The sequence below is a fragment of the Pagrus major genome, chromosome 2, assembly GCF_040436345.1.
Source record: "Pagrus major chromosome 2, Pma_NU_1.0".
In the NCBI taxonomy this organism is placed as follows: Eukaryota; Metazoa; Chordata; class Actinopteri; order Spariformes; family Sparidae; genus Pagrus; species Pagrus major.
The window spans coordinates 23,476,966-23,621,144 of record NC_133216.1 but is presented as its reverse complement, the minus strand read 5'-3'; the positions used below and the strand labels follow the sequence as shown (position 1 = coordinate 23,621,144).

At 41.9% G+C, this 144,179-nt stretch overlaps 1 protein-coding gene across 1 annotated transcript; it reads left to right on the top strand.

The window, feature by feature from the left end:
* The first annotated feature begins 54,139 nt into the window (after positions 1 to 54,139).
* Positions 54,140 to 115,162, top strand: kirrel3b (kirre like nephrin family adhesion molecule 3b). The gene is made up of 15 exons (XM_073490490.1): positions 54,140 to 54,278; positions 59,740 to 59,889; positions 74,690 to 74,847; positions 81,329 to 81,479; positions 91,204 to 91,309; positions 98,617 to 98,765; positions 98,941 to 99,068; positions 99,510 to 99,636; positions 106,917 to 107,017; positions 109,641 to 109,851; positions 111,367 to 111,462; positions 111,967 to 112,050; positions 112,362 to 112,471; positions 113,200 to 113,286; positions 114,701 to 115,162. The coding sequence occupies exons 1-15, from the start codon at positions 54,140 to 54,142 to the stop codon at positions 115,160 to 115,162; spliced, it is 2,259 nt and encodes a 752-aa protein (XP_073346591.1).
* Positions 115,163 to 144,179: the final 29,017 nt, after the last annotated feature.

Sequence of the window (144,179 nt, the reverse complement as noted above, 5' to 3'; positions counted from 1 at the left end):
GTTTTTTTTCCCCTCTATTCTTTGTACTTCAACCGCTTCAGAAGATCTGAGCACAGCAGGATGGCTTCCCTTGAATTTAAGCAAGCTTTTTTTTTTACAACATAAAGACTAATTTGTTATTCTTAATGTCATGCTTTGGCCCATTTATCAACTCTCCCTGACAGTGTGACACAATATATTGGAGACAATGAGGCTCTTGCAGTGGTAAGCATCTTGGCCTCTGGTGCGTTCAGCCATTTATTGGGTATTTTACATCGAGATGACCAGATTAACACTGTCATGTCTTTCCGCAAGTGACAAATGAAACTCTACTTCTTAGCCTCATTGTTCAGCATCTAGTGCATTTCTTGCTTTGAGCTATACCTAATGACGCAGTATAACCTAAACTTGAAATTTGAAAAGTCTTCACATTGCTTTTTTTGACTGCCCAAATATATTATCTTATAATGATATGAAACAGAAATCTAGCTCATGTTCGAAGTGTTTCCTATTTAATCTCTTGATGTTGCTTTCAAATGCCGAACGGCAGCCTCAGAGTTCAACAGGTCATGCACTTGCAGTCATTTCTAGCGCCTGATACACTGTACAGGCGAGGGTTCACAGCCTATTGGAGAGGGGGAAGAGTGTGATTAGAAAGTGACAAGGTAAACAAATAGAGGTGTCATTATCTGACAGGTCTGGACCTCAAGGGAGAGAGGTGGATTCTTTTTACAAGACAGCGTTATTGATTTGAATAACTCTACCCTACACCTAATGGGGTGCGTCATTTGCCGCTACCCCTGCGGCATCCACAATCCATCTCTTATCTGTCAAGTGTGGCATAGGGGTGCACACCATTATTTGTGTGATTTATGAAGAATTTCATTGAAGGGGCAGTTTGTCATTCACAAGCGTCCAGGATTCGGTGCGTCGATAGACCCGCGGTAGCTTAAGTGGGAGAGGATGGGAGATGAAAGAGAGAATAGGAATGAGGGGTGTTTGTGGAGAGAGTTCCAAGATGCCAACGAGGAAGCGGAAATCAATACATTTTAATGCTGTCAGAGATGAAGGTCAAGTTAAAATGTAATGATTTTAAGTTAGCCCAGTAATGATCCGATCCCCATGATTATTTTACCACTCACAGCTCGCAGAAATCCACTTTTCCTCATCTAAATGACAAAAACAATGTTATTTCCTCCCCTCGCTCTCCCATCAGACCCTGTTTTTCTCAGTAAATGTTTAATAGTCAATGACAGCTGGAACCTAAGAAAAATAAACAATAACACGCTGTGAATTTTCTCTTTCTCTCACAGACACACACACACACACACACAGTGCGAGCGGAGGAAAGTTATTCTCTCTGATGTATGCTTATTTGACACGTGAAGGTCAATACAAGAATTGCAAATCACACACTGGTTAGCGGCCTTTGAGGGCTGCCAGTAACTTGTTTGTTTGTTTTCTTTCATCCTGGCAAAAAAAAAAAAAAAACTTCCTGCTAGCACGCACAAGGAAAACACACTCTCCAGCTCAGATGTGGCAAAAGATTGTCAGTGTGTGTAGGCGTCAGGAGGAAGCTGGCTGAACCAAATTTTTATTCTCACCTTTACTGAATCGCAGTCACCAGGGGTATGTCTGCTTTTGACACCAATAAGCCTGCTGGCATATGTTCAATTAGCACATATACACCTGTCAGTGAACCTGTGGAAGACTTTGTTGGATTTTATATCCGTGCTTCTTGCCTCATTAAATGCATAGCTGTGATAGATGCTTGATCCATGTCCAGTGAATTCAACAAGATGGGGAATACGGTAAATCATTATACCTTTAGCAATTAAGCATGTGAATTTGCATATTTGCTGCTTAAACATCATGTATGACAGTATAGCAAGTGATACATGGGACGGGACACTTTCTTTCCCAAAACCGTGAGATTGATCTGACTCTTTTGTGTTAGGGGTTTTTTTCTGAAGCACAAACCTTAGTACAAAATAAATATGGACTTGAATGCTCCCCAAAGTAAACGCTGTAAACAGAACATTCACTGAAATCCCCCGAATAACATCAAATCCAGTGTAGGCTTTAGCCAAATGGGGATATAATATAGTTTCTGCTCACATCTTCTGCTGTACGCCTTGGAGAGCCCCTAATACGCATCTGAAGTTTTATGTCACAGTTCATTTATCATCAACTCGATGACCAGGTGGAATTGATGGGCTGGAGTTTTGCATTTCATGACTCATTGTAAGTTTTGTTGGGATGCAGCCAGCGAGGCTCAGACAGTACGCTAGCCGATGATGCACCATGCCTTAATGCATTTTTGAGAGACAGTTCCAAAAACCTAAGTAACATTTTTTTTTTTTTCAAAAAAGAAAAAAAAAAAAAAATCTGCACTCAGCCATCCATCTCATTGAGTTATTTTTCAAGTGATGACTATAGTTTATAAGATTAAGATCTAATAATAAAAAAAAGTTGAATCCAAGTACAAGTTTGAGTAGTGTGTCATAAAAATACAATCAGGTGATGAGCACTACCTGCTGAAAACCTGAGCTTTTCAGAAACATGAGTAATTGCTGTGGGTCCTGTACGCACACAGGTGCCAAGCTTTGCAATGCAACGTGATGACATTTAAATCTAAATGAGTGTTGTTTTTCTCCTTGTGTTATTAATTCCCTCTGCCTTCAACTGCCTCTTCATTTGCTCAAGGGTCCTACAATTTGATTAACACATGCCGCTGAAATTATTTCTTAGCGTAAAACTGTCCTTTAGTGGCTGTGAAGCAAATCTTCTAAAGAACCATTATCTCGGAAAAGTGGGATTTATTCCCCTGCCTTAAGTGAACTGTCCGCTGACCATCGATGTGAGACCGCTTCGTTCGGTGATACGCTCAGGTTGTTCCGATTCGCTCCCTTTTACAGTACATTAAAGAAAGACAGATTCCCAAATCTGATTCTACGACTGTACGTGCACAATTCAGAGATTCATAAGTGTGGGTCCTTTTTTATTGATTTTGCCATTATGAGCGCCCCGATTTTTCATATAAGCCACTCGGGTTCAAGATGCAATATCTGCCACGAAATGAAGGATGAAAAAGAGCAGATATGTGCCTTTGATGGCCAGGGGGTTAATCTCTGTATACTCAAACGGCCCTCTACGGGGCCAGATTCCTGCAACCCTGCTGAAACTCCCATTAACATAGAGGTTGCTGATGACACTGTATCCAGTGTACAGCGCCGAGGACCTGGAATTAATCAGAGGGGGATAAAAGATTGTCCTATGTGTTATCGCTCTCCGCTTGTCCTTGGCTAGACTTTCTGTTCCCTGTGATTGCCTTGTGTTTTCATCAGGCCACATTTTTTTTTTTATCACAGTAATTCAGTCGCATTTTCCCATTTCCCACGGTCAGCAACTATCAGCACCTTAGTGGTGCACAGCAAATTAAGTCCAAGTCCTCTGGAGTTTGGGTTCTCGCTATGTTTTGCTGTTATCTCCAATATGGTTAACTCAGTCTCGGGAATTTGTGTGTAATGCAATGAGAGGGGCTTTCGACTGTGTGTTTATTGCACAATCCCACACTTAGTTGTTGTGTAGAAAACACAATTACTGTGTCTTCTTTGAAAATCTAGCTTTTATCTAGCAGCTAGCGGGAAAAAAAAGCATCATACGTGTTGGTTGGTTCGAGTGGATGGGTTTTTCTAGAGTGGTTAGAAAAAGGTCACGGCTTGTTGTTGCAGAGGTGGGAGTAAACTGAATCCATTTGACCACGAATGAAAATAGTCACTACATAAAGTCCTTTTTTCGCGACCAAGGCCACAGCTCTTGGTAAACTCTGACAATCTGAAACAGGAAGAGTTACCAGTGTCTTTTCTCCTTTTCCTCTTCTACACACTTCCTCCTTGAACCCCCCTCTCATCTCTCCCCTTCTCTCGCTCACTTATTTGCCAGCCCTCGTTTATCTCGACAATCCAATAATTTATACTTAGAAGCGACTGGGCCAAGGTAAGCAGCGGAGGGTGAGCCAAAAGAGCTAGCGATAGTGGCTAATTAGCTACAGCTGCTGATGGGACTGCTCCTCGCCGGCTGCCAGAGGAGCCTTGACAAAATTGTTATCAAATGCAATCAGAAAAGACTGAGCCATTTTTCACCGCATTAAGATCACGGGCAAATTGGAGATAGTGGATGGGAAAGGGATAGGATGACAAAAGGGTGTTCTGTGAGAACATATTTGTGTGGAGGTATGTGTGAGTGAGTGCCTGCTTAGGAAACAGGCCTATGAAATGAGGCATGGAGACAGAGGGAGGCACATGGGACCGATCTGTGTGTGAGCGTATCTATATGTTACTCCGAACAGGTGAGCTCTTTCTTACTAAATGAGGCTACAGAGGAGGGCAGCTACAAACACCCGGGAGAACACTTAGCATCTTAGCATCCCTCACACTGCGACTGCTTTTACATTTGCTGCAGTGTTCCCCGCCATGCTTGCATCACGTCTCTGTGTTACCGCAGCAGATGGAGCATCGTTCCATCTGCAACATGTGTGTGGGCCGAGTGCTGTACACTAGTCAGTGCTACAGTCGTGTCATCTGATATTTTTCTAGGAAACCTGTTGCTGTGCCGTGAGTAGAGCCGTCACTGTCGCTAGCAATAAGTTATGAAAATATATTTAAAGTCCGCATGAAGGAGACATCAGGGGCTGTCCATTTTGTCCCGTAATGAGGCCTTGTGGAGGAGGAGGTCCACTGACCTGTCTGCTGCGATGACAGCAAGGCTTTCTTCGCTTCAGACCTGGCTATAAATAAAGTCTTTGCTTACAGAGACACAGACAGCGCAGCGCGGTATCAGAGATAATGGCACAGACAGCATGTTGTTACGGGATGTTGGGCTCCGAGGTATAACGAGGTAACACTGCATGTGACAAAATGTATGGAGTAATTTATGCATCTACAGACAGTAGGTGTAACACTTCTCATTTATGACTTTTGTGGTTGCGTTTAATGTTAACTGTGGTCAAATGGATTCCATTCGCTCCTGCCCGCAAGTTCAGTTAAAAGCAAAAGCTAACTCAGGGTTTTGTTGTTACGGCAGAGATCGTAGTCGCAGGGTGATTTTCAGGAATCGGCGCACGTTTGCGTGCATGGGTTTGTGGTTTGTATGTATTTGCATGAGAGGGTGTGTGTGTGTGTGTCTGTGATGTCTTACCCAGGTGTTTACCCTGGCGTTAGGTCTTGGTCTAGGAAGGCTTGCGAAGGCCAGCCTGCTGGCAGCAGCTGGAGAGTGTCAGCAGATGTGAATTGTCAAGCGTTCTGTTTGGTTCATTAGCTGCTCTTCCACTTGCACCAAACACAGCTGTTGCCTGGCCCACAGAGCAGAGGGGAATGTATCTATGTGTGTGTGTGTGAGAGAGAGCATGAGCGCTCCGTTCATATTCATGTGTTGTCGTACATGTGCATCTCAAGTCTGTCTGTGTAGATACAGAGGTGAGGCAGTTTCGGAGCAGAGACTCGTGTCGTTCTGTTTTCCTCCTCTCAGTCACCTCAGTGTGGCGTTGGATCCTGCCTCTCCTTCTTTATATCCCGTCAATATTTCCCTGCCAACTGTTTGGTAGGACTGCCAGCTAACCAGGCAAAGTATAGATTCAGATTTTTTTTTTTTTTTCCATCTGTCAAAGAAAACTTTTTCAACTCAACAGTGAACTTGAACTGTGATTCCTTATTTTCTGTGTGAGGTTCACGGGCAAATAATAAATTAAGAACACGGGCAGAGTTTTTTATGTATTTTTGAAAAAGATGTTATTTGCAAAAAAATGATCCATATAAATACAACGTAGTCACTGATGTGCAATGTGCTCAAATATAAAGCAGTGGCGTTAGTGGAATCATTTATACAGTGTGAAATGTCACTGCAGATGCTGAAGCTGATTCTCATATAACAGGCGCATAAATTGCTAGTTGTATAACTAAATAAAGTTTTTACTTTCATGCTACAATTTGGTAGAAAATTCATTTATTTATTTGGAGGTCCTGTTTTTTTTCACACAATGCTGCAGCGGGTTTAGTGTCGTCCAACCCTGTCGCCAAACCAAATGTTTGGTTAAAAAAAGTAACTCCAGACTCTGAAATAAACTTTTCTTTTGTCCATTTTGGTCCCAATCACAGCCACAATATCACATTTATGTTCCAGAGGAGCCTGAGAACCTTCATCAGCCTCCACAGGTTTAGCGCTATATGTAGTGCCTTACAGAAGTGTCATTGCATCTGTTTTTAGCATGCGTGGCTTGGCAATAATTAAAAGCGCTGTAATGCTCTACCCACACATCTCTGTATACAAAACTGTTATTACTCTTGTCATTTTTTTTTTCTGATGCTGTTTACGCGTGGCATATCCAGCCATTGTTCTGGCTGGCCAGGGCTTGGTGTAGCACAATATGCATGCAGATTGCTGTACCCTCTGAATAAATATTTATTCAGAGCCAAGGTCTGCTGTAATTAACAGGAAGGCGGCTGGAGAAATTCTATTATCCTTCTCCCTGGAGTCACCAGCAGCTCTGCAAGTCTCAGGTCAGCTGGTCCGGTTACCGAGATGTCTCGTTCACACGTGTCTACACAGTGTGTGTGTGTGTGATGCATGCTTATGAATATACAGCATGTGTATCTGCATGCATAGTCAGTCCACAAATGTTATAACTGCATTAGGTTGGCTGGTATTTTCTCTGCCAGGACTCTAATTGGAATGTAAATTGTTGTTGCGTTTAGTTGATAATGCTTAAGATATAAAATCTATATTACACATTAAGTCTGGGAATATTTGTGTGTATAACGCAGATAAATTGTGCACAGTTAACACGATGAATCTCAGTAACTGTGGCCTATTCATTGCACTGATAAAAGCAAATACTATGCTTTTCCAAAAAAAATGCCAAGATGTTTTTAAAAGACACAGCTTTTTAGAGCATCGGCCCCGACGGCCTTCTAACCACAAACAGTTACTGCAACTTTGAAATGTTACAATGCATGCAAGCACTTCTGACGAAGATGTGATACCGTGAAGTCTGAGAGCTAACGGTGCAGGAGAGCGAAAGGAGCACCGGGGCAGTGTCTTGTCGGCAGTGTGTGCCGTAGCTTCCTCAGTACTGTGGATGCAAGTAAAATGCCCCCCTTGCCGCGTGTTCTAGCGAAATCCCTCCAGCCTAATTAGGTGAAAAAGCACAAGATGTTTATGAAGCATTCTCGGCAGCCAATGACAGCCACTAAAGAGCCATCGACTGCAAAAGTGGCGACAGGGTGGATCGACGTGCCCACAGAAGAATATGCCATGAGGGTATTTACCCTGAACCTGCGGAGCTTGCACAGATGACATCTTAATAAGCTGAGCCCTGTGATACATTTCTTAACAGAGCCGGTCGGTCTCTCCGGAGGACTTTGCACCAGTGCCCACATCTAATTGGGTTTTCCCTTCCTCCAGCATCATTGTAGCGTTACATTATTGTTGTATAAAGTTATATCCTCATCCCCAAGTAGTTTACTGAGGATTGTCCAGCCATGACACCTTTCTTTTTTTTTTACCTCTCAACTTCATGTCTTTCTTTTGTCTTACTTTCCTGTTCAAGTTTGGGTGACATCACCTACCAAGAGCGAAGTCCAAACTTATTTTCCTCTGACATCACACTCGTGGTGTCCCAGATTTTAAGCTGAATAAAAATAGGGAACCTGACAAATTGTTATCATTTTACTGCTTCCTAATTGATCAGCATTTGAAAAGACAGTGGAAAGTGAAAAACTGTAGCGACATCAGGCCATATTTCAAGGTAAAACAACAAACATATTTAATGACCCATTAGCTTCCTTTAGACAACAGCTAAAGTCAGCATTCAACTGCTTCCTAGCTAGCATTACTGTTTGATAGTGTTACACGATACGATAGGAAAGGCATGAATTGGTTCTAAAGTATCAACGCACATATTATTTACACATTTATTTAAGGCTGGATGAGAAACACACTGGATGTAACAGTATGTAAATATGTGTTGTCAAATATGTAGTTTTAACCCAGAATATGGCCCAAAGTCCCTCCATATCTCCATCGTTCAATAACTTTCCAGTCGCTACTTAACCAGTTAGTGATGAAATGAAAACAGTTTGTCAGAATCCCAACATTTATACAACCTGCAACCTGCAACACAGCAACATAACATTATCGCAGCATTTAAGTTGCCCAACTTGAGCGTGGCTTAGAGAAAAATGGCCGCCATGTGAATAGGGGCAATTATCCATCTCTATACTCAGAATGGGTGCAGCTTAAAGGGGAAGTGGGCCGAACTTACAAGACGTTGGTATTTATTATTAATTAGAAAACTATTCAAAGAACAGCCTTCGATTGAGCTTCAGATAAGTTTTGATCTCAAGAGTATGAGGATTATTTACAGAACAAGTTTTTTATGAGCTTGAAAGCTTAGTCAGCTACCCAGTGAAGATTTTCCTTGATCGCAAATGTGGATATTTTATTCAAATGGTACATTACCTGTACCACATAGTCGTTACAGCAGAGTGCCTAGTATCTGCTAGCCTGGCATTGGTTTTACTAATGCACAAATGGTACACCATTCTAAATTAAATCTCATAAATATGTATCATGTAAGTTTAATAGTATTCCTTTCTGTCTAATACATGTTGTTTAACCTTTAGTGAAGTAACATTGCAAGCATCCTCTGGACAATGCCTGATACGTACTGTATATAATGTCTGATATTTACTGTCTATAAAATAAAACAAGGGAATGTTTGTGATGATATTGTTACTGCAACAGATTGCCATGCACCTCCAGTGTTGTCTCTGTGTAAAGAGTGCACTGATTGCTGCAGACTTTAAGTCCAGCGGGAGTGAGGTTTTTGCCAGCAAACAAAAATGTTGCAACGAGTGGTCAAGAGCTGCTCTTTGAGAAATCTTTTTCTGCACTTAGTGTCTCGGCTCCCTCTTTCTCCACATACCACTTGTGTGGGAGTCAGTGTGACTTTGCCAAAAGGTGTTTAGCAACAAAAGAGGAGTCCGTATGAGGGAACAGAACAATAACTGTTGGGAGTCACTTACTGTAGACATTAAATAATGTATACATCCCTTGCAACTATGAGAAATGTTTTCTCTCAACATGAGGTGGATTGAGCTCTTCAGAGAGTGGGTCTTTATTGGTACCACCAGGCAGCGTTCAAGTGTTTTCGGACATGTGCCAGAGCTGGCACTGCTGCCGGTGTCTCTCACCCAGCTAGCCACAATGAGGAAGCCTTGATCTTTTTTATTCACACGGCTCTTGTTTACATGCTTACTGTTTCTGGATGTGCACATCAAGTCAAAAGACACTGCTGCGACAATCTGCATCAGCACCGCTCAGGTCAGTGGGAGCCAAGAAAAATATTTTAAATAAAAAGAAGTCATTATATTGTCTGTCGCCTATGAGGCCAAGCAGGACGACAATATTCTCACAGCCTTCCCACGATTTTACCACCTCCTGTGTGGGAGTTGGATCTCTGGAGGCCTGGTGGTTTGGGCAGAGAGGGGGAAACATGTTCAGCCTGCATGAGCTGCCAGCGAATCCGTTAATTAAGCATGCTAATGGTTGTAATTGTTGCTGGTGGTGAACCCAGCTGCTGAGGTAAATGCTAGGTTTAGCCCAGTGGCTGTCAGGGTTCAACTTTGTATGTGTGTGTGTGTGTGCATATTTTTTTATGCATGAGTAAAGAAGGAAGCAGTCAGAGACAGAGAGAGAAAGACTGAGAGAGCGAGTCTACCTGCAGCAGAGTGAGGGGGAGGTGAGAGGTGAGCAATAGGCAGCAAGGGTTAGCGGAGATAAAAAGTGGAAGGAGGAAGATGGAGAAAGTTTTTTAACCTCATGTCTTTTCCTTCTTCCTTCCAGCATTAGCTGTCATTTCTGCAGCTGCTCCCAGCAAAGCATCCAATAGGTGTTTGCCCTCTGCCCGGGGATTAGGGTGCCGAGACAGGGCTAATGTCAGGCTAATGGTGATCTCGCCCAAGTTGGCAGCAGGTGGGCAGTTTTTGTCAGCCGATAATTCAAGGGCATCAGCAGGACGTAACCAAGTGAAGTAGTTAACTTGTTTCCGAAAGAGTTCCATTTTAAAAACACTTGTGGTCAGTGTGAATGTTCAGTGCTCTCTTTATTGTTGGCATTTTGCAGAATGCTTGTTTGGTGTCTGTTGAGGGATATATTCACAGAAAGGAGAAAGAATAGTATCACTAGGAGCAGACACTTGTCTCTTGACAGAAGAGTCCTCTTCTATAAAATATTCACAAAGGGTACAAAAGGGCTATTTGACTTGGCAGAGAGGGCAGTACTCAGAGTATGAATCAGTCTGGGAAAAAAACAGTCGCATTTCATCAGTCCTATTTATGTTAAGGGTGAATTGAAAAGGAGCCTTGGTACTTCTCTCCTCTCTCTCCTTAATTTGGTTGGGGAAAACATGGTTTTATGTGATCTGGTCATGTTTTACTGCCACATTTACCAGTGTGTTATGTATTGCCTTGTATCTAGTGTTACTGCTTTAGATAGCCACCTTTCTAGCGTTTATTCCAACAAAGTTTGTTCAAACCGGGGCTGTCAAACAGTAACTGATGTAGTTTAACACGTCAAAACCAGTTACAGCTGCCAGCTTTTCTGTCAGATCACTTAACTTAGAAGTGTCAAAGCCTTAATGGCTTTTAACATCAAGTCTATATAGAGCATTGCATCTGTGGTAATGTAAACTGTACTAGCCATGTGGCAACAGGAGTAATATAGCGGATGATGCCACATCACTAGCGTAACTTTGCTTTCTTTGTTGTACTTTAAATTACCATAAAGGGTGAGAACTAACAAAATTTGACATTTTTCATATCCCAAAATAATTCTGTCACCTCTTACGGACCCCAATTAGTACCATCACAAGATGGTGGAAACTTTCTTGTTCTTCTTTAAAAATTGCTCCAAAAGTGATCTCTCCCCAGACGGCATCAAGAAACATGTTCCCGTTTACAGCCAGAGATGAGAGGGGATGTCAGTGTGAGTCCTGCTGTCCTGTCTTTGCTGTTCACACTTTGATCGATGAGTTAGTAGATGTAGGATAATTTAGCATGGCTGTATCAAACGCACGCTAACCACAATCATCGGGGGGTCATCAGGACATGAGGCTATGCAGCGTTCTGTAAACCTCCTGTGATCATTGCGAGGAGCCGGGCCTAATAGTCCCTGTCAGAAACCTGTCTTGTGCTGAAGATGAACTGTGAAGCTCTGAGCTTTACAACGAGTTCAGCTATTTTATTACATGATGATGACTGACGTATACTGTTGTACTGTTTTGCTTTGAAGGCGCTGTGTTATTGAGGCTTGTTCAAATCCTTAGCTTATTGTAGTCGGATACACGCATCGCCGTAAATGCTTAAAACTGAAATGACTGTCATCAAAATGCACACTCCTTTTCTTGCCACGCCATTGTGTGCAGCACATTGTGCATATACAGTATGCAAAGCAGGGAATAATGAAATCAGGCAGGCGGGTAGAAAAAAAGCTTTTCTTTTGTTGCCCAAACCTGTGCATTGGCTGAAGCATAAACCTGTCACAAAGCTGTTGCATGATGACGCCCGAGGGGAATTAGACATTGATGTTACAGATAACCTCCCCTCAAGTCAATAAGCAATTTTACGTTACTCGTCTGTTAATCACAGAGGAGCGATGGAGGCAGAGGAGGAGGAGGAAGAGGCTGCGTGTTTAGCAGGGGGAGATGAGACTGTGTGTGCACAAGGTAAGAGAGACAGACATAATCTAGCACGCACAGACAGACAGATAGAGAGGGAGCTGTAGTTCACCAACGCATACACACACACAGTATGTCCTTCCTCTGTCCTGTTGTCTGCTGGCCTGTTAGACCCTAATCCTTTTTATCTGTCTGCGCTGTGTTTGCGAGTCTTTGTGTTTGTTCGGGCACACGTGTGTGTGTGTGTGTGTGTGTGTGTGTGTGTGTGTGTGTGTTTGCGTGCGACTGAGCGGTCATGTGTGTTTGCGTGTGGCTGTTTGTGATGAAGATGTCAGAGGGAGCTGATTAGCCGCCTGTTACCTTCTCTCCCAGGAGATGGGGTCTTGCCACGGGCAGAGAGTGACAGATGCGAACCCATATCATTACTGTGCAAGGAATTTCTTTCTGCTTTTTTTTAAGAAATACTTGTTTAAATGTGTGTTTTATCTGCGTGCTTATGTCTTTCTTAATATATATGGCCATGCATGTGTGATATGAAAATGGCTGCAGGGGCTGTTGCAAAATTTGCAAATATTCAAAGAAACATTGGGCCAGTGTGTAGAAGGAGACGTGCAAAATATCCACGTGAACTTGTGACCTTGACAGTGCTATAAACCGAAGGTGGTTTATGCGCCGGAGAGTCTCAAAGGTACTTAGACGGCAGCAGAGAGCCCGAGGACACAGCAACAGTATGAGATCAGAATCTGTTTTCTTGGCTTTGGGATAGCGCCTGATATTGAGCTTGGAATTACTTTCATGTAATCCATTCATTCTCATAGCTGATTCCTGGAGGAACCACATTCTGATGATTACTCTGGTAATCTCTTCCAAAGGCTTTGGTCTATTTGATCAGTCAGCAGTAGTACAGTAGTTTGGACATTTCTCGGTGGTGTTGAGGAAATGGATGATGACAACACCTGTAAAAGGTTCATCTTTTTTCGTATAGTTGAACCAGCTACTATGTATGCTGGGATTTAACCGGCAGTGAATGATTTTTTTCAGGCCTCAGCAATTTCATCGTTCTTAACACCTTCTATGAGAATTTCATGATATCGATGTTATACTAAATCATCAAATTAAATAATTTTGCCTCAGAGGTGTTTGCGGTGAGGATTTTCTTTCCACTGCAGCAGAGCCCTAAATAACACTCTGTTACAGTAACATTCTGTGCTTGAAGAAGGCCATGGCTACAAATTGTCCAAAAAATAGCCACAGCCAAACCTTCATTCACTTGATGTATGCTCTGTCCGGAGGGCATGAGACATCTCGCGTTAAGACAAGGAAAAAATGTTTGTACTTCACCCCGCTGACCCTTTAGGACACCTCGACACGGCCAGCTTGCATATCCAACCGTTCCCCGGCGGTTTGTTTCGAACCAGTGAGAAAGAGCAAAAAAACGTGGGAGAAAGGAAGCTCCCCCATCGCTGGAGCATCCTTTGACATCGATCTGTGCCATTACTCCTTTTGACACCTGGTTCCATGCGACTAGATGGCCTACAGGCTGGACAACTAAGACAAGGAACAGGGGCAGCAGATACAAATGACCCCCCTCAGGCCGTTCCTTTCATCCTGTCAGAGAGGGGGGGGGGGGAGGACAGAGCAGGGAGGCAGACTCAGAGAGGTTCAACAGGGTTACATTTTTGTACCGACACACCATGTGGAGGCACTCCAGCAGAGGTGGCCACAGACTCCTGAATAAAGGCGCTGAAATGTGCTGCTCTCTATCTGATAATGATACAACTCAGGTATGGAGAGAATGGTGGTTAAACTAAGGGCTCTAGCTACACGAGCATCCAATGATTATAGGGCTACATCCAGTAGTAGTTTTCTTTGTTGCCGTTCTTAGCAGCGTGTTCATTTCCTTTAGTCTAGCAACATGGTTATAGCATTAGCAAAATAGCCCACTGGTAACACCTTTCCCCTGCATGTGAAAACATAATAGCGGCTCAAAAAGGTGCCTTCATCCTTTTTGACTCAGGCTGGAATAAAATCGCCAGGCAACAGGTCGTGTGAGGGCCCATTAGTGGAAGAAACCTTACCTCGAGAATGGAGGATTTTTTTTTTTTTTTTTGTCATTTTGTTTTTTTAGGTTGTTTACAGTGGTATGCTATAGTGGTGAGAGGTATTATTGATGAGCTTTAGATACCTAGGGCCTATCATCAAGAGCTGGGCTTCCCCCCCCCCCATAAGCCTAGCGAACATCATTAGCTGCAGACAGAAAGTAACCACCGCTGAAAGCCTGAGTGCAGACCAACCTGAGCAGCAAGCGCAGGTGGCAGCAATAAGAGTAGTGGGCTTTCAAGTGCTGGTGGTGGCTGGGCTATCATCATGTCACCTCTGTCCCTTAAAAAAAATAAAATGGACTGAATGGCCAATCTGCTTTTTTTTCTCTCCACCCACAAAAAGGTCATTTGCAGAGAGGCAGAGCTTTCAAACAAAATGTGGCAGGTTTTTCTTTCTGGTGGCCTTGGCGGAAGTACAGAGGCGCCTGCATAGGTAAAATATTTATCCTGCAATCTAGATTCCCCAGTTAAGGTTTTGTTTTCATTCCGACAGCTTTTATAACTCTTTTAAAATAGCATTATTGGGAATGTGTGTGTGTATCTCATTTGTTCTTGTGCTGAAAACACTCCATGCAGCTCTACAGTCCAGTGAGGGAGGATGAGGAGACTGCATGAGTGGGAGTGAGGAGAATTTCTGTTTTGTTATTTGCAGCCCTGAATGTGGTGATTGGGCTAGTGCACCCTGCAAATGAATAAACAAATATGTTAACCTAATGCAGTGCAACAGGAGATATAATGCCACTCACTAAATCAGAACTCATATTTTATTTTTTCATCTTTTATGGGTTGCAAAATCAATTGTGAGGAACACAAGCTTATTCTTCTATCTTACCTCCAATTATTGATATTAAGAGGAGACGGGAAAAGAGGGTAAAAAAATGTAAATTAATAGATGTTGCCGTTCAACTTGCCTAGTTAATTACTTAAATAAGGATATATATGAATTTTAATTAAAAGAAAGTTAAAATATCAACCAAAATTATGAGCAGAATGTGAAGAAATATGATTTTTTGATGTTATTTGAGGGTAGCATGATAGCCAGCTATCCACGGCCTGCACCGTGCATAGCTGCACAGCTGCACAGCTAACTGAGCTAACTAGCTAACGGCAGCCTCAGTTAGCGGCAGTTAGCAATTTCTTTGGTGACATACTGCTCCCCATGTTTGTAATATATGCAAAAGAGCTATTATTTAATTAGACAAGCATTTATTTGAATACATTTTTCAAGAACAGAAATCCAAGCACTGGATACACCAGGACCTTTTTTTTTTGACAAATGTCATATAAATCAGACTATGAATGATATATGACCAAACCCCTCTGTGAGAACTTCAGAATTTCAGAATAAAACAGGAACGTTTGGTGTATGTAAGTGTCACTAAAGTGGAGATTTCCGGTTTAGAGTATGAGACGAAATAATCTTGAGAGTCTTTAACGATGTACTGCGGTCTATACATTTTTAGACAAAAAACCAAAAAAAAACTGAAGAGGGTAAAACTCTTACTTATACGTAGATATCACCATATAGCCCCACTGAACATCTGTTCAAATAGCAAATGATACATCTGTTTAAATATGTTGAGTGCATGAAAAAAATGACGTCTTCACCTGTAGTGTCTCCCCTTCAAAAAAAAAATCCATTATCTCAGAGTTTGCTGACAGCACATTATTGCAGATCAAAGTTGATTATGGCGAGACAAAAGCTTTCATTGTACTGAGCCGTGAGCCCACTCAGGAGGCTTTATGATGACCATTAGTTGATATGTCAATTAAGCATTCATTAGAGCACTCTGATGCCTTTTGAGGCTGCCCTCTGTCTATATGTGAGGAACCTGATGGTAATTGTCCCTCACTGTTAGCCTATTAGATGAAGTATGTGACAGGTTTCGTAATTCCGATCAGTGTCTTTCCATCCATTAGAGAGGTGCAAACAGATACACCGTGGTGGGATGAGGACAATAATTACTAGCCTTTATGTTGACCTTTATGCGAGCAACGTGCTATTCTCAGGCTCATTTGGTGTTATTCCACAGTGTGAAAATGACTGAATGTCCTCAAAACATGTCTCCGGTGGTGAACTACAGTATAGGGTCCAAATGTCTTAAAAATACATGAGGACAAGGAGAGAAAGAGGATTTTTGGATAGCAGGGATGAGTGATTCAGAGAAAGACGGGGGCGGTTTTTAATCCGGTGTGTCGCCACTTAAATCCCAGTCACTTAATTTAACCTCCTTTTGTTTAATTAACCTCAGATTTCAGAGCTAATTAGGTTCAGGTATTAACGACAGATTATTTTTTTCTCACTCTAGCTGTCGGCGTTAGTGCGGATGCGGTGTCGCGTTGCCTTGGATGAGATTTGATCTGGCGTCAGAGTGAGCCTTTAGGGGAGATGGAATCCGGTGCTGAGGAGTGAGCGTGCCTGCCCATGTGTGTGTGTGTGTGTGAAAGAGAGTTCAGGGTGTGAAGGGTTCAAGTGTTGTGACAATGCCATCATGTTGAAATGCCTTTGGTTTTTTTTTTCTGTGTGCATTCAGTAACATTTATTATACCTTGAGATCCGCCACACAATGGACATTATCACAGTGCAGAACAATGCTGTGCCAAACAGAACAAAAGCTTATTTTTCATGTGCAGAAAAACTCATTAAAAACAGTAAAAAGGATCAAGGCTTTCTATTCTGTTTCCTTTCAGCTCTTTTCTTTCTGACTTTTTGCCTGTAGATTCTTGAAAAGGCAGTTTCTAATTGAATTTGACAATGTGCGTTTCCTTTCATGCGACCACACACGCACACCGCAGACACACAAACTCGTCAGCTTTATCTCCGACTATACAGCGCCTCTGTTTTTTGGTCTGATCTTATAATTGATGTCCACAAACGTCATGCTGTTTGCTTTTTTTACTGGGACACGAACATTGAAATGCACATCAGAGCTGTTGTAAATGTTGACCCCCCTGTTTTTAATAAGGCCCTTAGCAGGACAACAGCGCTGCGCTGAGGGGGGATTGGCATCAGTATGTACTACTCAGTGACAGAACAGCCACGAGGAGCGTCCCCTGTTCACCCAATCACCAAAACTGTCACGCCGCGCCTCATTAGCCTGATGGGAGATCCATGGCAAGCAGCCCCCGCACTAACCTCCTGTGGCCCACAAATCAATGTGCTCGCAGCGGGGTGTGGGAGGGAGGGGCGACGAGAGCATCCGTCCTATCTCTTGGTCCACAATACTTGGGGTTAATTATTGAGGCGGTGATTGCAAATGGTCAGGCCACTTGTGCAAACGGAGCGTAAACAAAAGCAAATTGGAAACAGGTATTACACAGCCTCCATATTAGGCCTCCCGGAGGGCTTCGTCTGATTACAACAATCACCACATGTGTCTCTGGGCAAGATAAGTGCGGCACATCAAGTGGTTTTAAAGCACGGGCCTGCACATCTATCCCTCCATCCATCCGTCGCTCCTGCTTGATCCTCTACTGCCACTTATCCATATTTGAAATTACAAAAGCCTCTCTTATGGGTGGCTTATCACCCATGTAATGACAAAGTTCAAATGTGAATCCATTCGCACGGCTCGGAAAGCCATTGAAATCCTCTCTGAAAGGTACCGGTGGCCACAGCAACTACTGTCAATTTACAAAGTACCCGGTGTCTAAACGGATTGAAATTTTTTGCGGCTGTAGATTGAAAATGAGTTCAACACTCTCGCGGACACGAGAGCTAAATCCATTTTATAACACGCCGTTTTTGAGAGGAATGACTCATTTAGTTATTTTTTATTTTAGTCGTGGCACATTGAGTTCCAGTATATTCAGTTAGCACAAAGGTGCCCTTGTTAGGCACCTTTTGTTGATGTGGCCACACCATTTATCAAATGTGGTTGCTATTGATTTCCACTTCTGTGCACAAAGCTGAGAGTTATAGGGAGAACATGAAGCATCACAAACAAGTCCGATAACAGAGAATACATGCAGAAGAGTTATACTTAGGAGGTAAATGAGGGGAAAATTCTGCACCTGTCTGCACTACATATAAATGTAGCGAGATAAGCGTCAAGCATGCGATGTCCCACTTTTAAGCTGCATTAATTTACACTCGGATGCTTAAACATTCCTAAGGAGTAGAAGGCACTTTCACTGAATTGCCAAATCTCATGCCTCTTTGGTTCGTGCTCGAGAAGGGCCAGCATCATACGTCTGTGTATATCAATACTCAGAGCTGTGAGAAAATGCCAGAGTGTGTAAATCATTTAGTATGTAGCTTGGCGTAGGTGACTTTTTCTTGAAAGGGACTGTTTTGATTTCTCTGACTTTGCCTCCTCTCATCACAGCAGTACCTAGCATTTCCCACACGAACAGAGGCGCCCCGGAAAATTCCCTTAAACCTGCGCAGAGAAAAGGGATCGATGCTTTTTTTTAATTTTTTTTTTATCGAAGGTGTTTATATTTTCATGTAGTTTACTTTCAAGCCCTGCGCTGCAAATAGAAAAGTGCATCCACACGCACACACACATTTCCACACACATACACCCCTTCATCTCGCTTACAGCCTGAACCCTTGAATAAATAAATCATTGGAATTGTCAAAGCTTTGCAGTTATCTTAGCAACTGAAGAATATTTAGCATTAGGGGATTCTCACTGTTGGATACTGCCGAGGTATTGATGTTTCTTAGTCAAAACCAGCGAGGCAAACAGGCACGCACACACCCACAGACACACACACACCTCACGAACTCAACACAGCACAACAACAACAGCAACACAATGAAGGGCCTCTCATCCAGGGCCTCAGTATAATTAACTGGAGAGGCTGAGTTTAGGGATTACTCCAGGAGGGGCGGTGAATTAAAGCTCAGCTAATGAGTTGAAGTTTCTTAATTTGTTCTCCCCCGTAATTCCAGAATGGATTAGCAGTAGCTTTAGTCGCCTCTTCCCACCGATTAGCATGGCTCGCTCGGTTTAGCATTCAACGGCGGGAGGGAGAGAGGAGAGGGGAGCGGTAGGGATGGTTACGCAGCTTATGAGTCAACGTGCTCGGTGGTAAATGCGCATCAGTGTTTAGCAGTTAAATGCATTCACCTCCTCAGGAGTCGGAGACAATGAAATAGGGTGCATTGTCCCAGTTAAATCAAACTCAGAAATCATCTTCTTTGGAAATGGTGTTGCATTTCCAGCTAAATCTATGTTGTACGGAGGTTGAACTTAGAAATGACTTTATTTGCCTTGCAGTTTGTCGATTTACTTTAGGAAAAATACTGGAACACATGGGTTATGAGGAAGTCTAAAATTTCATGGGGTTACACACAAAACATTCTCACTTTTTCTACTGTATCCATGGTATCTCTATTTTCCTCTCCCTCAGTCGCCCCCCCACCCCCCCCCTGTCTGTCTCCTTGGCAGCACCAGGATAGTGGACTTAAGACTGTCAATTAGGGTTAAAAGGCTCCGAGGGTGGTGGAGAGCAGCCGAGCATGACGGCTGGACCTGGCACAGCACCTGATGCCTAATAATGAAAATTGACAGGGCTTGTTTTTAATTCTCCTGCTACTCGGGGCCATATTGCTTGGGAGCACAATACAGCCGGAGGGTGGAAAGCCACACCTTCAGGCAGGTTTCTCCATTAGCCTTATGCTCCCGCACATGCATGCTGGAGTGCAAGTGTGTCAGTAATATACAAACCTTGAGTGCCAGTCAAAGCCGGCTAATGAAAAAAAGTAAAAAAAGAAACGCTCCGTCTTGGACGTGAGCAGCACCAGCACAGAGACTATGTTACTCTTTCTCCTTCTTCCGCTACAGGAAAAACAAATTTAGACTGACGATTGAATGAGATGTGATCTCAAGTGAACTTTCAGTTAGGAATTAGCAGTCACCTTGTACGTGCTGCTCCTTTTCAAATCATACGGAAACATCCAATCAAAGCTTTAAAGGATAAACGGTGCTATCCTTGACAGCCGAGGAATTTGGTCTGCACAGTGCATGTGACAGGCGCAACACACTTTCCATTGATACTAGATCTGGGAGACCAGCAACAAACAGTGTGAGAGACAAGACGTGTAGCTTGAATAGTAATAGTGTCGGATATTTCCAGAGATTCAAGAGGAATATATTCCTCTCCCATGACTCATCTACTTAAATCTGCCTTTTGACTTTCATGAACTCCATTTACCTCCACGATCAATAAGAGCCCACTTAGACTCCTGCGTCATTTAAGCAATATGTCTAACATATTTTGAGATCCCATGAAGGAGATGCTTCACTGTGATCTCGTACAGAAATAAAACAAATGAAACATCCCCGCAATGAGCTGTCACAAGGTAACTTATACTGAAAAACACTGGCATTGAGACACACAGTTTTGCCTGATTTGCCTGACCACTTGATGAAATTTGTCAAGCCTTTTGTTGCACTCAATCGTAAAATGAAAAACTGTGCAAGGTTGCTGCCAGTACTTTGTCTGCCACACTGTCAAAACATCCAATAAAGTAGGTGAGAAGGTCCTGTAGCCAATTAGGGAGCAATAAAAGACCAGGGCTCAGGAGAGGTTTTATTGTGAAACAGCTTCACCGCAACATCCTCAGATTATTTTTAGCCTCTGCCCCAGAGCAGAGGCCTGTGAAAGGTGTGCGAATATGCCCTTGCTTGGGAAATGTCACACCCTCACCGCAACATCAAGTGTTGAATTCAGTCCTAGCTTAAGGTATAAAGTCAAAACCACTCTCGGTCTGGAGCTGAACATGTGCACTCTCATTAGGATCTCTTGTACGTGTAGTGGGGGGAAAACAAGAAAGGAAATGTGCAGATTCTAAAGCCTACAGCTGACAAATTAGTGGGTAGATGCGCCGCTGTAAGCATGAACAGGCTGTCTGACCGATTAGAGTGACGTAGGCATCTCATTTGTGGACAGCTTTTATCAGGAAACTCGATTGCCATGGCGACAGCCACATGACTCCATGGAAGCAGTGGGCGGGCTTGTGACATACTGTGTCATATTTGCAGGCACTTATATTGCTCATGCAGGCACTTATGCTGATATTGCTTTTGTTTATGATAGCTTGCTGTTGTTTCACCACGAAAGGATACTCTGTCTGTGAGAGTGCTGGTGAAGTGGAGAATGGTCATTCAGTAAAAAATGTGAGGGTCCTTTGGGTGTCAGTGTTTCACTAATTAGCACTTTGTTGAGCTTTATCACATGCAGAAGTTTACGAGACAACAAACTCTTCTGCACTCTAAGCTGTGTGTGTGTTATGAATTTGCCCATGCATCACAGATAAAGAGGGAGTTGTCGTCTGTGTAAGCTATTGTGTGTGCTTGCATGGTGGGGTTATCGGGAAGTGGGATGGAAATGCACAAGTGTGTGTATGTAAGCGAGAACGAAACAGAGACCTCTGTTCGTGGTATTAAATGTAGGGACCCGTTCTTTAGCCACAGGGTCCGATGCTGCTGACCTCTGCTGTGACCACAGTCATGTTGACAGCAGCTGCACTCCACACGTGCTCCCCGAGGCCTTATGTGTCCACTATCCTTCAGAGATGAGACCAGACTATAGAAAGACTTATAGAGTGCAGCCCGGGCACTAAAACAACACTGCAGAGTGGTGTATCACTCACTTACAAAGACCCAAGCCTGCCTTTCACAGACACTTTTTCATCTCAGCTGGTTAACCCGCTGTTGGAGAAGATATGAAACCAGAAGAAAAAGAGAATATCCGTGTGCCAAAGTTAACTGAGGTGGAATCTGCTCTGCCTTCATGTTTGTTATGGATTTTCTGTCAGATTTTTGTGGTTTATGATGCGTAGTGTAACAGCATGTGCTCATTTTACATTCAGCACTGATTTATTTATTTATGTATTTATCGTATTCTGCCAAAGTGACATAATTAAATGGCCAACGAGTTGCTATAGTACTTGAAGTCTGATTTCAACTGAACACATTAACACTTACCGAGTTTATTAAGGCATCGTTAAGGCTAATTGCAGAGGAGCTGAATGTGCAAACATACAAACAAATACATCCAAAAGTGTCATTTTTCTCAAGTGTTAGGCTAGAATTTCAACATTTGCCAGGGATTAACCTCTACATTGTAATTAAGCCTTGGGTAATCATATAAGTATTCCTCATGGTCCGGAGCAAAGGTTTCCTGCTACTCATTTTATGTACATGTGCTTATGATGTAATGAATCTGGCACTTAATTTTATGCTAATCAAAGCCCCATTTTCCCAAGGTCACTCGCAAAGTCATGTCTTTGTTCTTTTTGGGGGCATTAAACTGAGCTGAAGTTGCTATCAGGGGTATCCGGTGTAATTGCCATTGTTCAGTACAGTAAAAATTGACCACAGGTGAGCTGATAATAGGGACAAAAAGGGCTATGTTCATTATGTTTTCACGTCATCTCTTTTATGGAGTGGGTGGGATATCTCCTGACTCATTTGACCATGAGTCTCTATGGGAAGAAAAGGTCTTCCAAAGCTTCAATTATGCCATTCCATAATTCATCAAACACACTGAATTTTTCAAGAGGGATCTGTCATCAGCTTAGATTTTTATCGACAATAGGCTGCCTTGTAGTTCGCTGATTGGTTTCCAGACAGGCTGAGCTGCAGACGAGAAATGAACATGAAAAGCTGCGTGAGGATACCTGTCAAATCTGTCAGTCCCCCCAAACCTTGTGTGCGTGGCCCTCCTTATGATGAATTAATGATTAATCAGGATTTTGGAAAAAGTCTCAGTGAATGATGGAAAAATAATGAGATTGTCTTTGATCATTTTATGTTAACTCGTGTCAGTAATTTGTGTTAAGTCCTCCAAATTCCGCTATTGAAATTCAGCTGCAAGCCCATTAAGCCGAAGTCTTCCTCGACATTTTCCACATCAACAGACCCGCCAGTGAATCCCTGTTATCCAGGAAGATTTGACTTACAGCTCTCCTGCTCTGCTGCAGTCTCTCCGGCCCGCTCAGACATCCGATCCTCACTGTGGACAAACCATTATTATGTCCATGATTGGACTCCCTGTGTGGGAATACCCGGCGCTCTCCTCTCTGACTGTGTGAGCCTAATGCTGTGTGGCAGGTCCGGCACTCCGCTGCCTAAACACATCTGTCATGTTTTGTCATAGTGACACAGCAACCAGCCGACTCCCACCTCTGTGACAGCGTACACTATATCACACTGCAGATGCATCTATGTGCATGAAAATGTGCAAAAGAGAGAGACAGAAGAGGTGGGGTTGTATTAATGTAGCCTTAAGTCCCCCTCCGCTCAAAAATATGACTTTTTCCTTCTTGAATCTTTGAGCACCATGTGTTAAATGATTTATGTGCAGAGTTCGACACAAGAAGGATGTTTTTACATTCAGTTTTGCTGAAAAGTTTCTGTGCTCACTGATGATCTGATTTCAAGAGGCGGGCCTACAAGCTTGATTTGTTTGTGACATCACAACTAGTTTGGGAGCCGAGCCTGGTCTCATAATCAGAAAACGCAGTGTGGAAATTTGAAGCCTTATGAGCACATATACTAAAAATGGATTTTACAGTGAAGTAGTTATGAAATGACAGCTACTTGCATGATCATACAGAAGAAGGATAGATCGGATTTATTTTAATTTTAAGGATTTGCGCAAAATAATACTGTTTGTGGTAAAAACTGTTGTGGTAACTGTTTGTGGTAAAAACACATCAGTCAAACCTCAGTGGTTCACATCATAAAACACGTCTTTAAAGGGGCACTGTGTAGGTTTGGAGAAGAAATTCAAACTCAGAATTTTTAACATTTACAATATTAACGAGGTAATAATACAAACTCAGAAATATGTATCTTTTCCATATCTGAACAAACATGCGCATGTAAACACACACAAGCAAATACTTGCATCAATAAACCCCCGTATTGCATCATTCACATTTCTCAAGCTGCTCATGCACCCACAACCTTTAAAAGTTCAAGTCTGGGGCATCTTGCTGACCCAGAGGTCCAAACTGTTACACCTAAATACGCAGCTTCCTCAATCTGAATCCAAGCAGGGATTTTTTTTTTCTTCCCATGTTTCCTGTCACTGTGTCTGTACTGTGTTGTCTAACGGAAGTGAGATGGCTAAAATTTGAATCTGGCTTGTGCCATCTCTCACACTGCCACGATAATATCTGAGAATTTTTGAGAGATGTGAAAATATCAATCCAAAAAAGAAACTTGCAGGTACTTCACAAGCCTTCTTACCCACTGAAACCGCTCTAATTTAACACCCCGCGCCAGACTATTCTCTTTGATTCACTTTTCTCTCAAGTTGCTCATCCAGTATTGATGACCTAAGGAATTGATTAGATAAAAACTAGGCAAGTGAAACAAATCGGTAAGATGTCTGCTGGCTAGCGCAGCACGGTATGTTCATCTTGGCCTCCGTTTGCCCTTTAGCATCCAAAGTCCGAAACTGACCTGTGGCATCAGATGAAAAAACAAGAGTCCAAGAAAAAGTTTAAAGTTTTATGTGTGTGCTGTTTTTCCGAAGATGATGAATTCTCTTTGTTTTTTTGCTGTTGCCTTGGAGGGACATACATTACATAAGGCTCGAATTACGACCGTATCTGAAAGGAGAATGCACAATCAATAACTTACATAAAGAAAAATGTGTAAAATAATGCCTCAGCTTGTCAATGCTTGAACAACCTCTTTCAGTTTTACCCTAAAACACACACACAAACCCGGTATAAGTTGGAAAGCTAAAAAGTATCATATAAAACAAGTGGGAATGTAAAGACTTAAGCTTATTTAAGAGGAGCCATCCAGATATGGAACACTACCCCTTTGTGGTCGAGGCACCCTGCAGGGTGTTCAGCTGGATTGTGATGGGCAGTACCCCCATGGATTATCCAAGCATGGCTACAGTTGGTACTGTATTTCTCTGGAGGTGAAAAAAAAAGAAAAAATCAGTGGCATTTGACATGAGCAACACACACACACACACACACGCATGACTCTTAGGGATGTGTGTGCCCACGTGCTCTTTAAGCTATGTTAATTAACCCATCGCAGTGTGCAGGACAGAAATGTTAATAGATGAAAGGAGGACAGCATGTGAGTGCAGGGGTCACACTGGAAATCTCGGGCTGAAATCTGAATGAAAGGTCTTTTTATCTTTCGTGCAACACATCCAACATGCGGCATTCATTAGCTGTCATTAACTGTTTTAGTACTGTTTGATGGAGTCATTCATTATTTTTATTTCACCAGCTTTATTTTGAGTTTTGTGATCGGAGTGCACAAACTCTGCTCTAAATTGTCAAATCAAACGATATTGGCAAATAAATAAAATATCTTTATTTGGAATAAAATACAAAGAACAGGAAGAAGCCTGCAGCACTCTCATTGCCTCAAGCCATAAATCTGCATTTTGGAGAGAATGAGCTATTGTTTGTGCAGTATGCTAGTGGGCAAACACATTTCACTCCCGCCGGTACTTTGGCCCCTGTGTTTTGATAGTGGACTCAAAATAACCCATTTCAAGAGAGAGGAAGAATAGTGATTTCAGTTGCACTGCAGGAAACAATGTGCCTGAGGCCAAAGAAGATCCGCTGGCAAAGACTCTTTTGATCAGGGCAACACACATGAGGTCATTTACTCATTGCGCCGCGGCTTGTCCGTTTTTAAAGCGAGCATCAACCGCGGGGTTTCTGAGAAAACGCACATGGGAAGACATAATTCTTCCCTGTCAATGCTGAGCACTTACAGTACAAAGACAACAAGCTAAGTTGAAACACTTGTTCCCAGTGGCCAGGCAGTGTGAATGACAGGGATGAAGGAATGAAAGCCACTGTCACTCAAGATTTTCTTGCCTGTCATCAGAAACGCGGTGCCTGTCATCACATGGAGCAGACGACAGGGCACAGGTGGAGCTAAAAGTGGGAACAGCTATAGAGGGAGTTAACTGTGACTGACAGGGAGAACAGAGCAATTACAGTACCTGCCAAGGGTTTTGAGTTCACCGGAGGTGAGGATAATTGAGCAGGCAACATGTATCTGTTCCTTTAAATCTTTCAGTTTCAATCTCTGCGTGTTTTTTTTGGCTGACATTCTCCAGCGACTGATATTCTGCTTGGCTCTGCATCTTAGGTAAAATGGCTCAATTATGCTCAACCAGTAACTGACTCTCATTCTCTGCTCAGGTGCCTTTTACTGGCCATCGAAATTGCCCCAAAATTGCTCAACTTATCACCAACCTAAAATCATATTCACTGTTTTTTACAGCCTAGATTTCAGCCGTAGAAAAAGAAATCCAGCTGAGTTATTTCTCTCTAAATTATTCCCTACCAAAAAAAAAGTGTTATTCCTCAGATGGCCTGTTCATTCACTCTCTCTGCACGCTGAATGATGAAATATCAGGTACTCCCCGCGCTGCTGTTCGTTAAGCTAAAGGAATCAAGGGGTCACGTTAAGCGCGGCAGCATCTCCAAGTGTACGGGCTCTCTAAACAGCAGGAGACAAACATGGCCCCTCTCCAGGAACACAAGATGGCAAAGGCAGATGGCCAATTACATCCCATAATGCCTAATTGTAAATGATGAGGCAGGTGTCAAATTAGGCCTACCTACAAATGAAGGGGAATTCATAACACAGCGCCTGAGAGGAATGTACTCTGTAATCTGTAAGAGAAACCTTGGACAGTAGGGATTTCATGAAATACTCTGCTCCTGGTGAATGAAAGATGACGGGTGGTGCACATGCATGGTGCTGAGTTCAAGTTCACTCAACTCAAGGTTGAAGAGGTTGTGACTGGGTGGCAGAGTATTGTTACAACAAGAGCTCTTCAGAGCAATCCTCAGAAAGTAGTGACCTCCGTGCAGATGCAAACTTGTGAAATACTTGTAATGTGAAGTGACTTTGTTGAATTTTACCATAAATCTCACATCAGATCAGCTGTAGTTCCTCACACATTTGTTCACTTACAGTCTAGAATGTGTGTGTTTTACAGCAATCAATGATTTACTTACATACTTGGAAAGTAACTTAGTACATTTACTCAAGTTTTTCCACTTTCTCCTGCTTTATACTTGAACTCCACTACTATTCAGAAGTACTGTACTTTTTACTCCACTTTATTTGACAACTTTGGTTACTCATAACTTTGCAGATTTGATTGAATAATACAAGACAGAATTAATAAAACGATTCTGATATATTATTAAAGATTAAGATGAGACTTTATTGATCACCGTGGGCAGATTCCCAAGCTACCCAGAAGATAAAGTATATAAAGTAGTTAAATCCCCTTTACCAGCTTCAACATTAAAGCAACATTATGTAGAAATTAGCATTTTATGTGATTGTAATATAGTATATATTGCTCTGTAATATGCCCTTTTGCATAAAGAATACTACACCCCCCCTTTTTATCACAACGCTTATTTCCATTTATCCAGTTGCACACCTCTTAAAGGGTCAGCCCACCAATTTTACCAAAAAGGTATATTTATTATTGTTATTTATTTATTTATTTATTAGGTTTATTCGTCATGGTGAGCGCTGCTCAGTCTGTGAAAACAGTTGTATTGAGGTCTTTTGTGGCTATAAAGTCTAAGCAATATTACTGTGATGATGTCGTAAAGACCTTTTTATTTACTTGAAACTGCTTTGTAAACTAGCACGTTAACTAGAATGATTAGATCAAGGAAGATTGGCCAATAAAAGGTACTTAGTCGAGTGTTGGTTTGAGTTCGACATTAATCTCTTTAATTTCCACATACGTTATGGATGTGTAATATTATATTGTTGAATTACCACACTTTCTTAACGAAAGATGGGTGTATAGCATTCTTATTGTCATGAAGCGTTTAACTGAACTGATGAAAGCGATCCATTCTAACAAACAGAACAATATGACTTTGCAGTGAAGGTGTTTGGACGTCAATGAGTCCCTCAAGGTCGTTGCTACAAGGCCTTAACAGGGCACTATGATTGTCTCAGTCAGTTAACCAGGTCTGCATTGCTTTCTCTCTATTTGCTCGTCGCTCTCCTTCCAGAGGTCACTGTGTCCCCGTTCTCCTTCTCGTCCTCCCAAACCTGATTATTGCCTCTCCATCCAGACACAGTCACTTCTGTTAATTAGAACAAACCTTTTAGTCGCCGAACATACATCTTCTTTTCTCAGACCGGCCAAGACCGGAGCAGACTTGCCACAGACCATCATTAATTTCAAGTGTCTACCCTTTCTGTCTTCTCCCAACCCCTGCCACCTCTCTGTGGTGGCAGCACAGCTCTTGTCCAGAAGCACTGAGCTGCTAAATGGCCACAACCAACCATCCGGAACGACCCGGCAGTGAATATTAAAAATCCATCAGGCAGCAAATCAACAAGCCAGTACATGGCAAACACTATTATTTTCATATGGTGTTACTGTCACCCTTGGCCCTCCATTAACACTGCGGTGTTATAAAGAAAGTGAATCAGCGCCATTATTGCGTCTGAGAAGCAACAACCTATTAGGGACTTTTGACCTGCTGGTTCAACAGTCTGTCACGGCAATGCGACGACAACCGTGTTGAGAGAGAGCATGTGTGTGGGAAAGAGGGAGAGAGAAAAAAACAGCGGAGAGAACAAGTCAACAAACTTCAGAAGGACACCCACAGCTAAGGGAAAAAACACAGGAATTCTGAGAGCCTTGGACAAAGAAAAGATGTTGATTGCTTGCACTCCTAGCCAAAGGTTGTCCCTATAAAAGCTTGCCCTTTCCTGAGCAGCCTGGCCCCACGCTCTTATGAGCATGCTCATATGCTTTTAACGACGCTCTCTACCGTCTCGGCGCTCAGCCTTCGCCCCAGGAAGACGCTATTCCATTACCCCCTCCTCCCTCAGAGGGACACACAAGCGCATTTGATGAAGCTGTACAGTGTGCAGAGATCTGCCGGGGGGACTTCGCTCAGACGCGCCCGATGCTGGGGTGGGGTCACACAGGTGGAGCTCCGAGAATTTAGGTTGTGCGGTGCAAATACGCAGAGGGCGGAAAGATGATTGGAAACCGAAATAGAACCAAAACTCTGACTGTTTGATGACCTCGGTGTCAGAATGCACTGCTGGAGACACTAGAAGGAGACAAATACAGGGACAGGGAAGGAATGATAAAGCAAGGACGTATTTACAGATACATTAAGCTGCTCTTGTAGAGCTCCTCTCTGTAATAATGTGTATGTACTGGCCAAGAGGGCGAGGGGGGGAGTCTTGAGGTGATGGTGGTGTTAGTGGGGAAAGAGTTCAGTATGAGAGAGGCGAGTAGCTCCTCTCCAAAGGAAAAAACATATTTGGAAAACAATCTTATTTATTTTACATAACTAATCTGTTTGGTGAGTGTTAAATAAAAATTATAAATATAAAAAGTACTCTTATTATCATCATATTAATCTGCAGAGAGGGAGTCCCTTTTATCATTTCCAAAGTAGGTATCTTTTTAAATATCAATCATAGCAAGGACATTTGCTGTGGGAACCACCTGTGTCCCCAGCATTCAAAATGTTTTGAATGAAAACTTACAGTAATACACAGGACTGACGTCTGAATAAAAAAAAAAGTTCCTCTTTTTCACCTTCACTGGGTGTATTTACAAACAGGACTTGTGAAGCAACTTTTATCACCACTGTTGTTATCTTTGATCCTCCTTCACCTCTAAGCTGGTGATGTTGTGTGAATCTACAGTATTTCTCCCCGCTGTTTGCTTGATACAGGCTCCAGTAAATTGCCAGCATACTCTCAATGGCGTGCACAACAAAGAAAAAGCCAATCCCTAGGCAGCTAGCCTTGGGCAAAGGACTATGTCCCCCTGACCCGCTCCACATGGCCAGCTGAGCGTCCCACATTGCATGCCCACTCCACAGCATATGGAAGAAAAGTGCTGCCAACGGTGCAAATGGTGGTTCAGATCCATCTGAGCACAACTGTCACTGGGTGGCACCTGGGGCCTGAGCCTCCTCACTGAACTTGGTGACAATCAGGCCACGGGTGCGTTGAAGAGAAACTGCCGCAATATACTGCAAGCTTTCTCCCCCCTCCAGCTAAATAGATAAGTATTTCATCTCTCCCAATCTCCAAAACCATTTGCACAGACATCTATAAAAAAGTGAAATGATCATCCTGAATTGTGTGTAAATTCGGGTGTTATTGTTGATATATACTCCCAAGTCTCATAAAGGGACTAAATTGGATTTTGAAATTATTACTGTACATGTGTTTTGACACGGCATCCTTTTTTTCTTATGCAAATAAATGAACAGCGGCCGCTGTTTCTGATGCTCCCTCTCTCCCTGCCACGGGGCACACATTAGTGTCACACTCTCTTCAATAGAGGCATGTCATAAAAGACACATCAATAACCGGAGATGTCTCGATGTTCTCCATTATTATTATTCTTTAATGCTAGCAGAGGCTTGATTTAATGCCTCGCACATTTTTCTCTTGCCTGCCGTTGCTTATCTGTGGAGTTTCATTAGCATACAAAGCCCTGTTTTAGTGGTGGGGGGTTTGTGGAAGATAGCAGCCAGCCAGTTAGCTCATCTTACTAACCCCCTTTGTGTGCATTTCTTGCTGCCAGGGCTAAAGATGATGGTTTTGTGGCACGTTTGGGAGGCTCTGTCACATTAATCCTTCCCACACACTGCTCTAAACCCAGCAGCACACGATCCTGCTGCACAGTTGCTCAGATGGCCCCAGATACTATAAGCAAGAGGGTCGGAGACAAACAGCATCTGGCAAGGGAAAAAAGGAAGTTGGGCAAAGGTAAAAAGTCATTCAGGCATCTGTGCTTACTCAGCTGAGTTTCTGTGTATGTGTGTGTCAGAGAGAGAGCGAGAGAGAGAGGGAAAGAGAGATGCAGCAAGAATATAAACTCTGCTTAGAGGGGTGATTTTATTTTGGGGAAATCATTCCACACCTTTCATAACAGGACTCATAAGGCATCTCCTCCTATTCCATCTGGGAGCTGGGGCTGGCTTTTTTTGTATGCCACGCCTGTCATGCGTTCAGGGGCTGCAGTGTAGACTCACTGCCAGGCTTAGGCTGTAAAAACGCATCTCTATGCAGGGAGCTGCTGCTGCCTCCAGCATCATGGCTGTTTTCTACCCTCATCCTTCCAAGTATCTCCTGCATCTTCAGGCCCTTCCAGTTTTCGTTTACCTTGAACGGGAAGAGTCTCCTACGTCAGAGGGAGACGGGAAATGCAGACACCCAGTCAACAAGCTATTCCTTTTTTCCTTCAGCCTTGCCTCCCTAACCAGTGACGCCTTCTAACAGAAACAAGACAACATGCACACATACACACAAAATCGTGGAGGGGCCAAAAAGAATATGGCAGAGTTACTCAAATTCAGACTGGAGGCCATCCAAAGAGCAGAATAAGTTAGAGTTAATTTATTTTTCTCCCCCCTCTTGTTTACTGGATCAGCCCTCGTGCCAGTTGGTCAACTCAGGCCAACACATCACCACTCCATCAATGATAGTGTTTAGCATATCTGCAAGTCACACTCCTCTACGTTAGACAGCTGCACCTGTGACCTGCAATTGGAATGAATTGGTGTCAATTTGATTTGCCTATGCGGGAGCTAAAATGACCCTATGATGACCTTTAAATGTCAGCTTGCACCAGGAGCTGCGATGTCAACAGGAGGCGTGTGTGCTGTGTGTTTAAAAGCGGGTTTTGTAGATGTTTGAGGTTGCCGTGGGAATAAAAAAGGCATTCATTAAAATGTGTTACCTAGCTCAGAGGAAGAAGCTATATGAGGTGTATAATGACATTTAGCACTAGCACAGAACACTGGGAATATATCTAATTACCAGGCAAATCATCAAGGAGGCTGTGAGCTGATTCAAAAAGCAAAGCAAAAAGCAAACACAGCGAACAGACAGAGGTCACGGAAAAGCCAGAATATTCAGTTGCGTGCAATATCTGCCTCCATCAACACTGAATGTTTATGTCACTACTGTATTTCTGCGCTCCCCACACCCAAACATGTGGAGCGCACACTCACACAAAAGGTTCCCTGTGGCTAATGCAGCTGTTTGCTTTAATAACTTGCATTAGAGTAAACACATCCCTGGAGGATAGTGCTCCGAGATGAAGTCTGACGCTTCCATCTCCCCAGGTCACAGCATCCTATCCTTCACACTGGCAAGCCAACACATGGACATGGAGTAAATCTAGGGCACTGTGTGCTCATGTTCGATTTTATCACACTTGTGTAAATTTCCTTCAACGGCGTAAAGTTATGCCTTCGCTGGCTTAGGGCGCGAGGTGAGTGTGCAGAAGCAGTTGCTGCGTGGAGGGGTGTGTGCGCGCGTGTGCGCGTGTTCTTGATCTTCACAGGAAATCTGACAGGCCAGTGTGCCTGCGGATTAGAGGGGCCTCTGTTTGGGTGGCTGCATAATTAGGACAACTCTGTTGACAGTGCTGCAAAGTGGCCTGCTTTTTCAACACTGCAAGTTTCCTCCTTTCTCTGTTCTGTCCCTCCACATTATAGGCCTCCCCACATTAAGCCCAGCCTTGAAACTAAACCTACCTAAAAAAAGAACTGGTGACGGTTGCAGGGATGTGTTAAAAGATTTAGCTCTCAGTACATCACAATGCAGAGACGGAAAACGTTTTCAAATGAGCTTAATGAGCAGGGTTGTTGTGTTAGGTGGCATAGAGGCTGTGTGGTTCAACTTTCTTTAACATATCATGATGAAGTAAATGTTGATTGAACAATGTAATGGCTTTAGATTAATGACACCATCAGTGTTTAGATTGGTTCCCTATAAACCAGAAAAAAAGAAAAAGAACTGGTGACGGTTGCAGGGATGTGTTAAAAGATTTAGCTCTCAGTACATCACAATGCAGAGACGGAAAACGTTTGCAAATGAGCTTAATGAGCAGGGTTGTTGTGTTAGGTGGCATAGAGGCTGTGTGGTTCAACTTTCTTTAACATATCATGATGAAGTAAATGTTGATTGAACAATGTAATTGCTTTAGATTAATGACACCATCAGTGTTTAGATTGGTTCCCTATAAACCACGCTGTCTGGTTGGCACGGAATCGACGAACGATGACTGGCCACCCTGTCTGGCTGGCAGCTTGGCGCCATTCCTATCTGCTTTCACGTCTCCATTAAGAATGTATAAGTCATGTTTTGTTCTGTATTGCTTGTAGTTGCTACTCTGAGGAAAACGGAAATGATCCAGTTAATCTGCCAACAATCATACCATCTGGAAACACAAGGGGGTGAAAAGTTTAAAAGAGTCCTGATTTACAGTAAGTTTTGGCCTAATGTTGTTTCCCTTGTGTGGGCACAACTTCTTCTCCCAAAAGTCCACATCAGATCAACTGGAAACTTTAAATTGTCTATGTCAGTGCATTTGTGTGCTTACGCTCTAACCCTGCTATAGACTGACAAGCCATCCAGGGTTCTTCAACCAGCCTTTCATCCAATGCTGGGATGGGCTTCAGCTCCCTGTGACCTTCATGGGGAATAGAAAATAGGTGCTTGGATGTGTCCATGTATTCATTCCACAGGGTTAAAAGCATTAGCTCTATAGATAGACTGAAGAAGAAGAAGAAGAAGTGGAGGGGGTTGAATACAGACAGTGGGTAGAGGTTTTTCGTTCCACCCTCTGAGGACTCAAACATTTTCGTTTGACCTATCTCTGTGTGAGCCAGTTGTTAGCTTTCATCAAAGACAGGTATCCTGGCACAAAGCAAACATTTCTCTTCTTAATCTATTTTTTACTTTTTTGCCTTTATGTTACTGGTGTGTGTAGTTTTTTTGCCTTTACCAAAGAGACGAAACTGTGACAATTCCACGGGGAACAGTTGTCATACTTACCGTAAACTACAACAACATGTCTAATCGAGCCACGCAGCTCAGTGCCATCCTCTTGCCAAAATCATTCAGGAACTGCTCAATTGAACTGTGAGTGAAGACCTGTGAGTGTGTGCGTGTGTGTGTGTGTGGGTAGTTGGCTGGCTGGCTGTGAGACGAGGAATCCTGGCTGTGCTGGAATGCTCTGTGGCAAGGTCTGTCGGCCTGTTGTGCTCCAGGTAATAGCTGACATTTCTTCATTTGTGCACCTAATTGCTGATTTACACTGCCTCTAATGACATGTGAAGTCAGATCCAGACTCTGTAATGGGCGAGGGAATCTAGCCAGAAGTGTCCAAACGGTTCACTCTCCCTCTCTGTATCTCCTCCCCTCTCTCCCCCTCCCTGTCTCTTCCACTCTCCTGTAGCTGGCTGACATCTTCTCTGCATCCTTTATTTATGCACTCTTTCATCAGTATGGCGTTCTCCTGGCAAAATGCCAAGTCAAATTGTCACTTAAGATCAGAGATGAGTTTATCTCTCTCTCTCACTCACTTTTTTTTCTCTTTTTTTTTTGTTGCCGTCTTCACATCTTTCCAATTCCTTCATGGGATGACTTGCGCACTGCCTGCATGCGGAGTCTAACAAATGGTTTAGAGATCAGTTGACTGGAAAGAATGGAAAGCGGCCTGGCAGTGAGCGAGTCAATGGCTCAGCTTAAACTGACACTGAGCAGAGCAACATTGTACACCATTTTCCTCTTGCATTTAGTGAGGATTATGAATTTCTGAAACAGGACAAAATATGTTTTGTTTATGATTAGGGAAGCAACGCAGTACAAAACGAATATTTTCCGTATGAAATGCATCCCAATCAGTAACATAATACGGTTACAGCATTACTGCCGGGTACCATCTCCCTCTTTTTTATATGCTTATGAGGTGGAGACAAAGAGATGGAGGAAGAGATCAACCATTTATTACAGCATAAGGCCCAAGTCATTTCCTGGAAATGAACATACACTGGGGTGTGATACATGGGATCCCTTCTTCCATGTAATGGCAATCTAAGTGTCCTTTATGATTTCATTCAAAATCCCTCGTCCTTGTGTGGTGCAACTAAACACATTAAGGCAAAATGACGGATGGTCCCGGTGAGTGTGAGCAAAGCGGATGGAGGGTACAATATGTATTCTCCACCCACAGGGGTGGGGGATGGGAGACTTCCTATTAATTACAGTGTAAGGAATTTGCCCCACTGCATATTGTTCTGATCCACTGGATGAACACTGCCATGGTTGCATGAGTGTGTGTGTGTGTGTGTGTGTGTGTGTGTGTGTGTGTGTGTGTGTGTGTGTGTGTGTGTGTGTGTGTGTGTGTGATGGCTCAAGTGTCCCACTGTGGCGTGCCAGTGTTGTACTAAACGAAGCTGACTTTAATGGCTGCCTTAATGAAATGCCCGGGCCCTAATTAAGCCCTCTCCACATTGGTGGGGACAAGCTAGATTCAGTCTCTCTCTCTCACTCTCAGTTCCCTGAAGGCCTGTTCCATCTCTTCCTTTAGGATGTGTTGCCTTGACATCTAAAAGCCTCCTCTAATGGCTAAATTGTGTCTGGCATGTATGTTTGTCTGTGCCAACATATGCTCGAGCAACGGAGCTTTGATAACACAAAATCTACTGTCAGCTTCCTTCTTCTGGCGGCGCTGAGCGCTGAACCAGCAAACATTTCAGTTTCTTTTTTTTCTTTTTGTTTTTGTTCATCAGGGAGCTTTCTTAATAGAGAATCTCACTGATTGGAGCAATATTTGGCTTGGTATTTTCTAACTGTCTTTGTTCCACTGGCTCAAAAATAACTCCTTTTGTCAAACAGCATGCTGAGAATCTTGTTTGTGGGTTTATAATTCCTAACATGTCTGTCAGTGACTCATGTTTTCAACCTTTTGATAAGGGAATGACTTTCCTAAACAGAACATGATGAATATGAGAAGCATGTCGAGTGAGCTAACCTTCTTGAGTGTTCTTTAGCAATGTGACACAGTGTGGTGACATCCAGACAAAGTGACTCTCTGAGATATTAAAGCTTTCGGACATGCGCACACCTAGCAGTGATTGATGGTCCCGAAGACCCAGCTAAGTCATGTTTTTCGTCTCCCTCACAGGCATACAGGGAAACAATCACTCTCCATCTTTCACGTAACACGCTACAGCTATAGTACGATGGCATAATTAATTGCGAAGAACACCTTAATGAGTGTTTTGCGTTTTTTACGGGCAAATCTTCAATAAATATAAAAATAGTGCGATAAACAGCCTCTGTTTGCTTTTCTTCCATTTAATTGGCAGCTATGACCTTCAGCTGCGTTGAAGTGCAAAGCAAATATTTGATAAAATCGGCGCACATATCTCGACGGCACCGTTTCTTCTTCTCTTTCCCCTCTATTTCATTTGGCTCGCTTTAATCATGTTTCTCTGCTCGCTGTCACAAGTAAATAATGAGTAGATTCAAGATGTCTTTGATTTGCGAGGCCTTAGCCGGGTCACAGCTCAATTGGCACAGACAAGAAAAAAATCAGCCCATTTGCTGAGGGCTCATTAGGAGCCTTGCAGCGTGAAGCAAGGGTCACTGGATGATATGGAGTCTTTTTATTCAAAACCCCTTGATCCTGGAGATCACAAAAATATGCTCCGCCATGATGGCAAGCGAGAGCGGAGCAATTTCTCCAGATGACAAATTATATGCTCCGGGCTTGGAGAAAGAGAGCGACAGAGGGCGAATCCGACAGACAGAAGAGAGAAAGAGGAAGAAGACATAATCTATACCTATGTGACTCCAAAGCCTGCAGATGAAAAGTCACATCATGTCAGACCCGGTTTTGATGCATGCTGCCCACAGATGAGGCAGCTGGCAGATATACTGTGGGTTAGAAGGCTATTCGATCAACATTTCCAGAGGGACATCAACATCAGCGTTTGATAGTGCCCCATACAGATGAAAAATACAAATAAATCATTTCTATCTCTCAGAGCCAACTGTGAGAATGAATACAAACAGCCATTAGCTAAGCAGAAGTGGGATATCTGTCCTTGCTGTGCGGGATAACATTTGTAAGCCTCACATCTGCCCTCTCTGTTCATATGCATGCTCTGTGCCCTGTGTTGTAGATAGAATCGTACCAATGATTGAGTTAGCATGGCTCCTCTCAAAAACACTGGCTTCAAGCAACAGTGGCTGTGCCACAGTTCTCTGTCTGGCCTGCCCAGGCTAATCTGATTCACACGGGCACTCAACTCATATCACTTCTCAAGATTTGTTTCTGTCTACCCCGCATGATATAAAACAAGCAGCAAGATGTATCATGATTTCCAGTCATTCACTGTTAAAAAACGATCTGGTCACTGTGACTTCATGTGATTTACTCGCAGAAGATCATCAGTTAAGAAATATTTCATTCAGAGTCTCCTCTCATACGTTAATGACACATCAAGTTAGTTGGATTTCAGTCACATTAAACTTTTCTTATAACTCTATGGTTTACCTCCGCCGAGGAGGTTATGTCCTTCACCCGTGTCTATATTGTTGGTTGGTTGGCTGGTTGGTTGCTTGGTTACTTGATTGATTGGTTGATTGGTTGGTTGGTTTGTCAGCAGGATTACACAAGAACTACTGGATGGATTTTCACAAAACTTGGATCGAGGATGGGTCTCGGCCCAGAATAGACCCCATTAACTTTCCAGATCGAAAGACGGATCCAGGAATTTTTATCTCACTTTTTTCAACATTGCAAGATTGCATTGCCTTTTTTAAAAATATTTTTGTTCATTTCTCTGGGAATAACACATGGCTCTTGATGAAAAGGGTAAAAATCAGGTGTATTTAGTCGGCTCGTGTCCGTGAGTGAGTACAAAAGGGGACTAGTTTGGCCTTGGTGGTTGATGTGCTGTACTGACTAAATGTTTACATCTGATGACCACATACATGCTTCACGTACATACATGCTTTATGTGTGGGTTCTGGTGAGTGCACACACACATAAAATATGGCTTATAAGATTAATACTGATCAGTGAATACATCTGCAACAGGCTTAATACTGGAAACATGGTGACATTTGGTGCATCATTAGGCACATAATTCCAACAGCTGTAGAAGAACCCATGCTGTGGCGGCCCAAAAGAAACACGTTTTCATACAATAGGTTGTTGTTTTCCCTTTTTATGGGCTGCTTATATTATACCATTTGCATGAGACTAGGTAGTCAAGAGGATGGATTCTCCTGGGCACAAGTGTTTTCTAGACTCACAGTTATTTTCAATCGAAGTGGAACTTAGTCGAGGGTGGCTCCTATAAATAGCGCTCTTTTTAAGAACCATAGAAAGTGTCTTTTCTCAAATTATCACCCTCTCCACAGAGCTGTTTTCCACTGGCTTCAGCCCCACATTATTCTGGCACATCCAGTCCCTCTCATCCCTCTCCCTGCACTTTCCCTGCAAGACGACTTCATTACCTCAGAGATGCAGGGATACTGGCAATAATTATTCATAAAAAATATGCACCTGCAAATTAATGGAGAGGCATTATGCATACTGCTCTACCCCGGTAATGTATTTGAAGGTATTTTTAACGCAAGGTAACACCGGCACGCAGGGTTAGGACCTGCAACCTATTATTCATATTCAGCACTATTTCACCCAAGGTTAAATGTGGGTATAAAAGAACAAAGTGGTAATAATGATGTCACTACAAGGGATATATGTTAATGCACACTGCTCATTTCAGTCAGGATCCCCACTTATACCATATATAGCACTCTGGAATTTTCCTATCAGGCTTTGGTTCATAAATTCTTTACTTATTTACCAGGGCTTTGGCTGAAGCAATTTGCAATTCGGTTGCAAATTGCACAGTGCCAAAAACTAAACATAAATGGTTTTTGACAACTTTACATTTGCATGTGAGCCACCGTTAATCTGTAGCTAGGGGTACGTTATTTGACATTGTGTGCTCACTACTGAAAATAGGTTATCACACCACATGTTTGCGGTTTTACAGTCTTTGTTTGACCACGCATCTGTTCTTTTAATTGGGAGCAGTTATGACACCTGCTGTCAAACCTCCGCAGTCAGTTGTATTCAGTCATCTGTGGGGTGCATATGGCAGCGGTGGGGAAAAAAAGCAGTGAAAGGGTTGGGCTTCAAAAAGAGAGACAGAGAGAAATAAATTGAGACACAGAGAGTCAGGCAGAGTCAGAGGAAGCTCAGGACAGAAGCTTCAGGTTGTGACATGTTAATTGCTCCTCTGCAGCCAGCTGCAGGAGAGAGTTGTCATCCTGTAGGGTCTAAAACTGCCTGGGAGTCGTATCTCCACTCTTCTTCATTCACACCTGAAGGGTAGCACTGACACAAACAAACAAACAAGCAAGCAAACACACACACACACACACACACACACACACACACACACACACACAGGCACTGCCTGCAGTGGTATAACAGAATCTGATGTTTGTCATCCCAAAGGGCATCATCGCCAGTCCAGCTCAATCCAACTGATTGCAACAAACTCGCTAAATGAAATGTACTTGCAGCCTCACATTCCCATGCCACTTGTCCATTTATAGCCCTTTTCAAATAGCAGGTAAGGTACCTGTGCACCTTTTCAGGTTTATGTACAGGCTGAATATTAAGGCCTATAACTCTTGTCCTCCAAAAAGTTCTTCCCTCCCACGGTGGTGCTTTCTGATTTTCCAAGAAATATCAGATTTTAGATTCCAGTGCTGAATGCTGACTCTTTAAAGCCTTGAGAGTAGCTATTAGATCATATATCTAATGCTTGCAATTATAGAGTTCAAGCCTGTTGGCTTTGTCAGTAAGGCATTGCCACAGACACCACGCAAGGCAACAGGAGAAAAGTCACACTGTGAGGACTTGCTTACTAAAGGTCAGACTGTCAGTGCGGGGCAGCTACTCTAATCTCCCCTGACCTGACCTTCAATAGCGCAACATTATCTCCATTAGTGTCTACAAAAAGCGGCACTCCATTTCTATATGCGGGCATGTCCATATTTATATGTATGTTTGTGTGTACACCCGATTGTGCCCGTATGCTTGTGTGTGTGGGAGCCGTGCAGAGTTTTCCAGCTTGCAACTGGCATCCTGCCCGGCAGCAGGACAAAGGCTCTGACAACCTCGGCAATGGCAGCCAAAGGTAATAGCCAAGGGTAACTACATGAGGCAGTTCAGTGACCAGGCAAGAAGTGAGTGCTGAAGTGCCTGTAAGTGCCCAGTAAAAACAGCAGAGGCCCGTGACTGCTTTGTGCTGAGAGGGCCCTTTAATTGGTTTAGAACCCATGTTATTATGACTTAGAGCGGTTTAAGATACGCTTCCACAACCCGATGGCCACGCACACTAAGTGGAGAGGTGGTGAGGACCTACCCCTGGATTATGAACAGGTTTAAATGGAAGATCGTTTGATATAATGAGGTATAGCCGGTCCCTGGAGAGGACTCGACAGTAGATGGCACAGTTTTTATGACTGCTTTTCATGCTTGGCATTCTGGCTGTAACGGTCTATATTCCCAATGAGCTCTCAATAAGGCAAAGGCAGTCAAGGATGTTTCTTCACTCTAAAACCCATAGTAGTAATTCAGTCTTCTCTCTCTCTCACATGCCGTGCCTTTTTCTAGCAGAGCTAAATTGTGAGTAAGAGGCATTGGCAGTAACCCGACTTATTTCCTCCAATGTTAATGAGATATAAAGTGTGAAAGGAATCATTCGCTCACACTCTCCATCACCGCTTGTTGAACCAGTGGAAGTTGGTTAGCGGACTTTTTTTTAAGTGACCCAATAACGTCTGACCTCCACTCTCAAACAGCTCAGCTCCCTCGGTAAACACTTCGAAGTGGGAGCGATCTGTTGCAAAGCCTTGTCACAGTCATTAGTCAAACTGACATCCAGCTGAGTTAAAAGTGTGCAGGAGGCAAAGTTGTGCAGAGCGAGGCCGCCTGGTAGAATTTTTATCTTTAGTCTGAAAAAAAATAAGAGGTTAAGTTGCATTTCTCCAAGTGTTTCACCTGCACAGAAAAATGAAAATTGGCAAGAGAAAAGCTGATATTTAAATTAGAAAAATGAGAAAGGAGTGGGAGGAGTGTGGGGGTTCAAAGCTCTTCCCCTATCAGGAGCTGAATTATGGCCCCAGGCGGTGCTGTCGGCAAAAGAAAGTTCAAGAGGTGTGAAAGAAAGGAGTAGTCTTGAAAAAAGGCTTTCTTCAGGCTTCACAGTCTAGTAACCAGGATGCTGAGTTGGATGTGGCAAAGCGCCCCGGGGGAGGCCAGGGGCGCTGAGAGACAGTAACCTGAGATGAGAGCTACCTGAGTCTCAGCATCAAACCACTTCTGTGATCCACTGAAGACTGGGGCTTCTGTGCTCACTCGCTAAGTCCCTGAACAATGACCAATAGGAGCAATGATGACGGTCTGGTCAGTGATGGTCACGCTGGTTGTGATAGGCACAAATCGAGGACAGATAATGGTTTAAAAGTAGTGTTTCACAGAACTGCTTTTGGAAACCACCATTGAAAACGTATTACATTAATGTAAATGTACGTTAATGTATAAAAAATGCTCCTTTTTATTTGGAACAGGGAATATTTAAAGCATGAAAATGTATTCAAGTGAGGTGAAGGGCCTTGAGAAAAAAAAAAAAACCCTCATCTCGAGTCAGGTGTATTTATTTCTATTTAAGTAAAGTAGTTCGATAAACAGCTCTTATAACAAATGGATCGGTTTAGAATGTTACGTGACTCCAAAGAGGAAATGCAAAAAGTAAAAGGGAGCATTTTCAATTAGTTTTTAGGCTTTTTGCCCACAGAGTTTCTGCCAAACCTTTTCCTATCATTACCCTCCCATTTATATTACTGCCTTAAGTCCCCTAAATCCTACGACTAGTGCATCTCGCACAGCTGTGCACTTTTATGGCATTTGCTAATGTACTGTAAATGACATAAAATATGACAAGCTTAGTTTTCTGCCAGCTCTTGCTTTTATATCATTTTTTACACCGTTTTGAATTCCCATTTATTTATTTGAAGGCAGGTGTGATTTTATGTCCTCTCCATGGCTGTAAAGTGCTACTTTGAAATGCAAATGAAGCTTTGATTGAGAGATTTCCGGGGAAAGGGTGTTGTGTGCGAGGTGACAGTGTGGAAAGCGGGTCCAAGGGGAGATGTTTTGTGGTCCCATTCAGAGCTCGGTGATGTATTGCTGAAGAACCACATAGGCTGGTAGAGGACGCTCGAGGACGGGCTGTTGAGCCCCTAACTGAAGAGCCATCCACGACGTGCCGACTTTGCAGACAATCATCCGGTCTGGTGTTCTCACTGTAAACCACACCACTTCTAAAAGCTGAATTTCCATTCTAAACACAATATAGCTTCACCCTTTTTCGCTACTTTAAAGACATTGCCTACAGCTTTCTGGAAATAATGTTTTTGTCCATTTAAGGGCAGATTTCAAAGAAAGGCTTTGGGAATCCAAATGAAATTACAGGATAGAGTGTCTGCTTATTGCCTTATATGCACTTAAAGGTAGAGTGTATACTTGAAAGGTAATGGCTTTCTGCAGTCAAGTATTATGGTGGCTCCCTCACTGAAATGGATCTCTTTACTCCTGTCTTGACAGAGTCCTCTTAGTGAAGGTGTGGCATAATGTAGTTCCGACTCAGGCCTCTTATCTCATGTCAGTGGTGTCCTGCACACCTTGATAAAGCCTCCTTTCCTTGTCTTGTAACAACATTCCACTCTGTCTGACAGGTACTGTAGTTCGCGGGTACCTGCCTCTCATCTCTCTCTCTTTACACACACACACACACACATTCACACTCTTTCTCCACTTTTCCAAAAAGCCTTTTTTCACTAATGTAGCGGATAGCACTTGCAGCCATGGACATGCATTTGGTAAAATCCAGAGTGTATTACACTCATCCTCATCACCTGCGTTTACATGTAGAGCTGCTGACAGCTTACAAGCCGCTAACCAGACAGAGGGTTAGGTTAAATACGCTCTAATGGTACAATGGAGGCTGTCATTAGAGGCCTGTTATTTTTAGGGGGTGGTGACAGTGATCTATTGGAAAATCACATCTCAGATGGCTTACTGTTTGTGGAGTTGTTTTGGAATCTGAACAAGGTAGGCACGCCACATGGTATGAGGGGAAAATATGGATGCTGGGGTCCAACATCTGAGGCTTTCCTTTGAAACAACTCCCTTTTTAAAGTGACATAAAAGATCAGTAGCCTTCCACTGAGTTGTTAACTACCTCAGAAAACTGTCTTTGCAGCCTATTATTTTTTTTCAGCACATGTGACAAATGCATTAGAGATTTGAGCAAAGAGCTTTTTTAAGAGACTGAAAAAATGTGGTAGCACAGCTATGGCTGAGCACCACCTAAGAAATGGTGTTAAGGCCACATTTTAGTGCCACATTTATAAGATAAAATACATTAAGAGATCAGGCAACATAATACAATATTTGACACATGACATTCACATAACACATAAAAAGAAAAAAAAAAGTTCCCTTCCATTCAGTACAACATAGAATTGTAATTACAGCTCACTTGACAAAAGAGAAGACGAGGATCATTACTGCAACATTTATGAGCATTCATGGTAAAGGCAGATGCCTGTGTTGCCTCTAATGGCCGCAGCTGAGCCGCTGACGTTGTGATTTAACCTGGCACTTTGGCAGTGGCGAGCCGCTCCTCCAAATCAAGGCTAAGTGGCGGATTCATCAGTGCCCTGTCGAGATAAAACACTCGCCCGGTGGTGACACGGAGATGAGGCCCTGATTGGTACAAATATATCTCCCTCCGGTGTCAGCTCTCATTCACCGGTCTGAGCGCAGGCTGAAAGAAAGACAAATGTTTTGATTAGGGGTCTCTTTCAATGTCACAGCAGCCAGTGAAGAAGAATGAGATGCGGCTGTCTCCAAGGGAAGCAAATTGTTGAAGACGATGAGAGGAAAATGGATGTCTCCACTGTCTGGAGGGTGTCGAATGAGGATTTTATGAGTCAGAGGAAGCTCAGTGAGAGCATCTCTTTTAATGAGACTGCATTCCTTTTTCCAGTAGACCACCATGATTTCTGCTTGCCAAGATATAATACATACATGTTTTGTATTTTTGAAAAGTAACATCATTATGTAAGTTATTCTTGAACTTTATCTACATTGCCCTTAGTGTTTCTAAGACAACCACGTTTTTAATGAAAATCTCCTGTTTGCTTCCCTACTGTATAAACTCTGATGTGCTATCACTGGCACACTGCTTATCCCCTCATCCTTATGGTGTTTTCTATATAATCGCTGAAGTTGATTGTGAGAAGCCACGCAAGTATGTTGATATATTTCATCGCAGATAATGATAAGACCATTAATCACTAAAAGTGGATAATTATAAATCCATCCCAAGTGAAGACATGTGAGCATTAGCTGCTGTGTCTCTTGAGAAATGGTAGTAGCAGGGCTCTTATCCCTCTGTCTCTATCAGTCATCCATTCTTTCTACTCTAATCCACTGAGCTCAACAGGAAATGGGAAACGGTGTTTAATGTTGAATTAAGCCATCTCAGAGGGGAATATGCAGTTTTGCAAAACGTTTAACAGTTTCTATCTATCTATCTATCTATCTATCTATCTATCTATCTATCTATCTATCTATCTATCTATCTATCTATCCCTACCTACCTATCTATCTGTGGCCTTTTCTTTTAAAATATGCCAGTCAACAACCCACAGAGCCTACATTTCTCCCCCCATCCCACACACTTCTTTGTTCATCCAGCCAGCGGTGGCACAGACTTAACACGTTGTCTTGTATACCTGAATATTTCCTCATAAAGAACAAAATGGTGACGCCTGATTCCCGCAGCTTACGCTGTATAGAGCGGGAGATAAAAATACAACACGTCTTTGCGAGAGAAACCTTGACAGATGCGACGTGCATTTCAGTGGAATGCTGAAAAAGGTAAACAACTCAAAGTGCCGTCACTGTTGCGCTGTGAGAACCTCCGCTTTGGGCAAAATATTTCTGAGATTGGGGACCTATTTATGGAGCCTTTTACCCCTCAGTTCACCCTTCCATGAGTTATCTGAGTGAGTAATAATTTGACTCTAACTGTGACTTATTTGCAATAAACAAATAATTAATGGATATTACTAAAATATGCAAAACCTATTAGGCTGAAAGCTTTTATTTGTATCCAGAGTGGCAACACATCTGATCTGAATAACCACTACAGATTCTTTTTTTTAAAGCATGAAGACTTGTTAGCGACTTGCTAAAACCTCTATGTGGATTGGACACCTTTCCTAAACCTTCCCGACACACAGCTACATCCCTTTTGGCTTTATTTTCCAAGGGCTTTGATCTACCTCTTGATTTAATCTCACTCAAAGGGAGAAAAAAAATGCTCCGAGTCTTGAAAGTCAAGGTACACTTTTATCTTGTCAGCCCTACAAAATATGAGTTATGGCTGGACAAAAGGCAGCTTAATGTGGCTTTCTGTGCCTGTGACATATCATGTAATAGAAAAATGGGACTCTCCCTCAAAATATATGATATGCCCTATTGGACTAAGGCCCTCTCCGCACAGCATCCATCAAATCAGCCACCTGAGTCTGTTTCAAATGCTCATCATCCCTTAACGAACATGATCAATCCCACTGTAGGCTCACTTTGAGCACCCTTCAAGGTCCCTCCCCTGCACAAACAATACATTCCCTTTGCAAATCATCAAGCGTCTTGGAATCTATAGACGCGGTAAACACTCAAGTGTTCACATGTCAGCAAAAGAATAGCAAGACTGGCCTTGGGCTCTTCAAACAAACATTCAAACAAATACTCCAGTCATTGAGAGCCCTGAAGAGGCAGGAGGCGATGAAGTGGTGAAAGTTGACAAAGAGAGGATCTAATGACATAGTGGAGAAACAGAAGGGACCCTTCCTATTCAATCAGGCCCCATCTGAACTCCCAAACTTCTTCTCCTCTCCATCTCCCTCCACAGCTCATTTGCATCTCTTTTATGTTCCTGCTTCCCATTATGCAAACATGTACGCTAAAAAAGTAGTCCGGTTTCCAAAGCGACTCGCTCCATTTCCCCACACTTTTTTTAATCAATACCAGTCAGGGGAGGATGGTTATGTGGTGTTCAGTCGCATTTATGCTAACTAGAATATTTGAACTGTTTTCTTTGAACTGTAGTTACCTTGGAAACCAACCCGCAGGAGTTGCTGCTTTACAACAGTAATTACAATCAGTGGTCAGACTTTCTTTTTCAGAATACGTCCAGGAAGAAGATGTGTGTATTGTTTGATTTCACGCTACTTAGAGGCTCACAACCTTGAAGACCTTTACACTTCATTAAAGCACTCACTCTCTTTATTCATCATTGAAACAGATTTGTTTTGTCTACTGCTCTGAATTTCTGAGGCGGGTAAGAATCCATTCCGCGGCTCACGATGCCTCAATGACCTTTGAACCCGACTGTATTCAAACTGCCAGAAAAGATGGAGCCTAAAGAGATTTAATAAACCGTTTGTGGCCTCTGATACTCCAGTTTCTGATGTCCATGAAATCTCACTTCTGGCCGTGTAGCTGATGATAAAGTGGGTGCCTGCGAGGCCTCCCCGCTGTTGCCATTTGTAATTTTTAGAAGTCATCATTGGAGGCGATCCGTCTTGATTATGCCTTGGCAACTGTCATGCTCCACTAATGCACAGTGTGAGAGAGGGCATAAATACAACGTCTTCCGGCAGCACTGATGTTTATCTTCCCTGCTTCATGAATTTGCATTCCCACAGACAAATTCTACTCATAATGGCAGCCATCACAGCACAGATAGGCTTGGCGTGTTATCAGTCTGCATACAGTGTTTGTTTTTACAAGTGGACAGGCAGGGAAAAAGGATTTGAACATTCTGATGAGGAAGACAGATTGATAGTAATACATGGCTCCTCTAATGGGCTGATAGAGCTTTATGAAATATTCATTATTGGTAACTATTGTTGCAACATTGCCAGCTGCATCTGAAGGATTACAGTTTTGTTTTAATGAAGTAGCCCGTGTAAAACAAAAGCAGCTCTGAGAAATAGGGCTTCACAATTTGTGTTGAAACCCCGGTGAAAGCAGGTTGCACGATCTCAAAAAATTCCTGCATCCGACGAGAAGGAAGGTTCACATTATTACAATGAATAACACCCGGAGCAGCCCCACAATGAACTATAGCAAATATCTGAGGCCTTGTCATTCCTGCTGTTCCTCCATGCTCTCATGTAATGTTCACTTTTCAGAACACACTGAAGGCAATTTCTGTCAGAACGACTCGAGTTTATGAAAAGGTGTTGTACTTAAACCATCCTCTGTGCACTGTCTGTGGGTGCAGACCTCCTTTTCTTAGTAACTACATGCTGTACCTTTCATGGAGTTTCACTGATTTATTCCAGCAAGATGAACGAAGCCTGCATGCTGAACGCTGAGAGTAGCGCGCCGTGACATAGTCTGTGTAGGACTCATGTATGTGTGTGTGTGTGTGTAGGCTCCACATGTCATGCATCTGTGTTTATTGCGTACTAAAGAATGTTATTTGAAATATTCCAGGTTGTGGTTTTAATGAGTTAACAGTGCCAAATATCAAGAAGTGATAGTTGCTGAATTAAACTAGTAAATCAATCACATCCAATCAGAAATACTGGGTGATCATTGCGAATAAATTAGATTATGAAAGATAGTTGATCAAAGTGTGACTTTCAGTGGCTATGATCGGTAATTAATTGGCTGTTTCCTGCCAAGTTTCTGTCACACACATGCAGTGATGTTGCATTAACACCTCTGAAATTGGGCTTGCTTTCTTTGTCAAATTCCTTCCATCGCTTTCTCAGACATTTTACAGAACGCGTTTATCACCAATCTGAAACAGACTTTTCCGAACATGGATGGGAGTCTATAACCAACGGCAACCTTTTCTGTGGTTTCTATCCTCTCAGCGGATTGATGAATCTCACAACAGCACGCTTCACTGACAATGTCAACTTAATAATCATTCTGCAGATAATTAAATTGCACAAATCATAGCCATTAGACCTATAGTGAGAATGAGAGCATGCATGCTGGTCCTGTAGGCTGATGACTAATCAGCGTCTGGTGACGGAGGACACGAATGTGCGTCGCTGCCTCCGAGGAGTAGGAGGTCTGGCGAAGAGATGGGGAGGGTGTGCAATGCAAGAGGCGAGTTTCAGCTCAGTTGGGAGGGATAAAGATTTAGGTCAATATTGCTGGAGATTTGCGATTATGTAGAACTACAAGTCAGAATTAAAGACACCACTGGAGTCCTTTTACACGCATTGAGTAATAATTTACAGAGCTTTGAAAAGACTAGAAAATAAAAAAAATGCCTGGTCATGTGCTTAGAAAACATTCATTTCTGGTACCTGTGGGGTGCATGATGTTTTTTCATTTGCCTCCAGTGCTGCTGTGCACCGCAGTAGGATCTATAAGAATGTCTTCAGTTTAGCTCTAAGTTCACACCTTTATGAAAAGCGCCTAGCATCTGTCACCTATGGCAACGTTGGACCAGTGGATTAGACGAAGATAAAAATAAACCTCTCCCCCTCACTTCCCCCCAATGGTTTCTCTCGTCCATTTATATACCACCAGCAGCAAAGTCATTAAAAAAAGAAACCGTGGTCATTGCCTACCAAACTACAACACCTATAACTAACTCACCCACTCCTCCATATTCTGAAGCCCTCCTGTGCTTCTAAATTGCTGGAATAAAATGCCCAGGCCAGAGGGGTAATAGTTTTTGATAATGATCCTGGGCTAAGCTTTGGTGCTGTGTGGCCACATGCTGCACAGACGGCATGCTGATTATTTCTCTGAAGTGGGCTGGATGTGTGTCCGTAACGGTAATTTCCAGGCCTGATTGGCAAAGAGCGATGAAATTGGGGGCAGTTAGCACTGAGGGGAAAATAGTGCTGGAGTGTGTGGAAATGCAGAAGCCGTCCAATGGTAAACAAATTATCTGAAGTGAAATGACAACATTAGGCGATGCAAAGTGCCGGTCCACATTATGAATATGGCTCGGTGCACAGTCTTTAACGGCCTGCCTTTTTTCCACCATTTGAAACAACTGGGCAGTCCTTATCAAACATCTCTAGCCTCCCCTTTCTAAATGCAGGGCGGTAAACGATTTGATGCACATAAACATATCCAGTAAGGGATAATGCATAAACATTTGCAAGGGGATCCAACACTGTCATTTACTTACCTGAATAACCTGAATGTGGATATAAATATAAAAACATTGACTATTATATTCGTGTGTTTGAATGTGGTTCATCACAGACAAGCTTTTAGCAAATACTTGTTTTTCTCTAGCCTGAGCTGGCTGACTGATTCATGATGCCATGTGAAGTCCACCAGGAGTGGAGTTAAAGTAGGATTTAGAGGGACCTATTGGTAGAAACGGAACATCATATTCATTATCATCACCTGAAACTAAGAATTGTTGTGTTTCCGTGACCTCAGAATGAGCCTTTTAAATCTATAGATGGAGCGGCTGCTTTTCTACAGAGTCTGTCATGTTGCACCACCGTGTTTCTATAGTTGCCCAGAATGGACACAAGCAGGCCTTTCGCGAGTTCAGCCCTCACCACATGTTCTCCTACAGGCTTGGAAGAGCAGAATGGGGTGAGGGATATTCAGTTGGTTGCATCACTAGATGCCACTAAATCCTACATACTGGTCCTCTAAGGTGATGTGCATTATTACCTCATGCGGCACTATTGCTATTGTTGAAAAGCTGTTGTTCTCTGTTTGTTATGTCACACCCACCTTGATTAAAGTATATGATTACATTTTGACATCTGCAGTGTGTCTCTAAGGAAAGGTGGTGGTTAGATAATGGATGGATAAGCTCTTATGAAAGAAGCATGATGCTCAATTTAGACAAAGTGCTGACGTCATATATTCCTCTGCTACTGCCACTAATCTTCCGAGACAATACATAGAGGCCTAAAATTTTTTTTTTTCTCAGGTTATATTCATAGTGCAGGTTTGGCTGCTGCTGAGATGGAAAAGCCCAGGGGCCGTCTGTTGTCTCTAGCGACAGACAAAATGTGTCTGATTCCGCTCTGTGTGCCCACACAGTTACCGAGCCTAACCCCTGAAGTCAAGGCCCATTAGTCTCACAGCAAACTAGCATGTCTAGACTGTTTTTCATATTATTATTAATGTTTTACCAAGCTCTCTAGTAAACCCCATTAGGATGCTTAATAAGGCGTTATTAACGTGGATCTCCAGCTCCGTGGGCACCTGAGCACAATCACCCTGCCCGCCTCATATTACTGTCAGCGATGAAGTTGAAAGTGAGGTGCTTAATTCTTAATTGGGCATTTTAACTATGAAAATATTTTTTTTCATGAATAAGTGAGGGGGACAGGGGTTGCCTTCACTCTGTTACATGCCATGCCTGGCACAAAATAAAGAGGGAGCGACACGTCTTTTGCCCAAACTGTGAAGCCCAGTGAAGGATGAATCTGGCAGATGTGACAGAGATTTATTTGGCGCAGAGGGGATGGATGAATGAATGTAGCCACCTTGATGTGAGCCCCAGCCCTCTAAAACACATCGCCCCATTTCTGTACTGCCGTGTCCCCGTGAAGACACATTTGTTGCAAGAGTCAGCCAGGCTTTAAATTGAATGAAGGAGGTCACTTTTTAACTGCTCAAGTGACAAGTACAAGCTGGTGTCAGTTAAGGCTTTGATTCTCCCTATCACCGGTGTGTTTTAATAGCCCTGCTAGGACATCATTCTTGGATTGGCAACACAGTACAAACTTTTAGGCTAATTCACTTGAAGGATATTAATATAATACAGCGGTAGGGCCAAGTTTTAAGTGTCAATTCCCAATCCAAGAGGAGCACGTCTGAAGCCTCATTCAAGGTCTTGAACTTTGGATTTCAGCATGAGTTTCTCACTGGCAGCCCCCATGTTCAAGAGCAGTGTTGGTGTTGCTCAATCTGAATCCTGATTGGCTGGTGGTTATTGTTGACTACTCTCCATGCTGATGATTTCAGTGCCATGTAGCAACCTCATTTGTACAGTTTTGAGGTACTTGTCTGCTACTTTATGCTTCCACTCCACTACATTGTAGAGGAATGTTGTACTTTCTACTCCACTACATGTATTTGATAACTTTAGTCACTAGTTGCTTTGCAGATTGCATGCTGCACCAGATCCAAAAATAATGCAAATAATATAATTCATTGAATAGCAAGTGCTGAAAAACTGATTCCATAGTTGGCCAGGCTGAAAAGGGTGTATCTAAATACTTGTACTTTTGATTACTAACTACATTTATTGTCAGAAATGTTCCTTTTTGATAAGTGCTGTACATTTAAAACATTCAAAAATTTGCCAAAATTATTGACAGAATTTGAAGAAACACCAGCATTGATGTCATGTCAAAGACGTCTATGTATTGTGTTGAAGAGATATCTACTGAAGTTAGCATGCTAACCAGCTAGCCCCAGGCCTAAACAACCTTCTCCCACTGGTCCAAAGCTCCTGTGCTTGCAGTGTAAACACCTACAATCCCCTGGTAGTCTGGCTAGCTGCACGGACAACTGAGCTAACAAGCTAACACTTATTTGTTGGGAGTCTGAATTCAAGGAGGCTGATTCTTATGTATTGCATCTTCAATACCAATACTTTTTTGTTTTTCCTTTTGGGCTGAAGTACTATTCATATGCTAATAATACAGTAACACTAGTTATTCTTTGTACTTGTATAAAGTCAGTCTAACTTCTAGATCCAACAGCACTGGAGCCTATAATTCACAAAATGCAACTTCATCAAGTATTAGACCCACCTTGACAGGTAAATCCTTATGTCTTTTAAACTCTGCACCTCCAGTTTGAAACCCAGGCTTTATCTCTCCAAGTTGAAGTCTCCAAGACCAAACTTGTGACATAATCAGTTTTTAAGACTTTGGAAAGCTCCCTCCAGAGCCAGAGAAGACATTACACAACTGTCTTCACAGGCAGCGTGGCGCTCCCTGTGACGAGTAAACTGATCTCGATGTTCAAAATCAGTGGAGCTCAATTGTGCTCCTTAAGCGAATATACAAGTAATGGCTCACGTGTGTGCGCAGGTCGTGTGAGAAGCGTGTGATTCAGTTGTGTGCAGTTAATTAATATTTTTGAGGGGGCTGTTTGAGAGTCAGATATTTGTTTACAACAGTTTCAGGGCAAAAGTGTGACACGGAATTAGCATGAACTCCCACTGCAAACTGTGCGCTAAAATCTGTCACTGTGCAGACAGTATTCAACAACATATAAGACAGCTGAGAATGTTTTTCACCTAATTGAATGCTGTAATCAAGCTGATACCGCGCTGCTCTGCCTGGGGAGCAGCACGTCAGGAAGTCTATCTCTGAAAAATAATCTCCAGTCTATTTTTTTTTTTTTTTTTCTCGATGACAAATGAGGCAAGAGGGATCCAGAGAATAAAACGCAGGATTGAGAAAATAGGTGGGTTGTAGGAAGTACATGGACCTGTGTGCTGCCAACAGAGAGATCCCCTCCAATGCTAAATCAATTACAGCACAGGGAGAACTGTTTGATAGTATCAGTCATGACTGAGCAGATACAAGATTCCCTGGCGTTTACAGTGTTTTTCCGGAACATGCCAAGAGATCTGTTGAGGAGTTGTCTATAGGTTGGCGTGCTGCTGACTGGGTAGCAGAGTACAGCCGAGATAAGCTCCTCACATGGGAACGCAGTCAAGGCCCGAACAAAGCTGTCTAGGCTTGAAGGGCAATGCATATTGGGAGATAAAGTCTCATGCAGGCAGCATTACCCACAATATACATACACACTTACAAAGGGTCTGGTTAGCCAGGGAGAAGCTGTTTAGTCTCAAGATGATGAAAAGCCCATTATATGCTTTGAGGTACGGCACATTATTTTTGTTCCTGATGTTGGTTTAGTAATAGATCTATATTAAAATGAGGCAGTGTACAGGGTTGTGTATTTCTGTCGGCGTGACAGTGTACGTGGTGAGGAGAGTGCCCGAAATCAATATGAAAACTTCTGCTTACATCTTTAACAAGCTATCCATCACGCGGAATTCAGTTCAAGGCTGAAAAATGACTTGTGGGGATTCTAATGGCATTTTCCAACTAAATTAAAATCAGTTTCTTGTATGACAACAATCTCTTCTCTGATGTGGTTTGAAATCGTACAACAAAGCGAATCAATTTCCTCGTCTGCAATAGGATGAGTAATTTCTTTGAATATAAAACTAAGCATCCAAAGAACTGCAGCGGGTGGCTGCGGCGTGATAGAAAGATGCTGTAAGATGAAAACACCCTTTCACGTTCTTTTGCCGTCTTTGCTCGGCTTATTATTGTAATTCACTTCGTGTTATTCTTCTATCAGCTTTTCATTTGCATGTGATTAATTTAAAAAATGTGTGTGCGTGTGTACAGTAGGGGTACATGCTCCTGTTTGTATGTGTGCTTGTGTACGTGAAGGATATTAAGTCGTTCCAGGAAAAAAAGGTAGACGGTCTGATCCAAGCGACTGAACTGCGAAGTTTGAAAAAAAGGAACAGCCGCGAACAAAACTGTCTCGGAAAAAGTGCGAGAGAGGAAGTGACACTTTTTAAACCTTCGCTGCAATCTGTGCTCCCGAATGTGTCTGTATGACTGCATGCCAGTGTGTATATATCTGTATGTGTGTGTGTGTAGGCTTTAGTTGATAGGCAGCCTGCCAGTGTGTCTAACTACACATCAGTACCACTCTGCACTCTCCTCTCTGATCCACAACACTAACCCTCCCCTCTCCGTAGCCCTCACCATTAACACACCCTCTGCCTCTAATGGAGTTCACTGCACACCACTTTCCGCCTGAACACGCGGCGGAGGAGTGCAGCTAATAGCGGTTGCACAGTTGGAATACATGGGTGTGAGCTCGAGTTAATGTATGCCACTAGAGCAGTGTTGGCAGACAAGATCGTGTTATCTGCTGCGGTGTGTACGGGCCCGGCCCATCTGTACGGTGACATCCTTCATAAATGAACCAAGCTGAGCTGTGACGGCTGTCTCTTAGCCCGCGCTTCAGTCCTGGTGCTGCACTGACACCTCTGATGCGTGTACAGTATCTTGTCTCGGGAACTGTAGAAGAGTGTGCCACGTTTGTATCTCACCCTTTAGGGTTACTTTCAACGTGACTTTGACAAGATGTTTGAGTGAAATTGGTGGAAATAGGCATGCGGTGCACTTCCCTTCATTTTCCCTTCACGCAGACCTTCAAACATTGAAGACATTGAAAGCATGTGTTTGTTAAAGCACTTATTCCCGTCTTTGATGTTGAATTTTCAATGCTCTCTTATATTAAAATAACAAATTGATGAGTTAGATCTAACCTTTCCCTTCTTCTTTTCTGTTCTGAAGGGGCGGAGGCCATGTTTTCCCAGCAACCCCAGGACCTGGTGGTGGTGGCGGGCCAGCCTGTGACGTTACCCTGCACCATCCCCGGTTACCACGGCGTCGTCCTGTGGATCAAAGATGGCCTGGCGCTGGGTGTTGGCAGAGACCTCTCTGGTAAGGAACGACATTTATCCCCTTGAGCGTGTCACCCTGGATTTCACCATCACCCTCCGATCCCCCTATTAATTAACACTCTCTAATATAACTGTCATATTCAAATGGCTGCTTTTTGTCATCCGAAGCCCCCACGTGTCAACACTCTAGCCTCTGCCAAATAAATTAGAACATAATTAGATAACAGAGGTCTCATAATAGTGTATTTGAATAGAAGTGTTATGTTACAAGTGTCACGTGGAGCATCAATAACGACATGACCAGACAGAATTAAAAATATCTGTGTGAGATGTAGACCTAAATCTTTTCTACTTTGTGTTTGGCAGCGGGCACAAAAATCCAAATGAAATGTAAAATCAATAGTGGCACTGGTCTTTTGCTGGTGCTTCAGGCTGCTAAATGGCATTTTGAAGAGTAGCTGGCGTACTCTAATTACACTGCACCTCGTGTATAATTGCCTTAATTGTTTAATTTGGAGTAAAAGTGACTACTGCACTGTCATTTAGTAGCCTGTTGTTCCACCAATCAAGGGTTTATGTATATTCATGACTTTGATGAGTTTCAAGGAAACATATCACTCCTCCAAATAAACATTTACAACCTTTTTGAAGCGCCGAGCCCCTGAATGAGAAAATCCATTAAAGCGTAACACGCCCGCATCATTTACTGAAATGATCATTAAATTCTTACGAAACAGAGATCCATTTGAATCTGTGCACGCAGTACGCAGCAGGATGCTGTGCTCTATAAGGGCACAGTCTCTATTTTAGAGTCTAATTTGCCTCACACACACCACCCCTGTGTGACCACTGAGAAATTGAAATAATTGCAATTCAAGGCACAGTGAGAAAATAGTCAGCTGTGGCCATTTTTAAAATACAATAGTCTCACATGATCAGGGACGATTAAATATGTATTTCACTGGAGATTGGGGGTCCTCTACCCTCTGACCTTTAGTAAAAGCTCTTACAGGCCTTCCCTGTCGCCGATGTGGTCTGTAATTAAACCTCAGAGGCTGACAGAGCCCCAGTAAAGCCACCCTATTCCCTCCTCAGGTTCTTATCAGGCCCAGGGGAGCCCGAGGGGTTGCAGTAAACAATGGTCCTGCAGTCTTTGAGTCTCCTTAGGAGGAGGAGGCAGACAGGGAGAGTACTTATGATTGCTCGAGATAGAAAGAGATAGAGGAAGCAAGATGGGGCACAATTTTATTTGGAGCAGGGATGTTGAGTTTGTTTTTACCCTCTTCTATTTGTATTGATTGAAAAGGACAACACAATCAAGATGAAATCTTATTTTGAAAAATGAACAAAATTGGAACGGAACAGAGAAAACAGGGTCGCAGAGCTCAAGGGAACCACAGTAGATCGACCTTTAACATCACGTCTGTGAATGGTTTAACATTTATGGACAAGACACAGTAATCCTGACCTTGCATAGTCAGGCACAACACACAGAGTTGGAGTGATCTTCCTTAAACCATTTAGAAAATGCACAGGGTTCTGTGCGAGGGGGAATTGCTGCCTGCCTGGAGAAGATAGGTAGAATCGACAGCATGATACCGACAGGGGCTGAGTGCCTTCCATTGAGAGGAGTGACACTTTTTCAAAATAAAGCGCTCCACAGCTGTCCTTTTTATCACTCCTGCCTACATAAAAAAAAAAAAAGCAATGCTCGTGGTAGTAAAAGAGTGACGGTACATGCACCGCAAGATGTACACAATGAAAGGAAAGTGGCAGCTGTATACATAAAAAGTGCGAAGAATCAAATGTCGCATGGAGCATTTCAATAATATAGGTCTGCTCGGCTATTCATAGAAAGGAGCTGTGTCGGCAACGTTGTGCTCCGCCTGGGACCTGTTTCCATTCACAGGAGCAGTGATTAAACTGAGAGAACTCTTTCACCATTCAGCGCAAGAAATCACAGCACAAAAGCCAATGATTCCTATCTGCCCCTGAATTTCCTATTCATTCCCTTTTGTGTCACGCTTCTCCACTCTAATTAAAGAAAAGTGAAGTAGCCCCACAACCGCTCAGAACATACCAATCAATGTCATGAATATGCATGACAGGGGACGTATCTGTTGCGCACGACGCTGGTGACAAAAGCAGCTATAAGCGAATTCTCCTGGTGGAGATGAAGAAAGGAGTGTTTGTGTACGTGATGCACTGAGGATATAGGAGAACGGGCTCTTGCGAGGAGAATGGGTAGCAAAGCGTGCGTCACTCTTGCCTCTCATGAGAGTAAATTGAACGCCGGTCACCTGTTCGCAGCTTCAGCTAACCTGTTCCCATCCCCTGGTGGTTACAGTGTGTGAAACATGTTCTAGGTGAATGCTATAAATCACTAGGCCACGCCTCAAGTGTCTGTATACTTATATGCACACACACATGCACCCGGTACACCATTGATCCAGCCTCGAGACAAATCCATTTCCTCCTGATGGATTCATTACTCCTTAATGGGCCTATTTTACATTGTTTGCTTTAGGTAACACATTGTGTCTTTGAAATTCGCTGAGATCTAAGATCAATGGCCCTTTATGTACATATCAGAGCAGAGGTGATCAGTCTTCATGCGCGCCGTGATAATTGTAGTCATATTGACACAACACATGATCAAGGGGGCTAATAAGGTGGCAGAAACACATTAGAGTGTGTTTCTGTTGTTCGGAAATGAGATTATAAAATTCTTATCATTAACTGTCCACCGCAAATGCAAATCACTTCTCCTTTTGGAACCAGCTAATGCACAGAGATGAAACTGGAACAGAGCCATATCCTCACGCAGCAGAATTATTCTTAGCTTGCTGGAGGCACGGATGAGGTAATTGGCCAGATCATCTGTTTGTGTAACAGAAATTTACAGGGCTTATACCTTGCTACAATTAAGACGAGCAAAACAAAAGCGCATTGAAGGAAAAAATGCAGTTCATGGAGCAGATACTGGATGCACTCACAGGTTGGACTGGAGTCAGCTCAAGGTCACAACATTCAGAATTGTCCAATGATCATTACCCTTGTGATCCACAATGGCATTATTGCTTTGGATCTCATCAATGAACATAAAATTGAAGCAAAATGGTTCCCCGGGTGACCTTGCGCGCATAATGGCACGTCCTCTATTTTAGACATCATTCTGGGCATGAACAAGCAGAAAGCTCCTTTTCAGTCAATGGATATTAATATTATTAATGGAAGCTTTTAGTTGTGATCAGGTCTCTATTAACCCCGTTACCTTTACAACCGGTCTGACTGAAGTCCTGCTATAGCTCAGTGTAGGACACATTGTGGCAGGTAATGTAAAATTCAAAGAAAGGAGACATTTAATCACCTGTGTGACCAGTTTTCCCACAAAACATCCACTTGTTGTAGCTTCCGTCTTTGCTCTTTATTGTTTTACGTGAGCTGGCCACATTCTGCCTTCCTTGGTTTATTTTCTCCCCAGCTATTATGTTTATGTTTAGGTGTTCTTTTGTCCTTCATCCTCCCACTGTATGGACCCTTAAGATTAAAGGCTACACGTAGGAGGACGGCTTAATCGGCTGTAACTCACCCCACCAGCATAAAATGAGGCCCACTTCATGCTCTATTAAAGGCAACTGGATTCAATGAAGCAACAGTCAGTAATTGGACTCTGAGCATACAATGAGCTTTTGCAGTAGACAAATTCGAGGACCTAAAAGGTGTTACGAGGCTGCCCAGTCTGTTGTGTCCCTTTTTGGGTGCTAAAACTGTAAAATCTTTGCAGTGAAAGACTTGGGTTTGTGACTCTCTGAAGTGTACATGAGTCAGTGGTTAGCCTTTACTGAGAAATCAATCCAATCCAACATTTGTTGGCAATGACCCTACAGTTGGGTGCGTACTGATAGACTTTTTGGAAAAGGCAATAACTAAGTGTGCGAATATAAAGCATGTTGTTTTCTTTTGTCGAAGGCCAAAGTTAGGATGAGGCTTTGTTGAAAGCCTGGCCTTGTTCTGCTGTAAAATGATCCAGTCCCAGTCCTGTACACTAGTTTCATCATTGAACAATTACTTCAGGAATAGTGGAGATAAAAAATAAGTTCTTAGCTGGATATTCTTAACATCTTTTGAAGTGCTTTTTTTTTTATGAACAGACAGTCTAATTTCATCCCACATACTGTATGCCCAATAATTAGAAAGATGGAGTGAGAGAGAAGGAAAAGGGGTCTTCAGAGACGAGTAATTCCAAAAGCATGAGAAACAACCCATAAAGCTTCCCAGTCAAACACATTCTTCTTCCTGCTTATTTGCCCCGGTGGAGGGATGCACTCCACAGCGCACTCTCAATGCATATTTCGATAATAGTTAAGGGGATATCTTTAAATCCCCGTCTCGCTTGACTTGTGTAAAATGCCCAGGTCTCTTGGATATTGCTCTGCTTTCTTGCATTATTAAACTGTAAATCATTTCACTGAACAATGCTGAAACAACTCAAACTCTGGCTGTTCCTGTTTACGGTTGCAGTAAAACATCGTTCTCCAGAACGCAGCAACCTCCACAGCAGCTCATTAACATTGCCGGGAGTGCAATAAAAACATTCATGCAATTCCTGTTTTAACCTTGTACGACAGTGCCTGAGTAAATTAGCAAATGAACAATTAAAAAATATACACACCTATAACCTTTCATACTCACCTGTCTTTCTGACTTATCTTGAGCAGCTCAATACAATTCACATGCACAAGCTAACATTTTGTATCTTAACACTTACATATCTATTTATGTTTCCCAATTAAAATTGACCTGCAAATGAGCCTGCTGAATATAAATGTAGCTTGTGTGTTTGTTTGTTGTTTTCTATATATGCAAAACATTTAAATTATAAATTTGCCATTTGGCAAACTGGCTGTATGTTGCCACATGAATGTTCTAATCCAAACGTGAAAAAAAGCAAATAATGAACATATGTAATTCACAAGTGAACATCATTTTATCATGCGGAAATTTTCATTCAAATGTGAAAAAGCCTATCTCTTGTGAAAATGCACAGTTCACATGTGACATTGTTTCAGCTGACTTTAGAGCACCAGGGGGAGTGTGGGTGTTTGCTCTGCTAGCACAGGAGCTTTGGACCAGGGCGGGCCAGTGCTAGCTGGTTAGCATGCTAACTTCAGTATACTTCTCTACAACAGAAAACATAGAAATGAAAACGCCAAAACTGTGATTTCTTCACATTATGCTGAGAATTTATGTTGATTTCTGAATGTTTTCAACTGAAATTCTTACATATTCCCCCTTTAAAGTGTTAGTTTGCATGTAAAAGTGTGTGGAAATTTGTAATTAACATGTGAAGTAACAAATTTCATGTGGCTCCATGTGTCATGTTGTGTTTCCACTTGTGAAAATGTGAACATTTCCAGTTCACGTATTTTTACATGGAAAAAGGCAAACTTCTGATTCTGAAGGGGATTCAAATGAACAAATGTGTTGTCGCTCCGCAGGCTATCCCCGTTACACGGTGATTGGCGACCACAGTTCAGGAGAGCATCATTTGCGAATCCAGCGCGTCGAGCTGATGGATGACGCCGTGTTTGAGTGCCAGGCTGTCCAGGCTGCCATGAGGTCCCGTCCTGCCCGTCTCACCGTGCTGGGTGAGTCCGACTTAAACACGCACGCACAACCCAAACAACACCTCCGTAGTAGCCAACCACCTCCAGTCACTGAGGTGCAAAGCATCTCATTGAGGCTTCGCTGGCGTCACTGGCTTCTCACACTCCCATGTGTTTTTCATGCTAGTTTGATGACAAAATGGCATCGACACCACAGAACTCGTCTTAATTGTTCTCAATGTGTGTGATATCCGATCATTCATCAGAACAAATGTAGCACACGCAGTGTTCTGCTTTTGTTTGGTACAATCCTGTGATCAACGTGCAGGTGTCCTGAAGGAGAGCAGGAAAATTGGCTCATATGCATCATCCCAAATAGTCAACCCAAATCTAGGCTCTCGAGCCCACAGTGGACAGAAGTGCAACCAGAGCCCCAACAAAAGTGGTGCTTCACAACAATGAAATTATACAGTACCAGCCCTCGTTGCACATCACATATACACACACATCAAATGCAGTCATACTCAAAACGTGCTAAAGTATTTGCAGTAAATCCTTGAAACAAAAACATGTTGTGTTAAAACCATCAAAAAGGAATTAAATCAATGCCAATGTTCCCCATTTGGCAGACAGTGTCAATATGACTGAACTTTTTACATTTCCACTTTAATTTCCTCCCCCTGCATGCAGCCTCCATTTTCATTATTACTATAAGCTTGAGAGGTTACCGGTTCTTAATTAAACTTTATTGGGTTATCATTCAGCGTTGCCACTTCTGCCTTATTGAGTAGCGTGAGTGCAATCGGCGGCCCACGTCTCTTTCGCGGGCCCTTCAAGCTTCCCGCTACTTCCGCGGCTGCTGCCTCTCACAACCTCCCTCGCTGGGCGGCTGCTGGAGAGATAGCGAGAGTCGATGACGGAGCAAAAAGAGAACGAGGGAGAACGAATGAGGAGAAAGAAAAGAGTTGAGGAGAAAAAGAGAGAGAGAGAGGGGGGTGTCTGCCACGCAGTATCCTCGCCACGAGCGACTGATCCGCCTTATTGATCAGGCCTAATGAAAAGTGAAACTAACGATTTGTAGGGGAGAAGGCAGCAGGAGAAAAGGAGAGAGGGGAAGACAAATTGCGGCATAACGTTTCTGTGGCTGCCAAGCCCCCTGCAAATGGATATGAGTGAATAATTATGGATACTTCAACAGAGGGCTAAAAATGTCTGTTGCAACTGCACTATTCTGCCTACTGCTACTGCCCTTCTTTCTGTAGTTGTTTAATTCTCTGCTCTGAAAAAGTGCTTTTCACTGAAACTTTGCCTTTGATAACATGTGTCAAGGAGGGAAAGAGGAGATGCTGACAGTTCATGATGTACACACCAGAGCAAGGTCATTGACAATAGACTGGATGAGCCATTAAACTACATTCCATTCGGAGCACTCTGGGCTTCAGAATAAGATACCTAAAGGCAATTCCTCTAGCCTTCTGATTCTCCTTGGGCAGCTTTTTATTACATATGAAACTGCAATTTCATTTGAAAACAGCCCCATGTAGGAGTGAACAGCTGCTTTATACAGCAGATGCAAATAATTCTTGTGTTTTTGTTTTAATCCCTTTGACACTGTGCTTTCCTGATTTGGCAAACCGTACACTGACTACTCAGAGTAATTAAAAGAAAGAAACAAATTATTTGCAAATGCTTGACTTTCAGACTGAGAGCAATGTACAGCAGCAGGAAGTGAGAATGAGAAAAAGGGGAAGCCTTTATTACCTTTTTGGCTGATTGAGGGGGAGAGAGTTTATCATTCCTCCCCGTAAGCCCGAATGGAAGGTGTTTGTTTAATCCCCCGCCGAGTGAGCTGACTCCTGAACGCACTGCCAGGGAGAACTCCAAGCTGACATACACACAAGGTAATGGAGGAAATATATGCAAGGCCTGTGTCACTGCAAACTCCAAGCTGTCAATTACTTGCCAGTGGTGACAGAGTGTGTCTATCGACTTGGAAGAAGCTACGGCCCAGCACACCTATGCACGCACACACACACATATACATGCGCGTATACGCAATCTGCTTACACACACACACTCACATCCACCAGTGCACACGCTCACACGCAGCTTCCCTTCTCGGAGCTGACAGCGGAATAAATCTAAAACTCTCCCCTCCATCTTTCATAACTCAATATCAGCCCAAACTCCTCCATGTGCCATATCAGAGGAACTTCTCTCCTCCTGACTTTGATGGGCTCGGAAGAAACATAACATAAATATTTACTAACACATGGAGAAAGACCTTTATCACTGCCACAGAGCAACTACCGTGCCACGTGTTTTTCATTTTTCCTGCTTCTCTTCTTAATGATTGGCTGAGTTTGTCCTTGAAAGTCAACCCGTTCCTTTGAGGCCTTTCTCCGACCTGCCTGTCAACAAGAAAACGCATAAAACTATCAAAAGCCTTTTTGTTTAGTTTTCATTCATTTCAGTGAAAGCTTCAAGTGCAAGAGTGATTAAATTAAAGATGACAACACCGAACGCACAAACATTTACAAAACAATAATAAAGTTCCTTCATCAAAACGCTCCGAGAGCCAAATGTTAGGTGAACTTAACCTATCCGAGCGTTTGCATGGCTTGCAGGCTTACCCTCAGATGCCAAAGGAGAATCAAGGTCTTGTGAATTAGTCATGAAGCAAGAGAACGAAAGGGTTTCAGGTCCAAAAAAGACCCCTGAGGCTAATTATATCTCTTGCAGCAAGTTGGCACGGCTCCAAGACCTTTGCTCTAATCTTTCTACCTCAGGTTGGGGACTACTAGAACAAAGGGAACGGAGATCACCGTTGTTTGATTAAGGTCTTTGGCTGCAAAACTACTTTAAGGTGTTCTGTTTCTTTGCGAATCGGCAGCATGTCGTAATGTCATAAGGAAATGAGCTGCCATTTAATGACTCATTGCTGACATTTTAATAAATCAGCGTCTGTCTTAAATGTTTTTGTTTCTCCATCTCTCTCATGCATTTATTAAACATGGTCTTCTTCTCCCTCCATGACTCACTGAATCACTCCTAGCTAATGCGGAGACATGGATTTCTTTTATAACTGAATCCTCTTAATTTAAAAATGCTGCTTTAAAAGGATGCACGATTAATGCAGAGGCGCCTTTTACATCCATGTAATCTCTGCTAATTGAAGTTTTAAAATTGCTCATCAGGTATTTACTTTACCGGAGATAGACTCCAGAGATAACAGAGTGGCTGAGATGACTCCTCACTACTGCACTCACTCTCCAGCCATTAATCAGAGTCGAAATACCATCACTGAATTTTTTATTCAGGTTTTTCTCGTACAAACTCATTAAAAGTCCTTTAACTTTTGTCTCCTTATCCTCATACTTAAAGAAAAGAGACTGTTCTTTTGTTTTCTCTTTCCCTACTGCAAGAAGCATGTGACAAAGTGTTGCCTTTCACACTGTAGCAAGGGCAAGCAAGGGTGTTCAGTGTGGTTTTACTTTCAGATAAGTTTTTGACAAACATTTCATATTATGTATCCCCGTGGCCCCGCTCTGCCCAGTGCAGGGTCACGAAGGTCATATTGCGGACCATGCTACCGAGATCAGGGAAAAGTTAGAAAATGCTTGAAGAGGTTAAAATTACTGAACGCAAATAAACAAAAAGTTTGACACTTCATTAAGAGGAAATAGTTCACTTTACTGAAAACACAGAAGAATATATAGCTGTCAGGATCTGTAATTCTCTGCAACTTTAGGAGAGAATTCCAGACTACCACTAAAAAGCTTGTAATATGCTCGATGGTTTTGTTATCCGCTTCAGTAATGGCTCTTTTAACATAGATAGAAACTGTATAATTCAGACACAACATTTAAATAGCTTGGGAACCTGAAAAAGAAAAGTTAAGGAGTTAAAAATCCAGTCCGGAAACTGTTCAACTGGGATCTTAATATTTTGGGAATGGTTGTACTTCGGGCACTCTGCAGTCCTCTCAGTGGTTAGATTTAAACAGGTTTAAACAGTTTCAACATTTGTCAGTTCAAAGTTTGTTCAGCTGATACTCCACGATCCAATTCCAATAGTGCTAACTCTAGACCAACCGAGTTTTAAGAATAGCTTTGCTCGAGCTAGTCCCTGTTATTTCCAGCTTTTACTGGCATTATTGTGCACGTGAGACTGACAGAGAAACCTGTTCCTTTTTAAATCTGCACAGATTTTGATGTCAAGCATCAATTTCTTTCACCAGTGACTGGTGATTTCTTATACTCTTATTTCACTGTTGCTCAGAAGTATCTTTGTCTCTTTCTGCCTTTTCATGGTCAAGTTGAACCCTTGTACAGCTTTGTGCCCTCCATGTACTATACAAGCTTTTTTTCACAAACCCTTCTTACAAAATGACATCTATTTGTAAAGAAAACTTTCTACAAGATAAAAGCATGACAGATTATTCGTAAATATAGAGTAGTCTTCTCAGCCATCTGTCTGTACCAAATCACTGTACATTTTGTGTGTAAAATATTGAATTCACGAGTAAAATTCCAAACATTTGAACAGCAGTGTTTAAATGTATGCACTTTCATGACTGTGGTAGTACAGGGCCAGGTTAAATGGACAGATTACACGAGGCAGACTGCATTTTTTCAGGGTGCCCCTATATGCACATTTTGCCACATGGTTATTATTATACTCATTGCTTAATTTAGCTTGGTATATATTTTAGCTTATCTACTTATAGTCTGGTATTCATACACAATTGGTTTGTCGTGTACATATAAGAACATTGTAGGTTTAAAAATTATTAAACATCTAGACATTGACAGTTTTATGTTCAACATTATTTAAAGTAGCCAGTTCTTTTTTCTTCTGTCTGGGCTTCCTAGTAGCAATAAAGCACTCGGCATGTGCCCGGATCATGTAGCAAATCTTAAGCAACATTATGTAGAAATTGGCAATGTGTGTGATTTGGCGCCCCCCACAGTTTCTGAGTGGAACACCACTGTCGTAAATACAAATCCAAGGTCTGTGACAATAATGTAGGTGCAACGACACACAAAACTCATTACGTCATAACGATGTTATGTGTTGAAAACTTGTACGTTGAAGTAAACATGTATGTAATGCTGTGATCCTACCGTCTCACTGAAGTTACATAGTGCAGAAACAAGTGACAGAGACACCATTCACCCTGTTACAAGACACTGTGCCATCAACATGATTTAGAGGCTGTTATTTCAAGGTGAAAAAATATAAATAATGTTACTTTAAATTGTACTATATGGTGTTAATAGTTATTATTAAAGTACTTATAATGTTAAAATTATGTCGCCACACACAGAGCAGGTAGTAATAAATGTTGTGTGAAGTGTAATTCTAGATTCTAGATGATCTCCTCTTTTTCCTTCATATGTTATCTCTGCTGTGATATTACAGTCTTTCCAGCACGCTATTGTGTTAGCTTTACATTTGAACCCGTATCTGGTGCACTCCATTATTAAAATGAAATGTACATACAGTTGTTGCATGGGGGTGAAACATCAAAGACGGTGCACGAGATCTTTCATAATGACAGGCATTCATAAACACAGTGTGATGCTGGTCTTCTGACAAACATAATTGATAACATGCCATTTGAATGAGCCATTGTGTGCAAGATATTTGTTTTCCATTCCCTGCGTTGTTAATGTTTTGGACCAGTGCTTTAGCTACAATATTCATGTACACAAAAGCCCAAGGGTATCTTTTGTTTTTGTTGTTTCCAACTGCCAAAGCTGAATCAGCCGTTTCTGTGGATAAGTCTGAATTCATTATTTCTCAAGTATCACACTGCCATCCTTCTACTAATGGAGGTGAACTTTGAGGGCAGGGGGAAAAAAAAACAAAAAAAACATAGAAACGAGGAATTCGAAGTTTTCATGCTTGAAACAACATGCAGATGCTGCTCCGCACAGTTCATGAATGTGTATTTTGTCAAAACCGCTGTCCGTGGTGCTAGCCCCATTCTCAGCTGAGAGCTTGTTTCACTGCTAACTCCGGCAGTGATACTGTCCACAGCGAGTGGAAACCGCTGGCCAGCGATGGGTCCGTAATAAGAGGGATTGTTTGCAACTGCTGGCCTGACTATATAACAATGCGTGCAATTTGGCAGCTGTTGTTGTCGTTCCTTGAAAAAAAAAAAAGAGCTTCAGCATACAAGTAATTTTCTCCATCCTCTATTTGTGTTTTCACCTGTGCTATTATTATGACTGGGGCATGCAGTATTTTGTGCAAGCAGAGTCTCAGTGTAGTCTTTGTAGCGCCTCGTGACAGCTCAGCAGGGTTCGACATCTAGTTATCTTGCTATTTAAGAAGTGTAAGAGTTTTTCTGATTTACAGTAAAAGGGAAAAAGATTGCTGCGTCTAATCATACTTTACACATGCATGTGCACATGTGAGTTTTGTTTTCTTTACTTCATATATTTCATATTCATACTGCATCCCTCCTACTGAATGCTGCTGTTGACTTTGTCTGTGTATGTGTGTGTATGCCAAATTCTCAAGAGACACTCAAGCAAAAATTTCCCATCACTCCAAAAGTAAAAAAAAATAAAAAAAGCTTTTGAGCCTCCGGTGTAAGTAACCAATTTGTCTCCCACAAAAGTTAATTTAGGTCTAGCCAAGCATCTCAGTATAAGTATATAGAGAGATAAGGTGTCCTAAACGGCAGTCATTCTGGGAGAAAATATGACTGTAACGTTTATATTATGCTGCCTTTTCTGCCATTTTGTCTGGAACGCGAGATGGAATGATTACTACATCTATGATATCAGAGAGGCTGTGAGCAGGTGCGTGATTATGGTAGACAGACTGTATGTAGGATGGTTTTTTTTTTGTTTTTTTTTTCTCTGCATTTCAACAGACGGAGGAGAAATGACACGAATACATCTGTGCTCTGCGAAACAACAGTACCAACTGTGTACAGGTGCTGGGCTGATTTGAATTCACGCTACATAGTAAACAGGTTTGCCTCAGCTAACTGTAATTGTTGCGAGAAAACTACTGATTGGCGTGCTGAAAAATGTAAAAACCAATGTGGGCTAATAATTGACAGAACCTTGAAGCAAGCTTTTTCTTTATTTTTAACTGTGATTATTTGAACCTGACTCCCAAATTCGCTGCCTTCCATCCTCAAACTCGCACACACGCGTACACACATAGATGGATATATAGCCGGGTGATGAGCAGCGATGTCAGCACCCTCCCCATCTGTGGCGAGCGGCTTCTGGGGCTGCACATGTCTGTGCTGTGAAAGAGCAGGCTCCGCACGTCTCTGACAGCTCTGGCATCTCCACACTCCTCATCTCATCTTCATCTCCACTGCCCTGTTTTTTTATTTGGCACTGCTCATTTGATAGATCATGACACCAACACTGCCAGCAGATTACTAAGCGTTTCAAGACTGCTCTTAAAAATGTTAGCAAAACATGTCCCAGCCTTTGAATCTTCTCCTGTTTGTCTCATATTCCATTCATTTGCATTTTCTCTCCTCATCTACCCCCCTCTACCTCCTTCTTTCATCACATTTCTGCCCTCTCTGTTTATTATTCTTTACCATGTGGTAGCACACGCTTTCCTGCAAATCAGTCCTCTGCTGCTTTTTTTATTTGGTGTATGCATTTTGTACAGCCTGCCATGCTGTTTGTGATTGCCATCTGTCGTCCTGTGCGAGAGAGCAAAATGCTGCTGTGTATTTCTCTCACTTTCTTTTTCATTCATTCACTCGTCCTCCTCCTCTCATCTTCTGTGCGGGCGTGCGTGTGTGCACACATGGCTGAGGATCCTCTGGCTTGCAAACAGATGTACAATGACAGCACTTGACGAGGGCCGTTGAATTGGGCCAGTGAGGCACGTGTGCCTCTTGCATCCACCTGTGCTGGGCATTCCTCTCCTATCCTTTTGACTTCTTTTTTCCTGATCTATCTATCACAAACTCTGCAAGCTGTCGCAACGGGGTGACAGGCGGCCCGTGCAAGCGTTCCTCTGAAATAGACAGGCAAGTCGGGAAGCTCATTGTTGTTCAGGACACGTCTGCTGGAGCACAGCACTACAGCAGCTACACATCGCCGGCCTCCCCTCCCCTACACCATCCTGCCTCCTTGTGAGGAGCGCTCCCTCATTCATTCGCCTCCAAATTGCTTTTTCTCCGTTACTTGCGCTCCTGGAAAGCCGGGGTGCTCGCAGGAATTCATCGGCTGCTTTGGAGAGGTTCCCCTGATATTGGTCTGGCCTGGAAAAACTCAGCAGGTTCAACATCAGCAACACCAGACTGAAGAGGACTTCCCAGCCAGCTCCAGCACATGCTTTCAGCTTCCCTCTAACATATTTTGTGTTTCATGTTCAGGGGACTTTTGAGAGATCATGTGTATCACGGGACAAAAGGCAGCTTTATGACCCCCAGGGTTTATTCAGGCTCATAGAAGAGGTGACAGAGTTACTGCCCTGCTCTGTCGAGTTAATTACACATCAATATGCCTTGGTCTCATTTATGGATATCTTTGATTATGCAGTAAAAGCAAAATGATCTCACTGAAGTCCAGGCTCTCTGACATCACTGTCTTTTCTTCTTTTTGATTGAGGTGAGGTTTAAAGTCAGGTATGTCTACCATTTGTAGATATGAGGAAATACATAAATGAATTCCAAATCTTATCTCACACCGGGTGAGGTAATGGACCTCCATAAAATGTTAGCAGCCCTAAAACAAAATGGTAGAATTACCCATCTAAGGGACTCGGATAGGTTAATGTAAGTTGTGAAAGACCAATTGGATTTCTCCCTCAAACATAAAAAAGACTGCTCGGAGCTTACAACCCTACATGATATCTATGATCTGAAGAAGCTACGGGCCAAAGTGACCTCAACAAACTCTTTCAAACGACAAAAATAATGAACTTCCTGCAGCTCACAGTCTAGTCTGTCGCTGAAACCACATGCCTTACATCTTTGATTACTGTGGACTGTGCACAAAAAAGGCACAAGCTCCTCCATGACTGACGTGCTCTCGGTTGGTCTTTGATTTGTAAAAAAACTGTTACGTCTGTCTGTCGGTGTTGGTGTGTACGCATGCATGGGAGAATGCAAATTTGCAAAAGCGCGGAAAGGTATGACATGATTAACCCCAAGAAAAAAGTAGCTAGTGGAGCAGAGTTTGCAGTGAGTCAGCGCTGTAATTAAAGAGGAGCGATCAATCTGTACCACTGACCACACTACTTATGCCAAGTCCATCGAATGGCTGCAGTAAAGAGCTAATTTAGAACCATTAGGGACTGCCGAGTTTGCAAACAGCCCAGTAATGATGATGGCTGATTCAAGTTCGAGGCTTGGCCTCTGTAAAACTGTCAGACCTGGCAGTCATAAGGCAGGATCGGTGGAAGATCTTGGATGAAGAGAAAGAACTAAAGATCTATTTAAATTATTTTTTCCTGGTCATTCATCTGTATTCAATGGATGTTGGGTTATTGGTCAAATCCTTCCATTTCTTCGGCAGACATAAGGGCTTTCACCTGCCAAGTGAAAAGAGCACAGAAGTTTCCTCTATTACAGGACTATTGTGTAAACAAGTCTGGCTGCCCTTTTTTTTCCTTTGAGAGAGCCTTTTTCCATGCTCTTTTAGTGGTGGCGATTTCAAAAAAGATGCCAAAGGAGCACACGCTGAGATGCTTGCACATGTGCTACTTACACAGAAAACAGCTCCAGCCCAGTCTGTCGCAAAACACAGTCTCCGCATTGGCACCCACCGCATACAGTAAGACCTCAAAACACAATGGAGGACAGAGAGATACAAAGTTATGGATGCAGGATGGAGGCAGCCAGCCATGTCCTTCTTCTCCTGTCTTGCTGGCAGGCAGCCCTTCGGGGGGGAACATGACCTGAAAGTGTAGCAGTGCTCTGTTTGGTCTGCCTGTGACCTCCTCGCTCCCGTGTAGCTCCACTATGCACGAAATCATAAACTCCTATTGCAGTACGCGCTCTGACATGCCTTAATGGGAAACATACGGAAGAATAGTAGACAACGGATACTATTAAAGGTCAAAGCGAGGCACATAGTGACAGTCTGCGAGGGTGTAACCTTGTTCATTAGTGGTGTCACCCTCTGACCCTGTAGCACTATTTACAGTATAGATATGGATGGATATTACATGTGGCTATTCTTCCGAGAGCGAGCATACAAAGCATGTCTGAGAGTTTTGAGCACTTGTAAGCAACAAAGGGAGAACATTCAAGTTCGAGTAGTCGAGTCGGAGACCTATCAGTCACATACTGCCAGACTTTCCTTTCTAATCTCCCCCTCTCCATAAAAAACCCTTTATGGCTGCCTTATATGCTTGACATTTAATTAATGTTTCAGTCATGTGTGCGATAGAGCACTGACAGCCAGCCGAGAACACTACATCTATGCAATCAGCTGTCACAGTGCTATCACTGAGCCTCGCATTTTGTTCATTTTCCTTAATGACGAATGGGAGAGCTATTTGAGAGTCCCGGCTCACGGTGCTTTTTGCTAGCTCCCTGTCTCATTTGCATACCGTGCAGCAGCTCCACTTTTAGCATAAGAGTAAACTAATGCGATCCTCTTGACCTTGTTTCCAGTTGCTGGTAAAGGACCAGAAGGTGACCACTTTCTCATAAAGATTCGCTCTTACTTGCCTAGATCAGCACACCCTGTTGTCTGATCTGCTGGTGCTGACCTGAGATTCCTCTACCTCTCCCAACCCTCTGCATGTTAATGAGGAGCAGATGAAAGGGAGCCAGACTGCATTTCAAACTCAAATACACAATAGGAGCTAGTGAGCAGGAATAGCCTGTGGTAATAGCAGATTTACTGGTCCGGTTGGTGAGAGTTATTAGTGTGGTCTAGTCAGAGTCCAGACCTCATTGTTCCCACATTGGTCTGATTCAGTCATTACTCACTGTAAATGTGTGGTACTGATGAATATGTTCTCTGATCACTTGGGCAAAAAAAAAATGTTTCCATGTTTTGTTTTTTTAGTCAATAACCTTTTGTGATGAAACGGCCTTACTCAGAAGAGCAGAAGACCAAAATGCCACCAACGTGCACTCATCAACCCCACACTCAAAGACTATGATGAGCTTGTGCGTGACAAAGAGCTGGAACGCGATGTGACTGTGGATGACCAGACTGAATGTGTGGCTCCTCTTGCTCTGTATGATGCTACAAATGATGCGTGATTATTTGTGCAATTGACTAAGATCTGCATCTTAACCCTCACCCCACCAACACATTTAACACATGAGGACCGCTAACTGGAAATGACCTACAGCACTGTAAGAAACAACCGTCATCGCAAAGTGCTAATTTATTAGTTTATTAGGATTCAGGTTACATTTAGTTTTCAGAAATTTCAGTTGAACAGTGTTCGTGTTATATTTATATGGTGAAACGAAATAATTGAAATAAACCCACAGTCATGGGTCAGGCTAACCATTAAGTTAGCATCACCCTGGTTCCACAAGGGTCAACAAAAAGCCAAACAATCAAACACATTTTTCAATTGGATTTTAGATTATTGCAGACAACAAGCTCTCTGGCAAACACATGTTTATGATACTCATACAATTCTTTCAAGATAATCTTCACATATATACTGTATACTAAACTGTACACACTTTACTTTAAATTGATCAATCTACAAGTTGGATCTATTCTAAAATTTGTAGATGAGTCTCCGTGTTTGGCATGATGACTTTAAATGTCCCTGACAACCTCTGTAGTCTCATTTAGTTAACTGATAGCAACTGCTTTTTTAAAATGCTTTATAATTGATATATTGTTGAATGTACGTGTTAACCGCAGACCTTATTTCATCTAACTGAAAACACGTTCAAAGAACCCACTGACTTTGAGGCTACCAGGAATGCAAACATGCTAACTCATTTACGGGTTTTAGGACTAATTCCAGCAGCACTTGAATGATAGAATAAAGTACCTTTGAAATATGACAGAAAGTATACTTCTAGGGCGTGTCAGCCCAGGTGGTAGGATTATGTTAAAGTTGTAATCATTCCTTTCAGCAGAACTTCGGAGCAACTGGTTACATCTGTAGGAGAGCGGACAGTAGTGAAGGTGATCTGAAATTAAAACAGTAACACTAACTACTAAGAAAAGAAAAATACTATATAAAGAGGTACGTAAATATATCGAATGGCTATTGCTGAAAAAAAGCCCACCATAAATACTATCAAAAATGCTGTTTGATATAATGAAAATCATCAGGATTATAACTTTAAAGTAAATGCTGTTATCTAGGTCTGAGATCAAACGAGGAATTTTGTTTGATCATTTTTCAGAAACTTTAAACTGAATTGAATAAAGTGATAACAAAATTAGTCATTTCACTGAAGAGTGAGCAACATAAAATACTGTATGCAATCTTTTCTGGCACCATGCTCTAATTTATGTCTGCCATAAAAGAGCCCTTTTATACTTATTGTCATTAAATGTACAAAACAGTATCCAAAATTACATTTCCTCCCTTTTTATCTCAGCGCTGTTTGACAGCATAAATCTAGCTTATAACGACCTTCCTTCCAATCACGATGCTTTTGCAGGGGAATATGGCAGCTGCCTGCAGCCTTTGATTTCATCTTGCCCCAGATCTGCATTGTAATGAGCACTCAGGTCAATCAATAATTCACTGCAGTTTCAAAAAAAAAAAAAAAAGGAAAAAAAAGGAAACAAACAGATCAACTCATGGGTAAAACAGGAAAAGGACTTTGATCAGTGCCATCTACAGGCACATATAACGCTGTTGTGATGTTTCCTTCTCTGTGTTGTATTTGTCAAAGCTGAGAGAGGGAGAAATATGGTGAAGACATCTACATCTGTGTGTCTGAGGGGGGTCATACATTGACGGAATGACATTTAAATGCTGATATTTATGTGGGTATTCTATGTAAAGCGGAGAAATCACATTTGCTTTGAGATGATTGTTATTTAGAGAGTCGTGCTGTGACTTGTGTAAAGCTTTCCGTGCCTCAAACTGCAACATCTATTGCCGTTTTTTTTGTACAGGGTAAATCTATTTCTCATAGGGAAGTCATAACTTTCTCTCAGTGAGTAACCACAAATGTGGCTTTTATTTTTGGAAGAAAAAAACATTATTATACAAAAACCCCTTGTTGGCATCATAACCACGCTCTTGTGGTCAAATTTCTGCAGACTGTGCTATTTGAAGTTAGTTATGTAGGAAGACAATGTATTAGACCAATAACTGCGTGTAAAAAGATATAGCAAAGTCATTACATGCCAGTGTGCTGTTATTCTGCATTCAATAAAATAACACAGATTGAACTAAATAACTGATATGCATGATATGCTATATATGTCTGGATATATTGGAATGATGTAAAAATATGGTTGTGCCTCGCTGAAGCCTCATCATCTCAGCTGTGCATTAATTATGTGCTCCTAAAGTGGAAATATTTCACATACTTGACACACGTCTGAAAAAAAAAAACCCACTTGATTATCATGTACATATGTGCAAATATCACTTGCAACAACATGAAACATTACTTCGTCATGAACATGACAGGTTGTCAAAGAAAGCTGTTACAGAAAAACATATATTCACAATGAAGAAAGCTTTACCCCGGTAAAATTCAAATTTGCATAAAGAAAAAAAATATTTTTACACAAAACAAGTATGATTCATTAACTGATAAGTCCAGTTAGTTGGATATAAGGGGATTAAGGGGTAGACATGTAATACAATATTCATGATTATCTTTTCATTCATGTATAATCAACTGGAAATAAGGATCGTTGTGTTTTCGTATTGCCTTTTATGTCTTCCTCCATATTTCCGCAGTAGTCCAGAATGGACCAACCAAACACGTATCTTTGTGTTTTGAGTGGCCACGTTTGGTTGATGGGTGAGACAAGGGGTGTTCAGTTGATTGCGGCCTGCAACCACACAGCTAGATGCCATTAAAAAATCCTACGCACTGGACCTTTAATATTTACAAATATCTTCAATTTATAATTGAAGCATCTGTCAGAAATCAGAAAAAAATATGTTCAACTATAAAATTGAAGACATGGTCATCTATAATGCCCATTATATAGGAACGTTGATCACACAAATCATTTAGTAACTACATACATACAATGAAAAAGCGGTTTGGTTGAAAATAACCCACAACGCGCAGAATTACATGTGAAAATAATATAATTTAATAGTATAAATACTCACTGTAAAACACACTAAAACACATTGTAAAACTCAACAGAAACATTAAACACACCCCAACCATATTTGTTAGTCTTCCCACCGCTCTCACAGTCGTCAACTGTGGTTTGGTCGTAATAAACCCTTAATTCTCTAGATTATTCCCCTCTGCTGTTGCTGCCGACGCTCCCACTCGTTCTTCAACTCAGTAGGTGTTTACTGTGTTACCTAGTTAGCTCACTGGACGGGAGTCTGCTGTTGAGGAGTCCCTAAGGCCAAATACCCTGTTTGGCAATGTTAACAAGATTGAAACATATTTTATGTATCCAGAATTTAAGGGGTTCTTCCTTGGCCCATGTTCCAACCTTCTTCCAACTTTCAGGAAAATGTTTCAGTAATCCTGCTGACAAACAAACAAACAAACAAACAAACAAACAAACTGAACTGAAAACAACCTCCCTGGCAGAGGTCATGATAACTCTATTGCATGTCTACAACTTTACTAGTAGTCCACATTTTATTTGCTTTACACAATCCATATTGGTTTCCTAATAACATTCGCTGTCTTGTTGTTTATCATGTGTGTAATGTCCCCTCTTTCTCTGTGTCTGTTTTTCGACAGTTCCCCCAGAGGACCCAGTCATCAGCGGAGGGCCGGTGGTGAGCCTGAGGGCTGGTGACCCGCTCAATCTGACCTGCCACGCTGACAACGCCAAACCAGCAGCCTCTATCATCTGGATCCGCAACGGAGAGGTCCTTAATGGGGCCATGTACTCCAAGGTAAGCTTAGAGGTGTGTGTCGTACCAGGTTTGAGGACCGGCTGGGGACAGGGTGGGGTGCGAATGATGGGTGAGGGTTGCATGGTGGCTGTGCTTTCACTCTCTAGACCCTTTTTTAATTTTTTATTTTTTTTAGAAAGTGACCTGACATAGGTTAGAGAAAATACCTGTTACTTTACCATTTGTGCATGTCTTGCTATGCCATAAATAACTACCGCAAAAGTGATAAACATCCATGAGATGTATCAGGGTGACAGCCTGAGTCATCGGTGGGAGTTTGCTTCAGCATCCAGACTGCTTTTTGAAATGAAATCCCTTGAAAATCCAGGTTGTGTTTTGATTACAAAAAGATGGCTGGCCTTTTTTTTCCCCAGTATACAAATCAACTCAGACAAGCAGATGGCGGGATCATGAAACCGCCAGTGACTTTTACGTTTCTCTCTGGTGTTTTGATCTCCCTCTTCATTGGCGTTTGTCTCTCTTTATCTCCCCAACCTGTTATAAAAATCTACCTCGTCGCTTTCTGTGCTGGAATCTGCCTGAACCTTTTCACAACAAAGTCTGATTCTCGCTGACAGATCTTGTTCCCACCTCTGATGCTTTGGTATGCCATCGCCACCGTTCACACCAGTCTGCCGGCGCGATCACCTGACCCCATAGACTCTTGACTGACATTCACCCTCAAGGCTAATCATGCAATCAACACTGTCATGTTCTATTTCCATTAAAACAAAGGACATAAAGAGACCAGGCACTTTAGAGCACTAACACCTCCCCCGCCTCCTCTCGCTCCCCGCGCTGCCTCATCCCATTATCGGCTTTTTTCAAAGAGCAGATAAATGCCATTGATTGGGCTGGGGTACGGCACCAGGCCGATTTGAATAAAGTGATTGCTGGAGGTGCCGCTTGCTAATGGTGGGCGGAGAGTGCGCTTCCTGCCTTCACTTCCTCTCAGAGCAAAGGCAGATATGAGGACATTCTGTGCTGGTAGCTGATGGATGCTCACATGCCTGCACTGAGCCCAAGTATGTCCCTCTTCCCTCTTATCTCTATTGCCTACCATTAAAAAGCAATGGGTTCGATTAAAGGAAGATGACTCTTTTTTGGGGTCCGTAGAGCAGTAGGGGGACATTTTGTAAGCATAATCATCTGCTCTGATGGTCTTCTCATATATCCCGCAGATGAAGAGGACTAATGTGAGCAGATGTGGTGGAGGATTCGCAGAAATGGCTTTCCTGATGGTGTCACGCCTAATGATAGTTCTGACCCAAAGATAATTTCCCACTAAGGCCTCCAAAACCTCATCGCTATGACCTCTTAGAAAACTATTTACTGGACCAGTGGTTAAAGAGAAAGTATAAGATTAAAGCTATCGCCCAAGCAAAAGTGTGTGTTGGTTTTATGGAATAAGAGGGTCACTGAATTGATGCATTGCTTATCATTTTTGAGGGTAGCTTTAAAAACTGCAGTATATTATAGAAAGGGCAGCCCAAAAAATTAAGTGGCAGAGCTTGTCGCAGTAAGGTGAACGGTTCAAATCTCAAGTCTAGCTGTGAAAATGTGGGCAGAGGAAATTAATGAATAATGTTCTCTCTTCCCTCAAACACTCATCTCCCATCTGCTCCAGTAGAGCCACTCAGTGGCAAGCAGCAGAGGACTGTTTGTAATGCGCAGCCTCCAGGTCTGAGCTGTGGTTCAGAGGTGTGCACACTTGCTCTGTGATACTTTTGTAACCGGAATAGTACAACAAATCATTTGAAAAACATGATGCATTCCCCCTCCCTAAATGCGCTACATATTTTTTCTGAATGCTCCGGTGGCAAGCTGAGAGGTGAGCAGGAGTCTGGGGAGTTATCTCAGTGTTAGGGGGTTTAAAAAAAAAAAAAAAAAAGAAATAATGACATTTTTATGAGCTGCTCTCGCTGGCAAGAGCCGAATAGTGCTTTTTTATTGTATACCCTCTCAGCTTTTGCAGTAAAATCGTGTTGCTGCTTAATATCAGGTAAAATTGCTAAAGTTTACATGAAGCTGCTACTATTGATGGATATCATTTTCAGCAGGAAAAAAATAATTATCCCTTTTCCAATCCTAGTTTTACCTCCATTTCCCATTCCTTCTTTCCTACAAGTGCTCAAAGCAGCTGCTTTTACTGCATCTAAGTTTCATTCTCCCATCCGTCATCAGAGTTTTCTTTTTTGTTTTATTTGCGTGTGTGTGTGTGTGTGTGTGTGTGTGTGTGTGTGTAATGAGACCACTTTATTGCATTTTAATCATCGCACTCTCTGAGTAATATTGTGGGGAAATGCTTACAAACAAAGTAGCCAATTAAAATTTGAGTGGGCATTAAACATGTCAACTTTTTTTCATTATGAAACAGGTGTAGTTTTCCCAGCAGCAAAGTAAGCCAAAGGGCTCTTTACTTCCAACATTAATGTAATTTGTTGTGCAACTCTTGAAAGATCTCAAAAGGTTTTGGCTAGCTAATTAACCTCATCTTTTTTTTCAGCCTTAAAATTAAAAAGTGTGATCTGAAATAAAGATGACCTCAATTAATGGCTTTGAACAACTTTTGAAATGATAATTTTGGAATGAGTAGCGAGTTAAGTTAAACAATGACCGTGGTAAGGGACATTTCTTAAAGGTATATATTATGTTATAGAACCCTTGTGTGGTCCAGAAAGAAGAGAAAATGGCTGACTGAATACAAACCAGAGATACATTTGGTATCAAATCAAAGGCGTGCCAGAATATTAATGATGTATAAATTATAATCTTTTGCTTACTTGGTAAATTCAGTACCATCCCCTGGAGGCTTCTCTCCACTACATTCCCCATTACTGACCCAATCAAGGCATTCCCTGCATGCTTGCCAGGTCTCAGTGGGTCATTTTCATTTCTGACTTAATGTTTTAGATTCATGCTTGAGATGACTTGAGGGTTTGAATCAAATACTCATAAAAGATGAGTAATAGGCACGTCTTATTGTTTTATATCAACTTATATATTGACCAAATTAGATAATTCATGGTAAATCTGAGACTGCATGCTTTATAATGAAATTAAAATGCAAAATAATATACAATGGTCTGTTTTATGTAATTGTAATATTCACAAGAGAGAAGGTACATATAGGGGTATAGCACAAAAAAATCCAGGCCCCTTTATATATATGGGCATTTCTATGTGGCACCCATGGCTTTTCACTCTACTGTCTTTGTGGGCCCTCCTCACATGAGATCCCCCTTTCACCTCGGTCCTACACCTTTCTATGATGCAGTATTGGTAGTCTGTTATCTGCTAGTGGTAATTCATAGACTACTGTTCTCATAGAACATGTCTTCCATTAGCAGTGACGTACTTTTTATTATTAGCATTTATGCATGTGGTTTTTATTAAGTAGTGAGCTAACTCTGACAGAAAATCGTTTGGCTGTATAGTTCACTGGTTGGTCATAGACTGACTTCTCCCTACATGCACAACACCAGAAGGTTCTTTTTTTTGCGGTGACAGTTAACTAAAATCACAGTTGCTGCCATCAAACATAATGTGACTAACACCTAAAAAAAATGATGGAGCGCTTTTAACTAAACTTGACTCAATGCCCAAATTTTCAATGTGTTGGTTTTCAGACTCCGCTGCAGTTGAGTAACAACATCCTATCTATTGTAGTCTGTTTGGCAAATATGTTTTGACTTTGCTTTTATAAAAGAAATTCAGAGAGAAATACAAAAACTTTTGATCCTGGCTTGAAAAAAATTAAATTAAATCCAAACTTTTATAGTTAATCCACTGGTATTCATGATCATCCATCCATTAAAAATCTCACAGACAGTCTGCCTTTTTAAACATTAGAAAACACGGTGGTGCATTTGGTGTGCATGTGGAGGGCCAAATACATTTAAAATGTTCATACATGGATTAATGGCACCATTAACATGAATACAGGTAGAACGCAGGTTCAAGGTAAACACAGTGAAGGTTTAGGGTTATCAGTAAATGAGCTTAGCTGGCAGCACATCAAGTTTTATTTAGCAGATAATCCATTTGGTTCAGCTGTTTTTTTAATTAGTAGATAATCCAGATGGCTGGGCTTTCTGAAGCCACTGGCTGGTCACCTCTACTGGCAGGTCACCTTCTTGTTAAGTTAAAGTTTGGCTTGACAGTTACAGCTTTGAGTCAAAGGTCTGATTTGTAAGATAGTTTATTCTTGAGTCTCATTCCAACTCTTCAGATACTGACGCTCTTGGTCAGTAGGTCAGACCAGCCACCGACCCAAAGCGAGACTCAACAATCAACTGTCTTACAAATTTGACCTTTAAGCTTGATTAGTTGTTGTTGTTGTGGCTGCGGAGCTGAAGATATGTTAAAGGCACACTGAAAATAAGTACCCCCACAAAGTAATACAAAACGTGGTGGATGTCAGAGAGAAGTTGTACAAGCACAGCCCATGTCTGCAGATATTAAGCCTGAATTCAACAGGTTGCCAAAAAAAGAGCCCCCTTGTTTCTCCTCTGCTTGCTAACACATTTCACAACTTGATAAGCATTTGTTTGGCTCGTTGTTTTGTGTTTCTTTGTCTCCTTTACCCTCTAGTGGTCAGAAATCAACAGCTGCAGCTTTAAATATACATGAAAAAAGCAAAGCTTTCCATCTCAATCTTGTTACTCTTTGCCATTCCTCTCCTAGCATGGTTAAAAATATTCCCTACATAGGCTCTAGGCAGTGATATGAAAATTTATCAATTTGTAATGTGGCATGGTGTTGAATTCAATGCAGCAGCCAGCTAACCCCCTTTCTAAGATTAATGACTTCAGACAGGTCCAGAGCGACGAGGGAAACAATCCTGATTGTGTCAGAAGGGATATTACATTGACATATCCCGCGTCTGACAGCTAATGTGTTCTGCTTTGGAAGTGACTCACGCACAACTATGAATTCCATCACATGGTTCTTCACATACAAATGGACTTCACAGAAACATGTATGGCATCTATAATATCCTTATACTTATGAAAAGGCTCAGAAAAAAAACCCTTGTTTATCTTCAATCCAACAATACGGAGGGTTTCAAGAGAGGAACCTTGAAGTACTCGAACTATAAAGTGGTTAGACAAAAAGATTTCTATAGAGATGTCTGCCTGATTTTAACAAGTTCAATGACATTTTAATTATTCAGAATAAGCTATGCTTAAATGAGAAGGAGAGCACATACTTAGAGTTTTATTAAAAAGAAACCCTTGCATTGAAGTAGAGAAATGAGGAGATAATTACTATGGTTTGTACATCGACAATGAGCTCCAGTTTGACTCAGCTACTGATTAATGGGTAGTGATTATGGTAGTTGAAATATATATGCTGCTTAGGACACTTTAATATAGTGTTAAGTACCTGGCTAAGTTTCAGTCATGACACCTCCACGTACCTTTTGTTCCTTTTTGGAACTTTTGTTTTAAATTCAGACCTTTTGTACATTTAGCAAAGAGCCGTAACAACTGGAAGAAGTATTTGTTCGCGGATTGAATTAAATTGGTGTGACTATTATTCTTGCTGTATGATGTGCTTTAAGAATCCAAATAAAGGAAAAATCCATGGAAGCAATCCACACATTTGTGAGGCTAATCCAAAGGTAGCAGCTCAGTAAAGCGAGTCTCCTGCCAGCTCCCTCTGGTCAACATAGAGGTTCTGCTTCTATATAAAGAAAATGTTTGATGTACTTCACTATAGCGCGGTCCTATTTCCTTCAAAAACACAAAGCAACAGTGAGCCCCCTTTAAAGAGATGGCAGGGAAATGCATCTTGACTTTGTGGTTGACCACACTGTGCCCTGTTGCCCACGCAATTTGTTCTAGTCAGTGACTTTGTTCTGGGCCGCATTGGTTAACATAGACTCCTGGAGCCCTCCCCTGAGCGTTTTAGGGAGAGTGAGAGCTACTGAGCGCTACCAACCGATTCCAGATGGCTTCCACAATGTAGGGCTCAGAGGATGAGCGCTGAAAAGAAGATTGATTTCCTTTGTGGAGTATGACAAGCCATGCACTAGAGCGCAGCTCTCCAGACACACAAAAAGAGGCTCAAAAAACATATTGCTACATTTTTTTATTTTTTCATTTCAGTCAGCTTTGCAGTAAAACTACAGGCTGGGGTGTTCTGATGGTTTGCCTCTGGTCCCCTGAGGGACGACATGTGTGTATTCATGAATTTTTCCTCACAGTTTTATACCTTCTCCATCAAAGCTTGTCTGTTTGGATATCATTTAAACATTCTTGAAACCTTGAATCTGAGCTGCTAAAGATACAATCCAATATGTTTTTGACTCTAAAATTTGGGTGTACAGTATTAGAGTTTACCGCCCAAAACCAAAATAGTTTGAGATTCTCTTTATTGATTATGAAAACTCAATCGCCAAGGTTCCAGCCTGGCAATCCGATCAGATCAGCCAACCACGCTTGCTATGGATTCAACTTTCCTTCACTCTTTGCAGACCTTGCTCCGGGATGGCAGGAGAGAAAGCACCGTGAGCACGCTCTACCTATCGCCTTCCAACATCGAGACGGGTCAGCAGATCATCTGTAAGGCCTCCAACAAGGCGGTCCCCAACGGCAAGGAGACCAGTGTCACGATCGACATCCAGCGTAAGCCTCCCACTCCTCCCTCTCTGTCTGTGTCTCACATTGCTCTCTTACTCTTGATGTTTTTGTTTAAGTTATTGTCTTTTTGAAGTCCCTTGGTTTGCGATCAGTACAGATGGGGAGGGGGAAAGTCTGCGTTTGACATGCATTACTCTGTATTTGAGGTATTTCTCACATGTAGAGGCGTGAAACTGTCAGACAGGCATACGTGACTGACACTCTGTAAACATCTCGGATTCATTTTAGGCTCTGATGGATATTTATAATTGGTTTCCTTTTTGCTTTCATACCATGTAGGTGGGTGGATAGATTGATGATGCATCACTTTTTTTTTTGTTCGCTATGATGAAATATCAAAGGAGCTGTCCGTCCAAAATGAATGGGATTGTCTTTTTTTGGTCCGACTACCTGCCTGCTGTGGCACTACACTGTCTCCACCTCTTTTATTTCCTTGCTCACGCCATCAATCTTTTTGATGAGAGCATGCACAATTCCCCTCTAAAATAGGCAAAGTAAGCCCAGCGTGTAAAACACATTCAGCCTCAATTGTCAGGGAATCTTTTTTCGATCAAGAACCGTTCACAGTAAGAGAAGGGCTTTGAACAAAGGGATTCTGCATCACTCACAGCCCCTTCAACACCATTAAGTATGACTAATAAAGCAGAAAATGCTATTTAGAGAGCCAATATGACTGACGGCTCCATTCTTTTCATTATGTACACCACAAGAGGCGAGCATGGCGAGAGCGGGCACGGCACGATCAGGCCAACTCAGGCGCGGGAGTGAAAATGATTAACAGTTGTTGGTGTTTGCAACCCTTGCAGTTTGTCCTCGTCATTTTTATTGTCATGCAGTCTGAGAGGGAAGTCTGCCCACATGTAAACTGATTTGTCACCATGTATAATGATGCGTCTGTGATAAATGCTCACCATCATAGCATCATCCTCGCCTCTGAATATACGATTTAACCCTGAAAAATGAGTGCAGCAGATTTCTAATTAGCATTCCAAAATGTGCTCTTTACACAATTAAAGCTCCTGACAACATTTTTCACAGTGTGAGATCAAACTGAGCGACAGCAGAGACTAATTGTCGAGATTCAAATTGTCTCCCACAAGGCTTAGCCTCACGTTTACCTCCCTCCCTCCCTCTCTCCCTCTCACTCCCGCCCTCCCCCTCAGACTTGACAGGTAAAGTGTTCAGCACGGTTCAGCAGAGCCTCCGGAGTTTTTTTTTGCTAAGATCCACTTCCAAATTAAGCTGCTCCTGGAATGAAACATGCTGTAATTGAACTTTGATTCATTCGTGTTGGGTATCAATTTGCTTAATTTCAATGCTGCCTAATTCGATTACGAGGCTCCTGGCTCAACCGCAGCACCTGAAATACCACATGTTTTTTAAACAAAAATATTTGCTTCGGTGCAAATGTGCACCGATGCTGCGCTTTGAGTAAAAACACTGAGCTGTGAAGTGTTCTGCAGACACGTGCAATACACTGAATACATACAGTAAATACATATCTGCTGTAGAGATATGCTTTTGTATTCAAATTACAGCTGCATTTTATGTATTTTATCTTGTAAACAAAGGTATTCAGAGCTGTGTTTCCTGCAATTACTCATGTTAATATCTACTTTTGCAACTGATAAAATTCCAATTACTATGATAGCATTGTGAAAATAGGGTATTATGAGGTTGGAAATCTGGAAACCAATTAAATATGCATCCACAGTGTGTTGCAAAAAAGGTGACTAGAGAGTAGCACCAAGTCTTTCCGGAACAATAAAAGCAGGTGGCGGATAAATAAATGATGGGACACTGGCAAGGGGAAGAGTGGCAGATGAGACTTGACCTCCACCCCTTTAAGGACCAGACAGCTTTGTAACTATTGATGGGAAGATGCTTTTGTCACACAGACAAGGCAGCACACAAAGCTGTGCCCTGAGTCTTTAAAGGATCTCAGGGCCAGGCTGAAGCAAATCAGACAGTCTGGATAATTCAATCATTTCTAAGTGTATCCGAAGGAAATTGTCCCCAGATGGCCAGCAAAGTTTCAGCAACATGGGGCATCACATAACATAGAGGGTGAACTGGATAGCACTGATTGACCTGATAACTCCAAGTCCAAAAAGGCTAATGAAATGATCCTGGAAGATTTCATTTTCATTTCAATCCTTTATTCCTGTTAACAATAACAGCTCAAAACAAACAAAAAAACCCTGACCTTGTACTGTCATAGCTGTTCTCTCACAAAAATTATTTGGTCGTAATTTGGGCTAACATTACTTGTGCTCACTACTCATTTCTCGTTTCTTTGTCACTTACTCAATAATGATTAAAACACAATAATAAACAGAAAAGTATCCTAACATTGTACAGAGTCAGTAGAAAAAGCAATAGAAAAAGGCCCGACAGGAGAATGTGTATATCCTTTTTAAAGCAGAAGAAACAGAAACCTTACCTATTTCTTCTGCTCACAATACACCTTTCTTAGTGAGCCTTTTTCGGAGGAGGTGTAAGCCATCACCCTACCTATCAAAGCAATGGTTCCTTCAGGCGCTCGGTGTCAGCTTGAGAAAGAAATGTAATACTTGACCATCTCTTCTTTACAATAGCACTTGGGTGTCCCTTCTATTCTACAGCAAGTCATACGTCAGGATTTAACAATAGGGCTTCATAATTGCTGGCAGTGTTGAATGCTCGGAGAAGAAATATGTAGCCAGGCCAGCGCTGTTATACAACACATTCAGCAGGAATTGGTCCTTGTAAAGTTGGAGATCATCAAACATTACCAAATTTCCCCTGTGGCTTTGAAGTGTTTTTGGTACTCATCACTCAGAAATGCGGATGTTCTCATATTCCGTAATAGGCACCATCTCAAGCTTTCAGCCGTGGATGATACGGTAGTTGGGGCCGTAATTCATGCCCATCAAAGCAGAGCATCGTCAAAGCAACTGGAGAGAGGAATTGTGGCATACTAATAACATGGTTTGTTGCTATCAACATACTGTATGTTCTGTGAATAATGTGCTCCCATCTGTGCATCTACGTGCTTTACTCAAGATGGGCATGCCAATGAAGTCATCGTTGGTGTTGCTTGTGCAGACAAAATGTCATTAGGGAATATTAAAACTGGAAAATTCAAAAGCCTGAAGAATTTCGGAGGTCTCTGATTTAAATCAGTGTTTTTCGTGTCATCATCTGTACCCAGATAATACCTGCTACATACTGTATGAATACATGCTAAAAATTAAACATTGTCATCCACATATGAAGAGCTACTCGCCAGAGCTAGAGACTAAATTTGTAATGTGAAATATAAATGAAATGAATCGACTCATGCAAATCTATGTTTTGGTAGAGGATTAAAAAGGGCAGTGTCAGTTTTCAAGGAAAAGATGAAAAAAATGATAATTAATACATAGATTGATGCTAAAATTCAAGGATTAATTTCTCCACAGATATAGGACAATGGTCTTATTTGGTTTTCCTGTTTACTGCACATAATAAATTCCATCCCATAGTCCTTTGCGTCTCGTGGACTTGTGTGCGTTTCAGTGGTGCTGCAATGCACCGCAGTCCCTTAACAAAGATGGAGGGATTAATGGCATTCCCCGGTGAACAGTTGCTCTTAGTCTAAGTGGGACCCTGGTGAGGGTCGGATACAGTAAGTCACTGAAGCTAGACTGCACACTGCAACCACTTCTGTCCTTCCGAGATCTGACCGAGTTATATTAGAATTTGCTGGCCTAAAAGTCTCTTTGATCTTTGGGTAAAACTTTTTCCTCATTTTTTGGCAGGGGTATGAAGTCAGAAGTGGAAAGTGTGACCTAACGACCTCCAATAGCCTCGCTAAAAAAAATAATCACACTTTGCGATGAATTTAAAGCATGCAGTCTTGGGGAAGAAACATTTGTGGATAGTCAGATGTATGAGCTTCAACTTTTTCTTTTTTTATTATTTTAATTTCCTTTTCCTAACAAGAAGTCGAAGATTATGAGTTGACAGCTATTGAGTACAAGGTTAATGCATTGCAAATATTTCTCTGACACCCTGCGTGCTGGCTGTGTATTGAACGCACAGAGATTAAATTGATATTGATGCTCTCATCTACAGCAAATAAGTAGCTTTCTCCAAATGCTGGTGTATCCCCTGAAGCTGTTGAATAATGTCCACTGAGCATTTACACTCTCTGCATAAATGCTGGTCGTTCTTACTTCATGTCTCTTTGTATGTAAGTCCCAATGTTAAGAATTAAAAAGTCTCATTTATTTTTTTTGCCCAGAGTTTTCTCATTGACCGTATTAGTGAGATAATATTAATGGCAACAAAAGTAATTAAAATCTTCTGAGTTTGCTGCCCTTCTCAACATTCCGTATTCTGCTCACCTCTAAGCTTAGTCGCCCTTTCTGTCTCTGCTCCGTCCTTATAGCAAACCAAATGAGAGTAATCTGAACACAGCCCGGCACATTGCTCGACAGCTTAAACCAGCCTAAAATCCAATGCATTTCACAACGGTATTTTCTTTTATCATCACTTTAATGCTCATGATTTACATCCACCTCAGCATTTTCATTCCCACAGAAGTTCATATAGAGTTATCTGACCTAGGGTTAGACAAATTAGCATCTAAATACAGTATGTCCTGGTGATGTTGCCAAAATGAGGGGGATTTAGAGCCAACAGAGGTTATTCAGAACCCTGGATAGACTGCTGACTTCAGTTGTCCAAACCAGTCCATTAGCAGACTGTAATTATTTGATAGCAGAGGGGTGGCTACCCCCTGATGCTGTTTTCTCCGGCAGCATGACTTAACTTGTATTATGCCCTTTGGACTTAAATCAGTCTACTCCCCTACCCCCCGACGTAAAACCACTGCGATGGAATATGATTCTGATGCCACAGTTTCATGTCCCGCGAATCCCATTCATCACACAACTTAAAATATTCCTCAAATATTTTCTAGTCCAGCTGGATATCTGCAGAGCTTTGCCCCACATAGAAACTCACTCTTTCAAGCAAGTAGTCGGAAATGAATGCGCTGGGGACGAGCAAAGCCAAGGTTCTCCGTGTGTTTGCATTGCAAACAAGCTGAGCCATGTGGGAGGAAAATGAATGCCATTTGTTGAGACTAATTAATAAAGAACATGCAGATGTGCAATTGGGGAGGATTTGTTTTTGGTAGCAGCTACATGCTCTCCCTGCTTAATCAAGCAGATAATGGGAAATTCATCTGAAGGCAGATGACAGAAGGAGGAATTTAAAAGTGAGAGGGAAAGAGGATACGGGGGCAATAAAAAGCACATTTTTGTGTACATTAGATTAAGTTATAATGATGCCGCAAAACTGAATTATCTCATGTGGTTTTATATTTTTGGCTGCTTGCAGACATTTCTAAATATCATACTTCCAGTGCTCTGAGTATTTGAACACTATCATTTGAATCAGTAACAAAACTTTGATGCTCCTGCACACGTTTAGACACTTGCAGAGGTGCTACGTGGAATGCAGCACACCTCATTTAAGCAGCTGTATGAATTGCAGAACATCTGCCTTGATTAAACATACTAAATTCTTCACTGTTACACGGTTGAATTTTTTTGTATCTCTTAATCAATATGCTACCACAGGTTCTCCTCCAGTCTGTTCACCCCTCAAGTATTCCTCTCAGCCCGCCACACGACGAGTGCGACCATATTGCTAAGGCTACAAGCCACAATCGGACGGCCCACGAACAGCTTCCCCATCCTTCAGAGGCAGCCGACACTCCTGGAGTTGGAGGCTGGTCCTACTGGAGAACAGCTGTCTACAGTGACCCGGAGAGATTGGAAATTGAGCTTTAAGAAAAGGGAAAAACAATTTGTGTTGGCACTATCTCCAGGAAACAGAGAGAAGTTGGAAGATTGTTCCAAAAACACCATCTGGTCTCCACTTTGAACTAACCGATCAAAAGCTGTCGGCCAACTATAACACTACCCCGCCCATTCATCCTGTTGTTTTCACTGGAGCTCCCATCAGTCCCACTATCCCCCTCTATCCATCCAGCCCTCCTCCTCCTCCTCCTCTGTTCCTCACCACTACTCTCTTGACAAATCTGAGGAATTAACAGTCTTGCATATTGATGTGCTGTCACAAGACACCTCAAATGCATTTGCCTAGCAACTCATGCATTTATACATCAAAGTGGAAACTGGACTTTGTTATTAGGCAGATGTCTGTCATATCTGACGGGTCAAAGGCTAAAGATGTGTCAGTCCCTGATTCACACACGAGGCCTTTGCTGGAGGACATTTGGTTGCCTTTGCTCCCATGGCTGTCTTTCCTTGTGGTTCTTTGGGGAGTTGAAACTATAAAACAAAACTGCTTGCCTGACTTCGAAATAGATGTAAAGTCATCAGGCCTTTACCTTTCGCTGAGAGGGACTGAGGTCTTTTTAAGGGGCGGGTCACTTTTTAGGCTTCAATCAATTTGAATAGAACATTAATTAGTCGGCAGGTTGACAGTAATGAGCATTTGTGTCCTTAGAAGTCTCTTGGCGGCGAGACTAGAGAAAAAGGTTGGCATGATTGAAAAGTACATTATAGGAACACTTTTAGTGAGAAAGGCTTGTGAATCAGCTTCTACAATTAGCTTCTGTGTCTATTAGCACAGACAGAGACTTCTCCCACGCGCTCTTCTTGTGTCTGCTTTTCTTTTTACTCTCCAGCTTCTTGTTGGATTTTTATTACCACCTTCACCATTGCCACATCTGTCATTTTGCCTCTGAGGTTCCCTCTACCCACATATTTGTCCACACAATTAACTGCTCGGGATGCTAAAAACACCTACTGGGCAGTTAACAGTGGCGCTCTAGGCGTGGATAGTTTTCCCGTTTTATAATCTCACACACACCCACATGCCCTTTCGTATGCACAGATACCACGCCCCGCCCCCCCCCCCAAACATGTGCTTACTCTTGCAAACACACAGTTGTCTTATCAGTACCTGGAGACACTTGCTGGTTCGCTGGGCCTTTCATTGTTCCAGGGTCCACAATGTTGTTGTTTGCTTTACTGGCCTGGGGAGAACTGGCACAGGTGGAGCTCACGGATTTGAAGGTGGTAGAGTGGTCGGTGGGGGTGGGGGGGGGCAACTGTCTATGAGGGAAATAAGTCTGCTGATGGGGAATATGGTACGTGTGTGTGAGAGAGAGAGAGAGCTGGGAGGAATATGGCACCTGGACCACCCCCCTCTCTGGGGCTTTGTGGCAGCTGAGCCAGCCCAGAGCATCTGCGCAGCCACAGGGTAAAAAGCAGTTTCCCCACACTTCATGCCCACACACACACACACACACACATACACACACAGAATGACATAGCTGTACACAGTGTTGTTTGGCTTCACTGCAGCAGTGTTTGTGCGCTTCTTTAATTCTGTGTGGATCTCCAGGCCCCACCACACAGTCCCTAGCTAGTACATTAGTGTTATTGAACACAGCGCAGATAGCATGAGTGCACCTTTGAAACAGATGGCTGCACCAGCATCAAACTCAGAACCAGCTCTTCACTCCATGTGACTAATCTACTGCCCATGATGCCTTACCAGCACGCCACTGGAACCACAAATAGCAACCGGCTATGGCACTGTGGAGGTTGAGTCACTTGAAGTGGCATCCTATTTTTAATTTTAGGTGTTTTTTTTAGCACTATTTCATGTTGTTAGGGTCAAATATGAATGGAAAAACTCAAATCACATTCGGCATTGGAGATGAGATAGTACATACTGTAGAGTGTGTGTTTAATATGAGATGAGACACACATATAAGACCATCGTGTAGAAAAACCAACCCAATTACCAGAATAAATATTGGCAATGTACGCCTCTGTAAACCATGGATATGTTGCAACAATTTTAAAGGTGCAATATGTAAGAATGTGGGTTGAAAACATTAAAAACCTCACTAAAATTATCAACAGCAGAAAAATTAGATTAGATGCCATGACGTGTATGTACTGTTGCAAAGCATGTGTAGTATGCTAACCAGCTAGCCTCATCCTGGTCCAAAGCTCCTGTGCTAGTGGTGTAAACACCAACACTTCCATGGTGCTCCAAGCTCCCAGTCTGGACAGCTAGCTGCACAGCTAACTGAGTTAACTAGCTCATAGCAGCTACAGTTGACAGCAGTTAGTGGTTACTCTGGTGATATACTGCCCTTTGTATGTTTTGTGTATGAATTAAATTCTTACATATTGCACCTTTAAATTCTATATTTTCACAACGCTGTATTTACGGTCTGGGTAGGTTTAGGCTCAAAACCACTTGGTTACGTTTAGGAGAAGATCATGTTTTGTCTTCCCTGGTTGTGTCCCCACAAACACGGATGGAAAATGTCCTGACATCTCGTTAAAAATTATACATTTTCAATAAAATTGAAATGCCATCTCCAACAGTGGTCTCTGGCTTGGCAGCCATCTCGCCCTGATGAAGGTTAACCACCATCCCCTCCTCCTCCTGATGGAAAATCAGCTCATACATATGTAACCTGAACATGCCAACATTCTAGCATCAAGGCTGCAAAAAATTGCTCTCATGAAGGACAATGTGTTGGGTGGAGTCTGGTTTCCTTGAAAGCTTACTCATAATGAGAACACATAAATAGTACAGGTGGGGAACTCTCCATCCACTTGATTCTCCATTAAAATTACAGTTACTACTGGTCAGCAAGGTCAGTTTGATCATTTTTTCCCCTTGTTGCATTGGAAACGCTCAACAAACTATGCCAATGCAGCCCCCAACAAATCCTGTAGCTTCACCTACTTGAAATTCATTCACCGAGTCTGCGTGGTAAATAGCTGTTTGTTTCACATGGGACGGGATTGATATGGAAATTAACACGTATCTTCAAAAAGGATCCCACCTTTGTCAATTAGGATAAATTAAGTTGTTTATTAAATTTGCATAATCTCTATGCTTGTTATTCTAAGAACTGTTTTAATTGTACTGTATCACTGAGGTTGCTCATTGTTTTAATTGCAGTGGTTTGAGCTATGGACTATTCACTGTTTTCAAATTGCTATTTACTGAAACTCATTATCAAGTCAAGTTTTCCTTTGATTTGTTAATACGTACTATAACATTGTTAATGAGTATATAAGAGTAAAAATAGCATGTTCTCTCCCACACCTGTGAAATACACTAGAGTGTTATTCAACAACTGGGCCTAAACCCTGGGTAGGTGGTCGGGAGATAACAAATTATTCAGGAGTAATTGCCTGTTATTGGGAAGAAAATGCTGCCACAAACTGTGATGAGTTGTCACAACGGTTCCACCGGTGTATTGTAATATAATCCGAATAAAAAAGGCTTTTTTATCTGGTGGTTTTAAGTGAGACGTGTTTACCTGAAGTACTATATGTGTGGTACAGCTACATAAAAGGCCTCCAGTTTTGGGTCACAAGGAAAAACAGTTGGAAAATGTAGATCCCTGAATAAAACAGAGACTTTATTTTGCATGTAGGTGTGTTTGGCTGTTTTCTTTTGAGGTTGCGTGTTTTCTGTTTTTGTCTTTTCTGCAGAAAAATTCTGCCACATATATATATATATTTTTTTTCTGAGCCTTATTCAGCCACAGTAAATGTCAACAATATAGTGTTTGTCTCAGGCTCACAGTTCACAACAGGATGTTTGATGAGGTTGCCAGCCCTGTAATTGGTTGTCTTTTTGTCTGTATGTTTTTGGTTTTTTTTAGATCTCCCACTTGTCAATCTCTCAGTGGAGCCTCAGCCTGTTCTGGAGGGCAACCTTGTGAAATTCCACTGCTCTGCAAAGGCCAACCCTCCTGTCACGCTCTACAGGTGAGATCGCAAGAAGAAGTGTTGCTAGAGCGCTCGCCGTGAGTGCAAGAAACACGGACCATCGTGTAACGCAGACTGGAAAGAAAAGATGCTACATTTAACTTTAAATGAGGTCGTCTGTAATCACTAATGCTTGTGGATGATATATTTACACATTAGGTCAATTTAACACTTCACTATTGATAGCATTAATCATTACCAGACACCTTTATATGATGCCATGATGTCATTTTATCTGCCCACAACACATTTTGAAATGAAGAACAGAAAAAACAATGGAGCACCATCATGCTGAAAAATTTAATGAAAATACACTTCAGAAAAATCATTTGGGAAACCTTGTCATGTTCCACTGGGTTGCAGCAAAGCAATACAGTGTTTTGTTGCATGGTTGTTTGCTTCGTGGTCATATCATCTCCCTTGAACATTAAATGTCCAACAGTGTGTTGGAGAAAAGATGGAAACATAATGTGCATGACATCTGATGAAGCTGTCAAGATTACTGCTTTTCTGAGATTAGGTTGTGCTCCACACTATATAGAAGAAAGGCAGGTTTCCCCCCAGGGGCTCTGCTGGTGCTTTTATGTGTGTGTTGTGCAGTAGTGGTCGATGTGGTCTACAGTGCATACTGTAAGTTTGTGTTTAAGCCCATGCATTTATTATGTTGTTTGGTTATTTCATTTTTTTTTTAATGAATCAGATGTTCTAAAAATTAGATTTTAGGAGAAAACATTTTGAGGAGGGATGGAAACAAAGTCCTCATAGGTCAGTTAACTAAACTCAATAAGCGGCCAAGAAGACACAAGACCAAGAGGCCAAGACTCGCTCAGAGGAAGATTGAAAAACATGTGGCAAAAGAGTCAACTTAAAGATAACTCTTTACTCTCGCATAACATATGTGACCCCCATGCAGTATTTATTTTGTATTTGCTGTATGCATTTCTAACAGTTTAGAGAGCATGTTTTTCAGTTGAGATGTCATGTAGAGGTTTTTGGAAAAAAGTATCTTTAGTTCACTTAAAATTGTGGCAAAAGATATCGAACACAACAGAGGATTTCAATGGTTTCTGAAGCTGTTGCACAAACAGAACACCTTTGCACCTTTCATATAGTGTGTCGATACTTCTTTAGATGTCTGTTTTATCCTGCAGCTAACCCTCCAGCAACCTTATCGCCACACAGACTGCTGATATTCAATATCAGACGTTTTTCCTCTTGAATTTTACTTTTTAATCTTCAAATGCTAACATTTCAAGAAATATTTCTATACACATTGTCTGCGCCCAACACCTACTGTACAGTGTGATCAAGGTTAGGAAAAGATGTGTTTATGCTAAACTATGCGTTATCCTGAATAAAAGTCAGATACGCTACACACCCATCCACCACCCCAGCCTGCACACCCCAACTCTTCACTTTGCCGCAGTACACTGCTACCTGCATTGGCCCAATATTGGCACTACACATAAATTGTTCACTGCAGAATCATCCAATATGTACAAGAGTCCTTGAAAACTGGCTTGTATTCAAATAATTAAAGTAAAAATGATTTAATAAGGCTGAATTCAAGTACACAAAGCAGCCCCATTTCCTGCTTCCTTTATAATTTAACTTCACAACCCCACTGAAAACAAGGTTGTAAATGAAACAACCTGGCACTTATTGAGTCAAGTTTGACCAAAAACAGAAATAAGTGTAATGTATTTCTTTTCTTCAGCAATATCTAATGCTGCCTTCCTCCCATTGTCCTTTATTAATGGGCACATTCTTAGTTGCAATCTTGTTAAAATCGCGTTCATATTTTACCTTACGACACCTGTATTTGTGATGAAACAACAAAATGAACAGTAATTATCCTCATAAAATCTAGCGCGGTCATCTAGAAGTGTAATTCTGAAGTGATTTGTCAAGAGATGCTTTTTCTGTGTGGGAGGTTTTAAAAACCCGGCGAAAAAATAAATGGAATGAAATCGATAGCAAAGGGAATTGGCCGGCTCTGAATCTTGTAATGGTACTGGGAAATGAAATGGATGTACAACACACTCACAGGTGGCAAAACAGAGATGTTGCCTTTTTGATGGATTCTGCCCTTTTGAAAAAGAAAAGGAGGAGGGAGGGCAGCGATATTGTGGAAAACAAGGTTTCTATTTGATTGTGTAGGTGCAGAGCATAGACAGGACGTCTATTGCACCTGCAAAGGGATTTCACCTCTATTGTTATGAGACTGGATCAATGCGAGAATCAGACCTCTCCCCGGGGTATCAAGAGCTGAGATGCAATGCCTGTTGAGATGACTTTTTCTTTTACTTTGACAAACTACAGAATGAAAAAAGGTTGGAGGTTGAACTTTCCCTTTATGTAATTTATTTCTTCCCTTTTCTCTTCTCTCTCGCTTTCTCTCGCTTGTCTGCTTCTCTGTCATTGACACAATCCACTGTAGGATTAAATAATATCCGCGCAGACTAATAACTTTTGATACTTCAAGGTTATACTCTCCACCAGTTCTCCAGTTTCACAGTCTCCCATTTAGATTTATCTGCAATTTATACAAGCGCTTCAGGACTCCCGTGCACCATTGGAGCTCAGGACATGGTAGACAGCGCACTTTTAGGCTTCATAATGCTTGCCTGAGAGACTTCGACTAGGGAGAGCCCCCCACAAATTCCCCCTCTAGAGAGCAATATCACAGAGGAGAGCAGGAAGCTGGTCAAGCAGTGTGGGGCCATTTTTCAGTGCTAATACACTCCGTCTACCCCAGATCAGATACGGCACAAGGACAGAGTAGTCCTTAGACGGATGGCCTCTTTTCTATCCTCAAGAGAGCCATCCATTCCCAATGTGCACTGCGCCACTTTGCCATCCTCCAACTCAATGGACACTTGAGACACAGACCCAAGATAGTAGGGGCACTAGTCGAAAGCATGGTGCTTTCTGCTGCCTGTAACCCCTGGTGATTGCCACACTGGTTCAATAAATCTGACTTTAAACGTGAAAATGGAAATAAGATATATCTCTACAGATACCTGAACCTTTGCCAGAGCACGGCTCAAGGAGAGAGTACAGAGGCAGGAAGTCAGGGGATCGGCGAGGACTAGAGGTGTGAAGGCGGGGGTTGGAAGGCAAGATAAAAGTGGTGCTGAAAGTGTGAATGAAGTAAGAGTAATGGGCATGTGTTGCAGTTTGCACTCAGGGGATCAACAGTCTCTGAGAGGGAAAGACGAGTGGGTCGGAACATCTTCATTACTGTTTATAATGGTAGGAGGGCGAACTGGCATACATCACAATCACTCAACCACCCTCTGATGAAGACACAGAGGGTTTCCTCAGATCCAAACAAGAACCCACGAGAGAGAAGAGAAAGAATAACAAACAAAGCAAATCAGGTCCCTCGTCTGCACATACAACCGTGCACAGAGCGACAACAAAACCCCCTCCTTCTGCATGGAACTGCAGCAAATTACATCCCAATCCTCCCCACACTCAAACTCTCAGTGTTGTTGCTACTGCTGGATTGTTTGTTTGCTTTTGACTGACACTATAATCACCATCTCTTCTTTCCTTGCAAACCGTGGAGGTAGCTAATTGATACATGCCATTGTCTGTTTTTGGACAAGACTACTATTCCCTTGCCACATCGTTATGCCTCCATCAGCTGCTGCCACACATACCAAAAATGTGTGAAAGAACGAAGTATAGTGGAGTAAAACCTCCTTTTAGTGTGTTTGCTTTATTTAAAAGAACATAAGTGCCGGGGCGCAACACCTGAAATGTAATTGGTTCCAGTAATTGACAGCATAATTGCAAAATTGTAGATTAATGTGCACCGTTCCTGCAAACAAATCAATGAGACCCTGACAGGTTGGAAATTACCTTGAAAAGTTAAGACTACACATAAAAGTATTTAATAACCTCAAACTTTCAAATAACCCTGAAAAGTTCAGAAAAATGTAATATCAAAGAAGTAAAAATAAAACAAAAAAATCCCCTGAATACCACAGAAAAGTGAATTATTAAGTTGTATATTTTCAAGGTTATACCCACCTTTTCTCTTTTTTTTTCAGGTTAACTGCCATACCCTACATGACACTTGTCTTTGTTTTCAAATAGATAGTACACACATATAAGTTCATATCTGTTTACTTCAATTCCTTGGCAGAACATAAATTAGCTCGGTAATGTATGCGCATGTCGAAATCACAGCATGCCATTACTAAAACCTGCATATTTATTTTATATTCCACTGAGAATTCAACAGTCATCACTTACAATATGCATGTAAAGCAGAATGGAACTGCACTGCGCTGTGCTTAACCATGCTGATAATAACTGTGGGGCCTGATTTACTGTGGGTCTCGATGCTGATGGCACAGATACCTGCCTAATTTAATTGTTACTGTTTTATTGCCTTAATCACATTCAGTGAATACAAAACTCTCCCCCCTTCCACGTCTCCTTCATCCTTGGCTTCCATTAACGGCAGACCTGTTTATCTGTATAACAGTGTTAGCTTACAGACCCGTGCGTGCACAAAAACACACACACACGCACATGTAGACGCACACACACACACACACACACAGTCTAGCGTACGGGATTCACACCCTTTGGCTGAATCAAATCCCTGAATAGGATACAGCAGTGTAAAGTGAGTCAGCTATTGAGTAAGCTTGCGCTGGCCCTTCTAACCTCCCAAAGGGAATGCAGGTGTTTGTGTTACCCTGGGCCAGCTATGTTTAGACATGAGTCTTGGACAAGGCCCAACACCCCAACAGAGCTCCCATGCTCCCTGAGGACGACGGCATTCTGTCTCCGCTCGCTCTAACACTGTCAAGGGCTCCCAAATCTGGCAGCCGCAACCTCCACTTGGGAGCAGCCGGCTGCCCAAACATCTGCGCTCAGCCCGTTACGACTCCTACAGTATGAGCTGCTGAAGCGTAGGTGGAAACTGGCCGATACTGATTGCTATATGTACATATGCATGATTTTTGTTGTCTTAGTAACGTTCAAAACTGTCATAACCATCATCAGTATCTCTTCATCAGATGTGGTTTTCCCAGTAAGCCTGTCATCAATAATCCAACCATATTGATCGACTATGCTTATAACAACCCATATTTACATTTATTGCAAACTCTCGTGGATGTTTTTAAAATTATGGCAGCAAAGGAGGAAGTCAGGTGACGAAGTATAAAGACCGAATGGGTCCACCATAGGATAAATGGTGACCACTGTCCATGTCCCGTGTGAAACCAAAAGTCAACAGCAAGTAGAAAGGTAGTGAACTGACATCACATAAGTTAGGTATGTAATGTGCGTACGTACAAAAGTTAAGTTACATAAGTTATGTAGTTATGTGAACCCAAACCACAATCTTTTCCTAAACCTAACCAAACTGCGATTGTGCAACAAAGGTCTAGTATGCCTGTCACTGGTGCGCTGCAACAGTTGGCGTCTGGTAGCAGTGACAGATGTCGTTTTGGAAATCACTGACAATCAATCTATTTGATCATTGAGGTGTGAGGGTGCGCTGGCCCAATCGTCAATTTTTTCTGAGCACTTTTTACTACTTGTGATGTGATCTAAAGCTCCACGACAGCCACAAAATGGACCATCATGAAAGGTTCTTTTGTCTGCTGCTGTTTTCAAGAGCAAGAATGAACTTTGAGTCCCCAAAGTGCTCCGAAAAATAATGAAAATTGGAACTTCTAAGTGGGATAACTCCATCTGCTGATGAAGCTCATGTTATATGACAGAAAGCTCTGCAACAGTTACAAAATGAACCTTACTGAGAAATTGATTTGTCAAGTGTTGTTTCCAGCACCAACTCATCACTGCTGTAATTCATAACATGATCATCATCATCATCTTCATTATTGTCATCGCCGTCATCATCGTCGTTACCAGTGTTGTCATCGCCTTAATCATAGTCATTATTGTTTTCAACAGCCATCACCAGTGTAATTAATATCACCGTCATCATCATCATCATCTTTATCATCATCTTCATGCAAACAGCAGCGGAAACATTCATAATGATATTCATATTGGTATTAACATAATGGTTTTCACATGCTTTTCATCTTCCCATGTGTAGCAGACATATGACTTCCTATGCTAATACTTGGGGGATATGATATCCTGCTACTGAAAGAGTTTGATTTAAACTATAGATAAACTCTATTCTGTCCCGAGGCTATCTAGGGTATGTATCTGTTCATACTCGCTGACACACACAGATACTGTATAAGTACTTCTACTACCAGATCAGACAGGCCAAAAACACCCGTCTGCCCTATTTGCAACATTTTTGGAAACACAGGTGTTGCAGGGCCCTTAGCTGTATCCTTGTCACACAAGAACACAACTCGAAAAGATCTACTGCTGGAGAAAAAGCACCGAAAAATCCCATGAAGCCCAATTAGAATTCTGCTTCACTTCACTTACTGATTGAATGAGGTAATCTGTTCTCATTTAAATGATAGCATTTCAGTCAAGCATGGGGCCAGCTTAGTCATGGAAAACAAATGGGGTCCCTATCCCGTGAAAACTGCTCTCAGTACTGGCAGGAATATAAAACGGAGACAGGCGCCGGCGCCGTCGTCATTGTTTTCATTTGCCACATCAGCATGCTGCCACATCTCTATTGTGGAGGATGGCAGCGTTTAGATGCATGATGCATTGCATGTCCCACAGCACCGTCTAAACTTCCCAAAGAGACCTGAGACATCCGCAGATGCTTTTGCTTCGCTTTTATAAATGGGCCTCGTCTGTTGTAGCAGCAGAGAGCCATCCGCACCACGCAGAGCGGTGCACCGTCGCTTTTGACATCCTAAAAGTCTCACCTAAATATGTGGGGAGTGTCTGTATCCCTGTCACAGGAGCTATCACTCACAAACACAAACAGATGTTCTTTATGTGATCCCGTGTCAATTTATTAACATCAGCTGTTGCCTGCAATACAGTACGTGTCAAGGAACGTCTTCATAGGTGGGGGAGCAACCCATTTATCATTCTGTGATTTGTTTTTCTTAGCTGGCACTCTGTGCCGCACTCTCTGCCTGCCGTAATGAAGAACGTGCTGTCTGCTCCGAGTCGCCAGGGAGCTTGTCACAGCATGGAGGGCTGCCACAAAAATATGCTGAAGCCAGCACAGAAAAACCTGCCCCCAGAATTATGATTTATTCACACAAAAGAATGCTATTGACATAAGGAGGTGTGAAAACCTGTCTTAATGCCTTTTCCCCTTTTCCTTCAGTTTTGCATTTCTCACCGTCTCTCCTTCCTGCGTCTTCTAATCCTCTCACCAGGTGGGCCAAAGGAGGAAGTATAATCAAGGAGGTCTCTGGAGACACATATGAGGTTATTGTGGACCACTCCTTCTTTACAGAGCCTGTTTCCTGCGAGGTCACCAACCCTCTTGGCAGCACCAACATCAGCCGCAACGTCGACGTCTACTGTGAGTGGCTCCTTCAGCAATACTGCATGTCTTTCATTGGTGCCGGCAACGTGATGTAGCACCGTTATGGATTTTTACTTTTGCTGCATATTTTGACACCGAGCTCCACGAACCACCACAGCTGATGCCTGATTATGGATGAATCATTAACAGTTAATGATGTTTATTTCAACAGTTGGTCCCCGCATGGCAGCCGAGCCTCAGTCCTTGCAGGTGGATCTTGGATCTGACGCTGTGTTCAACTGCGCCTGGACAGGAAATCCCTCTCTTACCATAGTGTGGATGAAGAGGGGATCTGGGGTGGTGAGTGTATTGATCTGCACTGCTACCTGTTTAATAAACAGTCACATACTGCGGCGGTGGCTTACAAAAGCTGCTTTTCTCCAATAAAGCCTGTATTCTAGACTTTCCTAAAAGTCTATTAAACCTGAGATTCTGAGGCCATTAAGGTCCCAGCCTCTATGTGGCCTGCGCTCACATGAGATCTGTTGATTTGATCCAAAATTCTGACTCATTTCACCTTCCCTTTTGTCAACATCAAAGGCCGAAGCCAACTCCTTTACTCCACTGAGCTCAAACCCTAAATTGGATTTTAATAATTGAGGAGAGGTGCCCTTTAAGGTATTAAATGTTCAATGTGCTGCCTTTCCTTTTTTCCCCCATCGCACTGCCTTGTTGCTATGTCAGACGCGAAGGTGCATTTGCTGTCATTGCATTTGATGATCTTTGACTCTGTCGCCGCAGGTTCTCAGCAACGAGAACCTCCTGACGCTGAAGTCAGTGAGGCAGGAGGATGCTGGCAAATACGTCTGCCGTGCCGTAGTCCCGCGTGTAGGAGCAGGCGAGAAGGAGGTTTCTCTCACGGTCAACGGTGAGCTATATCACTAATACTGTATGTTTTTCACACAAAGAAGGCTCACAGATGCACACCCACAAAGTTGTCAAATGCATCCACATACAAGTGTGAATCTTGATGTCTAGGGTCAACAGCGGCAAGGAGAAAGCAATTTGTCACAGGAGTCAGTATTCTGCTTCCTCTGTGGTTTACAAAAGCCTTCCGTCTGTGAAACTTCCAACAGAATATGCAGCCTTATTTCTCTCCTATAGTCTTCTTTTCAGTGTAGCAGTTTCTTGGAGACGCAGCTAATTTTACCTGGCAGGTATAGAAACAAAACACAAGCCCTGACATACACTCACACACTCAGACTGCATAAGGATGTGGCACATAGCATGCCCATGCAAATTAATTCTCCCCCCAAAGGTAATGTGATATAACAGACCCTTTTCATCAGCTCTCATCATTGTGAAGCCTTTAAGTCTATGAAGCAATAAATATAGAATTGGTCTTTTCAAGATATGGTCACACATTTCAAAAACAGGTGAAATGTACTTAAATGTTAATTATATTCTGCGTGAGTCACAGGGAAGCTGCCTTTTCTGAGGCACTGACTGACTAATGAATACCAGCCTTGGTGGGAGACCTGGCAACTCTCAAACAAATGACTTCATTATCAGTACTTGATATTCAGGGAGCATGCTTCGGCGTGGCAGAGTTGTGGAATTTACATGTCTCTTATTTTCCCCCTGTCCATCTGAAGAAACCCGGGCCAAATATGAAAAAAAAAAAAAAAAAAAAAACGGAAAGAAAAACAAGAGAGGGTTTTTAAGAGGCTGGCGAGATGATGTCGAGTTAATGCTGACAGTGTATCGGAGCACATTTCCAAAGCTAACAAAAGAGTTTGCCTGTAAGCAACACTGGTGCTGATTTGGGGATGAAGATACATCAAGTAGCAAACAGTGTGTGTAAAGATTTTCTTTTCAAAACCCGACACGAGCTTTGCATATCAGAGAGAGTGGGATACCAGTATTCCCTCCAGCACAAGATCAGAACCGTGACTTTCTATGAACTGCAGCGAGCCCCCTCCTTCTCAACCAGGAATTCAGCTGGAATCAAGGCAGAAAGAGGCGTAAGGAAAAATCATGACTAATTCTATTGTCTCCCATTCTGTTCATAGCAACCTATGCTGGCATCCTTTCTCCAGCCTTACACGTAAACAGAATACATAATATTCATCGCACCAGTTTATTTTGATCCATCCCTTTCCTGCTCTTGTAACTACTGAGATTGTGCTGCTTTCCAAAATGATGCCATGAGAGAGAGGAGATGGATTGTTTTAATAAAGATTACAACACATAAACAACTCGGAGCACACTGGGAAACATACAACAAAGCTGAAATGGCATGTTTATTTAGTCTCCGCAGACTTCATTCACGCAAGGCCTGGATGTCTTCTTGTCTTTTTTATGTGTATATTCGTCTTCTCTTCTTTGGCATCGTCGCGCCCTCCCTGCACGAATTGGTATTTGACATTCAAAAAGCCTCCTTCCTTTTTACCCTTCTGAATAATTGAAATTCATCTGCTTCCCCCCCCCCCAAACCACATGAGGAACCCTGAGTCATTTCTTACCCGATCCTTGAGGCGAATCAGATTGTCAAACTTGTGAAAGTGCAAACACTGCGGTTGAAGTGGTGGCGGGCGCGCGTGTGGCTCTCTCCCGAGGCTCATTGATTGTCCTGTGCCACTGTCTCTAACTGCTGATGAATGCGAGCGCTCCTTACCTCTCCTCGGCCTATACGTCCAACATCACCGACAGTCAGCAGGACTCAATTAAATCCGACAGTGAATAACTAACACGGCGGCTGGGGCAGGCTTTTGGGTGGGACGGCCGTGATACAGTAAATATCAGGCGACGCTTTGCATGTGTCACGACGCGACGGTGCCTGCTGCACATTTGATTGTTGCTCTTTCTGTTTGTTTTCCCTGCAGTTATCCCCCCAGATTCCTTAATGCCGTCATTTAAATTACATGTGTTTATAATTTGTCATTCCCTCTGTATCTCTCTCTTCTCCGCCGTTGTGTGTCACCGGCTCCCACTGTGGCACACCACATAGACATGAGGATTCCTGCTTTCCCCGGGGAAGAATGTAATTTAATTATAATCAAACAGCTAGCAGGGGAGGCAGTTTGTGTTTAAGTCACTAATGGATACATATTGCTTACTCTAGTCAAACATTTTCAGGATGGAAGGCTCCTTAGCATTTCATATGTGGCCATCAAGTGGTCACATGTATGACCGGGCGGGTGCACGTCCATGCGTGTGATTATTTATACATGGCACACAATATATATGCATGGCTTTTTCCAGACTCCGGCAAGAAGTTATCTGACATGCTTGGAAGGATTTAGCTTGTGTATACTTAAGGACCATATATTCACGCAATACATATTAATTATTGTGTCCACGAGTACGAGTAGATCTGTGCAGCCGTTTGTGGTTGTGTGTGTGTGTGTGTGTGTGTGTCTTTGGGCAAGGCAGTATGTATAATGACACACGCACAGTTCTCGGGCAGCCTAGGGAGAGAAAGCCCATTACCACAGTAAGGGAGAGGGAGGGCCTGAGAATCCCACAATATCCCACAGAGCGCTGGGTTGTTATAGATCTTTTTTTTCCCCTGCTGTTTCTCTTTCTAGACAGCCTTTATGTGCCTAGTTAATTAGCATTCCAGCCTGCTTTAAACTGGCAATAACACCGTATAAGAAAGAAAAGTGCAAATTAATGAAGGAGAAAACTGCATTTAAGATGCAGCGCACTTCATCTGACCGGCTAAATTCACGCATAGTGAGATATGATCCGCAAGGCTTTCTGCAAGACTTTGAACCGACTTTTTCTCTTTATTTGTACCTGTCATATATATATATATATATATATATATATATATACATATATACATATATATACATATATATTTCCTCACCATGTTTAAACAGCTAAAAGTTTTCTATCAGGAAGGTTCATTCAGAAGTTTAGGCGTGTTCACAGAGGATTACGGGATTTTTGGAGCACAACAGCTTTGAGGTCAACAGCTCCAAGGTGTCCTCTGTCTGTCCAGGGAGGACATAATGGTTGAGAAACCATCCTTGGTACATCCAATGAAGTGGAAAGGAAGTCTATAAATAAACAGGCATCACATTAGAGGTCAGCGCCCACTGATAATAATCAGTAGGTTTCAACTTTATCCGTACCTGATCAAATAATGAGGGATTCACACCGCAGATGTAGTTTCAACTCTTGCTAATAAAGAAAGAGATTTTTTGACATAAATATTGTCAAGGATTTCTCTCAGTTGTGTTCATCTGCACTCTTCAGAGCACTTTTCATGCTCTTGTGGATAGCATCATGAAATTGCCAGTAGCTTTCTTTATAATGCATTGCCAACCAATCCGATCCTCATTATACACAAGTTGCTTCCCTTCAAAGATCCAATTCCTGAAGAATGTTCCCCGCAAGAACAGAAGTTTTTTTTAAGTTTTTTTTATGACGAGTGTTCCTACTTAAAATACACAGTTGTATACATAATGCAAGCAAGATGCTCGCATTCTGAGGCAGATCCAGATATTTTATGTCGATGTTTTCTGTTAATGTGACCGTACCGCAATGACTCAAGACTGTTTGCAAATACTGCCTGAAATCATGCTTTCAGCACCTCTATAAAGTTGTAAAATCAGGTAAAGCACTGATTTTGGCTGGAGACAAAACCGGCGGCTGTTTTTGGCCTGTGCCATCTGTCCGGAGTTATTACTGTAAATGTATTTCACAGTGTGAAGTGAGGGCAGTATGGCTCACACTGCGTGCAGGAAAAGAGACAGGGAGAAAATGCATTCTGGTCCCTGTTGTAAAGATGTATTGAGCCAAAACAGGCAAATGCAGCGAGGCTGTCAGAGCATTCAGGGCAGAAAAGTGTGTGTTCTGCAGAAGTAAACGTGATAGCTATACCTCGGCTGACCAATTAGAGATGAAGTTGAAATTATTTGTGTTGCGGCCCCAATCTGACCTGCTGCTGTTAATGTAATGTAGCACAGCTGAGATAAAACAGCGGGAAGATTACCCTAATGTTGCTATAGGCTAGCACTGACGATAATAAGCCACTTAATAACATTAAAGTCACTCTCTCTAACCAAACTGTATCTGATTACTTTGTTTTCCTTATGTGCGGACACATTGCAGTATGACCAGACTGTGTGAAATAACTAAAAGACACAAAGTATCGGGTTAAATATTTAAAATATCCTTTAGCACAACACCCTTAATCTCGAGTGTTTTAAGAAGTGTGTAGCTAAAGCTGAAGTTGGTATATTTAATTTATTACAGTTGTTAAAATATTAAAAACAAGAACTGACTCTGGTTGGCAGTTTAAACATATCACAGCTTCCCCTTACCATGGATTTCTCCCAAAGGAAAATGTGGCCACTAGTGACCGCACCAGACATATTTTTCCTCCGTTCAAGTCGCTCTCTAGCTGTTTCATGCTCTCTTTTATCACAAAAGAAAACAGACAAATCAAAAGAGTTGCGCCGAGGTAGCAAGGAAATGTCAAGCCCCTGTTCAAAGCGGACGCCTCAGTTTAGGGAAGGAAATGCGAGCCCTGGCCTTTTCAACTCCCACACCGATATTGTGTAATCAGATTGCAGTGTCCACTCCAGTGTTAACACCTCCTCAAATGAATGAACGAAACATTGCACCCAACATTTTGATTACCTCCCCTGCTGCTAACATTGATGTTGTAGTGCCACCCACCTCCCCGCTACCAACGTGTTTGTGCTCTGATCACATAGTCTGAGTGGCAAACACACGGGCACACACGCATACTTTCAACCCAGGCTGAGCCAGTGAGATAAAGCTATCTAATTATATTCCTCATTTGCAGTTCTGATCTATAGAATAGATCCTTCCCAGTCACTACCAGCAGCCTTTTTGCAGCCTGCAAGCAATTGATCTTGTTTTGACAGTTGTAGCTCTTGCGAACTTACCTCTCATCTCCGAATCACAAGTTAATATAAATGTCTTGATAGGGACTAAAGTACATGCATGCTGTACTTTTACTGCCGCTCCATGTTGGCAAACCAGTGGAAAAAGAGGAACAGCTTTCAATACATTTTTCTTAAATTGTCTGCAGCATTCATTTTGCAGCAGTAGCAGCCTTCCAGCATCCTCCAGTAGCATACCAAGACGCCATCTGGCAAAGTCTCATTAAAATGCTAATTCATTTTAATAAGAGACAGGTAATAAACTGCAATTATGTATCGTCAGAGAGATGGCAGAGAGCGGGAGTTTGAGGGAAGTTGGCGGAGAAGCGAGTTGTCTCACTAATCAAGAAGCTGCCTCGCTTGCCACCCCCTTAAACCCACATTCTTAACCTTAACCATCACAAGAGACGCGCTAAATGTTTGATTTTAACTGCTTTTTAAGGGGCCTTGTAAAAAATGGAAGCCTTGAGTTTGTTTGTTTTTTGTGTCAGTTTGGGAACAAAACTAAATCTAAGAATCTAAATCCAGAGAAAGAGGGAATGTCAGTTTGTTTGTGTATGATTTTAAATTGAATTATCTGAACAATGCATCTCGAGGGTTTAAAAGAAAGATTCGCCAAAAGAACACCAAAATCGTTCAGGATGTGGTCATCCTGCACTGTGAACGAACTGAAAACTACTGATTGATGCCCACGTGTTTTTTTTTTCAGACATGATTGATTATGTTGGCTCCAAATTTGACATCTCTCAGTGATGATGGAAACAGCCAGCTGAAAATAATAATAATTCTCTATCCCCGTCGGATAACAACAACATATCCAAGGAAAGTCTTCCTCTACTGCTTGCGTCATTTCGGCTGATCTTTACAAACAGATATCTGCATTTGTATGTTTGGTAATTTGAAACAAGGTAATGAAAAGATAAATTGCATCAGACGATAACTGATTGGTTCAGATGTTGTATTTCGGCCAATGTGTTTTTCCTCTTTTGCTCTCCACACTTTTTGCATTCAACCAAAGTTGTCCCATTCCGACATATTCTGCATTCGTATGCAGATTGCAGAGTGTAAATTCTCATGTACCTTAATTCTACAAGATTACCATCTGTCTCCATACCACTCTTGTTAACTGCTTGGAATGACTGTATATGAAATATAAAAATATGTTCTGGTCACATCCACGGCATTGTTCTCATACTGTATTTGCATTTATTTAAATAGAAAACCCACGTGAACCTCTGTATTTTTTGCTGTGCTGAAATTGTACTTACAGTGAGCTCTTCAAGACCGAAGGGAAAATAGACTTGAAAGACAGAATTGGGTCATGTGTGACATCTTGTCTTCATATTAGTGCTGTCACCTGGCGTGAACAGCCTCCGGACCAGATGGCAAACAGACCAGTCGTTTAGGCCGAGCTGCCCTTGTCAGACGAGATCTTGTAGCCTGACCAAGGTTTAACACACGCTGGCTCCGAGTCCATACCTGCAGCTCCTGTTGACTGAACTGTTTACACAGTTTATAATTCCAATCAAGTCATTCCATTGAATCAGGCTGAATCATCTGGGAGAAATCTGAATTTCACAGAACAAATTTTAAAGATTATAAAAGATGTATTTGTAGTTACAATATGAACGATGAATAACACAACGTCGCATGGAAATTTGAGATAAAACATATTTTGTTCGACAGAGTTTGGATGTTCTGTTTTATTAATTCATACAAGTCACTATTGGATTGTGTATAAGCGCTGATGCTCAATGTTTACTTGTTTGCTAACCTATTGGTTCAGGGATCAAATCCGCTGCAAGCAAATTGATTTGAGGAGATAAAGCGAACAAGTGTCTCATCTCCCTGCAGTGGTATTTTTCTTTTTTACATCTTTGCAGTCCTAAATACTCTCCGAAGAACTGCTGTAACACTCTCCAGCAATGTCTTTCTCCATGGGAGAAATCAAGCCAGCCATAAATCAACAATTTTCTTGAACCAGAATGAGGTCTGGGCCCTCACTTAAGCCCTTCGTTCAGTCCTGGCGTGTCCTTGGGTAGATTGTACCGAGGGATGAGGCATGTTCATATTGCACTGCAATATAATCTTCCCCAGGAGTCCCAAATTACTGAACACTTCAGGTGTTACTGCTCGGAACAAGAGAGCAATGAGAATATAATGTACCTCAAAAACTCGATTGAGCAGAATTGTCATAAGACCTGAAAGTGAAAATGAATTTAATAATTCATGTTTCAATTTCTGTGACTCATCTTCAAACTTTTTTATGATTGTTCTTTTTCAGGGCCACCTACTATCTCCAGTACACAGACTCAGCAGGCTTTACACGGAGAGAAAGGACAAATCAAATGTTTCATTCGAAGTACGCCTCCCCCAGACCGCATTGTAAGTACATCTGGGCTATTTATTTTTTCTGATTTCATCTTTGTGCCAACTTTTACCTAATGTTATTGCAAGGACACATCCAGTACTGTAATGCATGAAGAGGTATTTCATGGATCTGTGGAACCTGAACAATGCAAATTATTTCCATCTTTTTTTCATATCTGAAATATACATGCCTGACTGAACTATTGATCTGTTAACTACATATGGACAGCACAGGAAAGTTAAAAAAAAAAGAAAAAAAGTTGAAGGGTTTTAAAGGATTAGCTCCGTCATTTGTTTTGCTCTGAAAAGGTGGGCAAGGAAAGTTTGAACGCTCAGATTCTCATTTAACACACATTTATGCTCTGTTAGCACTGATCCCATTAAGATTTATGGACCTTATATAAACAGTCTACTCTCTGAGCTCACTTTGAGATTATTATTAGTTTGTGTGTGAATGTGTTTGAGTTAATTGCCATACTTTGTCATCTGATGTGTGTCTTTATTATACTGATGTCCGGCATTAACAAGCAACATAATTAATAACCAGAATCATTTGGGATTGGTGCATGTGGAGGCCGGGCTGCGGGGTCTTTAATGTTTATCCATAAGTGTCAGTCCATCTTCTTTTCTTTTACTCCATGTCATAGGATTGTGTTTAGATGTGGTGATGTCAAGTCAATGATCAGAAATCACACATCTTTCTCAAAGGGCTTTACGGTCTCTCAGTCACCTCAATTAAAAACACTCTTTCAGAATAACTTCAAGGAAAGCTCTTCACTTTATTCACTTTGCATCCTAGAAGTCAATTAACGGTGTTCTTTCGCTTCAGAGTAAATTGAAAGCACTTGAGCCAAAGCAAAATGTGTAACAATGTAACACCGCATTTCACAACTCTATTAGGCCACCTGTCCATTATTCCAAGTTTGATGTTGAATGTGTTGTTTATCCCCTGGGAACCAATTTGTCTTTCTCACTCTTTAATGTATTTCTGTCGTTTGTTAGTTGAAAATCAGAGAGAACGAATAATGTAATTCTCACCATGGTCACCCAAAACAAGCCTGCACTAAGACGCCTCGAACAAAAGCAGCCACTAAATGGCATGTGTTACATTATAATAGCACTGCATAAATAAATCCTGTATATGCAAATAGCTACTGTTATCCAATGTTTTTGAAGAAAAATGCCTAGCACTGCTCACATCCACCAACACCAGCGTGCGGTGTATCCAGCATTGCATCATTTTGAAGAGTCCTGCGTGAAGAACAATACATTTTGCAGCGGTGAGATCCAATTTATACACTTTTAAAATACGTGTATATATAAAATACATGTATTTTTATTTTACAACATTTTGAATCTTGCTCTTTTTGCCATCATAATAATGTACTGTAGTCTAATTAACACACAGTATTGCTTTCCCTACCTTCTCATATTCCTCTTGTTCACAGCAAGCACTGCTCTGCAAATGGTTGCTTTCAGTCTCCCAACAGCCAGAATCCAAAAAGCACAGTATTACAAACACCACAGTGAGAAAAGATCTGCCTGGAGTAAACGCAGTTTGCAATTATCTATCAGACATTAGCTCAGTCTACAGATGCCAGCGATATCTCAGTCAGCTGGCAGCTTGTCAAACAGAGATGAACAGCAGCAAATGGCCAGTTAACAAACACATTTTAGCCGCAACATTTTTACCCATAACACAATGTTCTGAAGTGTTTTAACCAAAACACAATATAACGTTGTTGGTGTATTCCCACTGACTCAGTTCCATCTGATAACTCTCTGAATCACTGAGTTATGTACCATTCAAAATGAGCTTATATCAGAATACCATATAGCCTTCCATTTATTATTGAGTACTAGGTTCATCTGTTCATGGTCATTGTGCATCTCCATGGAGATGTGTACCATGATGTGCAATGTGTACCACATCTCCATGGAGATGTGTACCACTGGCAACATACAGGTGCCGTCCATAGTGTAAGAATCATCCGAGAACATCAAAGTGACATAACATAATGACCCTCCCAGTAAACACCTTCCAGTGAACTGGTGCACTCATTGAAAGGAGGATTCACTGGTCAACACTGGGTCACAGTGTGAAGCACAGATATGTGCTGGCTTGGTTAGCTCTTGAATACTACAGGTCACTCGTCCAGTCGTTGTTAGGGTCATTGTTAGCAAGTTCCTATTCTTCTGTTCGCTGACCATATTGAGATAGCTTGTGAGACTTTACCAAAGGAGCAGGATTGTCAGCTATAGCTTTTCAAAATCACAGAAAATTGTACAAGTGGAGGTTTCAAGGTTTCGTTATTATTCCATCATCCTCAACAAAACTTGTTGTAAATGCATAATTAGAGTACAGTCTACAATGACGGTATCGACTTTGTGGGCTGTACTCAGGCATGCTGATATACTCAAGATAAACCAAATTTCATTGCAGTCCAATCAAAACCAGAAATGGTGATCACCAAAGTCAGGAGGCTTTGTCATCAAAATTTCATGGAAACCCAAACCCCGAAAACAAAAATGGTGGGCCTACACCTATAGACAGTGGCCCTGACAGTGGATAGTAGCTACACTGCTAGCATGTCTTATTGGCACACAATTCAACTCTTCACCCTGTGTCTTTTTTCAGGCCTGGTCATGGAAGGAAACCGTGTTGGAGTCTGGAACGTCCGGCCGCTACACCGTGGAGACCGTCACCACAGAAGAAGGAGTAATCTCCACGCTGACCATGAGTAACATCGTCCCGGCTGACTTCCAGACCATCTACAATTGCACGGCGTGGAACAGCTTTGGCTCTGACACCGAGATCATACGCCTTAAGGAACAAGGTGGGAGCCAAGGTTCGACAAGTTCCACCTTCCTCTTCTTCCAATCACGTGACTGTAGTATCCTACAGTACATAGTGATAGACGGTAGATAGTGGTGTTCTGTGTGCATCACTGTGGCTGTGCCTGCCCTGCGACCTTGGCCCTACATTTTAATGTGTGGTTGGGTTTCTGTATGAATGTGCTTTTCTGTGTGGGTGCAGGACAGGATTTCATTACAAACCACCAATGAATAATTGATAGTTGATGCACAATAACAAATACAAATCTTGAATAGATGTATTAAATTAACACAGTTTTCAGTGTATCTGTATATGTTAAATGTTTGATGGAGCACTTTTATGTGCATAAACAACATTTGAGATTTGTTTTAAGTTCTGTAAGAAATTTTTTGTTCAAAATTGACATTTTATCAATTCCAGCTGCAACTTGTTAATACAGAGTTACACTGCATGGCCTACATTCTGATGTACAGTACTGTAACTGTGGTGATGACACCATTACATTCCTGACAAATTAGTTTTCTGGGTACATAAAGTGCAACCTGCTGTTAATTTGAAGTGGTAACCTTTTCGCATAGGCTGTGTCCTGAATATAAACATTCTGTGCTTCCTGCTTTCTTTATGTAGAAGAGTAACTTAAAGCATTCTCCATTTCTTTTGCCTCGAACATGAATACTTTTTATCTGTCGACCTTTTCCCCTCTACCGTCGGGGAAGCTGTGTTTTCCATCCACTTATCACAAACGATAAATTATAAGCTGCTTATGTGAAAGTGACATTGATCAATGAAGACATTAAATAGGCTTTAATGGTGTAGGCAGAGCACTTGGTTGTTTTGCATTTGTTTAAAATGCGAGAAGGTCATAAACGTGGGCTGGTAACTCAGATCATTAAATGTGCTTTAATGAGGACCTTTAATGTCGGAGGAGCATATAGATGCAGGTTTTAATCTCTTCCTCGTCGCAAATGCAACATCCACACAGAAACACGCAGACGTGGTTATGCTTAGACGAATGCCCACACTCAATGGAAATAAAAGCCTTCAGTGAAATTCTTCTTTCGGCTTAAATGAGTGTAAATTAAAAGTTATTCGACAATAGGATAATGAGTAGGACAATATTGGTGTAAAAAAATGTTCACCCTCGCTGATGAGAAAAGGTTTTGTAATTAGTTTTCATTTGAATTTGCTGTCATTTGGACCTACGGTACAGAGCTGTTTCCTTCTGTGGTATTGTGCCTGTGTGTTTTTATTGCATGGCCTTGTGCCTGAGGGATATTGTCAGAATCACTTAGAGGGATAAAATATAGCACATCTTCCCTTAGTTCTTGTTTGCTGCAGAGACAGAAAAGGTTGGGGGAGATGAGGAGAGTCGGTGCATGCGTGTGCCTGAAAGAGAACGGTTGCCTCTTCATTACGGCTGCGCTCTGTTGTGTACGTTCCGTCATGTGCCCCGCACAGTTGAAATGTTTGTACTATCAGATTGTGGAATGACATTTCTCCTTGTTGCTCTCCGCAGAATCGCTCCCAGTGGCGGTGATCATCGGCATCGCTGTGGGAGCTTTTGTGGCCGTCATTGTCCTCATGGGCACCATCGGGGCGTTCTGCTGCACCCGCTCCCAGAGAAGTACGTCTCCTCGTCCATGTTACTTCCACTGAAGCATGCATGTCAAAGTACTGTTTCGCCCCCAAGCACACAAATAAAATGTCCATCTCTTCGAATGGAGATATTGATTTAATTAACAGTAATGGGAAAAGAATCTGCTCTTAAGGTTAAACAATTTTGGTTGTCTGCAAAAAAATAAAAAGACATTGCCAGCATCTTGAAGAAATTTCTGTGACGATGTGAATTGCTGGAACATGGTGTCACACTTAATGGAAGATAAAATTACTTACGGAGATGGACATCTTTTTGTGGTGCACAGATAGCCAGATTGTAATAAGGGCTCATTTCATGCAATCTCAGTCTGGCTGCATTCGCTTGTGAGGCTATTTACATCCTGCGTTATGTTCACTGCCACCCACCCATGTACCAAGTGACTCAGGTTAGAGACAGTCAGACGCTGTCTCTATCCAAGACCCGATTTGTGCTACTGGTCCCTTCAGCATGTCTATTGTCTGTATACTACAGAGGAAGCGCACCTGGTTATGCCCTCACTGCCCGTCTCCATCTGTGCTCACCAGAGAGAACTTGCAAGCAAAATTAAGACAGAAAGTAAGACTTTGTTATATGACAGTATCATCAGCATTATCCCAAACAGAATGAGCCACCGTGGAAAGGCTGTGTGAGATTGCATATGTATGCAGAAAAAAAGATAATCTTGTGTTGGCAGGAAGCAAATGATTAATAATGCTTTGTATTGTTTTCGGGGGAATGGGGGAGCTCTCACAGACCAAACCCGGGGATCTTTTTAGCTAAATTCTGTAATGCTGCAAACTGCACGGGGAGAAATGATAAAGTCAACAAATACAGAATGCTGTTTATCCAGCTTATTGAGATGCATGTGTCTCATCTGTTTCTGCCAGATCTGAAAGGAGTGGTGTCGGCGAAAAACGACATCCGGGTGGAAATTGTGCACAAGGACCACAATGCAGCACGGGAAAACGAAGAGCACACCTCCATGAAACAGCTGATGGTGAGTGTGAGTGTCACAACATACTACTTTCCACTTCTTGTTGTTGTTTTTAGAATTTTTTATTTTTTTTTGCATGTCCTTCTTGAGCTGTCTATAACATATTTTTTGGGGTATTTTGTGTGAATTATGTTGTTTTGCATGCACAGTGATGGCAGAACAGAAAGGCATGTAGATATTGAGCTGCAGTCAAAGCAAAGGGGCTATATTTACCTATATGATGCGACTAGCCCAACGAGCAGAACAAACCCCAATACATTGTAACTATGGAGATGCTGATGCATACTGGGTAATCCTACAGTGGGTGTACTTCTGTATCTACATGCCTTCTAGACATACAAAGAACTGTTTCCTCTTTGGATCTGTACCAGTGTTTTGGTTTTCATGCTGCTTGCTCCAGGGCTGGGCTATTTGCAGTGTGCGGTTTCGGATTAAATTTTCTTTCAAAAATACTTCATACAGTCGGCACTTGATGTCAGTGCAGGGAAATGAGCTTACCCACCTTACAAATCTGCATTTTGTAAAGATAAATAAAAGATATTCATAAATGCATTATTAATGCTCCCTGCTAGCTCTGAGTGAAGGTGAAGCTATCTGACTGATATTATAAAATAGAAGAGCGAGTGATAAACGTGAAATCCTTCCATCTCAAAATGTCTTTTTTCATTCTGAGTGGAAGCGATTCAGAGGCTACACAGACTCTTAGTATGCTCTGCTTGATTTCCGCGCAGGTTGAGCGAGGGGAGTTCCAGCAGGAGTCGGTCCTGAAGCAGCTGGAGGTGTTACAAGAGGAGGAGAAGGAGTACCAGCACATTAAGGTACGACTCACGAGCGTCGACAAGGAGGCGCGAATGCGAGAGAGTGAGAGGTGGTGAGAGAGAGAGAGAGAGAGAGGGATGGAACGCCTTTGGGGCAGAGGGTCGTCTTCAACTCTGGGACCAAAAATAGCTGAAAAGCATTAATCCCTCTCCTGCTACACATGATTTTCCGAGGACACGTCCGGAGGCAAAATGACTCCCGTTAGAGGTCTGATTTTTATTAATTAGACTCTCATCAAGGGTGGTGTGAGAAATCTGAAGCCGGTTGGCCCTTTAGCTGTTATTTAAGTTACTTAAGGTGTTAATTATGGGTTTTGGAGAACATATTGGACAGGGAGGAAGACATAATGATTATTCTCTCTCAGAAGCATCTTTCACCATTTTCAATGATGTAGGCCTGGTATGTCATTATTCAAAACTCAATTTGAAATATACTTATCTTTCTTTTGAAGCAACGATTTGTTCCCATGAATGCGTTATCTGTCAAATCAAAACCATTAGGATGTGCTGATAAACTTCAGTCTGTACACGCTGTCCAGAGACAAATTCAGAACTGTTAATTTGGCCTCTTGTCCAAACCAATGTTGGCCTTGGCTCCCTCGAGTGGGCTTCTGTTGTCCGCCTGCTTACCTGCTCCCTCCGGGGGCCGGATTTTTTTATCCTTGTTAATGGCAGTGAGCATGAGGCGAGAGCAGAGGGGGGACTGAACAAGAGATAAAGGCCAGACGCAAACAATCTCCCCGTCTGCTGTCTGATAATGACAAGCATAACGAGGATCCTCTCAGGTTGCCGCTCTCATTTTCCCATTATGAGCATTCTTCTTTTGGGATTTGCCACCATGCTCACCATGCTTGACATTCACATCCATTCACACAAGGAAAACATGAAATAGCACACACGCACGCACACACACGCCCTAACCGGACCCTTAGCAACAGCACGATGCCTGCAGCGTAGCAGACAAACAAGTGTCACAGCTGTACCCTCAGAAGCCTTTTCAGGGCATACATGAAGTCACAGACACTACGAGTCGTTTAGGTCCAATTAAGGCTGGTATGTGAGTGAACTTTGCAGTGACACGTTAGATGCCAAACTATGAATAATCAAGGCCCGTTTAATTAGCAAGAAACATGCTTTAAAGGTTAGCATGGGGGCTGACTAAATCCTAGCACTAAGCACTGTTTTTCTCATGATGCACACAGCATCCTGTTTCCTTATTTATTCACAAATGTGAATGGTAATTACCTGCAGAATGACCTTGGTTACTAAGCTTTGAGAAGAATACACGTAAATCCATACAGACAAAGGAATGATTTTTTTTTCCTTTACCCCCTTCTGTTTCCTATTTTAATTAGGTATAGCCTTGACATAACCATTTAACAATCCTAATCTGTCTTTCCTGTGTTTTCAATAGGACCCTACTAACGGCTACTACAGTGTCAACACCTTTAAAGAGCACCACACGCCTACCATGGCTGGCAATCAGTCCACCGAGGTGAGGAACCCCACCAACACAGGTACCCTGGGCAAGCAGCGGGTACCGACGGGCATGTCCTTCACCAACATCTACTCCACTCTGGGAGCAGGTCCCAACCGCCTGTACGACTACAGCCAGCGCTTCGTGCTGGGCATGGGCAGCAGCTCCATTGAGCTGTGCGAGCGGGAGTTCCAGCGCGGCTCACTCAGCGACTCCAGCTCTTTTATCGACACGCAGTGTGACAGCAGCGTCAGCAGCTACAGTAAGCCGGACGGCTATGTGCAGTTTGACAAAGACAGCAAGGCATCAGCCTCCTCCTCTTCCCACTACTCCCAGTCCTCATCGCAGAACTCAGACCTCACCCGGCCGCTGCAGAAGCGCATGCAGACCCACGTCTGACCACCAGGGAGGGAGGGTGTTTGAACGGGGTGTAACAAGCAGCCAGGATTGTAAAACTGTGACAGAATCAGCTCCCAGGAGCCCCTAGAGTAACTATGTTACTGTTTCCTCTGGACACACTGGAGATGCAGGGGCTGATTGGCTTTAACACACTGTGTGACTTGTTGAGACTTCTCAATGTCCAAAAAAGTGGATCAAGAAGCCTTATATTTCCCTCCTGCTTAACCCATTGACCGCCTCCTTTTTTAACCCATAATCAGAATAGTGCCACAGAGAGGTTATTTGCCAACACAAGCTTGGACTTTGAACATTCACTACTTGGATTCTACAGTGGGATTGTTTGCAGAGGACAGGAATACCACAAGGCTTTGTGTGACAATCAGCTCTCATGGCAAAGACCGTTTTTTGCCTTTTGAAGATTGTCATTCATAAAAACTCAGCACGAACGGCACGATAATGAGTGCGAGCCAATGTCCTGCTGCTCACTCGTAGTTTGAAGCACAAAAATGAATGTGCATGTGGTTTTTAGTTGTTAAAGCGATAACTCCCCCCTCCCTCCCCCACCTTCCCTTCAAACACTGTATGTTAAGCTTTTCTTGTTGAAACTGGTCTCCTGTGTAGGTGGAAGAAAACTTTCTCCATGTGCCCACAGACGTCTCGAACGTTTGAAAGAATGGCTGTTTTTCTCCCCGCAGCAGTATCTGGGCCACAGAGCTGGGCAGATAAAGAGGGGCTGAGATCTCATTTTAAATCCCTGAGTCATTATTTTACTGTGACACTCTGCGATAAAGAATATCAGTGTACATATGTGACTGTAATTTCTTTTCTAGCTTCTAATTTCTGACTCTGTTTTTCCTCACGGAGGACTCTAAATGAGACACGAGCGCCTCTTCTTGTCCATATCTACTTTGCCTTGAGGGTATGTTTGAACTGTGTCAATACAAACTTTGACTAAGCGAGATAGGCATACGCTATCAGCTCCTCTGTTGATGGAGAGCTGGATCCGCCACGGTGTTACAGCACCAATTCTAGCTCCAAGGCACGCACGCAGGAAAGCCCACAAACTGCAACATATGTTGTGCTTGTGAGTTTCTCCTGCTAGCGCCGCAGATCATCAGCCATATACGTGAGGGTACCTGTTCAATGAAATGTAAACATATTTTAGCTGAGCTTCTTTATTGTGTGGTTATCCCATTGCTGTTGTCAATATCATTGTTGACACTGGAGCATAGTGCATCCTGACTGCATACCTACTTGTGATCGTGCCGGTCATCAAGGGAGACGAAAAGCAAATTTAGAAAAATGTGTTTTTATTTTTGCTGTTCGCTGTTCATTTTTTTTGGCTACTGTGGAGCTGATGGTGGCGCACTGACTCTTTGTCAAGCGCATCGTTTTTATTTTGTTCCGTTCTGCACTGTGTGTGACATATATGAAATTGGATTTATTATTTAATCACTGACACTGTATTTGTTTTTCTTAGCCGAGAGTAGAGACAGAGAGTAGTGATTTAACTTGCGGCTACACAGACACTCATACTTCATGTGAAATTTCAAAGTGAGCCTCGTTGTCAAGAGTGTCGTAAGTCATGCGCTGTGCTTGTTCCGTGGCAGAACACAAAGTGGTGACTGGGGAGTTTTGCTTTTTTTGCAGCACCGAAAAACTAAGAAACCTCATGCCGATTTGAGCATAGCGCAGATACTGTACAGCAAGTGGGCAAAAATGTTTTCTAATCAGGATGCTACCACGCTAGCACCCTTTGTCAAGTTAAATTCGGACCCCTAAGTAAGACAGTCTGTGATCACAGTGTTGTCTCCTTATAACAGGCCTATATTGATTGAAGGGCAACCCTTTTCAGAAACACGGATCATTTCTGCAACAGCCCTGGTTACATCATACATTACATCACATTTGATTTAAGCCATCACAAGCCTCATATACCCTTTGTATTTCAAGGTTTGTTCCAGCCGTACTTTATAGAATCAGCTTGTTTGTTATTTGATCAGATCTTTCAAGGGTAAAGACGAGTTCCTGGAAAATAACAGCTTGCTGTTGTGAAACAATCCTAAAACAGTGGCCCGCACTGTCACTGTCACTTCTGTTTTCTGTCGAATCAAACACAAACTTGACAGAAAGTATATTAGGTTACAATATAGCTTATCTAATTATGTAGTTTTTTCATAGTGCAGCTGTCAGCTGGGATGAAGTGAGCCTCAAACTATGAAATCTGCTTCTAAAACCATGAAAAAGCCACGTGCGGCACTTCCGACAAAAGCAAGTTGTTGTTGTAAGCACTTTACATATGATTATATTCAAAGCAGTTGAATGGGGTTTTCCACTTGAGTGGCAGTGGTTTGGACTCTAATTTTACAAATGGATTGGCGCCCATTGTACAGCTTAAGACAAAAAGCTCTGTTTCAACGCTGATAATCCAGCTTGGCACTTAGCAGACTGTATATAAATCTCTAATTCTGTCTTTCTCTGTATATAATTTTTTCCTGGCTTTTCTTTCTTTCTCAGTCAGATTTCATTATATTAGAGCTCAACAAATCCACATGGCATCAAAAACTGCACGACAGACAATCATTTTCTCTTTGTTTCCCTTCCAAAAAATTTCATCAACCTTACTTGTCCCTCGCAAATTACATGAAAGGCTTGTGCGAGCAGTTTCTCTTCCCCCAGATCTCATGGGGAAGACTCAGACTCCGTACACCGAGCACACAGGAGGCTATAGGATGAGAAGCCGAGCTTAGCTGGTGCAGCTTTGAAGTGCGATGCAGTAAGAGGTTATTATACCTTCAGCCCTTCTGAGAGATGCCCAGATGCCCAGCAATATATTGCATTTGGCACCATGATGACTGTCAAGTAAGCCTGCTCCATTTTTTATTTATTTCTCTCAACATTTATGAGTGCAGGAGGACATTCTTGCCCTGATATCAGCCACAGTCAATTACAGTGTGATCTAGTTTGCAAAGGGCAAGATACAGTTTTCATTTATGTTATTATTTGCATATATTATGCATCATTTTACATCCACAGTGTCAAAAGTGCTCACTATTCAAAACTTATCATAACGCAGACATGCAGCCTGTCTCTCCCTAAAACAAAACAAATTTGCTTTCCCGTCCAAAGGGTCCAGTTTTACTTATCTGATGCAGCCGATCCAAACATAATGCATTTTCCCAGTCCAGAGAATCTGCACACTGCACAGCAAACAGATAAATATTTGATAGGCCAGCCTTCTGTCCCATACACCCATGGCAGCAGCCAGAGTGGGCATGAGAGCACCACAGGATGCGAGTGCCATGTCAGTCTTTGGGAATCAAAGCCCATGTGGGGACAAAGTCTGCCCTACTCACCTGCGAACGCCTCTCCGGCTGGTGCTGGCGGCGCCTGTTTGCCTGGCTATGAGCGGCGCACAGATGCCAGGGCATAACAGATGAATAAACACAAAGACCCAGAACAATTACAAGGGGTTGCTGCCCTTTTCCCTCATAAAACAAAGCAAGCCTTTCATGGCGGGAGGATGCGGGGCAGTCTATTATTCAGAGATGCTAAAGACTAGCCTGTAGCAAACTGGACATTTCTGGGGTAAGAGACAGAGGTTATAAACAGCAGACCGGTTTGTAAAGGCTCCTCTGCCCACTGGCTATATTATATTTGTTTACCGCACAAAACTTTTTGCTTGGTCTGAATAAACTGAAAAAAAATGCATAGAGAACTGCTGAACATTAGTACTGCCAATATCTAGCCTATGCCTGCAAAGGGTGGTTTACATAAGGCTTTTTGAAGTCTCCCTCATTGTATGATAGGTGTTACTGTCCACAGTGGAACACATTAGAGACGGTGCCATTTGAAGCATTGAATTGATCATTAAAAAAGCCCTTTCTTTACTGTGTAAATGCTCTCTATCACTGTTTATCTCTTTCTCTCTCACTTTTCTTTTCTACCAATCAATACCTTGTTAGTACTTTAATAACAAACAACTACAAGGAAAAGGGCCTGGGCTAAATAGTATTTGCAAATAGTCCTCGGGGTTCGCTTTAACCCACAGGGCACACCGGGATTCAGCACAGTTTGGTTTGCAACACTGTACATTGCAAACCAAACCACACTGAATCCAGATAAGTCACAGATAATTGAAAGAATCACAGGAAAGCATTTGTAAGTCAAATGAGTACGCCTCTCTGTGATTGGTTGAATTGTTCCCGACTCCAAATGAAGCGAACTGGTTTGCAAATATTACATGACCCAGGTCTAAAAAAGTACTTAACTTAGAAAGGTAATTTCAAGAGTTTGTATAAATAGTGAACCATAAGCATAATTGTAATGAAAAAACAACATGTAAATTCTACTGGGTAAACCACTATTTTCAGGCAGTGGCCCTCTGTATCTAAGAAAAAAAAGAAAAATGGTTGTATTTTAACTGTACTGGTCTGTGAATCTATGATGCTTTTGCTCTGTATATTTGGAGAATAAAAATGATGTTTGAGTTTGTGTGTATGTTGCACTTCTGTCTATCAGTGAGAATAAATAAGTAGTATCATTAATATTACAGGAAAATGTACAATGTTCAGGGAAAAGATATGAATGATTAATAGCCATGCTGAGACATTCTACTTCAGCTCAGTGGAAGGAAACAAGGACACATGTTCACACTTCACAGGAGCTAGCTCAAAGTTCAGTTCATGCAGATTACAACGAGTTCACGTTCTTTGTACACAGTTGAAGTGAATTTTGAGGTTCATAGTCCAAAAGATGAACTAGTTCACATTTGCTGCAGAGAGAGTGGCATCCCCACTCTCCATCCCCTGAGAGAAGAGAGGGGTTGCTTAGTTAGTTTTGTGCGAGTTAGAATTCAGTGTGATATAGAGAAGGAGTCCTCGTATATTTGACAATCCAACATATTGCCATTGTACTTCAAGAATATTACAAAATATAATGAACAAAACGTTTTGAAATTTTAGATAATACATGTGTATTTGCATATACAGTATTACCAGAAATTGTAAAATATAATTGATATATTTCTCAATATATTGGGAATATAACATTTGATATATTTAATAATACATTGCAAGGTCATTATTACATATTTGAATACATGACACTTATAACATGTGTTTATAGATGGTGTGTGTATATATATATATATATATATATATATATATATATATATATATATATATATATATATATATATATATATATATATTTCTGTTGCATAAGGGGAGTTGTGGGTGAATGAAACAAGCATGTCCACCCCCCAAATATTGACAAATCTCCTACTGGTTATGCACATATAGAAGCCCTTTATTTTTTTTCTGCTGCTTTTGGCTTTTGTTGTGTCTACAAAGCTACTGCTGGCTGTTAAAATCAAAACAACTATATCTTGTGACAAACTCACTTACCAAAGCTTTTTTTGTGATTTGCACCGGTTACATCATCTTAGCATGAGAGAATGAAGAAGAAATTAAGAGGATGCTTAATAAGGGGGTGTAGAATTACAGCTTACTTAGAGCTACAGCCTACCAGTGTGGCGGCACAAGAATAGAAACAATCACACAGTTGCACGCCTGATTCATCCCCATCACTAGCACACAGTCGGCCGCTGATCAGCCACTCTGAGCACTTTGTGCCTGGCTCAAGCACACTTTTACTGTATTTGTTAAGAGAGGGCAGACTGCTGTTTATTTACTTCCCCCTTTGATATTTTCCTAGGCAGGCAGTCAGCAGATTCACATCATTACATTTACAAGCAGCCCTTTAATCCATTAATACGACCGTTGCAGTCTTACTCCAAATTAAATGAAATCACATAAACACCTTAGCCTGTCTCAAGTACTGGCTCCAATCCTACACAACTGAAACTTAAAGGTGATTTGAATTCCCTCATGCACAGAGTCAATACAATGCAAGGGCAATTACTCTTTAGCTGGATTAATCCACTTGCAGCCTGCATGGAAACGTAGCATTCTTGAAGTCCCGCATCAGAAACAATTCTCTGATTTGTGAGCACTGTGCAGCTAAGAAGGGGGAAAAAAGTAATCGTTTCACCACTACACATCAAACCAGCACCCAGACAGACAAAGGACTCTCCGTGCCTACATAAGGTTACCTCAAAGCAAGAGCTATAACCAGTCTGGTCTTGATATTGAGAATCCATCTGCCAAGAACATTTTCCCTGGAAAAGCTTCTCGTTGCTGAGTAAAAAAAAAATGTTTTGCAAACATTATACAAATAGCGCCATTTGTGATGGATTTGACTAATCATAGAGATCCAACTCATTACCAAGCAGATCGAGGCCAGACATTTGCTTACAGTATCGCTTTAAACGCTCTCCTTGGAACTAGTTATTGGATGGCACTAATCACTCACATTTCTGCCTCTCCCGACAAAGTAGAAAGCTTGCCGTGCTCCCCACGGGCCTCACCTCGTCCAAGAGATACAGTATTGTTCCAAAATGACACATAAATGACTCCGCATCCTTTCAAATGAGCTGTTACGGCGGGCTACTCTGTCATGAATTACCTTGGCAGATAATTGCATTTGGAATCCAATTTAACAAAGGCACAAATTTAGAAACGAATGGCAGACTAAGCGTTTGGTGCACCGATGCACTCCATTATAAAATAGTCAGAGGCAAGTATTCGCATGGTGTGAGGGAAAAAGTGGTGGGAGGTAGCAGACTCAACAACACAAGTGAAGTGATGCATCCAACAAAACTTAACATGTTTTTGTTGAGGTCATCACACTGCTGTGTGCTAGCCAACATTTACATTCCGATTCGAATGTTTTTCTCCCTGCTTTGACTGTCTCATTGGATTGTCAGTCAAACTTGTTTATGTACTCCAAACTGTAAACCATATGGTCTAATAGCAAGCTGAAAAGTGAGTTGAGTGACATGTTGAAACAAAACTCCACACTGCTGCTTCCTTGATGCAATTGCCTATGAAATGCCTCCTTTATAGCCATTTGTTTATTAAGGACAGCTGTTTCAGAGGAAAACTCACTCAACCAGCATCTGTCTGTTCGAGAAACATCTTGAAGAGGATGCCTAAAGTAGGAATATAAAATTTCATCCGCTAACCGTACATCAGGTAGGGGGAGCAGAATGTGTAAAGAAAACACTAATAAAATGTGCTGTAAGCATCCTTATTTCAAGGTATTGCATTTTGGAAAATCTAGTTTCCACATCACGCCTGGACATGGCTTTGATTGGCAAGTCAGTAAATCTTTCAGGCCAGGCAGGTTTGTAGCATTTGAGCACTCATAGCCTCTGGATGCCTCCACTCAGCAGGGCTGCATTATTTAAATCAGAGGAGGTGGTGCTGTCTGTGAAACAGTCACATCCGCTCCTGTGAGCACTGCACATGTGAAATGTCCTGCAAACTAAATGATAGATATTTGAAAACATCACAAAGCATGTTCCTTTCCAGAGACATTTAGAGGTTAAATGTATAACATTCACTGCAATTAGAAATCAAAACAAATCCAAGTGTCGTTCTCTCATTTCAATTCAAAGAAAAAAAAAGACCAATGCATCCAACCATACACCGCTCACGAAACTGGGATCAAACTGTAAAATTTGGCAGTGCTGATCAAATATGAATCAGGATTCTGTTACTTCATAGTAGGCTTGTGTGTTACTGCTGTTACACTGTACCCAGGCATACACATTACTTGCCCATCACTACTGTTGTTTTGCTTTTGATGGACGCTACAGTAATAAAGTGAAGGTGTGTGCCACGTGTTGCAGCAGAGTCACGTAACGGAAGTAAGAAGAGTTTTTGACAACGATTTGTTTGTCAAAAAATGTGCTTATTTGGCAATATTTGATTTATACTCGATGCTAAATGAAAACTTAAATACAGAAAATGACAGAAAAAAAGTTAGTTACCTCACTGAGAAGTTGGAGAGGTGCAGCCTGTCGCCTGCATCTAACAGTCACTTCTTATTCTACCGCAGACTGCGTAAAAATATTTCGTGACATATGTCAGATTTTGCTCTGTAGACAATTTTTTTTGATGAACGATGGCGGTGAGTACTAAACTGACTGAACACATTGTGTCAACTCGTGTTTCTCCAGTTGAATGCTTTTAATGTAAAGCTGCCGCTGAAGGAAATGTTTGGTTTTCATTTGCAGTAAATTAATACAGTGCTCTACAGATAGTGAGCGTCCTTTCTCTTAAAAAGCCTGGTGTACCGTGTGACACAAGTGCTGTCACGAGCTTTAATAGTCGTTGGGAAAATTGCATCACCGGAAAAACCCTACTTTATAGCCTTTCTACCACTTAAAATGTTTTCAGAACCATATTTTAATGTACCATTTAGCTCTGAAACAAGGGAGGCCGCCATTTCGTGCACTGTTTTGAAACATTGGCTCACGTATCTCAGATCCAGCCAAGTCGCAAGGTTATAATGTTATCAGTTAATGTCCAGCAAACCACAGATACGTCCAAGATTGACATTTGTACCAAACGTAGCATGTCACATTCACATTATATGCTTATTAGCTACAAGCCACAAGGCTGCCAAACAGCTGACTGCAGTTCGAGTCACACCACTGGATATTTAAGTGTAGATAAAATAGTTAAAGGACATCTGGGGGCATTTCCAGCCATGTTTGTGGCAACCAAAACCTGCTATTTTTCATGGCAAGTCCGACCATCTCCATCTGTGATCGCGGCGACCAAAAGAGGTATTTTAAGCCAAACCATGATGTTTCTCTAACACTTAGCAAGTGGCTTTTGTGCCTAAACCTTACCAGAGCATAAGCAGAGCGTTGTGACAAGCGAGAAATAGAAGCAAACATAAGGAAACGTCCAGTTTGAACTTATCTGCGTTTTTTTTGTGGAGCGATACTTAGCTAACATTTATTCTGGTGATTTGGTTGCTCAGATCAAACGAAAAATTAGGCAGTGCTAATCAAATATGAATCATAAAAAATGTTTTCTCAACCATATTTTTGTCTACTGTTCAGCTGTGACATAAGAACCTTTCTTACCAGTCTGCTATGTTGAAAACAGGCACGTTCACACGCAGCTGTCCTGGCTACCAAAACAAGAGCATGCTCAGAGAAAAAGCTCAGATTACAACACACACAGAGGGAGTGTGACTTCATAACCTTTAATTATAATAAATACATAAATCATGATAGGGGGCATTGTTTAAAAAGAAAAGAAAAAAAGCTGAAATGCCTTATGTTGCTCAGAATTACCCAAAGATGAACCACCCATTTGCAGCTGGCTGTGTGAATTTCAATCAACAAAACACATCAGAGCAAAATTCACTTACTTGTTTTCACTAAAACAACTTGCAGGTGTATACTGCATCCCTCGCTGTAAACAAACATTTATCCTTGGATTTGTCTTTATCCTTAGATTTTCATCCTTTTCTTTTCTTCTACAAAGTTTCCTTAATAGATGCTTAGTCCACAGCTGAAGTGTTATTAAAGAGCTGCTCCTTGCCAGCTCCTGGGGGGTAAATAAAACAAAAAATCTCAAGGCCTCGTGAGGGCACTGAAAATCGACCGAGGTGGCACAATGTTTTTTTTCTTCCTTTCCGCAGGAATGTGGATTTAAAGTTAGTTAAGATAAATAAATCTCCTCTCCTGATTACAAGGCGACTGCAGAGTCAATCCCAGGGAGCATCTTAAATGAATTATTGATCCCATGACCTTTCCCCGTGTTAAGGTTTGCTCTTGTTTGTTCCAGCGCTGTTGACTGGACTCACACCACGGGCACTTTGGATTGATCAAATGTTAGCTTTCCATATTAGACTGTTAATTATTCTGGCTGTATTTGCACAGTATTATAACAGGTGAAGCATGGGGCCGTGGGCAGGTATCATTAAACATGCCTCAGTACACACAGATGTGTGTGTGTGTGAGCTCTTACTTTCTGATTTATAGCCGAATTGATTGAAAGAACGTTTTCAGCAACATAATTGCACAGCGTCCTTGACATTTGAACACAAAAGTCAAACAAAGTTAACACACAATCTTTTAGGTCTTTGGGGGGAAAAAGTGTTACAGATATTCGACTTAATTATATTCTCCATCATTCACGTGTTAGACGTGGCTTGTTGACAGAGAAGCGTCTGGATCAGGTTCTATTGTGCCGATTTAGTGGAGAGAAATGTCAACCAGTTAATCTTCTGCCAGTAATGATTTGATAGATGTGTCTTCTTTACAGGGACCTGCTTTAATTTAATCTCTGGCATGTTGACATTTTGCAAACGCAGACAGACTGAAGTATATAAATTGTCAGAGGGTGGTATAAGAAAAGAGGCCTGGCCAATTGTACAGCAAATTGAGCATGTGCGCCCAACAATCATCATTTCACTAATTAAGGTTCGGTTTGCACTTCAGTGATGAGGGCTCTTTCTAATGGTTGGAGCTCTTAAATTGCTTTTCATTTGGAGTGCATTCAAAACAAATGGAACAGCCCGCAGACGTGACATTTGGAGTGCAAGCCTCTCTTCTTTTGCAAGTCCATTTGTTCAACTTGTCTCTTTGAGATGGAAGCGTTCAGGAAAATGCTAGCGTGTATGAATATTAATAACACACGGACAGTGGACGCTGGGAGAGGTTCTCAACGAATAACACGAGCAGTTGTTTCAGCAGCTTGAGACTCTGTTTCAGTCTGTCTGAAACCGCAGCTTATCTAGTTAATTCCTGTAAATCGTGATGAAACATTGTTTATTGCAGTTTGATGAAAGAAAGCGATGACCTTTCTCTCAGCTAATCCACTGAAATAGAAGATTTCTTTCCCAAAGCTAGAATACAGAAAAACAAGACCTTGGTCTGTGATGTTATCAAGAGAGGGGGGCTGGAGTTTTTTTCACTGATAATAAATGGATGAGTTTTTGCTGTGCCGTTGATCAGCTTGGGAGGGAAGTGTTTGGACAAACATTGACTCAACTCCCATGGTTTATCACATAGATAAACCATTTTGGAGTAGCTTACTTCCTTGTGCTAAGAAATTCTCATGCTCTCACAGGTTTCAGAGTTGATAATGAAGGCAATACTTTCAATGGAAGATGCTCTGGCAGATGAAGGCCAGTGAAACTTACAGTTGAAGTTTATTCAAAGCCTGTCGTTCTTTAGAGGCTGACAAGAAGCCCCGTCAGGTATTTCTTTGTGTGCGAAAAGAAAAACATTTGACGTGACAATGCCAGAGCACAAACAGACTACAATGTCATGATACAGCAGCATTTCTAAGGTGAAGATAATAAGGACGATAGCTGAAGAGTGGTGCAACAATTGAGGGAAATGGTAACTTAGAGGTGGCAGAAAGAGTGTAAAAAAAGCCAAAGATGGTCGGCGGTAGATCTCAGTGTGGTTTCATCCCGAGTGTGAGGCGAGGAGGTGGGTGGGTGATGGACAGGCTCAAAGTGCAGAGTGTCACAGACGCTCTCACAGCCTTAGATGACTGGCAGTAGGCAGATGGCTTCCTTCATGCAGAGCAACGAGAGGAGAAGGGTAAAAGAAAGAGACAGAGGAGAGGTGCCCACACATCACCCTTCAACCCTTAACGATGCTCACCCCGCCCCCCACCCACCGCTTGGCCAAACTAGCGCCCCACATGGCGCCCCTTGCACAGCTGCTGGCACCGACGTGACTCACGATGCCATGTTTCTGCCTGCTGGATGGAGACAACAGAGTGTCTTAGTGAATGTGTGTGAGTGTGTCAGGGAGACCATTTGTGTGTGTGTGTGTGTGTGTGTGTGTGTGTGTGTGTGTGTGTGTGTGTGTGTGTGTGTGTGTGTGTGTGTGTGTGTGTATGTGTGTGTGTGTGTGTGTGGAACCGGGGCACATGGGGAGTGTAAAGTGGGTCAGGGAAAAGAGTAGCCAAGGCTTCACAGTCGGCCGGGATGGAAATGGGGGTCAGGCCAGGCCCCTTCTGCCCCCACAATTCACCCTAGAGCATGAGGTCCAGCGGAGGGTGTAATAATGCCTTAATTGTGCCATGGATGGGAGTTATTGAGTTATTCACACAAGCGAGGGAGGAGGGGGGGGTGGGGATTTAGGCCCAGGGGTTGTGACCATGCCTGTAGTCAGGGAAGGAACGAAGGAAGGACAGAAAACAATGAGTCACTTCTCTAATGAGCTGAACATTCCCTCTAAGTGTCTCTTGGTCAGTCAGATGTAAACCGTTCACATTACAAAACAACCTCTTTGACTGCATTATGTGAGCTGAAAGTCACTAATTAGGCACACAAAGCAGAGAGCAGAAATGGGTAATGCAGTGAGTGTTAATACTGACTGGATTCTTTTTTTTATTTCATTTAATTGTATTTCATTTAAGAATTTTTCTTCCTTTCGTTTTTCTTTTCCTTTCCTTTTGTTGAAGATGACACAGTGTTTGTAACAAATGCAAACAGTCCATAAAGCTCAAAAACTTTTAAGGGACACCGTGAAAATGTTAGACTGGAGATTATGGCGGAGATCAAACTTTACGGATCAGATATCACAGACTTGCAGATATTCTGTTTAGAAAGCCTAAACTCTGCTCATTTATGCGAGGATGCCACTCAGGGATTATGGTTCCACACTGCCCCCCTGTGTTCACCGCCTATGACAACATGTATTTCCTGTCAACAGACTCTCGGTGCATGGTTTATTTTCTGTACATTGGTCTGAGCAGCGTGACATGGTCTCTCTACGAAACTCACAACAATTATTTGAGGCAAAATTGCATTGTACAATCATGTTACAACACAATCACCATACGTGTGTTTTTCCTTAAAATGAGTCATATGTTGTGATTTCATCCCCGAGTCTCTGAAATGTTAGTAAGCTCATTTGCATAATGAAGAAATGTTGCACTCATTTACATATACGGGGACAATTTTTGGCACTCAGGAGTAAAATGTCAAGCGTAATCAAGGTGCAGAATTAGGTGATTGAAGAACACCTCCATCTGTGATAATAATTAGAAGTCTATGGATGGAGGAAAAGGGATTTGGAAGTCAAATACTTTTCAGGTGCCTTAAACTCCTTCATCCACAAGGAGCAATTTTCGCCCAAGAAGCCACTTATTTAATTATCTCTCATTTAATTAACCTTTGATGCTGTGAGCACATCATTTATCCAACGCATCAATCTTATTCATCACGTCAAGAAATGCCTTGTGTAGGTTGGTGTTTCTCTGTGTTCCACAAGTTACTTCTTTGCGTTTTGTTTCATAAAGGGCTCTTTAAGATTAACATTAATTCGCCCTTAATGTTAAAAAATCCTAATTAGCTCAGAATCCCATGTGGAGAACAGTTGGGGTGCAATGGAGAGACAAACCCGTTTGATGGCATTGTGGAAGAGAAAGAAAGAAAGAGAATGTCATGACTGAGATGGGAAAAGTGATATAGTGTGCACGTATTCGCGTGAGAATTCATTTAAATGTTGTCAATAGATGATCAGGAGGTAAACAGCAAAGAACAGGTCTTTGAATATTTAAATTTCATTTTCAGTCTTTGCAGAGCAAGTAGCAAAAACTACCACAGAAACACATTGTTACACAACTGACATACTGACAATATAAGGTCAGAGGGAGCAGATCCTCCATGAGCCCCCAGGAACAGCACTGGGCTTTGAAGCCAATTTGACATAGTGGCCAAATTGTGTAATTACAATGTCACGTAATGCGCACTGGCCCAAAAAGACTTGTTCTCATAAGCATAAATAGTGAAAGAAGCAGCTGCGAAAAGCTAGATATTCTTTTGTTCATCTCACCTTCCTTACAAAGTCCCTCATTTCAGTATCATAATTGGAAAATTTGGTCGAATAACATTCATCTAGTCAAGAAGAGTTGCATTGATTTATTCTCAATCAAGTTAGCAGAGGGCTAAAAACACCTTAGCCACTTGGCTAACGGAGCAAGCTACGCTTACTAGGGACAGAAGAGTTTATTCTTCAATCAGACTGTTATTTAAAAATGGACATTTAGGCACAATGTCTGTGGGATCATTATTCATATTTCCTTACGTGATACTCAATATAAGTAAAATGTCAGCTTGACATTAAAGCTTTAGATGTAAATAATTTACAGATCTCTGGGAATAAAGAGATAAAATAAATTAGAAGTGTTAGTCTGTTCTCTACCATTGCTAGCTAGCGTATTCACCAATACTGGCAGTGGAACATAACTTGCATCTTTACAACACATCATTGCAATCCCATTATCTGTTTTATGTAATGACAATTTCATGTTTAATGGCTGTGTGAGCGGCTGTATTAATCAATGTTTGTACTCTTTTTGTAACTTGAAATGGTCACATCCCAATTATTCCATCAGTTTTGGAGAACATGTTCATACTGTAGCGCTGCACAAACTCATTGTGTGGATCGCAGATGTATTGTACATTGTTGTGTTGGCTTGCATGCAACTGAGAAAATAACAAAGCTCTTGTTTATAGGTGAACTTATGGTATTGCAAAAAAATAAGTACATAAAAAAAATCCGTGTTTTGGAAACATTTGCAGCTCACACGCCATCAATACCAGAACCAACAATAAGCTTGAGAGAGCAGCCTGTAGATGACAGCATAAAGACACTGTGTGGGAACAACACAGGCCAAAATATCCCATCTGTAATATGTGAGAAACAAGAAAATATAAAACGAACATTTCTGAAATATTTACAATGTGCAGACATTCAGTTAAAAAAAACAAAACATAATGCCAAATACATGGTGTGATAAAGGTGTGAATTTCTCCTCCATCAGTTCACAGAGGCCAAGAAAATACAGAAACATCTTTTCACAAAACTTTGAAGTCAGGAAAGTTTTCTGAGGCGCTTTGATGGAGTATTAAGTCATGGTTTTGCCTTTGTGTTGCCACCTTACTGAACATTTCAAACCCCTCTGACCTTTCAGAAATGAGTTTGTTTTGCAGCCTTGTTGACAAGCAGTTCTATAGGCTGGCAAGAAGCAACAGTTATGTCACAAGAAGCAAAGCTGCATTCCTTATTTAACCCACACACACAAAAAAAACGAGTGAAGCAAGAGCCAGTAAACTCAAAGCTTGTTGTATTTACTGTTAGGTAAGTGCAGCAGGCAAATTGGATCATGATCAAGTACAGCATTATTGATTGGATTTCTGCGTGGGCCAAGATCCTGACTTTATTTGCACATTGACATGGTGAGCAATATAATGGCAAGCATTCCATTACACAAACAAACACATCTACACACACATGCTGCCCTAAGGCAATTCACGGTTATATTTCAGATGTACGAATGAATTTGAGGGAGAAAATCCAATATCAACAGTTTTGAGGGGGGACAGTATCAGACCTGAAGAGCATCGAGTAATTCAAACTGGAGTGCAGTGGGTGCGAGGCAAAAGCGAGCCGTCTGAGAGCGATACCTGTCGAGCCCAAAGGCCTAAAACTCAATACTGCCAGAGGAGTCTTCACGATCCCAGAAACGAACTAAGAGCTGTTGGAGAGCCAGAAAAAGGAGTCAGAAAATGGACCCTGTCTGTATCTGACCAAAAAGTCTGCAGTACAGTACTTCAGTAAATAGAAATTCATTGGAGAAAGAAGTCAGTAGAGACTGACAGAAAGAGACTGAGGGAGATTGAATAGGTTTGTTTCGGAGCAGCTTCTCTCAATTCATTTTACCTAAGTATGTGAAAAGTGCCTGTTCATAGAGGGAAAAAGAGATTATACATACCGAACAAATAATACGTCCTTGGTATAAGTCTATAGTGTGCATGCTTCCCAACTATGTGAGAGGTAATTCGCATCGACCTTGCTTCATATCAGCACTGTATTTACTGTTTTTCTTATCTAGCACCCACTGTCTCACTTGCCAAATGAAGAAAAGTGAAGCAGCTTCCTCACCTTAACTTAGCCTTCATCATCTCAACACAAAGCTTGCATCTAATCAGCACATTTAGCCGGCTGTGTTTGTTTGTGTGAGAGTTTGCCTGTTAATGTATGGCTAATTTACTGCAGTCGTTTTTGGAATAGCTATTTGTTGGTTCAATAAACAACTCGAATAATGTAGGTGGATGATGGAACCTCATCTGCTCAATCTCTTTTCCTAAAGGCAAAATATGTGAACATAGAAAACAAATGGGTAAAAAAATTAAATTTAAGCCTAGTATAAATCCATCTATATTCTTTGTTGTGTTTTTCCACTTCTAAATATGATTATATTGCCCACACTTAGGTACAAAAACTATTCTTATTCTCTGTGAAAATGTCCTGCGATAAAAATCTTCTGATGCTGTAAAGCCAGCCTGTCCTAATCAGAAAAACCAGCCCAGTCACCAGGATATAATGTTAGCAGTTAACGTTTCTGCAGACCACGGATACTTCCAAGGGTCACATGTGCCAAACGTGGCACATCACGTTCACATTATATGCTTATTCGCTGACTTTCACATCAGGACATGGAAGGGACTGTGGTGGCATTATTACAGCCAACAAGGCTGCCAAATGGCTGACCACAGTTAGAGTCGCACCAGTCTTTTAGGACACAGAAGGACATTTTGTGGTGAGCAAAACTGGCTATTTTTCACAGGAGTCAGACCATCTCTAGCCGTGATTGTGATGCCTAAAACAAGTAGTTTAAGCCAAACCATGATTTTTCCAAACCTTACCCAAGTGTTTGTTGTGCCTTAACCTAAACAGAGCGTAATCTCAGTGTTGGGACAAGAGAGAAATAGAAAATTCCACCTAAACAGAGAATTTCAGCAATAAGCTTATCTGTGGTTTTGCAGAAACATGCTTGGCTAACATTTATTCTGGCAGTTGCGTTGGAAAAACGACCGTATAGGTCGACTGTGGAAACATCTTATTGCGTCCCATATTGACGAAGGCACAACATTTATTTATTTATTTTTTTAACTTGTGTGAAAATACCTCTTCATGTCTGCAGCCACAACTTACAAATTTGCTGATCAGTAAGTTCTTATATGTTTGGGAGGCTTTGAATAGTTACAGATTGTAGCTTTCTACATTTGTCATTAAACAAGCGCTGTAACCAGTGTGGGAAAAGAAGAAAAAGAATTGGAGATCAATGAATGAATATTGAGTGAGAATGGGGAGAGTCAGAAAACACTGACAAAAGTCCAAATGAGCTATTCTCTATAAAACATTTGACTGACAATGCACATACAAGTATGGATTTTTCTTTATTAGTTCAAATGTGGCATTCATTATAAAGCAAAAATGAATCAATGAGAAGTATTATTATTCTTATTATTATAAATCAATGATAAGCAATTAGATGGTAACCCGAATTCAAAAGACATCCTTATAATTGTCCAGTGTATTCACCATCACAGTTGATTAACTTGAAATAAAGCCTGACATGTCAAACGAGCCTACTAAGCCTCATCCACACTCCTCCTTGTACGCTGGGGATGAGCTTGTTTCTACTGCAACACCCTTGGTTTGTTAACAACAAAGTAGCATAATTCATCATGTCCTGTAAAGAAGACATTTCCCTTTGGCATATTTGGCAGCCGTAATGCTCTTGTGTGATGCCATATATTGGTCATAAGACTGTTTGCAGCGTGTAAGCTCGCTAAATTAGTTGTAGCTGCTGTCACTGATCAAAAGCTATCTCTTGTGTCTAGGAGGGCAGAAAGCAACAAGGAACAATCTGGAAATACTGTACGACAACAACCTCGTTAAACTCAACCTTTAGTTGCTCTAAAAGTGCCACTGGACCAGTTATATTTGAACTATTACTGAATTAATCAGTAATGGAGTGTTTGTATCGTAATGCAAAGGGTCTTGTGGAGAGAGGAAAGGAAATTCGTCTCTCGAGGTGAACATTTCCATGACATCTTCCACACTCGTTTCTCCAACACTCTCTTCTATTCTTATTTACATTTTAAGCTGCATTAGCACTCCAAAAGAATAGAGTTAGGTTAGAAAGCATTGGACTCTTCATTCAGGCCTGCAGATGTATCATCAGTATAATCAGTGGATCTGCGCCGATAGTGAATTAAACATGAGAAACATGATGCATCATCCATCAGCATGAGCTCTGAAATATTCACTTTAGTGTCTGCATCATTTTCTGACATAGTGCTCAAGTAACATTTGCTTATGTAAAAGTCAAAGGCAATCTGATTTCTGCACAGCCCACACCAGAAAAACGGCTGTGTGGGTTGTCTTTGCAAGCAGTTCAGTGCGACGCATATTTACGACCTCTAAGTGAAGGCAGCAATGGATGAAATCAGGTGATGTCGTGTAAGGAGTGACAAAGTCTGCACAAGGAGGAGGCTAGGGTTGGTGGTCGGGACAAACAAGCACAGGACTTGTACCCAGGAAACTGACGGTTATGTCGAGTGTGAAATCAAAAGTCTTGTGAGTTCTTTTAAGTTGAAGTTTGTAGAGAGTTGATTTTGGAGTCTTTTTGAGTTTGGGGTGGCGACCAACCTGACCTACATTCCCAAAGCGTCAGTTTTTGATGAGTTAGGAATAAACTCAAAAATCATCTTCCCTATAAAGTGGACCTTTAAATGCATCTTTTACATAACTAAAGTAGCTTAGTAATTTGAACCTAAACCATGAGCTTTTCATAAAAAGCAGTATTGTTAGTTAAACCTAACCAAACTGTGACAACTTCACAACATTACCATGTATTGACCATTGTTGTAAAAAGTACCCAAAAGTCATTTTAAGTAAAAATAAGGAGGATTCAGGTTCAAGCTGCACAAAATAAGAGTTGATGAGCACTACAGGTGGTTTAAAAGACTCCAGACAGCTTTATTGTTTAGCCTATGTTGTCACTGGATTGCCTATAAAGTATGAAAGCTTTGCTGCAGTATAACAAAATAACAGCATCAAGTGAGAACAGAAATGACATGAAATTAAGGACGATCACACGGAAGGATAAGCTTTGATTTGCACAGCCAGTTCTATCTGGTCAAAAGACGCTGGAAGCGTGTGAGATCCAACATCTGTAGTTTGGGAGATAATTATCAGTATAATTGGATAAATATGTCAATCAAATCTGTGAGGTGAAAGCTAAGCCACGCTGTATGAAACTCACAGTGAGGGAGAGCTACACAGGCATTCCCTTACTGCCCATATGAACATACTGAAATATGCATTATCGCCTCGGTGTTGGCATCATTCCAGTATGAAGAGAGCAGCAAACTGATCTATTTGCCTCCATCTCTGAACCAGAAGAGGACCCCAGAAATTGAAAGTTCCAATGCGGGCTCGTTTTAGGCCGCCAGACATCTATGTAAAGATAACAGAAAATACATTCTGAGGGTGGGCTGACCTCATTTCAAGTCGAATGACATAAGAGGAGCAATCTGCCAGTCTCAGCCAGCCATGGGCCGACGGTGGTGGGGTTAGCCGAATGGACTGAAACATGTGAAACCGATGTTATCTCAGCAGACAGGCTGAGTGGGGAGGAAAATAAAACGTATGTAGGGGTGAAGAAAAGCGAGCACACTCCCTCGGTGCTTGTAATTAAAAGCCGGGGAGTCGTGTAGACAGGCAGATATTGTCCACCTATATTTGCAGGTGCCCAGCGTGGCACTATCGCTGTTTTTCAACAGCAGAGCTCCAAGGTTAATTAAAAGAGCCGCCATCTCCTGGCCGACTCTGCCGGGCTCCGACGAGAGGACACATAATTAAAGTGACACCTGTTCGTTCCCATTTGTGGGCCCTTCACAGTGCGTCCTGGACGCCGGTACACAGGGTCGGCAGTGGCAGAGAACATACAGCTGTAGAGCATGAGTGGGATCATTTTTAATGTTCAGTGGCATCTTCAGGATTCAGCCAGGCGGAATGATGGCAGAGGTGCTGCGGGCAGTCCAATGTACAGTTGCTGGTTGGACAGCATGACTCACCTGTGCTCACACAGACACAGTTTGAGCTCTTTTTTGTGAGTTATGCAAGGGAGAAAATTGCTACATGCAATGGATTTAATTACAAGCACACTCTGTTTCACAATAAATCGACTTGCCAGAATATTCTCACCAGTGATGTTCATTTTCTTCTTCTTATCTTGAGAGCAGGACATTTGTGAGTCTTTTATAGAAACATGGTGAATCAAGCATCCATTTCTTCCTGAATCTTTTCCATGATGTCTTTTTTTTCATTTTGACAATCATACTGACACCTGCCATCACAAACTGTCAGCTTTAATCTCTGGGGTGTCATCTTACAGTCTTTACTGTTTCGTCAAATACAAACGGAGGTTATTTTCCTTCTTGTACCCTTACACCCTTTTAAAGCTGCCTTTCTGTGACACTATCGCTTGACCTTTTCCGCAATCCTTTAACCTTTTCTCACACAACAGATTGTGCTCTGGAACACATCTTACTATAGCGCACAGATTGTCGAGTTCCTGCTGAAAATATCCCAGTTGTTAAGACACATTTTCCTCGTGTCATTTCCTACATGATGGCCCTCGCGCGCAACCAGGGATCGTCTGATGCAGGCAAAAGAAAGCTGGGACTCGTGCTGTGCTGTCATGTCTCACCAGTCCCCAGTGTAAGATACTCGACTGTACTGTGTACAGATTCAGTGACCCGGGCTGACAAAAGGATGCCCAGTGGGAGCCCGTGCCCTACTCACTGCACAACAGGTAATTATCACCGCCATCACCCAATAAGTGGTGTATTCAAATGAGGAAAATTGATATGTAGATTAGGTGCTGTGCCTGTCACTACCCTGTGCATGCACACATTTGGCACACGCATCAACACTTATGCGCGCATATGCATGTCCATGCACACAACACACACACGTCTCGGTGCTGATACAACTGTCGAGCGAACGCAACAGCACAGAAATGGGGAATCGCAGACGGATACACACATATGCACACACAAACTCATTCTGACACCAGCAGATTAGGATGCAGAGGACGTCCTGCAGTGCTTTTTATTAACATATGCCATCGCACCAGGGGGTCAACGTTGCTTAGCAGAGCATCACCAGCACTGCGAAAATTATTTATCAAATTAACACTGCTGCTCCCATTACGTCCTCCTCTGTTTTTCTGTAGGTTCCTGCTCAACATAACAGGGATACCAATTTAACAGGGGATGTCATGCTGCAACTGCATAGCTCATTTATACTGCTCAGCTCAGGCAGCTCTTACTCTCATGCTCAAGCTTTAAAGCCTGAAATTTGACATGTTGTAATTATAAATGGTTTGAATATAAAAACAAAGATTGACTACACTACAGATTGTGGGCAAAACTCTGCTTAAAGCGGCTGTATCAATATTTTTAATAACAGTGTATCGAATGCCAATTTGCTGCAGGATGTACCCATAAGCAACTGTTTGTCTGACAAGTTCACCAATCAATCAATATTGTGTTCAGAATATTTTGTTTCTAATGCCCATATGTAGCTGAGAAATTGGTTATTGCATGTTTAAAGAAAGAATGTACTCACCAGCATGAATGACGGCACTGAGCGAGAACATTGGTCAAATGGTCAAAATGGCTCATGTTTAATAAGAAGCGATCTTTTGCATTTGGAAAGCATCAGACAGAAGGTAGAAGTAGTTTTATATATACTTATATAGTTTTGTTTATTTACATATTTATATATTTATAATAAAAATAAAAATAATAATAATAATAATAATAACAATAAACTATTTCTATAGCACCTTTCAAAGCCAAAGTTACAAGGTGCTTCACAGGATATAATAGCATACAGTACAAGAAAGACAAATTAAGCAAATAAAATGCAATACAATCAAAATTATATTATAATATTTAGATATTTATGTCTGTGAGTTTATATTAACCATGACCTTTTAACACGTTTACAAGTTTTAGTTGCTGCCATAGAGGTACAGATCCTAGTATATTGCTATAATTGTATCAGTTTTGAAGCAGCTTGATACATATTTTCTGCTTGTAGCCTAATCCAAGCTTTCATTGTACAGCTGATTGTTCAAGGAGAAGGATATCTTCCTTCTACTTCCCTCTACTGAGCCGTATATCCTTTGTTTTTATCTGAATACACTTTTTTTTTTTCTTTCTGAAAAGTGGTCTGTCTTTTTCGAGACCTTGGTCTGGGTAAAGAACCGTGAAGCTCTTTCAGATAGTGTCCGTATGTGATGTTATACAAAAGGATGTATTGACTTAAACTTTCCTCCTGCTTCCTTTTTGCAAAGATGCCCACTGTGGATCATCACCTACATATACCTGTATTGACTTATATATTTTTATGACCTATCATGTTGTAGTTGCAATACTAGAGAATAGACAGGGTTCTGTCTGTCAATGGTGTCGTGCTCGTGTGGGAGAAGGCAGCATATGTATATAGTTTTTAACAGGACGTAAAACATATCAAGAGATCATACTTTTCCCATTAACGTGGTTCACAGATACAAGTAGAACTGGGACAATAAAGGTAGAAATAAAGGTGCAAAGTCTTCGTTTGAACTGAAATAAAGTTAAACGAATGTGTATGGTAATTTTGCCCATGTATTGACAAGTTCAGCAAGTTTGAGTGTCATATATGGTATATAAGGTATACAAGGTATACCTTGAGCTTAAATCAAATCACATATGCTTTAAATTTAGAGCAAAACAACAGCGCTTGTCGTTAAGGACAACTCTTTATTATTCAACTTCAGGGCTGTCATTAACTCAAGATAAAGACATTTTTTGTACATCTCAAGGCTCATGAGATGTTATGTAAAGACAATAGGTGGAGTTTCAAGGCGATTTGGGGTTTCTATTCAGGTACTGCCATGCCAACCTGTTCAAACTTCTGAGTTGTGTCTCTGCCTAGGACGTTTTTAACAATATGTGGGCCTACAGTATATCTGTTCTCATACCATGCACCTTGTCCTGCTCTGTTGCTGTTACTGATGCATCAGTAGCCTCTAGGCTTTCAGTTGTACCGGGTATATTTACATGATTTGCTTATTTCATTTTCAACTGTGTTGATCTGAGGTTTGTCTATAAAACTAAAGACATTGTCTCTAATATATCTATTTTGTTGGTATGTGTTTGTGTGTATGTGTGTATTCATATTGTCCCTGTAGGCTCAGGGAGGGTCAGAAGCCTCGCCAGAAATCCTGGACCTTCTGACAACAGCTTACTCAGGACCCTGAAACAGTAAATATCAATAATCCTTTGCATGTCCCAGGACCTGGCTCCTTGCCCCTTGAATTATTCAGTTTTCCTACCCGTTCAAAGTCCCCCAGGGAGAGCCCATAAAAAACGTTGCACTTGGGCCAGTCATAACTTTCTGCCACTGAGGGTTGGGTTAGTATGAAACATTATCCGTGGGTGTGGGAGCAACATCAGTCATGACCAAATAAAAAAAAAAAAATTGTCCATCCCTGAGAAGCAGTTAACTTTGTTGGACAGTATTTGACAATTTTGTGATGGAGAGATTCATACAGGATGAAGTGAATCCTTGGCACACTGAGCTGAACCAAACAGAGAGGGGAGAAAAAAAAGACCTATTTGTTTTGGTTATTGATCAAAGTCCAAACAGAACCAGGACACTTAGCTTTTGGGAGGGGATGAAGGTGTTTACAATCTCCTGTAAGCTGTAAACACCGCTTCATCATTACTGACATAACTCCTTCTTCTTCAAATGCAGTCATCTCAATAGCCAGGCTAATTCATTTATATTGTACATTCCAATAACAAGGCAATTTAAAGAACCGTGCATCAGACATAAAAAGACAGTGCTGAATGGAACAGCAGACCTTATACAATGCAAAAAGCCATTCTTCATGAGCAGATTTAGATTACTTACATATGCATAGCCCTGAGCAGAACATATGCATATTTTGTATATACCAAGTTTCTAAATATCAAATTGCAAACTATTATAAGTCAGGATACCCTCACACTTTAACATATTATGTCAAAGTTTTGTCGCAGTTGATAGGTTTTTGTCTCATTACAGATTTCAAGCCTAATTTGTCTCGCCTTGCTCCTGTACACCGACCTCAGGTTTACTTCCAAGGATGTATTGACTTTGATTAATGAGCCAAACTATATTTTGCTGCCTCCAGGATATACAGTATAATGAGCTGAAGATGAACATGCCTGTTCTGTCATCGTGTGCGAGAATGTTTTTCAAGTCAACTTTATTGCATTCAAAAAAAGGCCCCATTCATTTCCTGCCAGATTCCTTCTTCGTTTCGTTGACTCGTTTTTGTGTAGATTTCACCATATTCAACACATGTTAAGCTACCAATGCCCCCTCTATTTATTCATCGTGATGGTCCTTTTGCTTCCTCCAGAAAAATCCCACCTGGTTGTCATTGTCATGTACCACATGTCTGTGATAGCAAGCCACAAACACTGGGACAGTGATCAGTCCACAGCACAAAGATGAGCTAGAGGATAACGCCGCTTTTGTCGTCTGTTCTATCCCCCATATGTCCTCCCACCACACACACTGCAGCCTATACGTCCATCTGTTTGGACCATGCAGGAAGTTCTTGGGAAACTGTCAGTGTTTCATTGTGTGTGTGTGTGTGTGTGTGTGTGTGTGTGTGTGTATTTATGCTGCATGTTGGAGTGGATGATGCTTGAAACAGTTTGTCATCCTACACAGCAGACATTTGGGATAGAGGGCAGCGGACGGCACAATGTGTCTAGCTAATGCAAGCCTAATAAGGGCTACAGAGACTTGTTAGACAGACATGAGGCCCTAGTGGTGGTTTAGCTGAGGGTTTAATGCTTCTGGTTCGTGCCAAAGCTTTCCAGTTTGAGGCACAGTATAATGTCGAACTGGGATTTCTGGGATTATAACATGATTACATTATCATTATGATAACGGTAAATAAATCACAACTATATTACTCAAAGTAGCACAAATGTGTCTCTTCTCTGAGACTGAGTATCAATAAATAAACAGACGATTTTAGGGAAGTAAACTCAAAATACCCACTTCCAACTGGACTGAAGATGTCTCCAAGGAGACCAAATTGACCACGTTCCCTCTCCTCTCCTTGTCACTGGCAGGCACAAAATTAATTAAAGCAGGGCTTCTCTCTGGAGCATATTCTCTAATAAGTAGCTCATTGCCCCTCTGACATCTGCAAATGTGTGTGTGTGTGTGTGTGTGTCCTTGTTTGTGTGGGTGTGTGTCATGCATCTTTTCATAAATAGCCAGCGAGTGGGTTCTTCATTTGTCGCAGTCGCCGAGATCAAAGAAGCAGAAACGAGGTTCATTACAAACTCTAAGGGCAATGGAGTAGAGTCAACATTCATTCATCATTACAGTGCAAAAAGACACAATAAGCTGTGTCTGTAAATGTGTGGACTTACAAAAGAAATAGCATTACAGTTTACAGCTCTGCATGTAAATAGTAAAAGAATTACTTGAAAGTCAAAATTTAAGATTGCTGGCAAATTTGCTTACAATAATGAGATGCTTTTATTTCCTCTTTTTCTACATTTAAGTGTATTCAATTTCTTAACTTTGGCAGAAACAGAATCTTCACTCCACATCCTCAAATGCGAGCAGTCGAAGAAAGTGTACGTTTCACACACTCGTGATTAATCTTGACATATAAGAATCACCGCATGTCAATTCCCAACCCCATGTCTCACCTCCACAATAAAGCACGGCCACACATGGACGGCTTCAGCAATACCTCGGTTCCTGTACAGTAGTCACACACATGCATCATTAGCAGCAAGCCAGATACTGGTGGGTGGTAGCTGACAGTGGAGCATAGCTTGTTGTCTTCACTTAGCTCCATCAGCAGAAAGCGAGGAAAACATCCAGACACTGCCTGCAAGGTCCAGTTCCCAGATCACTAAGATACTTCCCCGAGAGAACAAGACAGCCAGTGTCAAATAGGACTAAATTGTTTCTGCCTTGACAGGAACTCAGAGTTTTCAACAGCTCTGAATCATAACAAAAGTGTGGGGTTTTATTTTTTTACAGTTTTTTTTTCCCCCATAGATGAAAGTGCTTTTAATGACTTGAACTGATATATTATTTAAAGGCTCAAAGTAAAAGTACATCAAGTATCAAGAAAAGCAAACAATGAGAGTATAATGTTAATGATGAATAATAACAAAGCAGAGCTGCAAACCTGCAATCCAAAAAACAAATCAAAGAAAGGTCAGCACAAGGATAAAACACAACTGCAATTAGTCTGCGATATCACACGAATCTTAATGCAAAAATTAAGCTTTCAGAGCATGAGCTGTGGCGTAAACAACCTCTCATTCTCTTGGTATCGGAGTCCCAATTATTATGTTTGTAATAATTCAGTGTTTAAATCAGGATTTGTGTTTGGATGTGTATCTATTAATATCTAGTTCTTAGTTTTACACTCTCAATATAGTTACTGAAGCCCAGACGCCAGGATGTAATGTTAGTTGTGCTCCACACCAGCTGATATTTTTAAGGACAGCTGGGGATATTTTCATCTGTTTTTGTCGCGTCAAAAGCATGAGGAATCCTGTGAACATTTCCAGTGTTTATTTTGTGGCGACCAAAACCAGCTATTTTTCACAGGAAGTTGGACCATCTCCATCTGTGATCATGGCAACCAAACAGGTATTTTAAGACAAAATGTTTTTTCTAACCCTAACCAACTGGTTTTTGAGCCTACACCTAGGCAGAGCATAAGCACAACGCTGTGACAGGAGATAAATGGAAAATTCAACCTAAACAGACATAAAGAAATGTTCAGTTTAAACGTATCTGTGGTTTTGCAGAAATGTACTGAGCTAACATCTATTTTGGCGATTGGGTTGGTTATTAACTTACAGAATTGACTTTATTGAAATACCTGTGATCGGTTGTTAGAGACTCTAGTGATTGTTGTTGTCGTAAAGGTGGTGCCGATCACCTCGAGCTGTCAAAATACCAGGTACAGCCAGCTGATCTTGTTGATGGCTCATCCCTGTGCTCTAGCTCACGCCCCCCCCTCCTCTAGTGCTGTCCCCCCAGGAGTTCCCAAAGTCTTTACAGTTCACTGGTCAGGGCTTGTTCATTGACTCGTGTCCTCTGCCATGCCGACAAAAACTAGAGGCACACAAGATGTCATAAGATGTCACATGGTGCTGTTTTTAAGAGACGGTGAGTCAAGGGAGATTGCCTGCACTGCAATGGAATAGTACATGGAAAAACAGCAGTTCGAGGAGGTGAGGTGGAGGAGAAATGGCATTTGAAGACAGGCGGATAAAAATAAACCTGCACGTATACATGTACGTGTGGACAGACAATAGATGAATCACTCCTGTACAAAACACGAGTTGCACAAAGGGGATTTCCAGACCTACTCTGTGTGCAAAATATTAAAAAAAATGGATCCCTGAGCGACGTTGTAACTCTTGTCGACTGCCATAAAGCAAGACGGACAGACAGGTAGAAGAAAGGGGGCAGGTTATCCGAGAGATTCGCCTTGTTCGCAGGAGTGGCTGGACAAGCCAAGCAATCAAACCAAAACCACCACTGGAGGGATGAATGGTGCAGGAGAATCCAGTTTTATATCTCTCTCCCAGGAAATGTAGCCTGCTGAGAGCCCATGATGGCTTCTTTTTCTGGGACATTTAACAAATCCTTTGTGAATTGATGAGCCCTTAAGTGTAAGAGTTTACACCATCACGGAAGTATCCTGGGAATTTTACAAAGGAGCTGGAGGACAGGTTGTTCAATTATTAATAGATGATGTGCCTACAATAATATACTATGTATAAGGTACATATGTGTCCAACTCCAGACTCACAAAGAACTGACTAGAATGGATACACAAGGCTTAACCTGGGAGACATGGTGAAAGGAAATACAAGACTCCTGAACAACTGTCTTATATTGTTAGTATGTATGTTCAGTGTGTACTCATTGGTTCCAATTGAAGATTAAATCTTCTTCTACAGGTCGTAAATATGTACTTCATTTATTTTTTCGAGAATTCATATCGACATCTGTACAATGCGTGGCATATCACGTTCACATTACATGTATCGTAGCTAACATTATGTGGGTAGGTAAAGAAGCGACTGGATATTTTTGGGTCATCTCCAGCCATGTATGTGGCAACAATACCAGGTATTTTAAGCCAAAATATGGACTTTTCATAAAATTAACCAACTTTTCTTTGTGCCTAAACCTGACCAGACCATAAGCACAAAGTGGTCACAAGCAGTGTGCGAAATACCCGTCAATATTCGGGGGGTCCCCATCTCCCGATTGTTGCGCAATATTTTCTCAATATGCAGTAGGCCTATAACATTACAATATTTCATGGATGCAAGCCAAGACAATCAGTCTATAGCCTACATGATGACAACACACACACACACACACACACACACACACACACACACACTTAACAATTTTTGACAATCTGATATGCTGTAGTATTCCTAAAGCAACACTGACATAGGAGGTTGCATTGGCTAAAGTTGTTTGGATGCACGTTGTTTTATAACAAGGACAGGCAAAGTTGTGCATTACAATACAGACACGACAATAATTGGCACCAATCTGGCGCACTTACAAGAGCAATCAACTGAATGAATGCCAGGTATAGCCTATCAGAGACTGGCACGCAATCAGTGCACTTGCAAATGACAGCCTGCAGTATGACAGATCGTGTGACATTATTTAACCATCCATCTACAGCAAATAAGATCAGACAGACAGACAGATACATCATTGAACACATACACAAAGCACATTCGCTTAACCGTGCAAACAGGCCATCTCTCAAACTGAACAAAGCACCACGGCGGATGCTGACAGACAGACAGACAGACAGACAGCCTACAACAAGCCAAACAGCACCACGGCGGGTGCTCTCTCTGAGACCACAACCAGCTATAAGGCCTACATACCTTGCGGTCTTTCCATTCGCCCACCTGCTTCGTTGTCCAACCAGCCGGCAGGTCACCTGTGCTAGCAGCAGTAGCAGCTAACGTTGCCTCAGCACCTGCTGCGTCTTCGGAGCACTCGGCCTCAACTTCACGTTGTTCCTCTGGGGAGTCGCTGGGTGGGAGAGGACCCTCTGCTCTGGTAGAGTGGGCCCACTGTGCTAGCTGCACCGGCATCGTCTTTCGGTGCCTCTTCATCTCT

Excerpts from the sequence above, each read along its gene's own strand:
- kirrel3b (XM_073490490.1), top strand. The coding sequence starts at position 54,140 with ATGTTTTCCCAGCAACCCCAGGACCTGGTGGTGGTGGCGGGCCAGCCT. Across the intron at positions 59,890-74,689 it reads TGCCCGTCTCACCGTGCTGG|TTCCCCCAGAGGACCCAGTC; the intron begins GTGAGTCCGACT and ends GTTTTTCGACAG. Across the intron at positions 98,766-98,940 it reads CCGCAACGTCGACGTCTACT|TTGGTCCCCGCATGGCAGCC; the intron begins GTGAGTGGCTCC and ends TTATTTCAACAG.